Source organism: Gigantopelta aegis, chromosome 6 (assembly GCF_016097555.1).
Source record: "Gigantopelta aegis isolate Gae_Host chromosome 6, Gae_host_genome, whole genome shotgun sequence".
NCBI lineage: Eukaryota > Metazoa > Mollusca > Gastropoda > Neomphalida > Peltospiridae > Gigantopelta > Gigantopelta aegis.
This window is the reverse complement of record NC_054704.1, coordinates 58,756,603-58,900,781: the sequence shown is the minus strand read 5'-3', so window position 1 is coordinate 58,900,781 and position 144,179 is coordinate 58,756,603. Positions and strand designations below refer to the sequence as shown.

At 37.2% G+C, this 144,179-nt stretch overlaps 2 protein-coding genes and 1 long non-coding RNA gene across 3 annotated transcripts; 1 reads left to right on the top strand and 2 right to left on the bottom strand.

Annotated features, from left to right (window-relative positions):
- Positions 1–58,547: 58,547 nt before the first annotated feature.
- Positions 58,548–71,267, top strand: LOC121376047. The gene is made up of 3 exons (XR_005958390.1): positions 58,548–58,582; positions 58,952–59,283; positions 70,747–71,267. It is a non-coding gene; the product is annotated as an uncharacterized LOC121376047 (long non-coding RNA).
- LOC121376046 (degenerin unc-8-like) lies at positions 58,576–100,964 on the bottom strand. The gene is made up of 13 exons (XM_041503824.1): positions 100,681–100,964; positions 84,041–84,472; positions 82,012–82,889; positions 80,070–80,150; positions 78,026–78,117; positions 75,737–75,900; positions 74,693–74,782; positions 69,199–69,325; positions 67,646–67,721; positions 67,101–67,158; positions 66,183–66,268; positions 60,095–60,170; positions 58,576–59,067 (listed from the first exon to the last, which is right to left on the bottom strand). Exons 1-13 carry the CDS (start codon positions 100,870–100,872, stop codon positions 58,900–58,902), a joined length of 2,520 nt encoding a protein of 839 aa, XP_041359758.1. The 5' UTR covers positions 100,873–100,964; the 3' UTR covers positions 58,576–58,899.
- Positions 100,965–104,652: 3,688 nt separating this feature from the next.
- Positions 104,653–138,236, bottom strand: LOC121376219 (pterin-4-alpha-carbinolamine dehydratase-like). The gene is made up of 5 exons (XM_041504034.1): positions 138,083–138,236; positions 125,515–125,652; positions 124,405–124,485; positions 107,844–107,918; positions 104,653–105,474 (listed from the first exon to the last, which is right to left on the bottom strand). Exons 1-5 carry the CDS (start codon positions 138,155–138,157, stop codon positions 105,391–105,393), a joined length of 453 nt encoding a protein of 150 aa, XP_041359968.1. The 5' UTR covers positions 138,158–138,236; the 3' UTR covers positions 104,653–105,390.
- Between the last annotated feature and the right edge of the window lie 5,943 nt (positions 138,237–144,179).

The window sequence follows — 144,179 nt, the reverse complement described above, 5'->3', positions numbered from 1 at the left end:
TCCATTACGATTCCTCAAACCGTCTCCGTGGTACATTCCAAGGTTCTGATACATTCGGGGACTATCGGCGCAAATTGCAGTCGGTGGAGACCGCTGGTTGGAATAAATCAATGTCTTCAATATAGTTATGGCCAGATAATCTTGAAAACGCTAGCAAACCGCTCTTCATTAATACAAACCCCGGTGGATTCCTCACGACTTAGATAGAGTCGATTGGAAATATTTAATGATGCCTCTCGAAGCAATGACTCTGAGAGCAGACGCGTCGCTCGTGTGTCACATGCTGCAGGGAGGCCAGTCAAGTCACGTGCATCTGTCGAGGCACAATGTAATTAACAATACGTATTGGTTGGGGAGAACGGCTCCATCGTAGTTTGGTGTGTCGCAGGCGGCGCGAAATCACACCAGTACGTCTGCCGAAGTGTGGTTTATGATTGTTTACCGTTTATTATGTAGTAATTAATCAGGAGTTTGGGCGGCCACTCTAAAATACAGTAAATCTGTAGTTCTTAATTAATTTCACAATACTATAAAACCATATAGTTAGTAGTGTTTGTCCCTCCATATATATCTGACAAATGAGCAACTTTACCTAGGACATCAGATGTTACACTTGGAACCGATGAAACATAAACTTTTGAGGTGTTTTTTTTTAATGATATTTAGAAAGATCTGTTTATTCAGAAATCTGTACACGGTTCGGAAACATCTGTTTTATATATATAATATGCAGTTAAGCAGAAAGAGTTATTGTTTGAGCGCAAATTGTCCCACGTGAACATCCATGCGTGGGTAATTAGTTAATTTATAAACATTCGTTTTGGATATGTACTAGCTCAGTTTTCACATATTTAGCATGTTATTCCACCAACTGTTACAGCGCGATGCGTTCTGCGTTAGAATTCATCACAGGCGAAAAGGAAATATTTCCTTGTGTCAAAACGTTGTTTTGCTTAGTTTTGTTTTTGTTTTTAAATAAAATATAATCTTTCAAAAACGTTGAAGCAAAATAAAGTGACTTCATATAAGAATCAAATGAATATATGAATAAATGAATGTTTTATGACATATCAGCACGAAACCTACATTGGCAATTGGGTGTCAGAAAACGGTAAATTCATATACAGATAATATTCATACTATATATCAATTATTGACCGTCATTGAAGCCGATATTTCGTGTGTTGTGGACCGAAGAAATTGATATTGACCGAGGCCTACGGCATTTTTTTATTTGTAACATAAAATCCTGAGTGCCGATTCCAACTGCATTTTGATGTATCATGTACGTTTCTAAATCTGCGAGACATTCCTTACATAATTTGACGATTACCGATCTTGTCTTTGTCGTATTTGCGGAATTAAACTCAGTATAAATAAAGAAGTTATCTTTTTGTTGAAGGACAAAAAAGCGTTTTGTCACAAGTTTGTGCTTGTTTACATTAGAAGTAGCATTTGATGTTGCATTACGTTACCTACTCATTAATTGGATAGAATTTTATCTCATCTTTATTTTCATTGGTTAAATCACCCAGGGCAATATCACTTTTGATGAACCAGTGGGACCGTCTCAGAGCAATATCACTATTTACGGAAGGTCATGTGACTGGTTTTTGACCAATAACAATACAGATATATTTTCATTATGTAATATTTTGTAATAATTCCATTATATTAGTGTTTTGTAATAGGCGTCTGGATTGGTTAAAGTGCTATCACGTGATCTAAAAACTTGTACTTTTTCGGTAAACAAATAAAAACATAATGCTATTACCGGAACTACTTTTTATCAATTATGTCAACAATGGAATCCCCGAGGATTCCATCGTTTCTATTTTTATCCCAATATCGTCTGCACTGAGTAACAGTGACAAACTGACAGACGGCAATCACAATGTCGGATGACAGACACGAAAGTTTTGGTGGAGACTTTACATTAAGCTACAGCAATTTAGGCTTTAAACGACTCCGGTTTTGAACTGAGACACATAATGTATATGACAGGCCACAAAAACGAAGCTTCTATTAGACGTTATAGCAGAGAATGTTCATAAAATCAAAAGAGAGACATGAGCGCAGCTCTGTCACATTTGACAAAAACACTAAATCGACAACTTACACTCACGAAAACACATATGCCTTCGTGCACAATTACGCGACCTGTCCTTTCCGAGAATAATATCACACAATCACAAACTGCCTCTGAAATTCACACACATAGTAATACTGAAACCATTTTATTCCTTTCAAGTCAGTCTTCACATTTACTTTTCACTAATTCAACTTTTGACAACTACAATTTTAATATAGTAATTGATAAATCTTCTAAATAATTTGACACTCTCCCTTATGTTAATTAGTTCACAATTCATACTTTAACCGCTTTACAACAAATCTTCCATTTATGTATATAGATCGTTTAATTCTTAATTAATTATCGTTTGATATTTAAAAAAAAAAAAAAAATCCGTTATCAGTTGATGTTCAGTTATTTTAAATTTTATAACTTTTTGTCCACATTTGATTTAGAAAATTAAAATGTATAAAACCGTATGTAAATCATTACAATGAATCGGAGATTTGACGAAAAAAAAAACGATTTTAACTTTCTAAGGGAATTCCCTTATTTGTGTATTGATACAGTGGAATAGAGTTCGATTGGGTTTTTTTAATATAGTTTTGTATAATGGTAATATTAATGCATTTGGAATTATAAGAATTGAACATTATGTTTTTGACGTTCATGCGATGATAAATACCAAAACCGTTTTACTCACTTATGTATGAACGGCTTCGCGCTAACGCGCTACGCCATTCATAGTGTGTAAAGCGGTTTTGGTGTTCATCATAGCATGAACATTAAAAATATAACGTTCAATTCTTAAATATACTACAATGTATAGTGCGTTCATCGATGAAAAGTTATTTTATTAAAGGGACTGTCCTTTGTTTGCTGCCATTGTAACAACTCTACGACTAATAGTCTATAGTTTTTTTTATCACTATACGATGAATATATATATATATATATATATATATATATATATATATATATATATATATATATATATATATATCAAACAGACTGTTATTTGAGAATATTTTGAAATGGATGCAAACACAAGACAATGCCTTAAACACAATACTTGTATTTTGTTTGAATTTTTGTAACGAATTAGACAGAATACCCCAAAGGAGGTTTTCACACAGTATCAAGATTCTTTATTAAACACATAATACATCTATGTTTATTCATATACAAAGGGAAACACATCGTCCAGTGATGGATCACAGCTGGTGATATCCCCAAATGCAACATCCCCGAGTGGTGGAGTCATAAACACAGCTGGTGCTATCCTCAAATCTAACATCGTCATTTTCGAGCGATGGATCACAGCTGGTGCTATCCCCAAATCTAACATCGTCATCGTCGAGTGATGAATCACAGCTGGTGCTATCCCCAAATCTAACATCGTCATCGTCGAGACATGGATCACAGTTGGTCATATCCCCAAATCTGACATCGTCATCATCGAGTCATGGGTCACAGCTGGCGATATCCCCAAATCTAACATCGTCATCGTCGAGTGATGGATCACAGCTGGTGCTATCCCCAAATCTAACATCGTCCAGTGATGGGGCACAGCTGGTGCTATCCCCAAATGTAACATCGTCCAGTGATGGATCACAGCTGGTGATATCCCCAAATCTAACATCGTCATCGTCGAGTGATGGATCACAGCTGGTGCTATCCCCAAATCTAACATCGTCATCATCGAGTGATTCAGCACAGCTGGTGCTAACCTCAAATCTAACAACGTGGAGTGATGGAGCACAGCTGGTGTTATCCCCAAATCTAACAAAGTCGAGTAATGGATCACAGCTGGTGATATCCCCAAATCTAACATCGTCATCGTCGAGTGATGGATCACAGCTGGTGATATCCTCAAATCCAACATATTCATCGTCGAGTGATGGATCACAGTTGGTGATATCCCCAAATCTAAAATCGTCATCGTCGAGTCATGGGTCACAGCTGGTGATATCCCCAAATCTAACATCATCATCATCGAGTCATGGGTCACAGCTGGTGATATCCCCAAATCTAACATCGTCATCGTCGAGTGATGGATCACAGTTGGTGCTATCCCCAAATCTAACATCGTCATCGTCGAGTGATTCAGCACAGCTGGTGCTAACCTCAAATCTAACAACGTGGAGTGATGGAGCACAGCTGGTGTTATCCCCAAATCTAACAAAGTCGAGTAATGGATCACAGCTGGTGATATCCCCAAATCTAACATCGTCATCATCGAGTGATAGATCACAGCTGGTGATATCCCCAAAATCTAACATCGTCCAGTGATAGAGCACAGCTGGTGATATCCCCAAATCTAACATCGTCATAGTGGAGTGATGGGCCACAGCTGGTACTATCCCCAAATCTAACATCGTCATCGTCGAGTCATGGACCACAGCTGGTGCTATCCCCAAATTTAATATCGTCATCATCGAGTGATGGATCACAACTGGTGATATCCTCAGATGCAACATCGTCATCATCGAGTGATGGATCACAGCTGGTGATATCCCCAAATCTAACATCGTCATAGTGGAGTGATGGGCCACAGCTGGTACTATCCCCAAATCTAACATCGTCATCGTCGAGTCATGGACCACAGCTGGTGCTATCCCCAAATTTAATATCGTCATCATCGAGTGATGGATCACAACTGGTGATATCCTCAGATGCAACATCGTCATCATCGAGTGATGGATCACAGCTGGTGATATCCCCAAATCTAACATCGTCCAGTGATGGAGCACAGCTGGTGATATCCCCAAATCTAACATCGTCATCGTCGAGTGACGGATGACAGCTGGTGCTTTCCCAAAATCTAACATCGTCCAGTGATGGAGCAGAGCTGGTGATATCCCCAAATCTAACATCGTCATCGTCGAGTGATGGATCACAGCTGGTGATATCCCCAAATCTAACATCGTCATAGTGGAGTGATGGGCCACAGCTGGTACTATCCCCAAATCTAACATCGTCATCGTCGAGTCATGGACCACAGCTGGTGCTATCCCCAAATTTAATATCGTCATCATCGAGTGATGGATCACAACTGGTGATATCCTCAGATGCAACATCGTCATCATCGAGTGATGGATCACAGCTGGTGATATCCCCAAATCTAACATCGTCCAGTGATGGAGCACAGCTGGTGATATCCCCAAATCTAACATCGTCATCGTCGAGTGACGGATGACAGCTGGTGCTTTCCCAAAATCTAACATCGTCCAGTGATGGAGCAGAGCTGGTGATATCCCCAAATCTAACATCGTCATCGTCGAGTCATGGACCACAGCTGGTGCTATCCCCAAATTTAATATCGTCATCATCGAGTGATGGATCACAACTGGTGATATCCTCAGATGCAACATCGTCATCATCGAGTGATGGATCACAGCTGGTGATATCCCCAAATCTAACATCGTCCAGTGATGGAGCACAGCTGGTGAAATCCCCAAATCTAACATCGTCATCGTCGAGTGACGGATGACAGCTGGTGCTTTCCCAAAATCTAACATCGTCCAGTGATGGAGCAGAGCTGGTGCTATCCCCAAACCTAACAACGTCGAGTGATGGATCACAGCTGGTGATATCCCCAAATCTAACATCGTCATCATCGAGTCATGGGTCACAGCTGGTGATATCCCCAAATCTAACATCGTCATCGTCGAGTCATGGGTCACAGCTGGTGATATCCCCAAATCTAACATCGTCATCGTCGAGTCGAGTCGTGGATCAAAGCTAGTGCTGTCCCCAAATCTAACATCGTCGAGTGATGGATCACAGCTGGTGATATCCCCAAATCTAACATCGTCATCGTCGATTCGAGTCGTGGATCAAAGCTAGTGCTGTCCCCAAATCTAACATCGTCGAGTGATGGATCACAGCTGGTGATATCCCCAAATCTAACATCGTCATCATCGAGTGATGGATCACAGCTGGTGCTAGCCCGAAATCTAACATCGTCCAGTGATGGAGCACAGCAGGTGATATCCCCAAATCTATCATCATCATCGTCGAATAATGGATCACAGCTGGTGCTATCCTCAAATGTAACATCGTCCAGTTATGGATCACAGCTGGTGCTATCACAAAATCTAACATCGTCAGCCTCGAGTGATGGATCACAGCTGGTGATATCCCCAAATCTAACATCGTCAACGTCGAGTCATGGATCACAGCTGGTACTATCCCCAAATGTAACATCGTCATCTTCGAGTGATGGATCATGGCTGGTGATATCTCCAAATCTAACATCGTCAACGTCGAGTCATGGATCACAGCTGGTGCTATTCCCAAAAGTAACATCGTCATCGTCGAGTGATGGATGACAGCTGGTGCTATCCCCAAATGTAAGATTGTCATCGTCGAGTGATCGATCACAGCTGGTGATATCCCCAAATCTAACGTCGCCGTCGTCGAGTGATGGATGACAGCTGGTGATATCCCCAAAAGTAACATCGTCATCGTCGAGTGATGGATCACAGCTGGTGCTATTCCCAAAAGTAACATCGTCATCGTCTAGTGATGGATCACAGCTGGTGCTATCCCCAAATCTAATATCGTCATCGTCGAGTGATGGATCACAGCCGGTGCTGTCCCCAAATCTAACATCGTCCAGTCATGAAGAAAAGTTTATTCCCATGGGCAGATCTGTTTCTGTCTAGATCTACTACTTGATATCAACGAGGAATTCAGCATTTCACCAGTTTTCCTTCGTATACTTTGTCTTCGTTCACTTTCAGAATTGCAAGAACATCTTGTCCGTCTGACATAGCTAAACCAAACTAAATATAGCTTTACAATTAGAGAAGGTCAAATTAAGCACTTGCAACGTTCATACAAACGTTCATAACCATGGCTAAATATTTTACAACCCACAAACGTTTAAAATTTTGAAACAATTTAACTTATATTGCATTAACATGCACCAAGGCTGGTATCAAAATTATGTACATTACTTATCATTATCAAATAAACACGAATGTAAATAAACCGGACTTGGAACATTTCATAAAAGTGGAAAGAGTCTTTTCAAAGGAATAACCAGGCGCCAGTTGTTATTTACCTTAACTAGTAGTTGAGAGAAATTATCAAAATCAGATATTCAATGATTACAAAGAACAACTGAAAATATGTGTTGACAGGTATCTTCTAATAATTAATACAAACGTTTTATTGTATTTAAAAAAAGATATTTAAAGGAGAAAACCTCAGGCTAACCAGTGGTTAACTTAACCATGCTTTGAACAACGTGGCTCAGACGTTTACATCACATGGCTCCGCTAACCTTCGCCCACTCATCACGTATTTTATTTAAAATTCAAATACACAAAACTCGCCCCCAACACCCCTAAAAACGCTAACCAAAGCTGTTTACACATTCGAAAACATGACACTGCCCTAGAATTACAAAATGTATGCATGGTATCTGTGACCCTTTACGAGATGGTTATAATAATAATCCATTTTACAATATTTATTTCCCTGTGTTGGTGCGGGATGTAGCTCAGTTGTAGTGTCGAAATAACGATATGTTAAGACACAAAATAGCATTTATCCGTAGTTTAAACTGCACTGAGGTGTGGTTAAGTAAACATTCCTTCCCTTTCCCTATTTATGTCTATACTGATCTATAGCTACACATGCGTACACCGTGTGTCAATGTCGTAATATAGTTCAAATACAAGACTACTGATGAAATGATAAAACAAAATTATGCAAAAAAGTTATTTTCTTTCGTTTGAGTTCCATTTCACTTCTTTTCTTCTCGCAATGACAACACGGTACCACCTCATATCTTTCAACTTATTTTGTTGTCCATCTGCACATTCCAGTCGCAGCTTATTAGAACTGCAATATTCAATTTTTAAACGTTTTAGCATTCTGCTCTGAGTAGGGAGGAATGTATCTCAGAAGTATATATATTAGAATACTCGCCTGAAATGCAATGAGTTGTAAAATCCACAAACATTCACACACACACACACACACACACACACACCCGCCGCGGTGGAACCGTCGGGTTTGCGGTGTTTTTTCTGTTCCAGCCAGTATCCCTCGACTGGTATTTTAAAAGCCGCGGTATGGGAAAGTGTATATCAAAGATATATCAATGCTAGAAGTGATCAATGTGGAAATTGCGGGTTTCTTTGTATCCAGACGAAATATTGAAACAATCCTATGGTATAACATCAAATTACCAACTGTAAACTATGCTCAAGTGGCCCCTTCCTTCATTTTGTTTGCTATAATACATTTTCTTCTTCGTTTATTTCCTCTTTTTTCTGTTCTAAGCGGACAGCTCAGCTACGTTGGCTGTTGTTCTGGACAAAGGTTAACAGTTAAACTTAAAGTTTTGTTTAACGAAACCATTAGAGCACATTAATTTATTAATTATTGGCTAATGGATGTCAAACATTTGGTAATTTTGACATATAGTCTCAGAGAGGAAACTCGCAACGTTTTTTCACTAGTAGCAAAGGATCTTTTATATAGTCCGGGATCCACAGGTCTCAAAGCCCTCAAAAATGGATTGAACCTGACTTCACCTAACACACTTTTATTTTGTGTTTTATTTGTTTGAATAGGCCTTCCTGTGATAGAAATGGATGGTCTGCTTTGCCAAATTTTTTGCAAACAAACATTTATGGCTACAGATATACATATACTATGCAATATTTTTGTACCACCCCCCCCCCCCCCCCCACACACACACACACATTGGATCCCGGACTAATATACACTAACAACCATGATAGAATAAAACACGGCCTTTCATATACTGGTCGTGGTGCACTGGCTGGAAAGAAAATAGCGCAATAGGCGCACCGTCGGGGATCGATCCCAGACCGACCGCGCTACCTCAAACCTAAAACCTTTTCACCATGTATATATATTTCCATCATTCTACCCACAATATTAGTTGTAATCCATGTTAAAATGCTTCGTTCGGAACCCTATATATCTGCTGTGTAGTTGTTATCCAAATTCGAGCATTTTCGTTTAATTCGGGCAAAAATCAGCCTGCTCCCCAACAAAAATGGCAGCTCATACGCCTATAGCCTTTTAAATAAAAATTCCCTAAAACACGAATGTCAGATCATGTATCAACTAATCAAATAAGAATTAGCGATTTAAAATGTTTATTCGTCAAACGCAACAGTGGTCGTGTTTCCCACTGTATTATACCTTTCAAACAATATGGTACAATTGCTCGGTAATGTAAACAGTAATTCGTTTTAACACTTAGAATGATAGCGCTCGCCATGTACTAAATCGATTAATAACCTCAACAGCCATCACTCGTCGGCATTGATTCCTACACGCGACGTGGGCGCCATTTGTTACATTACCCAACTCGGTCCCAGCACAAGCTGAATTAGTGACAAGGTAAGTTGTAGCAAAACAGCTTCGCTAATAGCCATTGAACATGCACGGTTGATACATTTTCACACAAGGCTCACTGAACAGGGACTTGCAGCGCTAGCTGATATATCGGGTGATTTTCAAGTTTCTCAATGGCATAGCACTGCGGGTTTTTTCTTCTTCTTTTGTTTCTGTTGTTGTTGTTGTTTTGTTTCTATTTTTGGTGGTGTGTGCTTTTCAAATTAGTAGTGGTGGGTTCTTTTTTTTCTTCTTTGTTTTTCTTCTCTTTTTTTTTCAATTTCAGAAATGACTTTTAAGTTTTTGGGTGCGGGACGTAGCCCAGAGTTGTCAGTGGTCCCAATGGGCTATTTCTCGTTTCAGCCAGTGCACCGCGACTTTTATATCAAAGGCCGTGGTATGTCCAATCCTGTCTGTTGGATGGTGCATATAAAAGACCACTTGCTACTAATGGAAAAATATAGCGGGTTTCCTCTCTATGACTGTGTCAAACTGTCTATGTTTGACATTTGATGCCCAATGATTAATAAATAAATGTCCTCTAGTGGTGTCGTTAAAGAAAACAAACTTTAACCTTTTTTTGTTTTTTGTTTTTGATTTGTTTTGTTTTATTTTTGGTATTTATTTATTTATTTATTATTAATTTTCAAAAATAAATCTTCCGATATAATGATATTTGTATTTGGACTGTGGGCTGCACTGCACTGGTAAAGCGCTCGTCCGAAGTACGAGATACAATGGGTCACTGGATAAACTTGGTTTTTCCTTGTCCCGACCACCACTTGTTTCACGTGCTTATACCGAAATAATCCTCAAACACGCAGTCACTGGCATACACCTCTACTATGTGAGCTGTCTGTCCAGGACAGTGAGTTAGAGGTTGCCTGTTAATGGTTAGTGAGAGAGAAATCCGTGTAATGACCGTACACCTATCAGTTGAGTCATTAAACACGATCTTGGTGGAAGCCATTACCGGGCTGCGAACCCATTACCTACTAGCCTTACGTCTGATGGCTTAACCACTATATCACTGAGACTGGTCGACTGGTTTATCAAAGGTCATGGCATTATTTCGTGTTAAAGTCGCTATGATCCCTTATTTGTTTCCTTCAGGAATGTGTGTGTGTGTGTGTGTGTGTGTGTGTGTGTGTGTGTGTGTAATTCGGTACTCTTGATTTTTAATATGTAAAATATCAGCCTTGTCTAGTTAATCGGTATATGTCTCGGCAGAGCCTCAACAGATACCGATTAACAATAGACGAGGTTGATATTTTACATTAAAAAACCACTCGTGATGAATCATATGCATGTATACATAATATATCCAGTCTCAGGGATGGTGCTTACAAAAGATCCTTTGCTACTAATGGAAAAATGTATCAATGTTTCCTCTCTAACACTCGATGTCAAAATTAAGAAATGTTTGGCATCCAATAGCCGGTGATTAATAAATCAATTTGCTCTAGTTGTGTCGTTAAACAAAACTAAATTTAACCATCCATTGATTCATCCTACGTATGCCATTGATGAAGCACTGGTTGAAATGGAAAACTCAATGGCTCCATCGAGAGGATCGATCCTCCATTTCAAACGAACGGACTACAACTTAGCGCAAATCCCACTTGTTTGGACACGCCCATGCGGTTTCAAAATGTCCACATGCCTTTAAATGGTTTAACCAGAGCCCCACGACTGGTATATCAAAGGATTTGGTATGTGCCGTCCTGTCTGTGGGAAAGTGTATATAAAAGATCCTTTAATGCTAATGAAAAAATGTAACAGGTTTCCTCTCAAGACTACCTGTCAGAATTATCAAATGTTTGACATCCAATAGCCGCTGATTAATTAATTAATTAATGTGCTCAGGAGGAGTCGTTAAACAAAACAAACTTTGAACGGTTTTAGAAAATATTACAAAGTAGCGTTTAATATATTTATTCTATACGACATTTCTTGGCCCAAAATGTCCCAAGGACATCTTGGGCTAGTGTTCGGCACAAGATGTCCTAATTTGGACATTTTGGGCAGTTGTTACTTTCTTGGGCGGGCTGTCTACTGATTTAGCCGATATCAGAAACTCAGACATCGTGTGACACTGTCGGCTCGCGAGATCAAGGATGGCAAGTGGCTGTTTGTGTACTGCACTGCCAAGATAAGTTTTTAGACGTTTGACGTTTGTTCCAAATTTGCTCTGTCGGTGTCAGGTGTATATTCCGGTGTAATGATAAAAGTGTGTCTGTGTGTGTGTGTGTGTGTGTGTGTGTGTGTGTGTGTGTGTGTGTGTTAATTGACGTTAAATCACATGGCCCCATGCCGCCGCCACCGCCCAATCACACCCCTTTATCCTATCTTATTTTATGTGCCTGTTGCACCCCACTTCGCAATGTAGAGTGTATACTACCAAATCAAATCCCATAGATGACAATAGTAACATATGTGGTTAAAACTCCTACTTACAGCGTATCGATGGAAATAAACACCACGGATATGAATGCTACCACACATCATACTTAAAGTGAATTAAACACAATTGGAGGTCAAGCTGCTCATTTCAGAGATAACGGGAAGTGTCTATGACTACCCTAATTCCGCACAAAATATGAGTAGTTTCTTGTACAGGTACCCCACCCCATACATGTTTCAAGCACAAGGTTACTTGACAAAGTGAAATAACATTGCATATATTTTTTGCCCAGATGATTTTTGTTGTACCATCAACACACTCACATGTATCACCATTAACAGACCTTGTGGTGTTAACTTCTCTATCAAACGTTGGGTGCACCTCGAACTTTGACCCAGCCGGAAGTTATTTTGTTTAGTACTACCTGTAAATGTCCCCTCCAGTACAATATTCTGGCTAAGCCAGTGGAATATGCTGAATGCAAACAAAATGTGCAACATTACTTTCTTTTTGAAAAACACATCTGGTGGCGATGCCTTTGCTGTAAATCCTTCTTTTGAAAAAGAAAAATGAAAATAAAGTGCATGGGGTATACAATGAATCCTTTAAGGTTAAAAAGTATCTATTATTATATAATATATAATATTATTTATATAATATATAATATTATTATATAATACAAGTATTTGTATAAAACAGAAATAACCAAATTTCGTGCATTTTAGATGATGATGGATCATCTATGAACTCAGTTGGTGTGTGGATTTGTTTCCATGCGTATGTAAATAAACATATTGAATAGGAATTAATAGTAACATTAGCACAAAACAAACGTAGGCTCTAACTAATTGAACAAAATACTGGTGATGTCCGTTTAAAACCTGATCAATGCGACTTTTCTTATCTTTTTTTCAATATATTTTCCGGAGTAGAATGACCCTAACCACTACCCCACCCCATCCCTATTTTTTTTAATTCGCTCGCCACTGTCTAAAACCTCATGCACACTTTTCTGCACACGCGCCTGGAAAAAGACAATTTACATTATAATCTGTACTGTATCCTAATATATTTGACCAGTTATCAGTACGCTAGCTACGGACCTTCCAAAATAAACCCATAGCCTGAGTACCAGATGCAAGATAAAATCGAGCAGGGCTGATGAGGCTGTAAAGCTGTCGGATAGGGAAGGGGTGGCTAGTAACTGAACCAAAAGTAATTACATTGTCACAACAGGCATTGGCAGATGCAGGATGTTTCTAGAGTGTTTAGTGAATAAAAGGGCACCTATAGTACTGAAAAGTAAATTAACATGTATTATCTATATGTGGTCATCTTCCACATAATGATCAAGTTGACCAATTACTACTAAGAATTGAAAAACAGTGGATGCATTATATCAATCTGCGTTTGCAGTACATCAAGAGTAGTTATTATGGTCAAATTTGTGTAATATTTAAACTGACTTGAACTGAACTGGATTAACCTCGCGAATATGTTTTATACAGCGTTATTACTATGCATTGGCGTAGCGATGGCTCTCGACAGTCATAACATGTTTCCTTGTCGAAATGCTATTGAAATGTGTGAGTGATCTGGCAGGTATAAGTGGACTACCATTACTGTTTTAAAACTTACAAAATAGAGAGAAATCATAGATATATCGATTTATATAGTTTTCTGCTCAAAGATTACAGCAAGCAAAGTGATACTACTCGTTATTGTAACTGTCACATCATAGTTGATTGGGTCATGAGTACAGTTTTTCTTTGGCATTATTTGACTGGATTCATGGGATCCAACCATTGTTAACAATTATTCACATTGCTGCCATCCATAAGGTACGTACTAAAACAAATTGTGATGATTCATTATATATGTGTGTCGTATAAGGCTGCTATCGCATTGGTGTGATGTGCTCTGTCAGCGACCCCCATGGGCGTACGACCCCCAATTCAGGCAAAACAGTGGGGAAAATTCGGGCAGTTTTTATCTGGGTAAAATTTCGGGCAAATCAACCCCTCCAGCCCCCATAAATCAAAGAGTCCCCATGCGCCCATGGCGACCCCCTCCTCTTATACGCTGTGTACGCGGTGTCCGAACACTCTCCCTTTATAAAAAGGCATCCTTAATATCCGTATGGACTCAGGGTTTTTTCTACATCCCAACCGCTGCCCCACGACTGGTATACCAAATTCCGTGATATGTAGTATGGCAAAAAAAGTATTTAAACTTTTAGAGGATCGTGGTTTGGGTCTACATGGACGAGTGTTTTGCTATGTTATGAAATATACAAATGTATATATATATATTAAATATATATATATTATTTAGAATAATTTTATATGGATTCCTACATTAGGTGTGTGTTCAATTTGTTGATCCTATACTAACGTACATCATTTATTTTCATATGCGTACGAGTTGGGGGGGGGGGGGAGGGGCAGGGGTCAACTACCCCCTTCCCACAGCAATTGCTGAAATGAGCTGGCCTGAAACCTCATCATGTATTTCCATCATTCTACTCAAAATATAAGTTGTAATGTAAAACTGCTTGGTGGTTCGTATGGAACCCTATATAGCTGTTTGATAATATAGCACATGGCCTCAGACCACAATTAATGTCACTATGTATTCTCATGTAGCCCCAGTGGCTGTAGCACTTTTATTAATTCCACCAGGCCATTAGCATTTCACGGGAAACATTACCTGCCTGGGCCCATTGAACACTCGAAAGGACGACATCTGTTGTCCAGCTCTTTTCCGCGTTATATCAATGTAAATAAACACACGTGGGCCAAGGGACCGAATCACACCCATTTCTCTGCATTTTACACAAATTTTGCATGACTTCAATGTGCTCTGGGGGACATTATGCAGTATCCAGTGCAAACCAAGTGCACATATTCACTAACTGCATCCTCTTACCTGTCAAACCCAGTGTAACAATCCAGTATACTAAGCAGCTCCCCAGCCATTAATCACATCACAAGAAAACTATATTTTCTCGCATTAGTTTCCGTATTTTGGACAACCAAATGGGTGGATAACTCTAGTCTGAGGCCACATATGACTAAACGTTGTTATCCAGATTCGGGCATTTTCATTTCATTTGGGCAAAAATTAGCCAGCCTTCTACACAAATTTGTGCCCGTATTATTTCAATGCAATTATTTGACCGAATCTAACAATGAATCAAAATTATTTAGGGGTCTAAAGGGGGTTAAGGCACCCCTGATACACACACATACATACACACACACATACACACACGAACACCCCCCACCCCACCCCTTGGGTTCGCGCCTAGACCCTAGAACTATAAATGATATAAGTGTTTGGTCACTGATTGCTGTATCACAACACACCAAATTATGTTTGGCTCGTGCCGAGAAACAGGAAGTAGAAAACGCGATTGTGTCTTGGAAGAACCGTTTTGCTTTCTGTCCTTCAACAGTTGTGGTGACAAGATGAGTTGATAATATTGATATTTTCATAAAACAATTGATTTTCATTTGTTACGGTCGTCGTGATCAGAGATCGTGTAAACATTAAGTTCAAGTGGTGAAAATTTGTGTCCGTCCCCATTGTCACTATTGTGTTCTAATCAATTCGATCACAATGCGAAATTCGCGAAATGCTTCGGATATTAAGACGAACAATTAAACGCACAAGTTAACAACCTCTTTGAAACATTTCATTTATATGCTATTAATTAGACTGAGTGGCAGACACTTAAATTATATGATCGACACGATGGCTAGTATAAAACCCTATTCCTTCATTTTGGCAATACACTACTGAGTATTGTTAAGAGTTGTTTTTTATGGTTATAGGTAGCACTATGCCAACTTTAACGGCTGGGTAAAACACAGCGCAGTTAATACTGCCAGTGTTGCCATTGGTACCAACAAGTGCCACACAACTGGTATAACAAAGGCCGTGGTATGTACTGCAATGTCTATGGGAAAGTGCATATAAATGATCCGTTGTTGCTGTGTTGATAGGAGCAGCCAATGGAGTGGCGGAAGCGGATTTCCTCTCTCGAAATCATTATGGTCCTTAACCATGTGTGCGACGTCACTAAAACCTTAAATAAATGTGTCGTGTGCGTAGTCAAACAAAATGCATCATCATCTTCTTCTTCTTCTTTGTCTTCTTCTTCTTCTTCTTTGTTACTCACCTCGACCTGTATGCCCCCTCCGCTCCGCTTCCTACTACTATGTAATGCAAGATGTAAACAATTAATATTAAAATTAACAGTTCTCTGATGGACGCCTGCCCACATTTACCCACACCACACCCACACGGCCTCGGTGGCGCAATGGGTATATCGTGGGGCTACAGGCTGGAAGGTACTTGGTTTGAATTCACCGAGTGGCATGGGATTTGTAACCACTTGCGCCGACCAGTGGGCCATAACTGGTACAACAAAGGTTGTGGTTTGTGCTGCAAGTCTGTGGGAAAGTTCATATAAACGATTCTACTTAGGCCCGTATTTAGGGGGGGGGGGGGGGGGGGGGGGGGTTCGGGGGGTTCGTCCGAACCTTCCCGCAAAAGCTGAGGTCCACTTTTTCTGTTTTGTAATATTGCACAAATACTCAATCTAATTAAAATTAGCTCCACTATTACATGTGGATCTAACACCAGCCAGTTGTAGCTCATGTCCACCAATCAAAACCTTACTTGCAGAATCCGGCCAGTATACTTGACTAACTTTTGCAACTTTTCCATCAACCAGTGTTTGCTTGTCTTCATCATTTCGCAATCCCTTAACAAAGCTGCAGTGTCTAAATGATTCAAAATTTCTAACTAATCTGGTAAAAAAAAAAAAAAAAAAAAAAAAAAAAAAAAAAAAAAAAAAAAAAACCTTGCGGCATAAATGTTTAATTGCACTATTGTGCTATATTGATGATCTCGTAGCATTTGATAATTACATGATAATGACATGACAAAACAAGACACGAAAAAAATCCGGAAAGCATTACAGAAACTTAAAGAAAATTCTCTTCTTAACTGTTTAAGGAGTTTTAGACTATTAACTACTCACCACCCCCCTTCCCCCCCCCCCCCCCCCCCCCCCCCCCCCCCCCCCCCCCCCCCCAAACAAAAAAAATCCTAGCTACGGCCCTGTTTAGTAAGTATTAATGTTGTTGTTTGATGACGAAGTCTCCATTACGGGCCTTCCCGGTTATTTGACGGACCGCAGACTAGCGGCTCAGAGATCGTTTTTCAAGGAAAATATTAAAATATTCTTTGTCATTATTACTCTTACTATTTAAGAAATAGTATAGAATTTTTATGTAATCGAATTATTTATCAGTCACTACCTGTCGTTACCGTGTTTACCATTTCTAGCCAGTTGAAGCTGTGAAAATAGCACAATTTTATTTGCATGGAAGCCGCCATGTTTGAACTTTACATATGAAAAGTTTTCAGCCTGTTGCTGTATTAATTAGGTTGTAAACGGACTATTGTTTAGATAATTTAGGATATTATTTAAATATGCTAGTGTATAGTAGTTGTTAGAAAAATAGTGGTTTCTTTAAATATTAGTTTGTTGTATTTATTAATTACTAATTTCCGGCATTTACGACTTAGTGCTATTTTTTAACTTGACATTATTTACGTTATATAGTATGCTTTATTTATAACGTGACCTTCTTTATCTTATATGGAATATTCCTATTTTTATCCGACCTTTTTGCCTAAATAAGGGGTTGGTACGGGGTATAAAAAGCGCGACGTCATGACGGTTGGCGTTCAGTTTCTCGGACCATACAGATTACAAAGAACTAAAAACTAGAACTCCAAAGGTAACAGAAAATAAAGAAATACAGAAATATTATCACACAGATACAGCACATACACACAGAACAGATAAAGAAAAAGTATTTAGATATTACAGACATAGATTACAGATTTTCACAGCGTTAGGTTTACGTTAAAGTTACGTCCCTCTCCTTGTAGTGACTGTTGACGAACTGAGTGACGGGGTAGGATAAAACTTAAAATTGTGTAAATAAGTATAAATAAATGAACTATATAAGGTATTAGAAAGTTTATTAATGAAATCATAATTTAATTCTAAACACTAAATTGATGTATTTTGTGTAGTTAATATATTGTGACTATTATACTGCTGTTGTTAATATTATTAATTATTTAGAAGAATATATTTCTTGAGTTTAACTCTACCTGACTTTGTTCTTCTTTCATTTAATTACTTCATATTACAGGACAGTTACTGTAATAATTACACTTTATTTATCTTGCACTTTGTGCGCCTCCCATCTACCAATTTGAGAATACATTTCTCAAATTTATTAAATTATTTTCTGTTGACAACCTGTGTTGCGAATTAGGCTACTGTGAGTAAACACATTACAGAGATATAGTACATGAAAGAAATATAGATATTCGAGCAGAGAGGTAATGTACAGGAAAGAAATATAGATATTAGAGCAGAGAGGTAATGTACAGGAAAGAAATACATAGTACGGATTACAGAGATATAGTACAGGAAAGAAATATAGATATTAGAGCAGAGAGGTAATGTACAGGAAAGAAATATAGATATTAGAGCAGAGAGGTAATGTACAGGAAAGAAATACATAGTACGGATTACAGAGATATAGTACAGGAAAGAAATATAGATATTAGAGCAGAGAGGTAATGTACAGGAAAGAAATATAGATATTAGAGTAGAGAGTTAATGTACAGGAAAGAAATACATAGTACGGATTAAAGAGATATAGTACAGAAAAGAAATATAGATTAGTGCAGAGAGGTAATGTGCAGGAAAGAGATATAGATTACAGATTAAAGAGATATAGTACAGGAAAGAAATACAGATTAGAGAAGAGAAGTAATGTATAGGAAAGAGATACAGATTAAAGATATATAGTACAGGAAAGAGACAAATAATACAGAATAAAGAGAGTACAAATATTGGGGAAAGAGTTTATAAGTTACAGTGGCCACCGCTCGACACAAATCACACAACACCAGGTATATCACCACAGTCGCAAACCAACAACGTGGGGATTTTGTCACAATACATATACAATTTGTAACATTCACGTGACAAGATAGTTGATAATAAACGTATACAAAGACCAATAAATAAAATTCTATATGAACAAAATGTATAACAAAAACTCATTAGATACATGTACATATTTAAAAACATCGTTATACACATACCACAGGTTGGTGTAAATATAAATATAGATATAATCTAAATATACATCATGTGTGGCCAAGTACTTATAAGCAAATAAGTCATCGTAATAATAAAAACATTTTTTTTTTTTTTTTTTTTTTTTTGGTTAGGGACGTTTAAAGTTACTAATAATTACATTTATAAAATATGCTAATTTCTTTAATATTCCGATTCGCTTACTGTTCATTAATTCTTTAAATTTATAAGTACTTGGTCGTTTATAGTAATATGAATGTATATACTGGACCCTTAAATCATGAAAAAAATACAAACAAAAAGATAGCATACAAAGTCTCTCATCTATAGGTATATTATTCCAACGACTAGTTTCAACGGATAAATAATGGTTAGACGTTCTAAATTTTATGATAACTGACCACAGCTTTTCAGGAAGTAATTTTTCTTTATATAGCTCTAGATGATTGTGATAAATTATTTCTCCATATTTGTAAATACTGATCTATTGCCTTTGTTTGATTTGTTGCGAGAGACAGTTTACTGATATGAACGACTGAGATATCCACACATTGCTCATTCCTAAGTTATCCAAAATGTATTTGATAGAGGTGATCCAATTATAGTTGATACCGTTTGTAAGATGATCATTTAACATAGTTTTTTATAATAAGGAAGAGAGTTTTGATTCTTTTCCTAATAAAAGCTGTGCCCAGTAGCATATCATTCTTCTATGTATGATTAATTGAACTGGCATTCGTCCTAGCTCTCTGTATAACATAAAAAATGGTGCTGATTTCTTAACAGGTAAAATATGTTGAAAGAAATTTATTTGTACATAGTTAAATATATAATTTTTCTCGTGCCCCCAAATTTCGCAGCATATAATAAGATTGGAAGGACCATCGAGTCGAATTTTAAGTTTGCATTCAGTTGATAGATGGTATTCCTTTGATTTCGCTAGTACATAGTACATAGCCTTGGTGGCCTGTTGACTTAGTCTGCTCTTGGTAGTTCGGAAGTTATTTAATTTACTGAAAGTAATTCCTAAATATTTGTATTCTTTAACATTTTCTAAAATCGTGTTTCCAATCTTTAAAAGTTCACCTTCCATTGATTTATCAACCAACGTTAGAAATAAAAGGTTAACAAAAGCAAGTAATCCTGTTAGGTCAGATCAGGTGATAGTTTTTAACGTGCACATTCAGAACAAGCTGTTGTAGCACACGCCTGTCATGGACACAGGTGTCGACTTTCGCCGGCTCCTCCAGCCAGGACAGGAACAGGTTTGGATAGGGTGGGAGAGGGGGTCGTCCGCGCTGGCATGTGCAATGGAGCACAAGCAGCCAAAGACAGTCGGTAGCGGGCGAGGGTTGGTTTTTGGTCCTATAGAATTTGCCAATGTCCCGTAGGATTAAGGCCAATTAGAAAATGTTGTATACTTTCTTGAATGTAATTTCCAAGTATTTCAAAATGTTTTATGGCCAACATGTAGATGCCATTTTGATGATATGACGCATCAGTGACAACAATGAAACGGGATGCAATACCTTTTGCTGAAAACGTTTGAGGACTACACTTAGCGGGATGATTGGTGATGATACAATTGTTATGAACGTAACGTGTTTCGTTTTTCATAAATATGTTCATTATTAAAAGAATTGCTCATAGTTCTGAGGTACACGTACCTTTTAACATATACTGAGCGCAAGTAGAAATTTTACAATCATATTTTTTATCGTAAATTATTTTGGAGGAAATCAGTTGAAATTTGCGTTACATAATGGATGAGAAAGGTCTTCCCGATGATACTGCACGGACGGGGCGGAGTGAAAGCGCACATATTGCCTTTCTGTACGTCTAAAGCGCAAAACCTGACAAACATGTGCACAGGGTCACGTGATCAACACAGTGAACGCGTATGCCTTCAAATCAATTCACACGTGTATTGTTTAACAGGAAAACACATTAAAATTTCTGGTGACAAATTAGTGACTGAATGCCACGCCTCACAAATGCAGAACGTAAGCGTGCTGTGGGTAGGCTACACGCAGAACAATCCGTTGCAGCAGTTGCTCGCACACTAGGATGCAGCCAACAGACAATTCATAATCTCAGAACCCGTGTGCAACAGACAGGTGTAGTGGCGGATCGTCCGAGGCCAGGACATCCGAGTGTGACGTCACGCCGAGAGGATGGACAAATCAGATTACGTCATCTCCGTAATCGGTTCGAGACGACCGCGTCCACAAGCAGAGGTTCAGGGGTCGGGTGTCACAATCCACCATTAGGAATCGACTGCGGACTGCTGGTCTGCGAGCTAGGAGACCATACAAAGGACCCATTTTCACGCCATTTCACCGTCGTCAACGTCTGGAATGGACCCGACGACACGTTAGATGGAATCAGAGACGCTGGAATAATGTTGTCTTTAGTGACAAGTCACGTTTCACACTTAGGTTTGCTGATGGCAGGGTACGGGTGTGGCGTAGACCGCGAGAACGCTATGCGCAGTGTTGTGTTCAGGAGGTCGACAGATTTGGTGGCGGCAGCGTAATGGTTTGGGGTTTATTTTGTCCCCATGGTCGTTCCCGATTGATTGTCGTCCAGGGCAACTTCACTGCCGCACAATACCGTGATCAAGTGTTGACACCGGAACTGCTGCCGTTCATGCAACAAAACGGTCCAGGATTGACATTTCAACAAGACAACGCTACACCCCATACAGCGATCTTGACGCGCAATTTCTTGCGAAACGCCGGTATCAACGTCATGGATTGGCCGTCCCGTTCACCAGACCTGAATCCCATCGAACACATTTGGGATGAATTGGGAAGACGACTGAGACAGCAGGTCAACCCACCGCAGACCCTTCAAGATTTTCAGAGGAGTTCTTCGGTCGATGAGAAGACGTTGTGCAGCTGTGGTGGCTGCGCGAGGCGGTCACACGCGTTATTGACTTCAGAACGTGCCACAATCTCATCATGTGAAAATCGTTTTGGGGGGTCACATGACATCAGGCGGTAATACGCAATAAATTAATCCCCACATCGACTTGTGTCAATCTGTATTGCTTCTCAAATGATATCGACATCCTTACATAGCAGTTTTATAGTCATGCATCCTGTATTTAATTTGTGTAGTCAAATTTACGCAGTGTAAAGTTTCTACTTGCGCTGAGTATATACCTCAGGTCAATACCTTTAACTCCTGTTGTTTGCTAGAATTTCATTATCTTAAAAACTAATAATAACAAAAATACAGTCTACTAAATATCGAAAATAGTGGTCTTAAAACCTTGAACCGTAATTGAACCAATCGATCAGACACAGTTCAGTTCCAAAAATAAAGTGTTTTTCTCTCAAATTCTCCATTATTATTTTGTATCGATACACATCGAAAGATACACTTTTATTGCCACGGTGAAGATGTGATAATAAATCTTTAATTCAGATGCATGTGAACAATGTGTTTTCGCTACATTTTGTCATCTTTTTAGGGTATTTTACGAAAATTGAAAAATGCGTTTTCATGGTATATAGTGAACGCATATTTCACGAAATGTGAAAAAATGCGTTCGAATTCTGTGGAAAATGCGGCCGGATTCTTCACGTGTGAAAAATCCGGTCGTATTTTTGACACGTGTGAAGAATGCGTTTTGTGAAAAATGAGGTCCAACAGCGCTAACGAAATTGCATAATATCGGTATTCCAGTAAAAATATTTTTGTTACAAAATTTAAATTATTAGTCCTTAAAGTATATGGCCTTAAAAACCATAGAGTAGAAACCTTCTTTTTTTTCTTCTTCTTCTTCTTTTTTTTTTTTTTAAATGGGGGAAATCTATAATGAAGGATCGTAGGTCAAATTCATGACGTCACATTTATACGCGTTGGTATTTTGCACATAATTCTTTATTAGAGTCATTATCATGGGCGGATCCAGGACATTTATCTTTATTTTTTTCTTCTTTTTTTTTGGAGGGGGGGGGGGGGGGGGGGAAGGGGCACATTGACTCGTTAAAAGGGCATCTTAATAAACGCTTTAATATTTGAAGTTGGTATTAATGAGTTTGTGTATATATCAAAGTGTACGAACGGAAGTGTATATTAAATGACAAGCTGCGGTTTTATGGGCCGCTAGCTACAATAAAAGAGATTATTATATGAGTTTGCCTAAAAAAATCTGTGTCGTCCTTAACCATATGTCTGACGCCATATAACCGTAAATAAAATGTGTTGAGTGCGTCGTTAAATAAAACACTTCTTTCTTTCTTTTTTTATACGAGTTTGCGGGCCCGTCGATATGACCAGGGGCGGGAGAACGGGGACAGGGGCGAGAAAAAACCCCATAGAATCAACTTTGCTTCGTAAATAAGTATGACTATCATATACTTCATTGTAATTTGACTTTGATCACTTTTTAAAGGGCACTATTCTAGGGACGGCTCTGTTTAGGTATGACAGATATTACATGAAAACGATACAAATGGGCTCTTGTAAGAACTTCTAGTTCTACGTAGGGCAGTTATATATAAAAACGATACAAAGGAGCACTTGAAAATTACAACTTTAAAGGGCACTATTCTATAGACGGCTCGGTCTAGGTAGGGCAGTTATACATAAAAGCAATACAAAGGAACTCTTGAAAATTATAACTTTAAAGGGCATTATTCTAGGGACGGCTCGGTCTAGTTAGGGCTGTTATACATACAAACGATACAAAGGGACACTTGTAAATTATAGCTTTAAAGGGCACTATTATAGAGACGGCTCGGTCTAGGTAGGGCAGATATACATAAAAATTACAGAGCTTATTGTTCAGTAGTAATTTTGAAGATCTATACAATTTCAAAGCAAAAACTATTAGGCTATGTGACGGAACATGCTCTTATCTTTTCGCCTGTGGCGATGTTAATTGTTTTAGAGGGCCGTGTGCAGCTTGGTTACGTAATACCCCCGCGCGACATGGTAGAGCTGCGTCCCAATATGCACTTAGACCAGTTGCGGAGGCCATGTGGCCAGAAGTTACGTAATAACTCCGATAGTGCGGTTTACGACCGGGGTATTTCTAGCGAACTGGCGACAGTAAGTCTGGCCATCTAAGAAAATATACCGTCCCTGGGAGTCGTGGAAATAGCACATGATAGGTGAGGTACCGCGTTGTGCGATATTCGCTGTCTCTGAGATTTTTGAATAAATAGATAGGATTTTAGATATAATGGGGAGAAACATTGGAAGGCTCCCGGGGAATGTAGTCCGACTGGACTGGTAAATATATTTTTCTGCTCTGTTGTATAACCTTGATGTGATTGATGTGACTTTAAATATTTTAATACTGTATTATACCAATATTATTTAGACGGTGTCTCCGGTAATCTGACGAAGTAAATTGTAGGCTTCACTGTTCTAAAATATTAAAGCTTAGCCAGTCATCCTAGAGGACCTAGGTAAACTGTAGGTTATTGTCTTTATTGTGATATGTACCAGTATTAATTCTGTATTACAAGGTTACTGAATGAGTAGTTAAGGGTTAATTAAAAATTAACCAGTTAGGAATAGAGTTGTAATTCCTTTATTAATTAAGTTCCCCTGGCAGCGTTTCTCAATTATCACACGTGTGGGTGTTGTATCACGGTGAAGTGATTAGAATAGTGTGTAAACTAGACCCCTAGTGATTAACTAATTAAGTGATTAGCCCTGGGTTTTATTATATTGTTGTTGTTAATTAACTACTGCGGCAAGTACATTTGTCAGCGTAGTGTTAATACAGATTCCAAAGTGTATTGTGTTTTGTTGTGTTTTCTAGTGAACTAAACGTGCTATATATATATATATATATATATATATATATATATATCAGATCTTATCTCTGATTACACCTAGAGCCGAGCCACTCGGGTATTAGACTGCCCGATACAGAGAGATCAAATAGATATACAGTTAGGAGAGATATTTGGATAATCGTGTTTTATTCAGTTACGGGTATTATAGGATCCCCGTGACAGGCTATCATTATGCAACTTCGATCACGTAAAATTAACACTTGCTTACGTCCAAAACAATTTTTATACAAACAAAAAGGGCATTTGAACATTTTGAGGGAACTTAAAAAACAATTGGAGGGACGCGTCCCCCTGCCCCCCCCCCCCCCAACCTACCCCCCAGATCCGCCTTATAATTATTCTGTATTACAGTCAATTCAGAAACACATCCGGAGGTTTAAAGTACTTTGGAAAAAAAGAACCCTCTCCCCCACCTAAAACAAAACAAAACGAAAAAAGTTACATACAATGTCATGTTTACAAGTGTGTATTTTATTATCAGCTAATACTTTTGGGGGTACTCGTTTAAAACACCAAGTTGCAACACATTACCAGTTTGATATTCTCTAGTTAATTATACAATGATTATTTATGGAAGCGAAATATTTGTAATTATTTATCTTAAATAAATGTAAAATCAGCGATATATATTGTACTTGCAACGAATAAAATCTGCTTTTGTGTAATTTTGAGTGGGCGCTGTATAGCACTGCTTGTGTAATCTATAGACAAATAACATCGACATTCGATACAACATATTTTAATAGTAATTAGTTTCTTAGTCCTTGTTCCAGACAGCATCAGTAGTCTGACCAAACCAATTACAGCAGTGGTTAGACAAACAGCAGGTAGTTACCAAGAATATATCTCGTTTGCATCATGCATGCACTATTGAACTGGCCATATTTAGCGTCTGGGAAGAACTGAACTATCACTTATTATATCCATGGCTTCAAGCGCCACTTCCGGCTTCCGTAGAGATTGCATAATAGTAAATCAACTGCCATTAGTGCCAAAGTTAACAGTTTTCACTAAAATTGGTAACAGCGGCTTATTAGTCCACAGAAACGCTAAACATGGAAACCACTGTCAGCTTTTAAAGATGCCTTTCCACTATCACGTGTATCGTATATCACAAGGACAAGGGTCACAGAAAAATCATGTAAGATGCACGTTCAGAGCAAGCTGTTTCAGCACACGCGTGTCTTGGGCGTCGGTTATGACGTGAGCCAGTTCCTTCGCCCAATACAGGAGGAACGTTGGGGAGGGAAATGTAGGGGCTCGCACACTCAAACTGGCAAGCGCAAGCAAGCACAGGCATCCCGATCTGAGGTCCAGAAGAGCACACGATCACCAAGAACCATAATTTTCTTATGTTCAAGACCTGCGAATTACTTTAAAGACCCACATGCAAGACTACTCTTTAAATAGCGGATGCAATTACGTATCTTCTGTGTGATCAGAAAAATAATTTAATGTTAAATGTAAGGTACTGGTTTCATGATCGTCACCAGGATCTTTTGAAATGAGTTCCCCTTATTGTAATGAAGTAATAATTTGTATAGTTTTTATATATATATATATATATATATATATATATATATATATATATACAGTGGAAAATCGTCAAAAGAGGGTTCGTTCGTACGTACCGCCGAATCTCGTCGTCAGTCGACACACAAGTCTGGTAGCGTCTGTTTGCATTTTGTTTGCTATTGGAATTGGACGACGAAATAATGCTTGATAAAAAGAGGTGCGTGATTGACTTGGAATACAAACGTTACTACTGTGCACCTCATGTGGGAATTAATAATACGATTGTCACTACCATTTAGAATGAACTACGAGCTGCCATTATCTGTGTGAGTGGAAATACCTGAGGCCGGTACTTATGCCCAGGACAGACGTGCGCTACAACAGCTTGCTCTGAATGTGCACGTTAAACAGTTTTTCATTCCATTCCATCCCAACATATAACCAAGCCGTTTCGTCCAGCTGGCTATGCCCAGTAAACACACTGGATGATCGCCGTCTTTGTTATTTGCAAGACCGGCCTCGGTGGCGTCGTGGTTAGGCCATCGGTTTACAGGCTGGTAGGTACTGGGTTCAGATCCCAGTCGAGGCATGGAATTTTTAATCCAGATACCGACTCCAAACACTGAGTGAGTGCTCTGCAAGTCTCAGTGGGTAGGTGTAAACCACTTGCACCGACCAGTGATCCATAGCTGGTTCAACAAAGGCCTTTGTTTGTGCTATCCTGCCTGTGGGAAGCGCAAATAAAAGATCCCTTGCTGCGTGTCGTAAAAGAGTAGCCTATGTGGCGACAGCGGGTTTCCTCTAAAAACAGTGTCAGAATGACCATATGTTTGACGTCCAATAGCCGATGATAAGATAAAAAAATCAATGTGCTCCAGTGGCGTCGTTAAATAAAATAAACTTTACTTTTGTTATTTGCACGTACCATTGTGTCACTGTCAAACACCGTCACAGAAATAACACTGATATCCTTATCATGCGTTTCCAAATGGGCTAACTCATATTCCAATAATGTCTATCTAGAAATAACTGGTACCGCAATCCAATGTTAAGAAAGTACTACGTTATTATGCAAAATATGCTTACAGTTCAAAAGTTAAATGAACTTTTACAAAATAGAAGACAAAGATTTAGTAATTATTTTCTCTAGTCGTGCTAGCAAAATTTGTTGATACGACAGTGGCAATATCCTGTGTCGGTCACAGACAGTGGCAATATCCTGTGTCGGTCCCAGGCAGTGGCAATATCCTGTGTCGGTCTCAGACAGTGGCAATATCATGTGTCGGTCCCAGACAGTGGCAATATCCTGTGTCGGTCCCAGACAGTGGCAATATCCTGTGTCGGTCCCAGACAGTGGCAATATCCTGTGTCGGTCCCAGACAGTGGCAGTATCCTGTGTCGGTTCCAGGCAGTGGCAGTATCCTGTGTCGGTTCCAGACAGTGGCAATATCCTGTGTCGGTCCCAGGCAGTGGCAATATCCTGTGTCGGTCCCAGACAGTGGCAATATCCTGTGTCGGTCCCAGACAGTGGCAGTATCCTGTGTCGGTTCCAGGCAGTGGCAGTATCCTGTGTCGGTTCCAGACAGTGGCAATATCCTGTGTCGGTCCCAGGCAGTGGCAATATCCTGTGTCGGTCTCAGACAGTGGCAATATCATGTGTCGGTCCCAGACAGTGGCAATATCCTGTGTCGGTCCCAGACAGTGGCAATATCCTGTGTCGGTCCCAGACAGTGGCAATATCCTGTGTCGGTCCCAGACAGTGGCAGTATCCTGTGTCGGTTCCAGGCAGTGGCAGTATCCTGTGTCGGTTCCAGACAGTGGCAATATCCTGTGTCGGTCCCAGGCAGTGGCAATATCCTGTGTCGGTCCCAGACAGTGGCAATATCCTGTGTCGGTCCCAGACAGTGGCAGTATCCTGTGTCGGTCCCAGACAGTGGCAGTATCCTGTTTTGGTCTCAGACAGTGGCAATATCCTGTGTCGGTCCCAGACAGTGGCAATATCCTGTGTTGGTCCCAGACAGTGGCAATATTCTGTGTCGGTCGCAGGCAGTGGAAATATATTAAACAAATTCACTATTAATGATATATCCATCTTGTTCAAGGTTATGCTTTGAGAGGTGACTATAAAAAATTTCAATGACAAACCGTTATCATAATTTTTCAAAAATCGTATTTCTGCACAAAGTCGAGTCAAAGGGAAGATGGACAAGGACGTTTGGTTTTATTATAAAGTAATCTTTCTGGAAATAATCCAATTTTATACAGACTATTTGCATTAATCACATGTATGTTCAATAAAATAAAATCGTATAAGATTTTGTGAAGTGGTAGGCAGGAAATTGAAAATTTGGTACTAATATATGAACGAAACACAACTGGGAGAATGGAGGCAGGGTGCAATTAGGCGCCATGGAGTTGGAGATAGTCCAACGTAAACGTATAGCGTTTGACACCCAATAGCCGATGTGTATTGTTTGTGCTGGGATGTTGGTAAACATTAATTCATTCGTTTTAAACTGAGAACTGGAAATTTCAAATTTGGTGTTGCAGCCTGTTCAACCGTGTTCATCGTATGTTTATTTTGAGGATTTATCCCTGAAGACCGCATTACAACGTTTAGATACCGCTCGTATCATTTGTAGTAATTCGACGTCACCAAAATGTCTGCGGGCGTCTTTTTACAAGGCACTAACATTTAACCATCATGTTTAAAATACATCACATTTCTTCAGATTGACAGAAAATTCCAATGGTTTGATGATGTTTTACTTTCTTGGTGACAGTTAACTTATAGCTAAGTCTGTTTTGTTTAACGACACCACTAGAGCACACTGGTTAATTAATAATAACACATCTTCAAAGAAAATTCGCCCTATTTCTCCCAGCAAAATATCTTTTATATGCATTTTTTCTATAGACAGGATAACATATACTCCGGGTTTTTTATATACTAGTCGTTGGGCACTGGTTGAGACAGGAAAAAACTAATTGGTTCGCCGAGGAGGTCCGGCCCTACTTACCTACAACATGTATGCATGCCCTGTCCTAAACGGTACAATTCTTGTTGCTTCCACCGCGTGATATTTTTCTTGTAATGCCTATAGTGGTTTTTTACACTACATTGATGAGATACTCATGTGCTATTTATCGTCTTTTCACATTGTGGAATATGCTATTTGAGAGGTCATGAACTTTGATCAGGTGAATGACTCCCATTGAGTCGTTAAAACTCGCTCTGGATGGGAGCCGGTACCGGGCTGCAAACAGCCTTATGTACCTAACATGCCTTATGTCCGATGGCTTAACCACGACACTACCGAGGCCGGTCTTTCAATCATTCCCAGCGTTGACACATTGGAGTTATTCCCCTTTATCGATCTTGCGGTATCGTCTGGCGACAGGGCGGCGAAATTGCTTGGTTCAGGCAGAAAATAAGTTATTAGAAATTGAAACAGCAGTTTGCTCAGTAATATATTCTTAAGTAATGTATTATACATGATGGATAGACGTTATATGTTTGCTTCTTTAATACAAATCTTGAACAAACACGATAGAACAAAATTATTTGTGTCACCTGACACCAACACATGGCCCTTCCAGACTTCTTTACTGGATGCATACAATACAGTACAATATAACATTGTCCACTGTGCTTGATATTCTGTTTTTGAAGGTTTTGCATATATTAAAAAATGCCTGATCAGATTAATAAGAAGTATTGCAGAAACAAATGTACCTGAGGGGTGGGACGTAACCCAGTGGTGATGCGCTTGCTTGATGTGCTGTTGGTCTGGGATCGAGGCCCATCGGGGTACCTTTTGCGCTATTTCTCGTTCCAGTCAGTGCACCACGACTGGTATTTCAAAGGTCGTGATATGTGCTATCCTGTTTGAGATGGTGCATATAAAAGATTCCTTGCTGTTAATGGAAAAATGTTGCAGATTTCCTCTTTAAGACTATGTCAAAATACCAAATGTTTGACATCCAATAGCCTATGCCTAATACTAGTAATCAAACTTTTAATGAACATACCTTTAATTGTTTGCTTTTTTAATCACTGAAAATACACGCATGCACGTACGTATGCACACACACACACACACACACACACACACACACACACACACCACGGTGAGATATATGGCCCCATTTGCAAAATCCTGGATCCGCCCCTATAATGTATATTAATATTTGCTGATGTATCCAACCAAGTGCAGCTACGTGTAATAGCTGACGTTTTATATCGCGGTAAAACAAAGCTACATTTTGTGCTGTATTGCTTAAATAAAACCTGGTAATCTTGGTTTTTGCTGAAAAATTATGTTTAAAATTAACATACAGTGAGCTATGTGTTACGCAAACATGTTCTATCGATATCATATCAATATATTGAAGATTTAGTTTACATAAACGATAGTCTTAGTGTTTACTGCGATACAAAAAAAGTACAAATTTCGATCTACACCGGTCGTTGGTACATATGTTATTTTTGTAAAACAAATTTAAAAACACGGCCCCTATTATGCAGGAAACTCCCCTTGAATGTGATTAGTTAATAAATAAGATGTTGCTTGTGTCACTGGAGATTTTAATCATTGATTAGTTGAGTGTAAGTTAGGGTGTTCCCAGTATTAGTGTCGCTGGCCGATGCAATGAGAGCCGAGATGATATTTACGGGAAACAACTCTGATGTTTTTCATATGGCATGGTTCTTTCGATTCATATTTTTTAAATCGGAAAGATACTTGCTCTCAATTCTTATAATTAATGTTACCAGCATAATTTAACAAAATGTATATTTTAATAATTTGGTTTAGCCTTGATATTTATAATATGTTTATAATATTGTAATCCGTGAGCTGAGACTCCAAATTTGATCAATTGATACAATCCGATGGCATCAAACTTAATTGCTTTTTGATATGAATCTTAAAACAGCATGATGAACTTTTCTGCAGAGTAGTTTAAGGTCAGAAAATGAGTTTTAGTAGAGAGGGGGTATTTTATCTAAAACTTTAATAACGTTTCTCTGTATTACTCTGTAATTAAGAAATTGCAACATCTTTGTAATCCAAGATGGCCACCAATATATAAGCAAATCTTAATTTATAACTATTAACACGGAAATCGTAATTTATCGCATTTTACATCAACTGGGGAAATATATTTATGTTATTGAATGAATTTTATGGGCAAAGGAATTCATTTATAACGACATATTGCGTTATGAATCCATGATGGTTATGAAAATGGCAGCCAAGAGTAAGAAGTGGCCATATCTTACATTCTACATATATTCCCCAAAGGATAATTTATACATTTCTGGTATTCACTTTGTAATACAGATATATTTTATCACTGCATGAATCAAAGATTCCAAAATTGTTGCAAAAAAAAAGACCAATGTATTTGTTAAGTATCACCTAAACCAATCATTTTGAAAGCAACTACTACGTTTTAAAGAGTAAACCAATGCTTTTCCCCAAAATATCTACATATAGAGTTGCTTGACATGGATCACATACGAGTTCACAATACCAACCTTGCTGTGATAAATGGATATATGCACGCACATTACCAGTGACTAATGTTCATATGAAGGGAGGCTCAAAAGTTCTGATATTAATTATGATTGATGTATTGTATACTCATAACAGTTTTCATGTATTAAAAACAATATCTTTTATGCTCATAGGGTGTATTTGAACCAAATACACAATCGTGTAGCATTTCTCTACAGTCATCAGTGACTAGGTATTCTCTGTTGATAAACAAAATTGACAAAATTGGGTTCTGCGCTGTCATCGAGCATCTCCAACTGAAAGAGCTAACTCCAACAGCCGGCCTCATATCACAGTTATCTTCCCATTTGGCTGTCCGGAAATTTGTCCGCGCAAATAGTCTGCTGTTTGACTGTGATTATTTCATGGCAGACAGCTTTGAAGTTCCAATTATTAGACTGAAGTTGACAGGGGAGAGCATGTACTTTGAAAACGTGTGTAACTTATTAACATTGATGACTTTTTTGTGGTTATTCCGACCCATGCAATAATAGTGTTCTTTATGTAAAATGGGTGTACCCCGGCAAAGTTTAGTGGGTGTGTTTGTTTAAACCAATATCCTGGGAGAAAGCTGGGCAACAGGGATTGTTTTTTTTCCAGGGTATGTTTGCCTCGGGCAGCCAAAGGTACATAAAAAATCCATGGGCCTGCTGATATTAATAAAAATGTTATAGCCACTAACGCTATATACAAACATATAGCGTAATTAATTGTGGTCTGTGGCCAGCCAGCCATGCGGCATTGGCATCAACTTTAAGGGATGATGATCCTTCTTTTGTCGTTGTTAACAGTTAAGAAGTGAGCAAAAGAGTTTAAGAGGAGAAGAGAGCATGGAAAATGATCCAAGACCAGGACAATCTTCAACTAACACTACCGTACCACAGAAGGTGTTTGTTAAAATTGAAGCATGATCGGCAATTCGCCACACATCACATAGCTAATACAGTAGGCATTTCTCAAGAGAAAGTTAAGGAACGCTTGATTCCATTACATCTATGCACAAGTCTGTTGTTGCCATGGCTGCTATGTAGGCCTGTGACTGTGGCTTTAAACTTATTAATGATCCTCTGTATTCACTAGATTTGGCACAGCTAGATTTCTATATCTTCCAGTACTTGAAGAAAAAAATGTTTGCTAAGCATTAATTATGCAAATGCTGATAACATCATTTCTGCTGTAGATGACATTTCAATCCACCAGGAGGAAGCCTTCAACATTAGTGTCATCTAGGCAATCGAGCATCGTTGGCAGCAGTGTGTAGACCGCATAGGGCATTATGTTCAGAAGAATTGCCAACATACTCAGCGTAATTCATCATAGTTAGGCTCAGAACCTTTCAGCCATCCCATATAGTTTTATCATTCCCATTTTCTAACTGATATTATTATACTTTATACTCTATGTCGACCAAGACAATTTATCTTACAAAATGTATAATCATGTGACGCTAACATATATCGCCATAACATGGAAATGATCGTCCATCACCAAATGAACTTAGTGGCTAATTATTAACAGGATTCAAATAACGACAAAAGAATTGCAGCGGTTGTTTTTGCATTTGTCCTGTGGTAGCTATAAAAAGTATGTTTAATGATGTTCAACGTCCACATTTTGCATTAAAAAAGAGTATTGTTTTGTAGAAAAGCTACACCGAATTAGTGCTTGCTTGCTATGGGAAATGGGGAAACAGCAATGGAAAAGGTTGCTTCTCATTTGACGACCCATGTCCTTCCAGGCTGTAATACTGCTGCTATAATATAAAGGGTTTCAAAATTCTGCCTGTAGCATTTAAACCCATTAAACCTAGGGACTTAGATGCTGATATGGATAAGTCATCACGAAGGCTACATTTAGATGGTACAGACGTTGACTGGTGAAAACACGAAGTTTTAAATCACTTCCACAAGTAACTATTCCTCATGTAGTGAAGCCATGCACCCTCTGAAATCGTTCGATTCAATGCAGATTTTAAACCATATTTCGCCGACTAGGTAATGTTGGTGTTCAAGGTGATGTATTTTATGTGTGTGCATAGTTATACCACCTAAGATTGGGTGATGTATATTCAAAACCAATAATTTTTACTAGGCAACAACCCTTTTGTTGATATTTGATATGACAAATCCTTTCGGTAATATTAAACGTATAACGGAATAACCGGATACACATACTAGTAATTACAATGTTACGGCGAGAAAACTTGATGTCGGACGAGTTTGTCATGGTCAATCAAATGTATGTATGTATCCATTATCAAGAGACAGAAAATGGGAATGATAAAAACTGATTCCAGACTTTACCAAAAGATCAGTTATTGACTGCGACTTGCCCATTTATCATAGACAGATTGGCATTAGAGACTTGGTCTATATGATGAAACACTTATTGTAGATAGTTTAAAAGTATATTGATGTACCCTTAAGACATAGAGGTCAGTATAAGAATGATTGTTTTAGATAAATGTATTTGTAGGTATTTTTTAATGTATTGAACATCCTCAAAGTGTTTTATGTGATGCATTTCTTTGTTTTATAAGCCATTTTGTTAACCATTTTGAATTCTGGAAATGATGAAATTTCTTTGTAGAAAGTTAATGCACGAATTGAATTCCTTGCCCCCTGGACAACCTTGTATTTGAAGTAAACAGTTTCGTCATAGTTCATAAAGTATTAGAGATGTTTCCAGCTCTGTTTTGGACGCTATCTTGAATATTTCAAATAGCTCAAGGATACCAAATTACACCTCTCTGATCCTTAATCAGCACTTACGAAGGATGCAAAAACCACAGAGAGCATTGTGGGTACAGATTTACAAGGTTTATAAGTGTTTTAATAAACATTAAAACACGGATTTCTCGGATTTTTTAATACATGGATAATAAATGTTAAAATTGAGATAACTATGTAAAGCTACCTTATAGGAAAGTCCATCATGCATGTTTGGTTTGCCCTAGAGAGTACTACAACAATTATAACAGTGTTGTTTGGTTTGCCCTAGAGAGTACTACAACAATTATAACAGTGTTGTCTGGCTCGTGGACTATTGTTTGTGTAAACATCATTGATAAATGGGTGGCGTAGGAATTCAAAGTTTGGGTGATAAATAGTTAAATGAAGTGACGTCATTTTTCCGGTCTTTAATCGGTGCATTTTCATGTCTTATTTAGTTATTTTGGAAGTAATTCTGTGCGATTTTGGTTCTTTGATGTGCGGTGTAATAAATAAAATACTATACTCGTTCCCGTGTGAGACCGTTTATGTTACAGCTGGTGTGTTTTAATCGTACATTTGCCTACTCCTTTGAAAACAAACTCGTTGTAATATAACCGGTCTCACACAGGAACTCGTTTAGTATTCTCTATATAATTTGCAAGTTAAAATATTACCAGGGGAGTTCAAAATTATTGTCAGATTTAACAACCATATGATTTAGATATCGTGATAATGCTTTACAACTGTAAACAGTTTTCGTGTATTCTTAATATAAATGTATTTAAAACCTCAAAAACAAAACCTTTGGATAAATTTGTTTCTAAAACTGTTACCAGCATCCTCCTAAATTAATTAGACCAAAACTAAAGTTTTTGACAAACAAAGAAACAAACAGACAAGCAAGTAAACAAAGAAACAAACACACATAAACACACACAAAACAACTAATAACAAAAACCAACAACAGCAACAACAACAACAACAACAACAAAACAAACATATAAGAACCAAAATGTCGAAAAGGAAACCAATGATTATGAATAATAATGTAAAACGGAGTATAGACTCGACTCTTCTCGTTGTGCTGTGAACTCTGTCTTATCAACAGACTGGTAATCAACAGTTGTAAACAGGGTTGTACTTCCCGTGGGGAGCATGACTGGTTTTCATTGACGGGTCAACTTTGAAAGACTTCCTTGAAGCCTTCTGGCTGCATCGTATGTGTGTCTTTCAAATTAGAAGAACTAGACCATTTCACTTGACTGCTACACAGTCATTTCCTACTCTGCTTTCTATGGCTTATACCCGCATCAAGTAAAGCAACCAGTTGCGTAGCGAGCGGGTGGGGAGCCACGGGGTCAATGCCCCCCCCCCCCCCTCCCAATCAGACCTTTTTTCTTCTTTTTTTTACTGTACTAAATGTTTTAAAATCATAAATACATACATACATGCATGCATACATGCATACATACATACATGCATACACAGTGTATGTATACATAGTGTGGGTTGCACACACACACACACACACACACACACACACACACACACAGATAGTGGGTTCCTCACCCCTCCTCTCCGATATAAAACAGTAACATGGTTCACTGCTATGAACATACCATGTGCGCAAATTATCACAAGGCATCGGTGTCGGCAAACCTAAACACTGCGACTATTATTACTGAATAATTTGTGTCAAAACACAGCTTACTGATTTTTAAACTTCATTCGGATTTTAGAACCGTTTACCTTTATGTCTTAAAAAATAAATGGAGACGAGAGATTGCTATATTAGTGTGTACCGCTTCTTCGCCTAACCCAACCCAACACGTCTCGAATGCGTCTTGTCACAATAGACAAATGTGAAGTTTACTTTTATAGAGTAATTGGCGTGCCTATATCAAATTAAGGTTTAAGCACGCTGTCCTGGGGACACAGTTCAGCAGCCTGAACTGCCTCTCTAGAACAAAAGGGCGGGGCGTAGCCCAGTGGTAAAGCGCTCCCTTGCTGTGCGGTCGGTCTAGGATCGATCACCGTCACTGGGCCCCTTAGGCTAGTTCTCGTTCCAGCCAGTGCACCACGACTGGTATATGAAATACCGTGGTATGTGCTATCCTATCTGAGATGATGCATATAAAAGATCCCTTGCTACTAATGGAAACATGTAGCGGGTTTCCTCTCTAAGACTATACGTCAAAATTACCAAATGTTTGACATCCAATAGACGATGATTAATCAATCAATGTGCTCTAGTGGTGTCGTTAAACAAAAACAAACTTTCCTCCAGAACAAATCACTGAAATAACCTTTCAGTACTTCGTGACCTGTGTAAGCAATTGTATTTAGAGCTGTGTGTTTATTATGGTTGTGGTTATAATTTATAATTGAAATCATAATATATGCATCATTTATGAATTTATGTTTTTCAAGCATTATAATTATGTTATTTCATAGCAATGGTATTCAAAATACTTTTGACTACCCTTTCTAATGATCTATATATAGCCTTTGGCTTTTTTCTTCTTTTTATTTTTATTTGTTAAATTCTCCACAGACGTGTCTGGTGTAATGGAGAAACGTCAATACCGCGTGCGGGTTCCCGTGTACTTGGGCTGGTAACGAGACGTCCGATATTTCTCTATGGATATTTCTTAACCGCGATCAAAGCAGTGAGCCTCTTCCACCACGTAATCATTCAAGGCGGAGGTTGCGCTAATTTAGCACAGTTGATTCCATCACTTTATTCGATTAGGTTTTTCTTTCTTAAGGTGGACTCCTCTCAAGAAGATGGGCGAATTGTTGCATTATGAAAACACGACCACACGCCACATTGTCTCTATTGGCAGATTCAACGAGAGTCTCCGGACTTTTTGGATATACCAATGAGGAATAGAAAGCTTATGACAGCCCTCGCACCAGCTATTACCCAGGATCACTCTCTCTTTGGTGCCGTGGTTATGCCATCGGACATAAGTCTGATAGGTACTGAGTTCGCAGCCCGGTACCGGATCCCACCCAGAGCGAGTTTTAAGGACTCAGTGGGTAGGTGTAAGACTACTACGTCCTCTTCTCTCTCACTAATAGCAAACCACTAACCACTAACCCACTGTGCTGAAGACACAGCCGAGATAGCCGAGATAGCCCAGATGTGTGACCAGGATAGCGTGACTGAACCTTAATTGGATATAAGCACAAAAATAATTTGAAATGAAAATGAAATCAATATGAGAGTAATAGTAAGAGTTGGTACACTACTGCTGTGTTCCTCATCTCCACAGTACCCCTAGTTAGAGCTCTGGCTTCATTGGTCATTGCGACCGGCCTTGGTGGCGTAGTGGTTAGGCCATTGGTCTACAGGCTGGTAGGTACTGGGTTCGGATCCCAGTCGAGTAATGGGATTTTTAATCCAGATACCGACTCCAAACCCTGAGTGAGTGCTCCGCAAGGCTCAATGGGTAGGTGAAATCACTTGCACCGACCAGTGATTCATAACTGGTTCAACAAAGGCCATGGTTTGTGCTATACTGCCTGTGGGAAGCGCAAATAAAAGATCCCTTGCTGCTAATCGGAAAGAGTAGCCCATGTAGTGGCGACAGCGGGTTTCCTCTCAAACTCTGTGTGGTCCTTAACCATATGTCTGACGCCATATAACCGTAAATAAAATGTGTTGAGTGCGTCGTTAAATAAAACATTTCTTTCTTTCATTGGTCATTGCGTAATGTATTCGGGCATCTAGCAGGAGTGGCGGCGTTACGGAAAGCGCGACTTGGAGAACGAACAGCCAGTTACAAAATTATTTGTTTATCAAGCAAATATAAACTTACTTTGGCACAACGTTTCCTTTCATCCATTGTTTAGTTCAGCGTATTGGGAAACCGATGACAGTGTTTTCTTTTAAACGTTAAATATATTTTTAGATCTGTTTTATTGATGTTAAAAATAGTACAGTCAATAACGTAATTCTGATCGATATAAACGCATTATGCACGCATAGTGGTGACAATTTCAATTTTTATTTCAGAATGGCAGGGTGTTCTGCAAAGTAAAAACCGTCAGCTAGTATATGTAAATGCGCTTTTTATTTCTTCTGTTTTTTGCATGGGTGGGTGGAGTGGTGGTTGTGTTGGTGGTGGTGATGTGTGTGCGTGTGTGTGTGTTATTTTGTTGTTTTTGGGTTTTATTTATTTATTGGTTGGTTGGTGCATTTTGGAATCAGCAGGTCCAAATCAAAGAAAAACCATATTATACCCCAAAATGTTTTTAAATGGTTTCTACACTATAACTGGCTGGTTGAAGAAACCTCACAAAGAAATATGTTGCCCTAAAAGCCCTTTGAACTTGTGTGGTCCATTGCTATACAACTGCGTATCGGATCGCACCGCACCGCACCGCACACAATTATCATTGAAACGACGAACTATGAAATGTATCATTAACTTCATGACAATGCAAACGCGCATATATTTATAGCTGTAACATTATTTTTTATATAATTGTACATTTTATCTTGATTTCAAGATGGCCGCCATTTACGAGATGGGTTTTTTCAGTATATTGAGTTCTAAATGCCCTCAAACTTCAATACAAACTGCTATATACATATTTTAATTATCTGCGAATATGGCAACTTAGGATTCTTAATTAAAAGGTAAAGTTACATGTTAATATAGCATGCATGTTGAATTTTGCAACTGGTCAATATACATATAGAACCCAGCTTTTTAAAATCACTCCTATTACTCAAATAATTATAATGTATTACAATCTGGATTACTAAAAACAATAATTACTTTTGTCAAACATTTTAGATGAATTGTTCATCAGCTTATTAATAATAATAATAAACTAAGCATAAATAAAAAGAAATATAATGTCTTCAATATTCAAATATCAACCATCAAATATCTGAATGAGTCTGTGGTCAATATTGTCCGTGGTGTTGAGGCACTGGGTAAGGAGCAGTACCTGAATTACCACAAGTCAGTAATTATTGACTGCACACGCTCTATTCACCAACCAATAAAACGAAACTATTTTGCTCTCTGCAACAGTCAATCACCAAAAGCAAAAACTGAGCAGTAAGGACAGATAACGATGCTGAAAATGACGTGTCTCTGTTCTCTATATTGTGCATTGTAATGAAGAACAGAGATTGTGACATGAGCACATTCTTCCACCATGAAAACCATCCTTACCCTCCATCTATATCAGACCTGTAATCTACGCCAAGGAAACAAGTCTGATCTTTTGAGTAATCGTGTTGAGAAAGATCACAAAGAGCCTCCTATTTCTTTTGATTTTAAAGCCCTCGATGGTGCTGTAGTGGTACACATGTTGTCCACAAACAACATCACCACGTTCGAAGAATATGCTAACATAATCTTTGTGCCACATACCATGCAAAATGCCAAAAAGAGTGGATTTGGTCTGGGATTCATATGCCAAAAGCAGCATCAAACAATCCACATGTTGCAAGCGAGGCCAAGGCATTCGGTCTGACAAAGATACCAGGGAAGTGGAAGGAATTTCTTCGTGATTCCACAAATAAACAAGAACTATTTGATTTCGTCTCTAACAAAATTTCAACTTTGGAGTTCCCTAATGGAAAGGAAGTCTTTATTACAGCTCAGCTTCATGTGACCACGAGGAGGCCGACACTCAGCTACTGATTCACCTAAAGGATGCCCTGGAAAATGTACATAGGACATGCTTAATACGCACTGTTCATACTGACGTCCTTGTGTTCATAATTGACAAGCTTTATGTCCAGCTGCAAATATTTGGGTGGCTTTTGGTACAGGAAAAATAATTTTCTCACTTCCATGTCAATACAATCTGCATTGCCTTGGGAAAAGATAAATCGATGTGTTTGCCTGTAAAAAAAAAAAAATCAAATTTTATGCGGAATTATGGTAGTCATAGACGCTACTCATTATCTCTGAAATTATCATCTTAACCCCCATTGTTTGCTGATTTACTTTAACGGTGAGTTGTGGTAATATTTATATCCGTGGTGTATACATGTATGTCGATTGATACGCTGCAGGTGAGGGTGAGGATTTTAACCACATGTTACTATTGTCGTCTATGTGATTTGTTTTGGTAGTGTACACCCTTATATGAAATGATTCATTTATATAGTCCCACGAAAACTTGTCAGATCAAAGGTTAGAAATTAATGTGCTTATATGAAATAAGTATTCAAGAACTTGGTGTGCTGAACCCGATCACAGATCGTTTATGAACAGACATGTTTCATTTCATTTCAACTTATTTTCCTGCTTATATCCAATTAAGGTTCAAACACGCTGTCCTTGGCACATATCTCAGCTACCTGGCTGTCTGTCCAGGACAGTAGGTCAGTTGCTAGTGGTTAATGAGAGAGAAGAATGTGTAGTGGTCATACACCTACCCACTGAGTCGTTAAAACTCGCTCTGGGTGAGAACCGGTACCGGGCTGCGAACCCTGTACCTACCAGCCTTATGTCCGATGGCTTAACCACAACACCACTGACGCTGGTCATGATTCAAATACACCGGACCACGAAATCAGTGGCTAATTGGGTCCGTGACCCTGGCAAACTGTACGAATGTAGAAACCAAACTTAGCTGTCCTAAAAATAGATCATGTTAGATTACTTTCTTGCTGTTTTCCAATATATTTGTATTTGGCTCTTTATTTTTGAAAAGGGACTTGTTTTATCGTTATTCAATTTGTTTTACCTCTGATGTGAATATTGTCTTTTGGGTCTTTATTTTAAACACTGTTGTGAAGATTGTGTTCTTTGTCTTTATTTTAAATACTGTTGTGAAGATTGTGTTCTTGGTCTTTATTTTAAACTGTTGAGAAGATTGTGTTCTTGGTCTTTATTTTAAACACTGTTGTGAAGGTTGTGTTCTTGGTCTTTATTTTAAAGACTGTTGTGAAGATTGTGTTCTTGGTCTTCATTTTAAACACTGTTGTGAAGATTGTGTTCTTGGTCTTTATTTTAAACACTGTTGTGAAGCTTGTGTTCTTGGTCTTTATTTTCGAAGTCTGTTGTGAAGATTGTTGGACAATATGCAAGAATTGACACGTCTGCATATAAAATTCAAATAATTATTTCTGCCTCTTTCTTAAAACAGCAGGAAGTGATGGGTGTCTTGTCTCTTGGATTGATGACACATTCGGTGAGTGAATTTCGACGAGCAGGCTGTCATTTGGCAATAAGGAATACATGCGAAGTAGATTGTTTATTCAACCACTGTTTGTGCCAAGTAAAAATGCCAGGAGACGAATAAGATTGGGTGAGCAACAAATAGGGACTCCTTGGGGAACATAGATCATGCCGAAAACATATATCCAGTAAACTTCCCGGGTATTGATCTGGCCACTTCCAACAGAACCTTTCACTTGCCGCGTCTTGAAGCTAATACAATCTGCTCGCAGTTGTTGCCCTTACTGAAGGGTAATCCAGTCCACGCGGTCACATATCGTTAAAGGAGAGACATTGATGAAGTTGTTATTGTTAAAGGACCAGCACCCACGACGCAAGAAAATTAACCGCCCGTTTCTAGCTGCGGTCGATACAGCAGCCAGAATGTTTTGATGGATGCCGGCTCCTAGATAAAGCCATTTACAGTGATGTTGTGGCACTAACTCTGGTGTTTGTATGTGTCGACTTAAGAACAAAGATTGATTAATGCAGAGGGAGCATCTCTGTTTATGTTGAAGCCATAAATACAGATAAATATCAAAAGGAAACTTAAATAACTACATATATATTAATAAAGTGAAGCTCCGACAAACGTGTTACTTAAAACACATACGAACCCTCCTGACCGCTAACCTAACGCTGATTAACACGTCATCTACACCATGGTTGTTGTTTTAATGTTTGGACGAATTTAGTGTAGTTTAATAATATTATCGTTCGTTTCCTGGTAATTTCGTCTTTTCCATAGCAACGCCAACCAAATTACGTCCACTTAAGCGCACATGCGCGTCATAAGAAATAAAATGTTTCCGTCGTTTGGGCGTTTACTGCATTACGTGATTGGTTTGTAGGATACACAGATCCAAATAGGAAAATGCCACATAACACAGTTCTGTAATTGTAACTTGTTTTATTGGGGTGGGGGTTGTTGGTGAGTCTTAAGTGGGATATTCCACGGCAAGCTTCAGTAATAGAAATGAAACAGCATAGTGACAAGCACTGGCGTTTAGGGAAAAGGCGATTGGAAGGTGCGAGTCTTACCAATATTGACAAACTTTGGTTAACACCACATCTTACACATAGTCAACACCAACTATCTTATGTCAGCACTAATATTGTCATCTGCGAACACAAACATTGTTATGCTGAAAATACAGAGCTAATGAGTTACACGAGAGTTCAATAGTATCTAAAAATGTATGAGTCTTAACGTCCTGTTTTCTTAAATATCCTGTTGTGCTTTTAGTCTTTAAGCTTCATATAACATTATGTATTTAAATCACAATTATAAAAGTCATTTATAACACCTATTAGTTTTAAGGATATTTGTTCATGATAAATTTCAAAAAGACATTTACGCATGATAAGTTCATATATCATGACTCTGTACACTGTTTAAGATTGTGTAATTATAGAATTTATTTGATCAGTTGTATAGACTGGTATTTTATACTTATTCGTATAAATATTGCAGAACCGGGGCGCGGGAAGGCACGTGGCCGCCCCCCCCCCCCCCCCCCCCCCCCACCCGAGGACAAAAATGTACGGTGTGTTTTTGTCCTACTCTATATAAATAAAGATTAAAATATGGCTGTGACACACACATCCATTAGAGATTTTCCCCCACTCCACTCCAGATGTCGTTCCTGCGGGCCTGAATTTTATTGAAATTTGTGTTTGGTTCGTGGTTGCATCCATAAAGCTGCAATATGGAGTATATTTGTATTATCACCGAGTGTAGATCGTCCACATTAGTTTTATTTTCGTGTCACGCCATTCTCTGTATTCTGTAGCCGTAGTAACTGATATAGATGTTGTAAACGTTTATTAGTTACCATTTCAACGCTAAAAAAGCAGGTTGCTTCTAAAAGTTTCAGTAGTACACTCTTTGTTTCTTTGCTGTTTGTTTTTCTGTCGACAATAGTTTGAGGTATTAAGGCAGTTGACCAATCCGTCCTTTCCGTTGATAGTAAAACCGCGCATGTTTGCTAACTTTATAGCTGTTTTGTCTTTCATATCGATAAACGATGTTATAAGACTATGATGCGAGATTATAGTTTTTAATATTCATTGATTCATGTATTCATTCATTCATTCACTCTCTAAAACATTTATATGTAATGCAACGTTACGTAATGTGATGTGATGTGATGTCAGATGTAATGTGATGTGATGTGAGATATGGTGTGGCGTGAGGTAACTTAACGCAACATGATATAACTGCCTTGCTATAAAGAAAAAATCGAGTAAATTTTAAAATGTAGTTAGTCATAATATTGTGACAGTGTAATATTTATAACTACATGTATATTCAAATATAAATTTATATATTTAGCGTGCAGGTATGATTCAATTAATTATTATCGTGTCACCCGACAATCATGCAATAACTTAGTCTTTCATTAGTTAGGGGCTTGCAATCAGACCAATGAGTGTGATACTAAATTACAGCAATCAAGAACCCTCAACAAACATATGTATCTTATAAATATTCTTTTTCTATACATGAAAATATATAGACCCAAGGGGAGACCAAAGGAGGACCCTTGCGGTTTTTAGTCGCAATATCAACTATACTCTTCAAAAAAAGTAGGGGAATTCAAATAAGTATTTACATTTGCTAAAACTGTAAGGTATATTAGCTGTGGGGAATGGTTATATGATAATAATTAAATTTTCTTTGCACTTTACGGCAATCTGATTGGTCCAGAGGTGCTTACTTTGTTTCGTTCATATTTCGAACTTCTTCGCTAATCATGATATGAGACTCGGTCGGTAGCCAAATAAATCATGTAGGAAACTTGACGCCTGTAACTTACTTTTAAGCGATGTTCTACAGCTGTTGGCAAAAATTAGACGGTTCCACCGAAAACATAAATGTTAGACACGGCCCCTTCATTCGCCATGATTCCTGTGACCTGATAACTCCTATAGGTTCCCCTACCTTTTTGAAGAGTATATATCGGGAGACCTGTGTGTCATTCACCGAAGAGCTGAGACCTATATAATTATTATCTGTATTACCATGTTGTTAATCATGTTTCATGTTGGAAATGAAAATAAGAAACTACATCACCAACTTGTGATTTCTGTTACTTGGTTTACATTCGTCAGAAAATAACAAAAGAAGAAAAATTACACTGCGTAAATATCTATTTTACTGTAACGTTTTCTTGACTGACCTAATTTCTATTGCGTTTTGTACGGCAGCAATAATTTTGGTTGGGTATCGGTTTACTTACTTATCACTTGTTGTTGCACTATACCCATATAGGTATAGAATATTTTTTGGGTGTTAAACGTGTAGTCGTGAGTCAATATTATACTCAACATGGCTTACATTCCTTCAACTCTTGATGAAAAGTGTTTATTTACCATGGACTATAAATTGTGAAATACTTAAGAGTCAATAATACAGTGTTATGGGTTGAGTAGAGTCAGTAATACAGTGTTAGGGGTTGAGTAGAGTCAGTAATACAGTGTTAGGGGTTGAGTAGAGTCAGTAATGCAGTGTTATGGGTTGAGTAGAGTCAGTAATGCAGTGATATGGGTTGAGTAGAGTCAGTAATACAGTGTTATGGGTTGAGTAGAGTCAGTAATACAGTGTTATTGGTTGAGCAGTTTGGGTAAATAAAAAGTATTATGAAGATATGTACAGACGTCTTACATTGAACTATGTTTATTCATCAGTATAGATTTACGTCTTTTGCCAATGTTGCTGCGAGATTGTGTAAATAGATTGTGATGAGCAAGGGGCTATTAGTAATGTCTACAAAATGTTAGACAGACTGAATGAACTAAATGAGAAGTGAGCAGTAGTCACTTGTCGAAGTGCCTCCAAATTGTTGTTTACATCATTCATTTTAATGTCGACGTTTTACAAAGGAAGATGCTGTATTATTTTATTTTTATTTTATTTTTTAGAAAAGCATGCCGAAAATATCTACAGGCCCTTAATTTTAATGAGTAAACATAAACCCATAAAATGTACTGTCTTTATTTCATATGTAATGGTATGGATATTTGTATTCTGCAAGTTTCCCATTTTGTTACCATGACTAAATAGACTCATATTTTCAAATTAAACGCCATTTAGAGACGTCATTGCGCTTTCTGTACATTAAACAAAACTTGTACCTTAACAGTCCCGTAGAATTTTTCAACTTAATAATTATTTCTAAAACACGCGTACTTCATTGTTTTATATATTTTTTATATTTAATATAAAACAGTTAATTGATCAAATGTAATTAGGTGTATTAGCTATTAAATGCAGCGAAGCATTAATATGTCGTTACTGATGTGGAAGTAAAATATATCGCAAATATGCAGCATCGATTTACCGAATGGTTTACGCATAGTGCGAAACCGGGCTTCCTTACCGCTGTTTAAACACTGGTGTTTTTTTACAGACAAACTAAACATACGACTCGTGTTAGATCATGCAACAAGATGCATTTGCTTCAGCTGCCACAGTAAGTGATTTTGATAATTGTTTGCAAGTGTGACCTTTGGCGTCTAAAGCGCTTTGGCTGATAGTGATAAAACGAACCTTTCCTCCGCTTTAACATGAACAAATTGGCCTTAAACGCAATCATCAAAGTATGAAATGTTACGTTGCGTTATGTGATGGATCGAACAAATGACATCATAGGGAAAAAACCTATTAGGCCAAGATCGTTTATGTACTCCATCGGTGAAGGAGAGGACACATTATTTGGCTGTCTGCTAGTGGTCTGTGCTATTATCCATTGATTCAGTCATTCATTCATTATAGAAAACGGTTTTAATTTTAGTGTGATTGTAACTTACCATTATACTCTCAAAACTCCACATTTTATATTTTACAAGTAAATATCAGTGAGAACGTATTATCATTTATACTATAACTTACCCATAATATACATGTCATAAACCCATTTGATAAATATAGAATATCAGGTTACTACGTTTTGATATCGTGGTTATTTGGCGACGGTTAGCTAACGGTGTAACAGGCGAGCTTCGGCGAGCCTGTTATACCGTTATCGAACCAAGCGAAATAACCACGATATCAAAACGTAGTAACCTGATATATTTTTTTTTATCATGCAACCCCTTTCAAGTTATATTTTTGTAATATGTTTCAGTCAAAGGCGGTATAGAAACTATTAGTTTTATCGTGTAGAAACTATTATTGGAAGTCGGATAATAGCAGGTGCTCGAAAGCATCTTGGGAATTGCATAGCCAGTCAAATTTTATGCGTTTCCAAATTTTCAATAAAATATTTTGAATATATTTCAAAGTCTGTTGTGTCACACCATTACAATTTTTGTATCTTTTTTTGTAAAAATAAACGCAAGTTTAGGTGTGACCTGAAGAGGATCTACATCATTGGCTGCAAGTGACTGTGATGTTAGACGCTGTTCTTTGCAGGAAGCTATTTGCTTTTTTGTTTCCAACTGTTTAATTCAAAACGCTGACTAGTTCCGAATGGGAGGGAATAATGAAGAATTGAAAAATAAAGAGGTAATTTGATGTTACGGGAAGTGTAAATGCTATATTTGTTTATGCAGTTTAACAATTATTGCTGAAAATGGATGTTTGAAAAATTAGGAAATTACCCACCTGAAAAATTAGCAAATATCCGTCATACGCACAACTCATTTCCTAGTGACCTGATAACAAAACAACGTCAAGGTTATCATTCTAGCAACGGATGTGTTATCAGGCAGTGACATAATAACATTCCGAATTATCATGTAGAAGTTATCAGGTCACAGAAATCATGTTGCATGATAATTACGGTCAATATATCATTTGTTTACAGACAAAGATGTATTAAAATATCTGCGGTGTGTATGTTGATTAATACATTGCATGTAATTCCTGACTACCATCTGCCACGACAAAATTGGTCAACTGTCTGCTCTCACGACCTCTCTCTCTCTCTCTCTCTCTCTCTCTCTCTCTCTCTCTCTCTCTCTCTCTCTCTCTCTCTCTCAATAAAGCGTGACATTGTTGTCATAATTTGACATATAGCACATGGGTATGAGTATGGGAAATATTCGGCGTGCTTCCATCAGAAAATTGTTTAATCACGCCTGTTATGGCTACAACCTCAGATATCACCAGAGTTCTGTGCAGACACGCAATTTATGTAACTAGGTAAAGCAAAGAACGTGTGACAAAACTCTCTCTCTCTCTCTCTCTCTCTCTCTCTCTCTCTCTCTCTCTCTCTCTCTCCAACACACACACACAGAGACACACAGAGAGAGAGACAGACAGACAGACATGCACACATGCACACACACATACACACACATACAGACATACACACACACACACACATACATACATACATACATACATACACATATACACACGCATACACACATACAAATACACAAAGGCTCCGTTTTTCTGTTTCTGTTAAAATTAAAATAACATGTGTCAAGCTGAGAACGAATCCAATTTATATTGTATATTTTGGTACAAGAAAATGTTTTGATATGCAGGCCCGTAGAAATAATATTTGGAGTGTGGAGGGCACTCTCTCTACTGGGCAGGTCACAGTCTTTAGCGTAGACAGAAGCCATATTTCTATCTTTATTTATATAGAGTAGCACAAAAAACGTTTATTTACGTTCATGAGTGGTGGGCACAGTCCCAACATCACCCGCACTGGCGTAAGAAGGGGGGGGGGGTGGGGGCAAGGGGGCATATGCCCCCACACACACTTTCCACATATTTTTGTTTATATTTGCTTTATAATAGTGTAAAAGTGTGTAAATATAAATGTGTCCCCCCCCCCCTCCCTCACACACACACACACACACACTTGTTGGCACCTTCCTACGCCACTGCATGATCACCCAGTCAACATCGCAGCACTCTGACTAATAGGTAAACGGAGAACGCTCCCAGCAATGACCGAGCAGCACTCAAGCGAATCATTTGATCCTGCTTTGAATGAGAGGCCTTTCGAATGCAAATCAAAGTCTGCAGTGCCTGGGTGAGTCATTGGTGGAACAACATTGCAACACACAATATGTGCGGAGCGTTCACATTCCAATATATATGAGAAACAATATCTAATAACATTACAAAATAGTGTTAGTCTTTCACATAATTAACCTCCGTTGAAGGGAATCTCTGTGTACGAGTCCAGTGCTCTGACAATTGAGCTAATGGGGAAATCCCTCCAGCAAGTTTAAGTTCAAGTGTGGTTTAACGTACACATTCGGAGCAAGCTGTTATAGTGCACGGCTCCCAGGGCGCACGTTCCGGTTACCGCTATCTCTTCCGTCCAGGACAGGAAAAATTCCTGGAGATACTTACCACGATCACTTTTAACACTCAAGTCTTTGACTATCCTAGTTTTGCATAAAAACTGTCGTTCATAATTGGTACGTTGAAAATAACAAATAGAGTAGTACCTTGTATAACTAGAATTTGTTGAAATGTGACAGTTTCAGAGATGTGGAGAACCCATTTTGAAATGTACAAAAGGTTGAGTCGGGAAACTCACAGATGTAAAGAAATACTGGGCTGTGGTAGATGATGGTCGGGCAATCGACAGTACATATGATAGTGCATTTGCTGACATTAAGTAAGCTATGTATTGGAATGGAAATCACGAAACATAATAAACTGGTTTTCTATATTTTGTGGTGCATACTTTTCCCGATATTTAATTTCAAAATGTAGGACGGGTTTTTTTCTCATGAATTGCTCAATATTTGACATATACTTCCTACTTGCTTTGGGCGGGACGTAGCCCAGTGGTAAAGCGTTCGCTCGATGCGTGGTCGGCCTGGGATCGATCCCCGTTGGTGGGCCCATTGGGCTATTTCTGGTTCCAGCCAGTGCACCACGATTGATATATCAAAGACCGTGGTATGTACTACCCTGTTTGTGGGATAGTGTATATAAAAGACCCCCTTGCTACTAATCGAAAAGAGTAACCCATGAAGTGGCGACAGCGGGTTTCCTCTCTCAATATCTGTGTGGTCCTTAACCATATGTCTGACGCCATATAACCGTAAATAAAATGTGTTGAGTGCGTCGTTAAATAAAACATTTCTTTCTTTTCTTCCCGACTTGCTTTCTACAAGAGGTCTAGCTGAATGGTTTCTTTGCATGTCAGAGACAGGGAGAGGCACACGCTGCGAAATGGGGAGGGAAGGTACAGTGCATAAGCTGATTGTAATATTGGTATTGAATATGAACAAGTGAGAATGCGAACAATGTCGGATGCGAAAGGACGATGGCTGGTGACCGGTCGACTTTTGGCTCTAAATCTGCCCATGATAGTTAATTCGCCGTGCACTACCATATAGCCTACTCGTGAAAGGTTCTCTAACTCTAGATGGAGTGTGCCTGCTGTGTGTCCTTGAAACTGATCATGAATTCAAATCCATCAGTTCATATCCAGATTACTTTACAGATGTATTAGGCCTAATACTGGTTAATGTTTTCATGGTTTTAGATGAAGTGACGAAGTGTGTAGAAGCCAAAAATGTCTCAACTGCCGAACACCAGCCCTTACACACACACACACACACACACACACACACACAGACACATACATACACACACACACACAGACACACACATACACACGTCAATATATATATATATATATATATATATATATATATATATATATATATATATAAGGTCACGGACACACGCGCGCGCATACATAAATACAGTCGAGACTGGACTTGTATATAACGGTCACCATAAATTCCGTCCAATGCATTTCCAATGCATTTCCTTCTTAAACATGCTATAACGGCCACAAAATGCATGTTATATTTGTTTTGTTCAATGGACAGTTGAATTAGCCATAACAGTACATGTATTGGCCTGTCCATATCCTGGGGGCTTGCTAAACACTGTTTTTTATTCGGGCCACTTCGAATTTCAGTGGCGGATACGTTTCCCAGCAGCCTTTGTTTGGATCCGCGCCTGAGACCTATTGGATAAGTAACACATTTTCTGCCTATTTATACATTTTATATCGAATCAAATGTATGTGTGAGTGCGATGTTTGTGTTTGTTTGTGTGTGTGTGCGTGTGTGTTTAATATAGTGCATTTATATTTTATGTTATCATCCTGTTTCATCTCTGTTGTAGGTATAACTATATAGTTCGTATATGTTTGTGTTTTCCTGGTAACATTTACCCATGACCAATGTGAACATATAGACGTTGCAATAAAGATCGTATTTCGTTTTACTGTATTGAATTGTATTGTGTGTCAAGAAATATTTCGACGAAATAAAATGATATTTCTATTCCTAGAAACACTGTTTCTAATGACTGACGTTAGTTTTGCAAAGAAAACAAATGAACTGAAAACCAGCAGATTACCCTCCAAACCCTTCAAAAATAAAAACAAAAAGCAAACCATAGCAAAATAGGAAAAAAAAGAAGAACAAAGAAAAACAGGTTGGAAAACTATCATGCGGATTTTCTGATTTCAAAAGGGAATGGGACCAGACAGAACAAACTACATTTTAGGCACTAACGAATTTACTTTTTATTTATAGGGTGAGCGCATTCTAACTTCTAAATTCGGGTGAACAAACTCAGTATATAACACACACTCCTCGCTTGGGAAATTAAAAAAAATCCCAAACTCGTGTTTCGTATGGCACCTATCTATCTATATCTATATCTATATTTATATATATATATATATATATATATATATATATATATATGTGTACGTATGTACACACACACTCACACACACACACACACACGCGTATACATACAGACATAGTCGTTCCAGCCAGTGTACCAAGAATGGCATATCAAAGGCATTGGTCTGTGCTATCCTGTCTGTAGGATGGTGCACATAAAAGATCCCTTGCTACTAAGGAAACATGTGTAGCGGGTTTGTTCTCTAAGACTACAGGTCAAAATTACTAAATGTTTGACATCCAATAGCTGATAATTAATAAATCAGCGTGCTCTAGTGGTGTCATAAAACAAATCAAACTTTAACCTTTATTTTGTTTTGGTTTTTTGTTTCGTTTGTTTTTTGTTTGTTCCTTTTTTCTGTTTCTTCTTTTGTCTTTTTTTTTGGGGGGGGGGGGGCTGAGTTATAAAGTACAATTGTATGATAATGTTGATCTTGTGTTCGTCTAATTCTAGAAAAACCTTCAAATTCCAGTAACTGTAAACAACCCAACCCATCTGACTCCATGTAACTGTTAAATAACCACTTGTTTGTTACCAAATTGTTCTCTATTGGCGGAGTTGTTGACCTTGGTGGACATTAATATGTTGGTGAGATTTCAGTATTGTGCCGCTTATTATTCTCAGACATCCATGCACTGTGAACACAATCGTGTATGTCGCTTAAACACGTAATTACTTCATACTCCAGGCACAGTTTGATTAGTTTGCTAACAAAACAATTCTAGTCATTCCGGCTGGTTCTAGGAGACAGGAGAATGGAGTCTGACGGGATTAACTCCTCAACAATGAAGCCGATATTAACTCATTGCTGTCTGTATAGTGGGGCAGATAACACCCACTTTTTGATTGAATTGTGTACTTTTGGTTAAAAGCATGAAACATGGCGCATATATACCTTGACCCATTACAAATTCAGATATGAACCCAAATTAGGAGCGCCCACTGGTGGCCAGGAAGGATATACAAATGTCCCCCACCCTCTTTGCGTGGGCATAGATGGGAATATAGAATGCCATGGGCTGGTATGCATAAATCTCAGCTGAAGATTCACAAATAACTGTGGTCTGCTGCCTATGCTGATCGTGCAAATGAACAGGCCGAGGGTTTCACATTAATACTAGTGGGGCAGATAACACAAACATTGTGCACGTTTGATTAAAAGCATGAAACTTTGCACATATATACCTTGACACATTATAAGCAGTTTTATATATGGACCCAAGTTAGCAATGCCCCCCTGGCGGCCAGGGAGGACCTACAAATATTCCTCACACCCTTTTAGTGGAGCGGTGGTATGGGACATATATATCACGTGCAGCAACAATGAATTCAAAAGAAACACGAGGTAAGGTGTTCGGAAAAGCAGACACTATGATATATATGATATCCTGGGTAAAGAGAAATCATTGGTCCTGCCTCTCTTCCACATCTTCACAGGATGTGACACTACTTTTGATTCCTTTGGAAATGTAAAACGAGTCGGGGTGGGATTAATACTAGTAACCTGGAATGTGTTGACAGAGCAAAGAAGGTGTTGTACTACCAAAAGGGGAAGACAGTGGAAACTATTCCACCCACCTAGGATGCCATATTCATAACACTTTGCCTTTTAATCTTGAATCTATAATATAATACACAAGGCCTTTTTAACCATTCCTAATCTTTCTCAACGCTTCTCCTGTTGTGATCTGCACTGCTAATCGCCTTATTTGTACTTTGCAAGGATCTTTCTGTGCTGAGGTTTAGTCGATTTACATCGCCAAAATATTGCTCACCCGTATTATAACCCCCATAACCTCTCCCTGCATGCATCTCAGATATTCAGAAGTACATTTAGAATTGATGTAGCATTAACAATGGGTCAGAACCATGCATTTTCTTCTTCTTCTTCCTCCTTTGCGTTTAAGCTATAGTTGATCATGCTTTAGATTTGGAGTCCGGTTGTGGTGATAAAAACCCCAAAGCTTGACAACCAGTGTTGCTCCGTTCGGCCAGTGCTTTATCCTGGCTTCATCGTAAAGGGGGCAGAATTGCAGGTTGTGCTCTGGGGACTGTGGTCCTGTTTGACATGGACATTCATCAGTGTCTGCCAGTTTCAGGCGGTACAATGGGATCTGAGATGGCAGTGACCAGTTCTTAGCCTGAAAATGGTTGTCTCTTGGTATCTCTCCAGATGATGGATTGGATCCTTAGTTGTAGTGTGGGTGCATCGGAACTTTCTCTTAAGTATGGCGTTTGTCTCTCTGAAGGAGATTGGATAATTTGGCTGTTCCATTATGCTTCCCTCCTTTGCCAGCCTGTCAGTATGTTCATTCCCTGCAATACCGCAATGTGCTGAAACCCACTGGACTACAACTTACTGTTGTGTAGAGTGTCAGCCAGTCCAGGAATCGTGCATTTGAATGCAGGTACTTGCAAGTTATTCAGAATCCCAACACGGAAGGGGGAGGGCGTTTATAGATCATCCATGTCCAACAAGGGGCACTGCTGACCATATCTTAATATGACTGTAATAGGTCGAGGTAAGTATTTGCCAAGTTTCATGCTTTTAACCAAAGGTGCACACTTTGTTTTTAGTCGCCCAACTAAAAGGGGGTGGGGGTATTTGTAGATCCTTCCTGGCCACAAGGGGGCGCTGCTGACTTGGGTCTATATACAAAACTGCTTATAATGGGCCAAGGTATATATGTGCAAAGTTTCATGCTTTTAATCAAAATTGCACAATGTTTGCGTTATCTGCCCCACTAGTATTTGCACGATCAACACAGGTAGTAGACCAGTTCTTTGTGAATCTTTAGCTGAGATTTATGCATACCATCCCATGGCATTCTATATTCCCACCTATGGTTTAAAAAGAAAAAAAGAAAAAAAAGAAAGAAATGTTTTATTTAACGACGCACTCAACACATTTTATTTACGGTTATATGGCGTCGGACATATGGTTAAGGACCACACAGATATTAAGGGAGGAAACCCGCTGTCGCCACTTCATGGGCTACTCTTTTCGATTAGCAGCAAGGGATCTTTTATATGCACCATCCCACAGACAGGATAGTACATACCACGGCCTTTGTTACACCAGTTGTGGAGCACTGGCTGGAATGAGAAATAGCCCAATGGGTCCACCGACGGGGATCGATCTTGGTCCGACCACGTATCGAGCGAATGCTTTACCACTGGGCCACGTCTCGCCCCCAAATAATAAAGAAAGATACAGGTAGTTTTAGTGTCAAGGAAATTACAGAAAGTGTCATAATTATAGAGGACCACACACACACACACACACACACACACATTATTATATAGAGGTTATTACCAGAGTGTTTTTCGATATCGTCTTATCATATATTAGAAATAAAAAGTGTATTATGCGAGCCTCTGGAGGGTAATAATCTCTTTATCTCAAGCTTAATACAACGTGTTTTTGTAAACTGTACACGCAACTTTAATTCCAGTCTGCCATTACTAGATATTGAAATGACGTAAGAATATGTAGCGCGGTGCCTTTTTGAATGGAAATGACGACAAACTCGAATGACGTCATTTTGGATGTCCTTACATCAAAATAAATTAGTGCTAAACCTGTGTTGTTTTCTGAACGCTAGACAGCTTTCAGTGTCAAATTGCTATTGAAATGTTTTTGTTTGATTACTGTGAATGCATACGTCAATTATAGAGTGCCACCCTAGTACGTTTGCTTAAATGTCAATAAACCTATAGTCCGTCCCATATCCTTCTACAAAAGTGTTTTTGTTAATAATTTCAGTTTGGTATGACGTAAGAAGAAAAGTAAAAGTGTTTTGGAAATAACAAACAAATACTATTTGTGCGTGCAAGTTACAAAACAATCAGCTCAGAAATAAATAACTTATAGTAAATTCCATAGTATCAAAAAAGGCTTTCCCTGTGGGACCTTGATTAATATACATCTAATTTGCAAAGTTATCAAATTCTTAAAATATGTGATCTGAAAAATAGCACATACTTTGATTGCATTGAAAATGTAAGATATTATGTGTGATACCTACATATATACATACATACATACATACATATACATACATACATACATACATACATACATACATATAGACCAAACTACATATATGTGGTTTTCTGATTTCTGTATTCCACGAGTGTATTTTCTGCAGGAAACCCCCGATGCCGCAGGCAGAGGGGTTTCCGGCAGGAAATACACGAGTGGAATACAGAAATCAGAAAACCACATATCTGTAGTTTTGTATTTATTACATACCCTAAATTGGATTTTTTTTTCCAAATAATAATTTAGAAATTGTAACACTGCTAGCTAATGATAGGGATTTCTAAATTTACACAACTAGGTCAGCTGTGTTACTACGCGGACCGAAGAACCACCAATTATTACACATAGGAATATAGTTCTATTTAAACAATAAACAGAAATAAGAAAGAACGAGTGAAAAGTTACCTATAATTTTAATGATATTGTTTGAAATGCCTTTTAAAGACAATGTAATGGCTAAAATTCACGAACAATATAATATTTAATTTGCTCGTAATACGTCAGAAAACCTTCAGCGTGCCAGTTTTATCAACGAAGAAAAATGTCAAGAATTGTTCACTCAGTGTCTGAGTCGTCATCGGTGTGTTTTCTTTTATTGATGTTCATGGAATTATTCGTTCCTGAAAAGTTTAAATTTATATTAAATGTGCCTCCATAAATCATCGCTCCACTGAATAATCCGGTTGACAGTTCATTCAAGTTTTCTACGTGAGGAGACGGCATTGTTGCTAAAGTCGACGACAGTCACTTTTCGCACCCTTGTTTTGGCTTCGTACACAATATATATAGCATATCTTACCGTAATTTCACTAGAAATCCATATTTCGTAAAAGGTGCAATTTTTTAATCACAAGATTTTGTTCAAAGACATCCAGGTGCATTAGTAATATTAAGAAAAAAAAAATTCAATAGCAATTTTACATTGGAATTTTTCCAAAAAGGAAACGTCATGTACCCAGTTTATGGTTATTGTAAGGAGATGCAAAGCGACGGCATTGGAATACTGACGTCATTTAAATTCAAAATTAGCTGTATTATTACAATGCTGCGCCACATTAAAATAAAAACTAGTCTACTAACCTTGACCCCTGTCAAATTCCTATAACAAGCAGACAACACGGTTTACAGGTCGGTACTTTTTCATATTTTTCATAATTCTGGACAAAATATTAATTTGAAGTTTTGAAAGATGAAAGAAATAAAATGTACCTTTTGTCAAATATATCATATCACAAAATTACAGTTGGAGATGTTTTATTTATTGAAAAAGAATAAGAATTGTGTACGATGTAACGAAGCCAAAACAAGGGTCCAAAAAGTGACTGTCATCGACCTTAACTATCGTGGATTAAAAGCTCGTTGGTTAATAGTGTTCCCGTCTCAAGTTTTGGTATCGCGCTCATTAAATTGTAAATATTTGTCACCGTTTTCGTCTGTTTTCAGTACAAATTTTCCACAAAATAACATTTTAAATAAACCAAGCCCTAACTTTGTTTACATATCGCGAAGGGCATTCCCGGTAACTATGTGCTATAAATAGTAGCGTTGAATACGGTATAGTTCCGGCAGTTGAGTTGAATACGGGAAGTTGTATTCAATTCTTGTATTCAGAGCTGTATTTATATAGTAAGATTTAATGGGTATGTAATAAATACACATACATATATACATACATACATACATACATACATACATACACACTGATTCTGTGCTTTGTATAGTAGTCAGTGATATAATAATAATAACAAACTATGTTAAAAATTATATTATTTATTGACATATATATTTCCTTATTTCTTTCTTTCCTTTCTTTCTTTCTTTATTTATAAGGGCGGGATTTAGCTCAGTCGCTTGAGATGCTTGCGACATAGGATCAAATCACCTTGCTGGATCTATTCAGCTGATTGGGGTTTTTCTCGTTCCAACCAGTGTACTACAACTGGTCAAAAGTTGTGGTATGTGCTTTCCTGTCTGTGGGAAAAGCATATAAAAGATACCTTGCTGCTAATAGAAAAATGTGACTACAAGTCATAATTACCAAATGTTTGACATCCAATAGCCGATGATTAATTAATCAGTGTGTTCTAGTGGTGTCGTTAAACAAATCACATTTTAAACTTTTTCTCTGTTTATGGTTATAAACAGATGGTATATCTTTTACAGCTTTAAGTGATATAATACTAATAAAACAAAACAGTTCTCCATAACGTAAAATGTTCCTACTAATAGATTACTGACTGGTGTATTCAGTCTTCTGAGAAGCTGCTATAACGTATGGGTTAAAGGTTCCCGGGAAAACCAGATGCCCTGGATGCAATTTTCGGCATACAGCAAGTAAAATTAATTATGACAAATGTTTGTACATGAAACACTTTTCTCACTCATTCGTGTCCTAGCTCCGACACTAACAGATTACTATGTGGTTTGGTCTCACTACACTGATGTCATCTGCCATTGAAACCCATGTTAAATTGCCCAACTTCAAACGAAGATTGCCAATAGAACGGGTTCTCATTGGCACTAATAACATACATCATTGCGAACATACATTATATAAGCATTTATTTTCACTCCAAAATTTTTTGCTATATGACCGCATCTGGCTGTAGTACCGGTCCGAACAGGTGGTTCATTAACTGATTCACTCCGGCTGTCTCTTGCGCTATACACCCATGTCCCAAAAGGTCGATGCACAATTTTACAAAATAACATGGGTAAAATACAGCCAGAAGGCTTACCATTAAACATAAATATTGTTTTAATTCTACACCATTTCCTAGAAGTGAATATGTGAACCATAACGTGTCACAATTAGGAACTATAGTGGACCGTGATGAATGAACTCTCACCCGGAAGTGATCTGTGTAGTGAGACCTTTGTTTACAATAATAAAATTACTGGGCGTCATATAGAATCCGTTTATTATTACGTCATAAGCGAAATGAGCCAATACAAAATACACGGGTATGTACAATTTTATGGCTGTACATAACATGCGGACGCCTGCCCTCCCCCACACCCCTCTATATGTTTTCTGCCTTTTTCTTTCTCTCTGTCTGCCTCACTGTCTCTTTCGACGAGAGATTAGCCATTACAGCGACTATTAACCTAAAAGAATAATTAACACTGACCCTTCCTGTTAACATGTATTGGTCATAGATGGATATATTATACTGATCATGTTTTGTATTGTTGTTTGTTAATTTTTACAATAAATATTGTGACTACACGGTAAACATATAATTTTGCCTGCACCATTTTGTAAATATTCTGAGAGACGATTATTTGTGGTTTCTTGAATCATTTTTGCGTGGTTTCTTTTTTCCTTTGCAGTTACAGAAGTAGAGGGTGATTTCGAGAAGCAGCTGTCCCACTTCGCACAGACTGAGGACAGACAAGCCGATCCACAGACCGATTGTTCCTCCGATATCAGACAGGAACTGGGATAACTGAAAACACAAATAACACCTACAAGAGCAGTGTATTTTATAGATTCAGTTATTACCAAACCAAACGTGAAGACACTGAGCGTGTGTTGCACAATTTAACGTGTAGGACTATATACTGTTTGGGTTTTACAGTTATCCTTACTGTGAGGACATGTTAATAGCTGTTTGGGTTTTACAGTTATCCTTACTGTGAGGACATGTTAATAGCTGCTTGGAGTGAGTTTTGTTTCTGTTGTGGTTTGTTGTTGTTTTGTTAGGGGTTTTCTTTTGTTCTTTTGGGATGGGGGTGTTTATTGTTGTTGGGTTGTTTGTTGTTGTTGGGGTTTTTGGGGTGTTGGGGGTGGTTGTTTTATGGGGGGGGGGGGGGGGGGGGGTATCTTGGTTTGGGATATTTCTTCTTTTATTGGTTGTTGTTGTTTTTTTTGTTTGGTTTGGTTTTTATTTTATTTTGTTATTATTATTTTTTTGTGTGCGTTTCTTGTTATGGTGGGTAACTGGGCCCTTGCTTATAAAACTTTAGAGTTAGATGTTAGTCTCAGACACTATCTGTCTACCGGCCTCGGTGGCGTCGTGGTTAGGTCATCGGTCTACAGGCTGGTAGGTACTGGGTTCGGATCTCAGTCGAGGCATGGGATTTTTAATCTAGATACCGACTCCAAACCCTGAGTGAGTGCTCCGCAAGGCTCATTGGGTAGATGTAAACCAATTGCACCGACCAGTGATCCATAACTGGTTCAACAAAGGCCATGGTTTGTGCTATCCTGCCTGTGAGAAGCACAAATAAAAGATCCCTTGCTGCCTGTCGTAAAAGAGTAGCATATGTGGCGACAGCGGGTTTCCTCTAAAAAAAACAGTGTCAGAATCACCATATGTTTGACGTCCAATAGCCGATGATAAGATAAAAAAAATCAATGTACTCTAGTGGCGTCGTTAAATAAAAAAAACGTTTACTATCTTTCTTGTCGGGTCTCACCTCACAGTTTGTAAAGTGTTAGTCTCAGACACTATCTGTCTCGTCGGGCCTTACCTCATAGTCTATTACTTCTGTGATGTTTTCGTAGTTCAAATCTTCAAAGTATATGCTCAGCTTTACAAAATCTTTCCTGTCAAAAATTACACAAAGGTGGAAACTATTTTATTTTTGTATAACAATTTATGTATTTAGTAACACGCATACACGGATACACACACGCACGCGCACACAGCGCGAGAGAGAGAGAGAGAGAGAGAGAGAGAGAGAGAGAGAGAGAGAGAGAGAGAGAGAGAGAGACAAACAGAGGGAGAGAGAAGGAGACAGATAGAGAGACACAGAGAGAGCCAAGAATAGGTTTACCTACGACGTATACTTTTAAAGCTGACTTGACTGTTAATCGTGATGCCCTAAGTGTATGGTACACAGACTTTCACAAATGATATTAGATCCGAGTCTAAATAACACTTGTGTGTCATGTCACAAGCTGGTGTGAAAACAAATAGTAAATCTCCAGTTAACACAAAATCAAAATGAAATGAATGCAAATTATGTTATAGTGATAACTTTTAACATAGTTTTGCGTCGTGTATTGCCGTCTCTCTTTTTTCGCGTAATTTTGCTCTTCAATGCTACTGGCGATAATGACGAGTTGAAGGGATGGGTAAATATTTCATATACCGTAGGCTTATCAATAATACCCTCAAAGAGAAGTATAAAATAACATTGGTTATATCTGAACTGATTATTATTTACTGTTAAATTGATTAATAATGAGACCGATGACATTTATTTCGTCATTTCATAATCCACCCAAAATAATAGTGTCAAAATAGTCTCTTATAGGTCATCTATAAGCACGCATGAAGCATAAATAACCCAGAAAATCTTGGTCTATGGGAGGGGGGGGGGGGGGTGTAAGTAGTAAGTAGCAGTAAGGGATTTTTTATATGCACCATCCCACAGACAGGATAGTACATACCACGGCCTTTGTTACACCAGTTGTGGAGCACTGGCTGGAATGAGAAATAGACCAATGGGTCCACCGACGAGGATCGATCCCAGATCAACTGCGCATCAAGCGAACGCTTTACCACTGGGCTACGTCCCCCCCCCCCCCCCCTCCCGTTGGTGAGAACACCATGCATTATCAAGACATACGATTGGCTGCTCCTAGATGATGACCAGGTCACCAGTGCCATGCTTGCCAATGAAAAACAACACGGTGGAACTAGATTACACTGTGACGTATAGTTAACCTGACAACCATGTGTATGTGACGCGTAAGTTCGCTACAAGTGCAACTTTTAGTCGAAAAAGATGTTAAAATTTGCTTCAAACCTGTTGGGGTTTTTTTGAGGATATGTAAGAAATAGAATAATATTTTCGTATCCGTTAGATACCATTTATCTCACAACTCGTTGTTTAAAAACGTATCAAACTCGCTTTCGCTCGTTAGACACTTTTAAAACAACTCGTTGTGAGATAAATGGTATCTAACGGCCACTCATGTATTATTCTCTATATATTTATAAAATATTTTGTGTGATCTTGTAATCAGTTTTTTTTATAAAATCACAAACAAAAAACCCCAACCCAACCCCTCACCAATTTGTGTGTACAGTTGGGTCGATTTATTTCGTTGCATTCTTCTTGTAAAGGATAATTTCACGCCTGTCAAATGACATCCCTTATCTGAATCCAGCGGGGAATTCATAATTTAACGCCAAAGCCAAGCTATATGAACGTGACACCTTGATGAAATTGTCCGGTCGTGCTCTGCATACAAGTCTGTATTGTGCATCACATAAACGTCGCTCATTCTGCTGCATTCTAAAATAGTTTTCTTTTGGTGCCTAATTAAGTTAATATAACTAAAATAGTCGTTCTTCGAGTCTTATGAATTAATATGGTTCAAAATAGTCCTTGAGTGTTTTGGAACTGGGTTTAGTACACATATATGTAAAATAGTTCTTTGTGTTTCAAAATAGTTATCGAGCGCTAATGAAATAGCGCAGGTTTGGGAAATGTAAAATGTTAAACCAGTACACTAATGTCAATATCAATAGAAAAATTGGTTTACTCGTATTTTAAACAGATGACGTGTGTCTGAAAAAACCTGCCTACAACACTACTTACGTTAATTGTTAATAAATATAATCTTGAAATTGATAGACATATTTATGACAACTAAAGGTGGGCGTGGTCTTGAATTAAATGGTTGCCAGTGATACGATAATTATTAACTTAAAGGTCTACATTTATCAAAAACGTAATTCACTATTGTTTGGTAACTACGTATACCTTTTACAATAAATATGAAGTATCAATAAAATAAAAAATTTAAAATGTACCCGTTTTTAATATATTCGCAATAAAAAGTCGCGTTTTTTTCATCGCTTGCCAAAAAGCCTCTGAACTCCAAGAGTCAAGTCACGTGACCCCGTGACGCGCTAACCGGCATAACATTCGCAGCCTTTCGGTCATTTTACATGGAAGTGGAACACGTGTATTTTTAAAACGCGAAAATGTTATTCTATTGAATTGAATTGTATGTTTGGAATATTATTTTGAAGATATCTTTCAAATGTGAAACCCTTGTTCGTTGTATGGATGTACAAAAGTTGCAGTTAAAGGCAAAAGAAGTTTGCATATTTTTCCGAAAGACAAACCGACATTGTTTGCACGGAAGTAGTTCTTAAACCAAACACGTGCGTATTGGAAAGGACCGTCAAGATGGGATTCGATTTGCAGTGACCACTTCACACCTGGGGATTACGACAATTATCTAAGATGGTCGATGGGAATGGCACCGAAACTTTTGTTAAAGAACTTGTCTGTTCCAAGCCTGTATCCCCCTGTTCAGCCTATTTGCAGCCCGGAGCCCGAACGTCGCCCGAAGACAAAAACAAAGCCCGAATGTTAATGCTAATGTGTACATTGTTCATATTTGGCACAAAGATACACCTCAACACGATGCATTTATATATGTTAAAAAAAAAAATGTCGGAAAAATATTTTTAGAAAAAAATCGCATTTTTCATGCGAGTGCGAATAATTTTAACATGCTCATATACCACTAGAGGTGGCTAGAGATAACGATATCCCGAACATCGCCCAAAAACAAAAACAGATAGGCCTACCGAATGTTAATGCGATTTTTTCAACAACAAAAAAATTCCTACATTTATTGTTTTAACATATACAGTCAGACCTCGTTACAGCGGCCGTCGTTACTGTGACATTTACACCCTCCGACCACAAATTGTCGGGAACAAACGTACATCAGTGTTATTCTGTTCATTACAACGGAGTTCACACCGACACACCGACAGAGCAAATTAGGAACAAACGTGCATCCGACGTCTGAAAACATCTCTTTACAATGACATTACATAATCACAGATACCGTAGCATATTGGCAGTACACACACATTCCTTGATCTCGTAGTGTGCCGATTGTGTCACATGCTGTCCGAGCTACTGATGTCTGCGAAATATGTAGACAAGTATTGCTTTTGCAAATAAGCGTTTAGTTAACCAATTAAAGGATTAACTTCGAACAATAAAATCTGTTATTTTCATATTTTGTAAACGAAACAGGTACCAATCGTAGATGTCTGAAACCAAGTAATGATTAGACTGACGATGAATGCGCCTTGTTTAATATATTTAATGATGTTTTTTAAAAACATATTTAATGTATGTACGTGTATTTGTTGTTTTTAATAATAATTGCAATACATTAATTATTTAAATGCTATTCAGTCATCAGTTAATATTAATTAGTATTTTTTCTAAAAAGAAATATTTTTCCTAATGAATGAATGAATGAATGAATGAATGTTTAACGACACCCCAGCACGAAAAATACATCGGCTATTGGGAATGAATGAATGAATGAATGTTTAACGACACCCCAGCACGAAAAATACATCGGCTATTGGGTGTCAAACTATGGTAATGCAAACAAATAAAGTGATGATCAACATCAATATAAAAATTCAAGATTTAAACAAAAACACAGTGTAAAGAACTGTGCAAAAACACAAATATCACAGATAGATACTGACTTTTACTCAAAACTTCAATTTTGTGCTGTATTGGCCATTCTCAAAAATAATGTTACACCCCTGCACCACGGTGAGGTTACAGCACGCGCAGGGGTAACATATATAAATGCATCGTGTTGAGGTGCATCTTTGTGCCAAATATGAACAATGTAGGCCTACACCTCGGTTGTGTTTTTGTCACCGGGCGACGTCCGGGCTCCGAGTTGCAAATAGGCTGACCGTATTTGGCTCGACGGATCATCGTCGGTGTACTACGGTTCAAACTGATAGGGAAGTACCCCTAACGGATTTTCTCCTTCTTCCTCACCAGTCGAGGTAGCATTAGAATAAATAGACAAATCCGAAATGTCCAAACTAACGTCCGATAAGAATGAGTTATTTTCCGAAGAATCATTACATGCTGTCGCCATGCTAATCTACGAATGAATGAGTGGAATTCACCTGATGCTACGTCACAGGTCAGATGCGGGTCAAATCGACCGGATCAGTGTTTTTTCTCCGAGCGTTTTACAAAAAGTCGCTTTATTAATAATTGGGGTGGTATTTTTGTTTTTTATGGTTAATAATGTAATCTTTATGTATTTTGTTTATATACTGTGTGTTAATAATGTGTCATGATTGTGGACCTTTAAGAATGAAGAAATAATAGAAATGCTTTATTAAACGGCGCAACACATTTTAGTTATGGTTATAAGGCGTCGGACATATGTTAAGGACCATACAGATTATGGGAGAGGAAACCCGCTACCGCCAAGTCCTACTCTTTCGACTAGCAGCAAGAGATATTTAATATGCATCTTCCACAGACAGGATATAACTGCCTTTATTGCACCAGCTGAGCAATGCTTCGAAAGAGAATTACCCCCAAAGGTCCCACCGACGAGGATCGATCCTAAACCGACTTTGCACCAGGCAAGCACTTTTTTCCATTGGGCTACGTCCCGCCCCCATTATCGGTGAAGTACGCAACCTGCTTATGTTGATAATTGTACTTAAGACAGTTGTTCGTGAGTTTAGTATTGAAATACACTGTTCACACCACTTGTCAGTTATTAGTGGCAGTACACAACCTGCTTATGTTGATAATTGTACTTACGACAGTTGTTCGTGAGTTTAGTATTGAAATACACTGTTCACACCACTTGTCAGTTATTAGTGGCAGTACACAACCTGTTTTTTGTTGATAAATATAGAATATCAGGTTACTACGTTTTGATATCGTGGTTATTTGGCAAGGTTTAGATAATGGTGTAACAAGCGAGCTTTAGCGAGCCTGTTACACCATTATCGAACCGAGCACAATAACCACGATATCAAAACGTAGTAACCTGATATATTTTTTATCATGCAACCCCTTTCAAGTTTTAGTTTTGTAATATGTTTCAGTCAAAAGCGGTATAAAAACTATTAGTTTTATCGTGTAGAAACTACTTCCGGAAGTCGGACAATAGCAGGTGCCCAAAAGCATCTTGGGAATGGCATTGCCAGTCTAAAAGTTATGAGTTTCCAAATTTTAAATAGAATACTTTGATTATATTTCAACCTCTGTTGTGTCACAATTCATCTTTTTTACTTTTTCTCTGTGAAAATAAACTCAGGTTTATGTGTGACCTGAAGATCTACATCACTGGCGGCTAGTGACTGTGACGTCAGACGCAGCTCGCAATGTAAACAATCTTTACAGGAAGCCACCTCTAGTGGTATATGAGCATGTTAAAATTATTCGCACTCGCAGGAAGCCACTTGCGTTTTTGTTTCAAAATGTTTAATTAAAAACGCTGGCTATTTCCGAATGGGAGCGAATAATGGAGAATTGAAAAATAAGAGTTAACTTGATGTTGCAGGAAGTGTAAATGTTATATTTATTTATGCAGTTCAACAATTATTGCTGTAAATGGATGTTTGAAAAATGGGAAAACAATCTACCTGAAAATTGAGCAAATATTCGTTATGCGCACAACTAATTTTCTAGTGACATGATAACACTTCCTAGTGACATGATAACATTTCGAATTATCAGGTAGGGGTTTTCAGGTCAATAGGAAGCATGGTTGCATGATAAGTATACTTACGACAGTTGTTGATGGGTATAATCTTGAAATTGCTGACACTGTGTCTCATTGTTCCTTTTAGCACACATTTCTTGCACCAGCACTTTCTGCAATTAACAGTACATTAAATTAAGACCTTTTTATGCGCGCTTTTTCTATGCGCGCTTTTTCTATGCGCACTTTTCATTAAATCGTTTTTTTTTTTTTTTACATACAAATAGAAATCATAGAAATAATTGTTTAAAGCTGCAATCGGGTTTCACAATCTTATAACATCATACCACAGCTATGGAATAATACATAATTATGTATAATATTTTAACTGTATATATCTTATTGTTTTATTTGTGCTGCCATTGTTTTAACTGTACCATATCGGTTTGTTGTTTTTTGTCAGATTTTTTCTTCTTCTTTTAGCGAATAGTCTCTTTACTTATAGTATAGAGTGGCTCATTACAATTTTATTATTTATGTTGATTGTATGTATATGCTGCATTTTATTCCACTATAATTCGAAGAGACTTGTTTGTCTTTCTGTCTGTCTGTCTGTCCATCTGTCTGTCTGTGATCTAGATCGGTGAGTAGGCCTATAGCTTTAGGGTATTGAAGAATGACGTGCAGCAGTAAGAATAGGACTTTGAATCATCTATTCTGAATGGTTAATTAATAACATTTTACTCGAGACTGTTGCTTTAGTAACATGTTTAGGAGGATGAGCGCTCGCCAACAGTTTGACTGGTACCATTGTCTTCTATAATTATACCACATTCATCTAACAGTCTTGGCACAGACACTAGTCTAGAGAAGGACCGCGCTTGATCACAAGCAAGTAGTAAAAAAAAAAAATAATAATAATAATAATAATAAATTAAGGTATCCCGCCTATAGCGTTCACCAACAAACACAGATAAAACACAATCATGAAAGATGAGTATCTACCCCATATTCTTCTGAAGGCCATGGTCTTGCTGAAAGAGTTTTCGTGTATTTTGTTTCACTGAAAAATACAATTGTTATATAAACAGTGTTATGTGTACTGTTCTCAGCAAACTGGTATTCCATTCCAAGAGAAGATCATTGAACATTAACCAATTATTGTGTATAAGAGTTATCTCTCTTGATTCAATTGGATAACTCGTCGATTAATATAACAATCTTTATGTCAGTTGTAAGTCATAATAATAATAATTATTATTATTATTATTATTATTATTATTATTATTATATATCGTTGTTTTAATTAGTCCCTTTTATTATTTTATTTTATTTTATTGGTTTCGTTAGTTTCCTTAGCTTGTGTTGTTTTTAATCTGTTCATGTGTTCGTCTGTTTTAGTCTCATTACATTTTGTTATTATATTCCCCTCAGGAAGTGTATTGTCTTTTAAACGAAACGTTGGGTTTTTGGATAATTTTAAGAAATTTTTATATATTTTATAACGTAATATTTTGTAATAGACGATTGGCAACTACATGATTACTTACCTGCAGGGGTTCAGACATGTACAGGTCTTTTTATTAAATTCAAAATCTTGTTTTATTTCATTCATACACAAGATGTCTGAAATGTATAATATTAACATAAATAACACGAGTTGCTGTTAATGTTCATAAGGGGATGGGAGTGGGGTGAGGAGACACGTGAATTCGTGAGGGCTGGTATGTGTGTGCGTGCGTGTGTGTGGGGGGGGGGGGTATGTGGGTGTGTGTGTGTGTGTGTGTACATGGTGATTATGTTGATGATTGCAATGTTTGCATTTTATGAAGAACCACCCCAAAAACAAAATCCCAATCCCCCCCCCACACACAAAAAAAATAAATAAAAAAAAATAAAAAAAATAAACGTACATACTCCAACATATCAATTGACAAAGGTTTGTAACAGCATCACTTGCTACATGCATTAACACTAAAACATGCCAGGCAGTACATGAATATATACACTTGCTACATGCATTAACCCTAAAACATGCCAGGCAGTACATGAATATATACAGTTGCTACATGCATTAACCCTAAAACATGCCAGGCAGTACATGAATATATTCACTTGCTACATGCATTAACCCTAAAACATGCCAGGCAGTACATGAATATATTCACTTGCTACATGCATTAACCCTAAAACATGCCAGGCAGTACATGAATATATACACTTGCTACATGAATTAACACTAAAACATGCCAGGCAGTACATGAATATATACACTTGCTACATGCATTAACCCTAAAACATGCCAGGCAGTACATGAATATATACACTTGCTACATGCATTAACCCTAAAACATGCCAGGCAGTACATGAATATATTCACTGATTACCGAGAGGCGGGACGTAGCCCAGTCGTAAAGCGCTCGCTTGATGCGCGGTCAGTTTGAGATCGATCCACGTCGGTGAGCCAATTGGGCTATTTCTCGTTCTAGCCAATGCGCCACGACTGGTATATCAATTGCCGTGGCATGTGCTATCCTGTCTGTGGGATGGTGCATATAAAAGATCCCTTGCTGCTAATCGAAAAGAGTAGCCCATGAAGTGGCGACAGCGGGTTTCCTCTGTATCTGTGTGGTCCTTAACCATATGTCTGACGCCATATAACCGTAAATAAAATGTGTTGAATGCATTGTTAAATAAAACATTTCTTTGATTACTGAGAATGTGTGTTAGAAAGAAACGTAATTATTTCAAACAAAAGGAAACGTGACTCCAACAACTAGAACATCACATATATGGTATATGCAAAACTCGGATTGGAGGACATATACCCAGATCTGCATTTAGATGCTGTTGCTGCTGCTGCTGCTGTTGTTGGTGGTGGTGCTGCTGCTAATGATGATAATGTTGATGATGATGGAAATGACGATGAGGATGATGATGGCGACGATCATGATGATGTTGGTGATGGTGGTGATGGTTGTGGTGGTGGTGGTGAAGGTGACAGCGTGGATGGCGGCTTGTTTAAAAGTATTTGTTAACAAGGCCATTGCAAGGGTCAGGTATGAGTATTTGCAACCGAAAACGTGTCGTGGTGTATACAAACCGTCCGACTCTCGACAAGGCGAGTACTTCTCTTTGACCTTCATCTGCACGTTCACCTCGTCCTGTCGGCCGTCGATGCAGCCGCAGTACTCAATTATCAGACTCTGCTCGCAGAACATCTGGCATACCTGAAAACACAGTACTCAACGATCAGACTCTGCTCGCAGAACATCTGGCAACCTGCAAACACAATCAGACTCTGCTCAAAGAACATCTGGCACACCTGAAAACACAGTACTCAACGATCCGACTCTGCTCACAGAACATCTGGCACATCTGCAAACACACTACTCTACGACCAGACTCTGCTCGCAGAACACCTGGCACACCTGAAAACACAGTACTCAACAATCAGACTCTGCTCGCAGAACATCTGGCACACCTGGAAACACAGTACTCAACGATCAGACTCTGCTCGCAGAACACCTGGCACACCTGAAAACACAGTACTCAACAATCAGACTCTGCTCGCAGAACACCTGGCACACCTGAAAACACAGTACTCAACAATCAGACTCTGCTCGGAGAACATCTGGCACACCTGCAAACACGACCAGACTCTGCTCACAGAACATCTGGCACACCTGAAAACACAGTACTCAACGATCAGACTCTGCTCGCAGAACACCTGGCACACCTGAAAACACAGTACTCAACAATCAGACTCTGCTCGCAGAACACCTGGCACACCTGCAAACACAGTCTACGATCAGACTCTGCTCCCAGAACATCTGGCAAACCTGAAAACACAGTACTCCACGATCAGACTCTGCTCACAGAACACCTGGCACACCTGAAAACACTGTACCTGTAAGCGTAACAAGCAGGACGGCAGGGGCTAATCGTCTCCCCTCGCCGTGTAACCAAACCGACGAGATGAGCCGCTTTAACGTTGTTTTTGTTGTTGTTTTGTTCTCTTCTTTTTTTTCTCTTTTTTTTTGGGGGGGGGGGGGGGTGCTTGGTTTTTTTTTTAGGGGGTTGTTGTTGTAGTTGTTGTTTTGTTTTTGGAGTTTTTGTTTTGTGTTTTTATCGACACCACTAGGACACATTGATTTATTAATTATCTACTGTTGGATATCAGACATTTGGTTACTGTGACACGTAGTCAGATGGAACATTTTTCCATTAGCAGTAAGGAATCCTTTATATGCACTTTCTCCACTTTCAGCACATACCACAGCATTTGATATACGCACGCATCATGGAAACCTTGGAAAGTTGTGCAATTTGAGATTTAAAAATCCAGGTCTGGAAAACTTGAAAAACGATGATTTTCAACAAAAAAATGTCATGAAAAATCATAATATTGCTTCCGCCCCTGACTCCACCCTGAAAAAAAAGACACCCGGAGATAAAAATTCTTAAATCAGTAAATCCGATCGTTGTCAAGAAGCACAAGTCCTGAACTGGTTCTGGTTAGAATTAGTCGCATGACTGGTATTTGTATCCCCACTATTAATGGCATCCGACTAGAGTTATCCACTCATTTGGTTGTCCATTATTCTCATGCCTTCTTTGTCTTTGGACTGTTGTTCTTCTTTCATTTCAGACGCAGTACATGTACTCTTAATGGGACGTAGCAGGCGGACTGGCTTTGACGCACCGTCGCAATCTGGAGTGGAGATGGTGGCTGAAGTGGAACTCGACTTCGTGACCAAGGCAAACTCCTCTGTATTCATCCGGACTACAGGTCGGACCTTCTCAAGTCTCCGATTCTGGACTTACATATTCATGTGACAGAGTTTTACCCTTATTCCAAGGTGTATGTCCCTTCTTGAACTGTGTCTTTTGTCTTGTATTGCCTTCCATGGATGTGCATAACTTGTTGTGTATAAAACAGTGAAATACTTATTGTGGTATGCATGTCCTCATATATATATATCAGACCATGTGTGATGTCACCTTCATTTCTGATACATTAAAACATTTCAATGCAGTGGCAGTTGACAGCTTTTTTGTTCACTGTATATTCTCAACTGCATCTTTGCAGGCTGGTGCCATTTTCTTTGCATTCAGGTGTGACCTGTTACGGGGTACAGACACCTTGCCAATTACCCTCACCAGAATGACACTCGAGTAATACTAATTTGCAATTGGCATATGTTGACTGTGTGCAGTATCCCAAATTTTACAGTTTCAAAGTTTAACTTTAAAAAAAAAATTACTTTGTGGAATTTGTTTTTGAAAATGTATCAATTTAAGTTAAAGTGAACAAAAAAAATCATATTCCTGCCAACTGCTATATTTCAGTGGCAAGAGAAAACAATAAAGAGCAAATTTATTTTTGTTCAAAAAAATGCCTGTAACTTTTAAAGTTATTGCAGAGTTACCATTCCACTGTTTGGAATAATTTGACGCAGATTGTCGTCTTTCGCGGCATCTGCAGTCCCCTATTTCACAGCCTCCAACAGCCATATTTGGTATTGAATAATCTTTTAATTACCTGTATGCAACTTGACATATGTATTTAAATGCCATATGTCAGTTTGAGTGTCATGGTGAAAACAATTTTGGTCTGATAGGCATACGGAAACGAATGTGAAAAAATTTAGTTTTCTTGCTATGTGATTAATGGCTGGGGAGCTGCTTTGTATGCTGAATTGTTACAATGGGTTAGACAGGGAAGAGGATGCAGTTAGTGAATATGTGCACTTGGTTTACACTGGATACTGCATAATGTCCCCCACAGCACCTTGAAGTCATGCAACATTTGTATAAAATGAACAGAAATCGGTGTGATTCGGTCCCTTAGCCCACGTGTGTTTGTTTACAATGATATAACATGAAAAAGAGCTGGACAACAGGCATTGTCTTTTTGGGTGTTCATTGGCCCCAGGCAGGTAAGGTTTCTTATGAAATGCCAATGACCTGGTGAAATTAATAAAAGTGCTACAGCCACCTGGCTCCATATTCATAAATGTATTTAAGTCAGTGTATGATACTTATCTATGTACTTTAAGTATGTATTTAGGTATCATACATTGACTTAAGTACGTTTATGAATACGGAGCCTGGGCTCTATGAGAAAACATAGTGTAATTAATTGTGGTCTGGGGCCTAATAGCATTACGTTGCAAGTGTAATTCATACAGTTAATTAGTCATATGACTGGTATTGTAATGTTTTTACGGCATTACATTGCACAGTTAACTGTTCTTTGCCGCCTAAGGCTCAAAACACACCGAGGCTGTGCCTGGATCTGGGATAGCGAGTACAGTACCATTTGTAAAATGAAACACGCACTGTATCGAAAATGACAATGCACAACGCGTCTGTGCTGGCGCGAACTACAGATCTGGCAACAGACGACAAAGAACATGTGTTATATTTTCACATTGCCAGAATGGCAGCAACAGCCTATGCTAACCGTATTTTAATTTATTTTTGTTAATAAACAACAGGAAAGATGTATATCAAAGTAAGATGCTGATAATTACTGTTAGTGTTTACAGAAGAAACTATATTTAAAGATATGAGAGCAGTTAATATATATTGAAAACACATAAGAGTTACAGATCCAAACGTCAAAATACATGGTGTCTTTGCCAGACCAAGACCCTGCGTTAGTGTGTTTTGAGCCTAACCTGATTTTAGCAGTGATATTACTGTTTTAATACAAATATCCGCATGTACATGATGTACAAGTTCATCACTAAAATTTAAACGATAATCATATGGTCATGGAGTAGTGTTATTTGGGTGATGGGAAGTCATGAAAAAGTCATGGAAGGTCCACTTACGAACCCTGTATACGAATCGTGAGGCACTAGCTTAGACGGGAAAACCCAATCGGATATTAAGTCAACAAACAGCATTCATCTCAAGCTAGATTCAGCTGGAGTAATAAAGAGTAATAATTATACTACTGAGAGCTCACCTGACCAATTATTGCCAGCCTTGGGCTTATGATGTTTACATGTCGTTGGTATACTACCTTTAATAGATCTAAACACAATTGGTTCCACTGAATACGCAAAACATCCCACTAAGCCATGTTAAATACTATCTACATGGTAAAATGCATGTACCTAAACACAGTAAACAAAACAGATTCGACAAATAAACGCTCGTCCATTTGCAGCCTTCCATCATCCAGATAAAGCTTTTTAAGAATTAATTACAGTTTTATTACAAGTTGACACCAGTACGGTAAACGTGACAAAAATTAAAATTTGAACTACAATAACTTTTAGCAAAAGTTTATATAATACAATAAATTAATGTAATTTAGGTAGTGAAAGTAGCGTTATGCGTGTATTTCAAAGTCTTTGTAACTACATCGTGGAATGTTATTAACATCGATTATCTGTGGACTATTATAGCCTCACTCAACATTTTATCATAATACAATTATATACGGCAGTCAACATGGCGACTGCACAATTATAATATACTTAATGTTTGTAATAAAGTATACTTTATAATACAGGCTATTTCATGGGGTTTTTCGAATATGATTTTTATGTGAACTCGTGATGTGTGAAAACCATAACCACGAGTTGACATAAAAATCGTATTTGAAAAAACACCATGAAATGGTCATATACATCTTTCCTAATTTTTGACAATATCTTTCACTTTCGCTTATCCTATCGAAAACATGTAACGCCATGATATATTTCTTCTGATGGAATTTTTCCAGAAAAAAGAAATATTCCTGTCATGTTGTTTCCTCGTTTTTCAAACATCCATTTACAGCAATAATTGTTGGACTGCATAGATAATGATAAAATTTACATTACATGTCCCGTAATATCAAATTGCCTCTTATTTTTAAATTCTCCATTCTTCGCTCCCATTCGGAATGAGCCAGCGTTTTGAACTAAACCTTTTGAAACAAAACAAAAATGTTGCTGCCTGTAAATAATGTTTACATTGAAAGAGCATCTGATGTCACAGTCACTAGCAGCCAGAAACATAGAGCTTCGTGTCACACCCTAAACGTATGTTTATTTTCACAGAAATTAAAAAGAAAATTGTAATATTGTGACACAACAGACTTTGAAATATAATTAAAATATTGTATTTAAAATTTGGAGGCACATCACTTGTCTGGTTGGCCGTGCTAGTCCCAAGATACTTTAGGGTACCTGCTATTTTCCTATTTTTGGTAGTAGTTTCTGAATGAGAATACTAATAGTTTCAATACCGCTTTTGACTAAAACAATAAAAATATAACTTGAAAGAGGTTGCATTATAAAATTTAAAAATTCAGGTTACGACGTTTTGATATCTTGGTTATTTGGCTCGGTTCGATAACGGTGTAACAGACTCACTAAAGTTCGACTGTTACACCGTTATCTAACCACGATTCTAAATATAACACTCCCATAAGTACCAAACAAAATTTATGAAACTTGTTTGGGAATTGGTTTATACACATCGTTTTCGTTAGGAGAATAAAACAATTTCCAAACTCGTCCCATAAATACTGTATGGCACTCCTGCTCGTGGAATAATCAATGTTTATTAGCATCATACATATAGCTACGTACCTGTCGGGAGTAAACCAAACCATACAGCTGGTGGAATTCTACCCCGTCGTTACATTCTCCGTATGGAGGGCCTAGTCTCTCAATGTTCAACTGTAATAGCATACAAAGTTCAGTATTGTTATATTTTTATTTACATAAAAATAAAGTTTTAAATGTTAACTGATCCATATACTAGTAGTTAACCATTCATTTGTTGGTGGAGGGAGGGGTGGGACAAAAAAAAAAAAAAAAAAAACCCAACATAGAATACGATAATATATATAGAAGCAATTATTATTATAACATTATTATTGTCACAGTGCTAAACTTCAACTTTATAACAATACGGATTATATCTTTATTTATACATGTGCATTAATTAGAATTAGTTAATTGGTAATCTGACGTCTGCCATGGTATACACTTAGAGACATGCCAATCAAACCAATTAGTGTCAAGCACTAATTAAATATGTAACGAGCAATATAATACAATGCAATTTAATTGTTGCCACGGGTAATGCAGGTGTCTGAACGAGTACACCTTGACAACTGTATATTACATAGATACGTGTTAGTATGCATCTTATAAATAAGGATAATTTACCCATAAAGACAGACTTGGGGAGAACAGATACTGTTCACACGCCTTGAAGTTCTCTCACAAAGCACAAACTCTACTGGAAGATCCGAGAGACAGTTTTGTAACATAAGCAATGTCAACTCTATCGGGAGACCTGTGTGTCATTCACCCAAGAGCTCTGACTTGTATATTACTTGTATCACCATGTTGTTAATTTATTAATCACGTTTCATGTTTGGAAAGTACAATACAAGAAACTACATCACCAACTTGAGATTTCTGTTGTTCGTTCATTTAACTTTGATAAGAAACATTTACGCTGTGCTATTATTATAAGCAAATGATCTCACGGAGTATTGAAATTTATACATTACTTTACAGCACACTTTCTATTGAAATATCTTCTGTAAATATTGTTTTTAGGAATTATAAAAACATTTTTTGTAAGTAATAATATGAATTGACAGAAGAATTATATCTGACCAGTTGAAGAGCGACGAACGTTTCAGTTCCGGCGGATATTGCGATTCCGTCCTGCTCCACCATTGGTAGAGATTTGAGTTCGTGAACAGCTAGATGAAGTCCGTCACCGTTCGTCCATCCTCGTAAAAACTCGGCTTTCTCAAGATTGAGCCACAATTCTAGTCCTGTTTAATTTAATACAGTTAATGGTTACAAACCAAAATATCTAATACTTTAAAATAGGCGTAGCCCAGTGGTACAGAGCTCGCTTGATGCGCGGTCGGTTTGGGATCGATCCCCGTCAATGGGCTCATTGCGCTATTTCTCGCTCCAGCCAGTGCACCACGACTGGTACATCAAAGGCCGTGGTATGTGCTATCCTGTTTATGGGGTGGTGCATATAAAAGATCCCTTGATGCTAATCGAAAAGAATAGCTCATGAAGTGGCGACAGCGGGTTTCTTCTCTCAATATCTGTGTGGTCCTTAATCATATACCTGACGCCATATAACCGTAAATAAAATGTGTTGAGTGCGTTGTTAAATAAAACATTTCCTTCCTTCCTTCCTCTTATGCCATAACTATTATATTATTCTATATTCCGTAATGCCCCAATGCCACACACATATACCTATACATAGATTAATAATAGGATTCATTAAATAAATTACTAGTAGTGTACATTGTATAGCTCAATAAAACGTAGGACTGTGTTAAAGGGGCTATGTCAAAGTTGAAAATACAACACACATTCGTTTTTTTCACATTTATTTGTAATAAATAACTACAAATTAATCGATCCCATGCATAATCTTTTCATAATTAGCTCTAAGAGGGTTTCCAGAATAATTTGTGGCTAAATATAGCATGGCCACCATCTTTTTTTCTTTTGTCAGTTGACCACAAAGAATTCTGGGTAAACTTAGTGTTTTGAATGTGTACGCATAAAACAGTCACGTGGTCTAGTGGATAAGCTGGCCACATACCACAATTAATTACGCTATATGTTTCTATATAGCCTTAGTGGCTATAACATTTTTATTAATATCAGCAGGCCCATGGATTTTTGTATGTACCTTTGCGTGTCTGGGGGACACATACCCTGAAAAGGCCAATCCCTGTTGTCCAGCTCTTTCTCCCAGGATATTGGTTTAAACAAACACACCCACTAAGCCTGACCGGAGTACACCCATTTTACACAAAAAGCACTACTTTTGCATGAGCCAGAATTACCACAAACAAGTCTTCCATGTCAACAAGTTACAGATGTTTCCAAACTACATGCTCTCCCCTGTCAACTTCAGTCAAATAGTTGCCACTTCATAGCTCTCTGCCATGAAATAATCACAGTCAAACAGCAGACTACTTGCGCGAACAAATTTCCGGACAACCAAATGGGAAGATAACTGTAATCTGAGGCCAGCTGCTGGACATTTAAGCTGACGACAATGGTTCCAATTCCGTCAAACCTGGCTCACACATTCATTCATCTTTTTCATATATCACTCTCTGCCTACCATTCTCATTATCTTAATATAAAAAAAACTTTCCAGTTTCTCCCACGATTTCAATCTGTTTCTACCCTTTCTGTCAGTTTCCTCCTTTTGATCTGTCCACACCATCGCCCGCCTGTCTCAACTTCCTCCACGGATGCAGTCTCTGTGTACTTGCCTGCACACACCTGGCATCCTCGTCCTCTGCCGCTAATAAAGCTGGTCTGACCCACGGCACTAACTAACGACCGCCGGTAGTAGGGGAGCATAGTAGGTAGTTACAAGTGCCTCTTAACAATGCCAGAAGTAACCACGGAACACTCTCCGAAGTGGTCAGACTAAGCTAAAAGCTGATGGAAAATGACAGGTGTGTTACACGGATAGCAACAAGAGACAAACACCTGTCGTGGTTGGGGAGACAGGTACTGGGGTGTGGAGGTGGACGGCGAAAGAAGTTGAAAGATAGGAGAAGCTGTCAGATCGGGAAGAAATGAGATGGAATTCAAAAGGAGTACAAGGAAAGAGGGCAGTGGGATAAACAAAATAAAATAAAACAGTAACGCCACTAGTTAATGTTTGTGACACACTTTCAAGATCTCCCCCCCCCCCCCCCAATTTTTTTTTTTTAAATAAATACTACTAGTAAATGAAATTATTGTGTTGTATATTTTATAGTTCTTAACTAAAGGTATAAAATGTATGTTTCAAAGCAAAACATTAATAAATATTTTTGGCGGCAACCGCTATTATTGCAACTTTAACATATCACCTTTAAATTTAACGTACGATTATACAGTTATTCATAATTGTACCATTACCTTCTTGTGGACCACTTCGTCTGCTGATAAACTGGTCGTATTGTAAGGTGAAACAGTTCCCAAATGTCGTGGTGGTTGAAATCGTAAAGTTTCTGAAATCATTTAGTAAGTGTCTATTCAGAGGAGAAAATATTTCTATCGTTACAGAAATACAAGGTTTGTCATCATTTAAGGTCTCTCTACACAGAACAGAACGGGTTCTTGTTGATATCAATGTCATGTGCCATTCGAAGGCTTTGTTTTATATATGTTTTATCTATATATGACGTCAACTGTCTGTAGTATATTGCGTAATAGTATTGCATACATCAAACACATATGAAATACATCAAACACGTAATAGTATGAGATACATCAAACACGTAATAGTGTGAGATACATCAAACACGTTACAAAATAATCCCAACGTATCGGCAGCTTCCCTCTGCCTTCATCGGGGGATTGCTATTCTCGGAAACTATGTAATGTCCATTCTGGTATACTTAGAAACGATCGTTTGATCATTCTGATCATTTAATAATAGTATAGTTTCTGAAATAAAATATTATTAAATGGAAAATAGGAAAGTTCTTAAACAGATACTCTGAAATCTTAAGATATGTTAAAAGATCACATTGCTGCTGGCATTAAGTCGAATATCATTTTGAAGATTAAAAAAAAAATCATTTATTTGTACTCCACACTGTACCTATCACTGTTTTGTAGCATGCCCTAATCTTGACTGAAGGAGTGTATCTTTACGGGTGACGGAAGAACTGATTCACACTGGCCACCTATAGCCTCTATTAGAAATTCGCGAGAAAAAATAGGCAGAGTTACGTCCCCTAACCACTAACGGCGCGTTCCGGTTACAGCAAATATGCCTGATGACCACAGTCGTTTGTGAATCTTCAGCTAAACGTTATGCATGCCAGTCCCAGGCATCATAAATGTACCCACCTATACTTTAAGAATAAAGAATGATACAGGTAAAAATTAAGTTGATGAAATTGCGTTTTGTTATAGCTGACTATATATTGCTAATTATAGCAAGCTGTCACCCACCCTGATTGTTTTGGTCACTTGCTTGGACATTTTGTTTTCCAAAGCTGCAATCTCGCCTCACATTAATTATCATAATTTCATTTAAACATACAAACACACCTGCAGTTTGAATGAATTGTGTGTCACAGTAACACAGTTGTAATAGATAATAGAAACATATGTTTATAGTGCGTCCCACGGGGAACGCATTTTTTCATGCTATGGAATTTACTACAAGTTATTTATTTCTGAGCCACTTGTTTTCTAAATTACACACAAAAATAGTATAATTTTGTTATTTCTAAAACACTTTTAGTTTTAGTTTTACGTCAAACCAAACTTCAATTATTTACAAAAATAACAAAACATTTTTGTAGGAGGATGGGACGGACTATATGTAATATTCCGATCAGATCAGTCCCCTTCCCCACGTGCAGTATTATGTTGGGGTTTTTGTTGTTGTTTTTTCAACGTATTTCCGGGGACGCATGACCCCGACCCCTCCCCTAAAAACACCACTAGTCAGTCTAGACTTCCTCTACACAATTTCATGCACACGCGCCTGTTTGACTAAATATTTCGTTTATTGCAAATCAATTAGGCCTGTATACATTGCATTATAAAGTGTAAATTTTGCAGTTAAATATATGGCAAAAGGTAAATGCACATTTTCACAAAATGTTAGGCAAAATCCAACCAGAAGACTTTATGAATGCATAATACACTTCTCACAATTAGGACATGGCAGATCTTGATCCGTTGAAGAGTATTTATGTAGCTACAGTAGGTGCGCATGTATGTGTGTGTGTATGTGTGTTGTGTGTGTGTCTGTGTGTGTTGTGTGTATGTGTGCGTGTGTGTGTGTACGTGCGTATGCGTGTATTATAATGCTAAAGTAATAAAATAAATCATCTTGCTTTTATTTGATTAGCTAGATGGATTAAAATCTAAAGAGTCTAAAAATTAACTGACAGATAACAAGGGAAAACATATATACATGTGCATATTTCAATATACATACTCAGCAACGCATTCCCGTCCTGCGAAGGAACATTTTATCAACATGTCTCTAATGTGATGACCCATCTCAATTCGCGTTTTTCTGAAACAACAATAAAACATAGATATACCTTTTGTTCAGAATTTTAATCTCTATGTATTGAACAATGATGGATACTGTCATCATGCTGTAACGATTGTCTTCTATGTAGAATGTTATTACATAATGAAAACGTGAAGTTATAAGCAAACACATATTTCGTTAAGGATAAAGAAAATATGAATATATGAGTCTTATCATAGAGTTTGTTTTGTTCAACGACACCATTAGAGCACATTGATTAATTAATCATCGGCTATTGGATGTCAAATGTTTGGTAATTTGACTCGTATTCAACAGAGGAAACTCGTTACATTTTTCCTAATGCAGCAAGGGATCTTTTATATCGACATTCCCACAGACAGGAAAGCACATACCACGGCCTTTTATTAGTTGTGGTGGAGTTTTATCATGCAATATTGATATTACTATTACGCTACGCACGGGACAGTTCAGATGAGGAATGCTGGCTTTACACCGGGCTCTCTCCCCCAACATATTGCCAGCCCTCATTAGCCGCGACTATATACACATGCGCCGTTTATATAGCTACTTCTTTCTTTAAGTCAAATATGGTGGCGGCCATGGTCGTTGTATTTATAGGGTGTATACCACCAAATAAAATCCCATAGACGACAATAGTAACATATGTGGCTAAAACTCCTACATGCAGCGTATCAATCGACATATACACTACGGATATAAATACTACCACCACTCACCCTTAAAGTAAATCGGGAAACAATTGGTGAGATAATGAGATAATGAGTAGCGTCTATGATTACCCTAGTTCCGCACAAAATTTAAGTGGGTTTTTTACATGTACCCCATACATCTTTCAAGCACAAGGCTACTTGACACAGTGGTACTAGATGAAAGAAAGCATTTTTTTAAATATATATTTAACGACGCACTCAGTACATTTTATTTACGGATATATGGCGTCAGATATATGGTTAAGACCCACACAGATATTGAGAGGAAACCCGCTGTCGCCACTTCATGGACTACTATTTTCGATTAGCAACAAGGGATATTTTATATGCACCATCAGACAGACAGGGTAGTACATACCACGGCCTTTGATATATCAGTCGTGGTGCACTGGCTGGAACGAGAAATAGCCCAATGGGCCCACCGACGGCGATCGATCCCACACCGACCGCGCATCGAGTGAGCGCTTTACCACTGGGCTACGTCCCGTCCCAGGTACTAGATGAAATAAAATTGCATACATGTTTTGTCTAGATGAAATTTATTGTTGTTTTTTGCAACAAACACACATTTATCACCAATGACAGGACTTGTGGTATTAACTGCTCTATCAAAAGTTGGGTGCACCTCGAACTTTGACCCAGCCGGTAGTTATTTAGTTTAATACTACCTATATAATTCATCTTTGTACGCAATATTAAGCACGATGTGTGTACAATAGTCGAATGGACATGAGCGCAAAAGTATCCTTGCGAGGTGCGGCATCGTGTAAGTATAAAGTTAGTGGTTGGCAGTGCTGATCAATAGAGAAGTGATCATAAGGATCGGAAACTGTTAAAAAGGCCTTGCTTATTATATTATAGATTACTATTTAATAAAATAATTATTGACCGTTATTTTGAGAAATATTATGGTTTTATGGACCCAAGAAATTGACATTAACTTCGTCCGCTGGTCTCGGACAGTATCAGTTACATACAACATGACATTAACTTCGTCCGCTGGCCTCGGACAGTATCAGTTACATACAACATGACATTAACTTCGTCCGCTGGCCTCGGACAGTATCAGTTACATACAACATGATATTGGTTTCACTGATGGTCAGTAACTGCTAAATATTCATCATCTACAGAATTAAACTAATCACCTTTTCATACTTGAATAAATGGAGACAAAATCGTCTACCATCTGAGCCTGGGCAATCTTCTTCCCTTGGTTCCTCCACGTGTCCTCCTCGCCGGGTCTCGGTGGAGGTGGCACGTCGTACGGGTTCGTGTAGTTGTAATCTGGCTCGACAAATCTCTTAGTGCGCGACTCTCGCCGATTGCGGGGTGGTGGTTTCGAGGTACTTCCATTTCCTGCATCGCCAGTTGCTCCACCACCTCCACCTCCTGTTGCCCCGCCTCCTGCATCTCCAGTTGCCCCGCCTCCTGTTGCCCCACCTCCTGTTGATCCATTTTGCCCGCCTCCTGCACCCCCAGTCGCTCCGTTTCCTGTACCTCCTGTTGCTCCGCCTCCTGTACCTCCAGTTGCCCCGCCTCCTGCACCTCCTGTTGCCCCTCCTCCAGTCGCTCCTCCTGAACCTCCTGTTTCCCCGCTTCCTGCACCTCCAGTCGATCCGTCTCCTGCACCTCCAGTTGCTCCACCTGTACTTCCAGTCGCTCCGCTTCGTGTACCTCCAGTTTCCTCGCCTCCTGCACCTCCAGTCGATCCGCCTCCTGCACCTCCAGTCGCTCCACCTCCTGCGCCTCCAGTTGGGCCACCGTCTGTACCTCCAGTCGCTCCGCTTCCTGTACCACCTTTTGCCCCGCCTTCTGCACCTCCAGTCGATCCGCCTCCTGCACTTCCAGTCGCTCCACCTCCTGCGCCTCCAGTCGATCCGCCTCCTGCACCTCCAGTCGCTCCACCTCCTGCGCCTCCAGTTGGCCCACCGTCTGTACCTCCAGTCACTCCGCCTCCTGTGCCTCCATTTCCCACGTCTGGTGGTGGAGCTTGGCCTTCAAGAGGCGGGTTCGCTGCACCAAGCTGGAACAAAACATACAGTGAATAATTCAGGTCTTGATCAACATGTAGAAATATGCTTTAAACAAATTAACAGTTGAGTGCCTGAATGAATGTTAATAGAGATAGACGCATGTAGGAAAAATATGAATAATATAACTCAAGGCTCTCAGGAAAACTGCCAAAGCAACAACCTGTATTAAGTATCTGGTTCTATTAAGCTTATATATGGAACAAGCTGCGAATTGTATTAGAAAGGTCACTTAAAGCAGATATTTACAAATACACATTAACATTTTGATGTTAAAAACAAATGATTTATAACTAAAGAACATATAGGAACAAGTAATGTCTTGATGAGTCGATTTAATCAAGTGTGATGGGGGGGGGGGGGGCATCACGCAGTTGCCCTGTACACGTGCGTGAAGTGTCATTCTCCATTTTGACAATTTCTAGGAAGGTCCATTAATCACTGTGGAACATTATTTCTGTCAATCTTTTTCATTTTGTTGATCATACAGTTGTTATTGTTTTGTTTTTAGTTATTTTTATTGTTTGAATTTGGGATTTACTGATAAAACAAAACGTCAACTTTCAAATTTCATTTCTGACCCCAATCGTCCTTCAAGATCTTTGGTGGTCATAAAACCTACTGTAATACTGAACTACCGGTTGTAATGCTTGCCCAATTAATTCACTATTATCACATAACCATTCCCCACAGCTAATATACCTCACAATTTTGGCAACTGTAAATTCTCATTAGAGTTCCCCTATTTTTTTGAAGAGTATACATTTTATTGATAATCTGACGTCTGCCGTGGTCTCTACTTGGGTAGCGATCTGCCAATCAGACCAATTAGATTGAATAGGTATGTAATAAAACGAAAAAAAAACCTACACTGTGTAACAAAGAAAACCTAGACTCTTATCTGTTAAAAGGGGAAACGTACACTGTGTTAATATGTTATTGTGGGCCTACGTTGTATGATTTTAAAGATCACACCATGTAAAAACGGAAGATGTTTTTTGTTTGTTTATTGTTGGTTTCGTTGTTTTTGTTGTTGTTGTTTTTTGTCTTTTTTGCGGGGAATTGTGGGATATTTTGGAAAGTATTACATGCTGTTACGACAAGGTAAAACAAAGTGTGTTTCTGAAATCACCACCATACTTACACGTTGCTGTTCTATTCTCTTCGCCATGTTCTCCGCTCTCACTGAATCGAGAAGTTGCTGAAACTGTGGACTTCCTCTGTAAAGCTGAGACATCTTTACGGGGTTGATGTTGCAGACGGTGATCGCAGGGAATTTCAGACTCTCGAAGCCCAGGACGACAGTGGTGTGCTTGGGCCACGCGAAGTACGTATCTGACAAATGGTAGAGATGGAACGTCATGGCTCCCAGCCCGGCCAGCAGGAAGAGTACCCACGCCAGTTTGGCATACCACGCCGTGGAGTGGTGGATGTACGGCACACCCACCATCGACGTGTTCTCCGCAAAGCGAACAGCAATGGCTCTCATGGCACTGTTGGTATCGTCAGATTGTCTCGCTGTGGAAGGTTCCGTGTCAGAATGTTTGTAACCTCTCTCAAAAGAACTGTCTGAGATCTGAAAACAAGTAGCACACTTTTATTAACTGTTATGGCTTATAAAACTAGAGGTTTATAAAAATATTTAGTAAAAAACTTCAAATAAATTTGGAGTCTAAATGTTTTTTTTTTTAATAAAACAGTGATACACACCATAATCACGTGTGTATAAATCATTGTCAAAATTGCCAGGAACTCGTGATACTTGAGAGATGTCAATATTTATATGCGAAATATCAGTGGTCAGTGTCAGTGTTCGCGAAATTGTATTAGTGATATAAGCTGTTTGTGAATTGTTAATGTTGGCGTTAATAACAAGTACAATCTTCAAAACATGCTATTATGTCAATCCACTTTTAGACTATATATATAATATGACTAGAATGTCGTAGAATATGGTGACTTAAAAATAATTTTAGCCTATGACACGCATTTCCTGAAATGTCACCCTAACCCTAACCCTACAAAAATAAAATTGTTACCTAGAAATGATGAAATAATATGTTTTGCGTGGAATCAAAATGCTATAAGGATCCTTAATAAGTTGCAATATGTAGACATTGTTTACTAAACAATGGATTGTTGGACAGCTGAGCTCATCTCGTAATATGATTCATTCGTGTAAGTCCACACCCACTAGTAGGGTTGTCACGTTTACAAAACTGGTTAAACGTTTAAACGGAACCGGTTAAACGAAACGATACCGTTTAAACGGCCTAACATTTAACTAACCAGTAACTATTAATGAAGCAATATAAAAGAATTTAAGGGTCAGACGATATTTTCGACAGTATTTTCTGAATGTCAATTATATTAGCTAGACCATAATGTCACGCATGGTATTGTTCCATTTTGACGAAAGTGGGTCTAAGCAACCCATAAATGAATTAAAATCCACTGTCATTGACACTGTCGACTAGTTCTAATGGCGAAAACATGCTTACATTTGCACGTAAATTAGGGCGAAAGCGAAAGGTCTGCTAAGTGCCCATAACTTGCTTTTTCACAAAGCGCTTCATTTGCACGCTTTGCATGTGTATTCCATGTTCCCAATGCTGAATTTCCGTATAATTGGAGCTTGCGTTCGTGTACGGTGCACACTCCAAATTCGACAATGGTACGACGTCAACTGACTATCGAAGATCGAGGAAGGGCTATTGCTTGGCTTCAGGATGGCAATACGCAAAGAAATGTTGCTCTGAGACTTGGTGTCAGTCAGAGTGTCGTTGGCCGACTGTGGCAACGGTACCAAGCAACGAATTCTGTTCGAAATCGTCCACGTTCGGGAAGACCCCGAAGCACTACAAATAGAGAGGACCGCTACATCACCAATATGGCTCTACGTCAACGCACAACCACTGCACGCCGATTACGTGACAATCTGCGGACTGCGACTGGAACTCGAGTGTCTGATCAAACCATACGCAATCGTCTGAGAGCCAATAATTTACGCTGCCGTCGTCAGGCTGTTCGACCACCACTCCTACTACGTCACAGAACGGCCAGACGTCACTGGTGCACGCTTCATCTGCGGTGGCAACGTGTTCAGTGGGGTCGAGTGATGTCCACTGATGAGTCCAGGTTTAGTCTCCAGTTCAACGACGGTCGGGTTCGTGTCTACAGACGTCCTGGGGAGCGCTTCGCTGACGTTAACGTTAGACAACGTCACCGTTTCGGTGGTGGCAGCGTCATGGTGTGGGGCGGCATCTCTATCCACCACAGGACCCCCCTCTATGTGGTGGATGGCAATCTGAATGGAATCCGATATCTGAATGAGATTATCCGGCCGTTGGTTCTCCCAGGCCTTCAGCAGATTGGCGGCGGGGCAGTTCTGCAGGATGACAATGCCAGACCCCACCGCGCCAGGGTGGTAACGGACTTTCTCAGACAACAAGGTATCGCCAGGATGGATTGGCCAGCATATTCGCCTGACTTGGCCCCAATAGAGCACGCCTGGGACGAATTAGGCAGCAGAGTTCGGGATAACCATGCCCCTCCGGCCAACCTTCATGATCTGGGTCAACTTCTTATGGCAGAGTGGCAGGCCATTCCCCAAGAGTTCTTCAGACGTCTGATCAACAGCATGAGGCAACGATGTGTCGAGTGTATTCGCGCCAGGGGTGGATTCACACACTATTAAACGAATGTTCTAATGTGTAAAATCCATGTTTGACAACCTTCAACTTTGACAGCATGTCATGTGACTTTCTTGTATACAGTGACGTTTATTTGTGTTTTTTTGTAAATATGGAACAATAAATAAAATTGTTGGTGTAGTTTACATCATCAATCTAATACACTCTGAAACTGATTTGGTTATAAAGTTTTGACCCTTAAATTCTTTTGAGTAGTATATATTTATATATATATACATGTATACATAGTTCAGACCAACTATGAATAATCGTTGTTTCTAGATTTATTTTAAATACAGCCGTTTCAGGCACGTAGGAACGATATTTAGAGTAGGGGGAACAATCTCTATGGAGGGTCACAGCCTTAGTGGGGCGTGGGGACGCACACGCCATATATATATATTTATCTTTGTTTATTTAGAGTGGGACAGAACACCGTACACTTTACTCTCGAGTGGGCCCCTCCCGCTGCGCTCAGGTTTCTACGGGCCTACGATTAAGCCGAATAAATTAGTTTGGTATAAAGCAGTCGAATCTTTTTGCATCAGTTGATTGTGATCTTTATTCTATAAACCATATAAAATCGAGGAAATCTCCGATATGTACAGTAAATTAAATGTTTTATGATATCTCTATTGATATGCAGAGACTAAAACGATTACTTTGTTTAACGACACTACTAGAGCACATTGATTTATTAATCATTGGCTATTGGATGTCAAACATTTAGTAATTCTGACAAATAATTTTAGAGAGAAAACCCGCTACATTTTTCCATTAGTAGCATGGGATATTTTATATGCACCATCCTACAAACAGGATAGCACATACCACGGCCTGGCTGGAACGAGAAATAGCGCAATGGGCCCACCGACCGACGGGGATTGATCCTAGACGCTAAATACCATTGGGTAACGATCCGCCCATCGCCAGCGATCACGCCCTATGACTGGTGCTAATGTATCACCTTATTTTAATCCGTCTTCATCTTCTAGCAATGCAAACTGAATAAGCAAAACAAAACATTTTTATTGGAATTATTTTAAAACTAAAAGTACTGGAGAGATGCACTTTAAAACAACTTTTTATATTGTTTATTTATTACAATCCAGTCAAAATAAGATTTGACCTAGAATAAATTGCGACAGAAATTATTTTAATTGCAACTGTTTGCTGAACCGTACATGAACAACATATCAAAACTGTACATTGATGTAGGTGGGGCAAATATGCTAATTTGCATAAATTCAAAATGGCCGCCATAACTCATATATATGCAAACATAATGGCAAACTATTCTTAAGATTCAGTGGGTAAATATATGGAATTATTAGTGCTATGACTTAAATGTATTCACACATTATCATTAAAATTCATTAAGAGATATATGGATGAAAAGTAAAATTCAAGATGGCCGCTTTTGTTCAAAATGGGTACCAGTATTCCTCAAAATCGCACATAAATATATATATATATATATATACAAACAATGTACTTTTGTTTGTGTTACTAATAATGTCAAATAAAGCCTTTAAACTAATTATTTAGTACAAAAGTGACATAAATGATATATTAAGCCCACCGTTAGCTTTGGATTGGATCGACTTAAGTTGACCAGCTGATGAAAAGATTGGGCAAAAAAATAAATAAATTAAGCCCTGTCATTTGTATGGCACTTTTGGTCAATAAACACAAATCTGGTGGAATTTTTTGTTTATGACCACTTTTTAAAACCAGAACTTCAATTTACTCAAAATGGCGGCCGTGTTTTGTCGCTTTTAGATCAAACACCTTCATGTCATATATCAATGTATGGGTTTTGTGGGTTGCACAGGACGAAAATTACGCTCCGGCCGGCCACACTAAGGTTACCAATACGAGTGCTGCCCCTCTCTTCAGCTACTAAATAACTCCTGTGATGGGAACCCCAACCTTTCCTACCAACCTCCCCCTCCTCACCCAGCAGGGCTAATATTAAAATTATTATGTTTAAATTTTGACCGCCCGATCTAAAATGCGCCTAAATTATAAACAGAAGGAAGTAGACATAAAATATAGTTTTAGGACTGCGCACAAATTTTTTAACAGCCCATTATTTATTTTTGGTTGTAAAATTCAAAATTGTCCCATATATTTCTGTCCCGGACCAGATCACTGGCTATTCAGAGACCGGGCCCGGGACAGACATGCTTGAAACCCTAGTGGTATATAAGCATGTAAATAAATATTGGAATGGAATGGCCTAGACGAAACGTGTACACGTGTAAAGATAACAGTCCTATCCATGAGTCTAGATAAAGCTTTAAGGTTTGTTTAATGTTAAATGTGGCGCACCAGTTACGAATTATATAATATAAGTACGGTGAAGGCGTATCTATACAAACTAGGTGGCAACTGAAATTCGGTGGTTGTATTTTCGTCCAACTTTAGTCATCCCAAATATGTCCCTCGCTATAGACTAATGCTACTAATTGACGTTCCGCTCTCACGACTTCTACGACTGTCCAGTTGCTAGTCTGAGCGCTCTTCCAACTCGACTTTCGTCGTATATATAACCCATCAGTTGTTAATATGAGCGCTCTTCCAACTCGACTTTCGTCGTATAACCCATCAGTTGTTAATATGAGCGCACCTGTCGTAAATGGGGCGCTGACAGTCACAGCCCAGCATTAGTGTGCAAACAAACACTAACATAAAATAAACACTGGGTTTGTATATTTTGATGATTTAGTCAAAGACAAATAAGGCAAGTATTCACAGAAAGGCAATACCTGGTGAAAACTGATGGAAATGCTATTTTTGCTTGTATGGAGTACTAAAACATCGCATTGTGTCTTTTAAAACCAACCCCTTTATACAAGTGAAACCGCTCGAAACGTAGAGCTTACAAATTAATACCTTGACCCGTTTACATGTCGCATTTACAGAAAAATAAATATATCTTCATTTCCTCCGTCGGTTACAGTATAACTGGGGGTCAGGGGTCAACTCTGTTTCCTCAGGGTAAGGGTTAGGGTTAGGGTTATCTGAGGGAACATAGACATAATATCGTATAACTATGTTAGAGAACGCGGCTGGCTTATAAACAAAACGCAACAATAGGCATGTTTTGTGTAATATTGAGTCAGGAAAATATATGCATGTGATTTAATTAATATTGAGCAAAATATACGAAGAAAATTAACAAGAATAACAATAAAGACAGAAAGAAAAAAGACAGACAGTAGATGGGTGGGTATGGGTCGGTGTGCGGACGGACGGAGACACAGACAGACAATCAAGAGGGTGGCACAAGGGTTCCCGTGCCTACCCCAAAAACCCCAACAACAAAAACAACCACACACACACACACACACACACCGTTTGATGTGCTCTTTTAAATGGGTTTTTATTTTTAAATTTATCATCCACAATATACAGCACTAAATTACCCCCAAAACGATCCGCCTCTCCCTCCCCCAACCCCCACCCCCTACCAAAGTCAATGTCTAATATGATGTGTTAAAATATTCTTGCTGTTTCTTAAAAATATATATAGTAACCTATAATGCTGATTTTTTTTGATTTTTTTTTAAATCTGATTACCTGGTCAAAATGTTATCGTTACTTACTGTTTGGTAGCTAACCGATGACTGATACGTTATTTTCATGAGTTAAAGTTTGTTTTGCTTAACGGCACCGATAAAACACATTGGCAATCATCGGCTATTGATTGACAAATATTTGATAATTCTGACACGTAGTCTTCATTTGAAACGCGCTACATAAGCAAGGATTCATTTATTTGCACAGACAGGACAGCACATACCACGACATTTGATATACCATTCGTTGGTCATTGGAAACCATAACTTGACTAATGCGAGCATTACGTTTACAAGAAGATAAATACAATCAAACATCCTGTTTTTATGAGTAGAGTTAACGCACCGTTAGCGATATGTTCCAACTGGCTCATAAACGTCATTCAAAATATAAACCTATAAAGCATCGGTATAATAATTTAGTGTTTGATTAATCACCAAAATGGATGTAAACACCATTGACTTGCTAATATCTCCCTTAGGTGTACTAAATGAGAGAAGTCAACATTTGCAGTAGCAGTCCTGCCAGTTTTTGTCCCATTACGATCAGATTTGTTTTACCACACGTTATGTTATCTCTGTTGACAATGTCAAAGTTTTGGATTTGTTTTACCAAAAGTGTATGTTAGCACTGTTGACAATGTCAACATTTTAGATTTGTTTTACCACACGTTATGTAAGCTCTATTGACAATGTCAAAGTTTTAGATTTGTTTTACTACACGTTATGTAAGCTCTATTGACAATGTCAAAGTTTTGGCTATAGTATATTAAAGCTGTTGCGTGGTCAGGGGGCCGAGCGCTCGCGAAACGTTTGACTTGTACCATCGTCTTCGATAATATCACATTCATCTAACGTTAATGCGTAAAACCAATCTAGTGAGCCATTGCGGTCACTTGCCCTCCTTAACATGTCTTCGGTTACACTATTTTTGAAGTACATTTTTTTTTTCTGTTTTGCATAAAATTAATTTTGAACTCATATAAACATCAGGAAACATGTTAGATTTGCCGAAATTTTAAATTTAAACAAAATGTTGAGTGTTTAGTTAACAAATGCATAATGTATAAATTAACGATAAAAACCTGTTTTAGCGAGAATATAATATACACGTTTAATATCATATATACTCTTCACAAAAAGTAAGGGAATGTAGGAAATAACAGCCAAATAAAGAAGTACCAAGAGGTATCACTGTCTAGGAATAGATGCATAATAATAATGGAGGAATTGGGAAGAAATGACAACCAACAGTTCATGTTGCAGCAGATAGTATGGCTGCAAACGACTTTTGAAACAAGATAGGGATGACATGTCAAAACTGAACGTTCACGTCTTTTGACCAATACTGGGTAATACCTCACGATTCGTCAAACATTCGTTTATTCGATGGGGCATGCTACGTATCAATCTCCCAGTGACGATTTCAGGAAGTCTATCCCACTCCTCTTGCAACGCCTGGCCAAATTCAGGTGAAGTAGACGGCGGCCGTTAACGTCGCCGTACACGTCTCTCGATCATGTCCCAGACGTGCTCTATGGGGAAAATGTATGGGCTCATTGCTGGTCATGGCATTCTGGTAACGTTTTGCTGCTGAAGGTAGTCATTTACGATATGTGCACGGTGGGCCCGAGCACTGTCATCTTGAAACACAAACCGTCGACCAGTACGGCGAGCAAACGGGACAACAATCGGTGCCAGTATGTTATCCCGGTAGTACTGACCAGTGACTTTCCCTTGAACAGTATGGAGTGGTGTTCTGTCAGTCATAGTAATGCCAACCCACATTATAACTAAACCACCACCAAATCTGTCATGTGGCCCGAGGTTAACGTTTGCTTGGCGTTCATTTCGACGTCGGACCCGTCACTCGGACTCCACTAGCCTGGTGTAACTGTGCAGCGATTTCATTTCTCTGGGTTCTGATTAATCGATCCTGGACTCGTGTGGTTGATCGGGGACACCCTGAACGGATTCGATCATTAACATTTTGGGTCTGCTGGTATCTGTTCCATAGTCTGTAGATCACAGACGGCAAAACATTGAACATGTTGGCTACATCACGCTGAATTCTACCAATTTGAAGAATGCCAATAGCCCTAAGGTGTTCTTCACGTCATAGACGCTGCATCACTAATTCAAATACAAACAATGCATAACATCCACAGAACAAAGGTTAATTGATCATGAGATTCGGCAAAATTAACAGTAGTAATCACTCAAACTGATTTAACGACCGCTCTGTGAAGTGACAAAATCGCGACTGACCCTACCCACGTGTACAGAGCTACGGCTAATATAGGTGAGAAAGATTGGTGGAAGAGGTTATACAATAAAATAAATAAATCGGCTAATATAGGTGATGAAGACTGGTGGAAGAGGTTAGACAATAAAATAATAAAATAAATAAATCGGCTAATATAGGTGAGAAAGATTGGTGGAAGAGGTTAGACAATAAAATAAATAAATCGGCTAATATAGCTGATAAAGACTGGTGGAAGAGGTTAGACAATAAAATAAATAAATCGGCTAATGTAGGTGAGAAAGACTGGTGGAAGAGGTTAGACAATAAAATAAATAAATCGGCTAATATAGGTGAGAAAGATTGGTGGAAGCTCGTGAACACTTCCCTGTAAGAGCGTAGCGCTACTAATTTGTCTGCTACGCCATTGTTATTTAATTATATTGTAGTAACTGATATAGCAAATGTCTTTAACGATTTTTATATTAGACAGTCAACACTTGATCACCTACTTTTTGAGGATCCAGAAATTGATTCTTTCTCTAATGTAACTTTGGACCACATTTTTCAAGAAAGAAGTTGAATATATTTTCATATTTTCTGGAAACTGGCAAATGTTACGCACATCCATAAAAAAGGCTCTGTTCACGATATTAATAACTATAGGCAGATAGCAATACTAAGTAATTTATCAAAAGTGTTTGAGAAATGTCTTTTTGAATATGTTCAAGTATGAAGGGAGTGAGGTTAGAGCTGTCTTTTGTGATATCAGTAAAACCTTTGACAGAGTATGGCATAAATGCATGATAAAAAAATTAAAATTTGTAGGAATTTCAGGTAACCTCTTATCTTGGTTCGAAAACGTATCTGTCCTACCGTAAATAACGAATATTTATTGAAGGATATTTCTTAAGTATTAAAATCATTCCTGCTGGCGTGCCCCATGGATATGTCCTAGATCTAATGCTATATATATATATATATATATATATATATATATATATATATATATATATATATACATACATACATACATACATACACACACACACACACACACACACACGTATATATATATATATATATATATATATATATATATATATATATATATATATATATATATATATATATATTAACGATATAGTAATTGGAATAAAATGAATCTGACAATTTTTCCATATATACTTAAGTAGATGAACCACAAATTGATCTAAAACGTGTAAACAACTGGGCCCAAAAGTGGCTTGTTAAATTCAGTCCTGCCAAAACTAAAACTATTACTTTCACACGTCTCCCTTGGTTAATCCCACCGTGTATCTTGATAATTAGGGAATTGTAGAAGTAAATTTCCATTATCATTTGGGACTGTTTTTTCAACAGTCTGGTGGATGGCGTCTTCGCGTGCAAACTGTTATTGATAAAACCTGTAGAAAATGACTAGGAAAAATATACAGCACTTTTATCCTTCCTCTCTTTGACTACGCTCGTAAAATTTGGCATAATTGAATATTGTATATTTCTCAGCCAGTTTAAAATATTCACCTAGATGCTCTTCGCACAATTTGTGGAACGTTTCATTAGACATTGTATTAAAAAAAATTGTTTCGTACGTTTATCAGAGAGAAGAAAATGCCACTAATTATGTATGCTGTACCGACTCTGTAAAGGTATGAGACTCCAGCTTATTTGTCAGAACAATTGCCTAAAACAGTTGCAGAACATTCTCGATACCCATTGCGTAATGCCGATCACTTACACGAATATAGAAGGCGAACCAAAATATTTTCCAATTCCTTCTTCCCTTCTGGAGTTAAATCATGAAACAAACTACCAACAAATACTAGAAATGCTTTATCCATAAGTTTTAAAAAAGATTTAAATGCAAATAAAATTTAAAATTCATCATATTTCTACATGTGTCAGAGGCGATCTTCGCCTAAATATTTAGCGATTGTAACGGACATAAATTTACACGTTTCATCTCAGACAATTTTGTCTGTGCCTGTGGCTATCCTAATGAGAATTCTGATCATTTCTTACTCCAATGTCCAATCTGTGACAGACAACGTACACATTTTCTATCTACCTATTCCAACCTAAACTACTTGAAAACTCAAATTTCGACGATCAAGAAAATATTGAGATGTTCAAAATGATTCTACAGTTTATAATTACAAACAAACACTTTGACAATTTCTGAAAAATCATTTTCTCTCTCTCTCTCTCTCTCTCTCTCTCTCTCTCTCTCTCTCTCTCTCTCTCTCTCTCTCTCTCTCTCTCTCTCACACACACACACACACACATCCCCACAGGTCTACAATGTTCATTTCGTATGTATATGTCTAATTGATGTGTTAACCTATTTTATTATGTTTCTGCCATGTAAAATTTGTAATTTATAAAATGTAGTGAGAGACCTTAATATAGGCATCACCTGTCAATCCCCAACGTTAATGCAAATGTTCATAAATAGTTGGCGGTGTACATTTAAATTATATTAAGTTTATTTTGTTTTTCATTATTATTTTAATTTGTTTGCGACAAATGCATAATATATATTGGGTCTGGTTTGGTAACCTAAATTCATTATTTTAGTTCACTGGTAATAATAATTTCATGTTGAGTGTTAGCTGCCCCACTATAAATATTCGAGCATAATACATTTACTAACAATACGTATACATACATTTTAAAAGGAAAGTAAAATAATATATAATACGCGAGGTTTGACACCCTTTGTTGTGCATGGTCCTGGTATTGTTAAAGTAAGAAAAGTACCCCGTCTTAGTTGAACTGTTTACTACATGAAGCATGAAGCGAATCGTTTAGAGAGAAAATCACATCTACACAGGCTCATACCATTGTTAACCATCACCACTGAGGATTTCTATTTATCCTGCATAATACATGTATATGCATTCAAAGTTCAAGCACGCTGTTAGCATATATATATTTGGTAGTGATTATAAAATGTAACAAGACGTTATATTATATTAGTGCATATATATTATACTATTATATCATGTAAACTCATCTTGCCACAACAACATATTTTGTTACTGTTCCTAATATAGATGTCGAAATATAGTGCTAGTTGGTTAGGAGCTATTGCTGAGCACAATGTCATGTTAAACTACGGTCATTTGGTGTCTAGCTCGAGGCTACTCTAATCGTATCCTATTTATAATATATATATATATATATATATATATATATATATATATATATATATACCGTTACACCTTTTGTTACAACTTAAAGTTTAACGCTATGAGCGATCATCAGGTAACGTGTAACTGCCCTGTCGTTGTAACAAAAGGTGTAACGGTATATATATATATATATATATATATATATATATATATATATATATATATATATATATACTGGCTCCCCAAGAGGTAGAGCACTATACCAGCCACACCAGGATGAATACTGTAGTGTGTGTGTGTGTGTGTGTGTGTGTGTGTGTGTGTATATATGTGTATATATATATATATATATATATATATATATATATATACATACAATATATATATATACAATGTATATATATATAATATATATATAATATAATATAATATAATGTATATACTTTCACAAAAAAGAAACACAAATGTAGATTTTGTTTACATTGTTAAGGTGGATTTAATGGATGAACGGGTGAACAGCAGAATGTTCACATGTTACACATATATTCGCAGTTGACAGCTGTCGATGACGTGGCATTTAAAATGTTAAAGTTCAAGGCCATAATGGTAGGCAGACAATATCTTGTGTGTCCACCATAATAGTCCAGAACTACCTGACATATCCTTCCTATGGAAGCAATAAGCTTACGAATTGCACCTTGCGGAATGCTGGCCCACTCTGCCTGTAGTGTCAGTGCCAACAGTGGAAGATTATGTGGCTGTTGTTGATGCTGTCCCAGTCAGTCGTCTATCCAACTCATCCCATAAATGTTCTATGGGGTTCAAATCCGGAGATCTAGCAGGCCAGACCAGGACCTGAATGTTGTTGTGTAAACTAGCTTATGTGGTATTGCATTGTTGTGCTGGAATACAACGTTGACGTTATTCATAATTGGAACGACGTGTGGCTGCAAAATTCCATCTCGATATATCTGCGCCGTTAAGTTTACTTGGATATGAACCAGGTTCGTCCGGCCAGTGCGTAAAATTGCTGTCCACATCATCACACTACTACCACTGAATCTAACCACGACGACGTCTGTCAACTCGACATCTTCACTCACCGCGACGAAGCAAAAACCGAGACTGGTTACTAAACCATACACTTCTCCATCGCAGTTGAGGCCATACTCTATGGACACCACTGACGTCGAAGTCGACGATGTTGATGAGTCAAAATGACACCTCTGGTTCGAATACCTGCCTCACGTAATCTAATTGTTTGACATCCAATAGCCGATGATTTATTAAGCAATCTGCACCAGAAATGTGGTTAAATGAAACACACTGTATGTAATACCAGACGCGTGTATAGTTTTATAATCACTGGCCATGACTCGATGGTTAAACACTATGGGCTCGTATCTCAGTTTCCCCTCAAACATAGATTTGGGACTCATTAGGGACGTCTTCCTCACTAACCATGAACAATTAGCCTGGGTTGTGGAACTATCACACTGCAGAGATGGGGTATTCGTAATCGGTGATCGATTACCATGTTTGAAAATGCCATGTAATCGCAATCGTAATCCATTGCATTGATAATGTAATCGTAATCAGCGATTACTTTCATGATTACTCAAAATTTACCAAACCCTCAGGTATGTTTAGTGTCAAATGCAGCACTGGTCAATCAGTGTAGACAATAGAACTGATATCCCATTATCTTCTATAGTTATCTAGAACTGTCCATATTAACTCATTTCAAATTTAGCATCAGTATTGCATTTTATAAGAAACGTATTATAAACAATGCCTCGAGTGCCTCGTGGACTGTTTGGTCGGATTCTGCAGTGTACTTTCTAACCTTTGTATATATATATATATATATATATATATATATATATATATATATATATATATATATATATATATATATATATATATATATCTGTCTGTGTGTGTGTGTGTGCGTGTGTGTGTTTTAATGGTTAGTAAACTAAAAAGCAGCATGAATAATAGTAATAATTTGTCCTGTGAACATACGCTCATAAATTTTTGAAACGATTTAATAAATAAGTCAAAATAATTGATTATGTTTTTCAATGAATGAAATTGGTATGGTTGTGAAATAAAATGAACAATTTCATGTTGGTGACATCAATTTCATTACTTTGTTGAAATGTAATCATGATTACTGGACAATGTATTCGCAATCGTAATCGATTACTTTCAATTTTTTGGTAATCGTAATCGTAATATTCTTATGTAATCGTAATCGATTATTTTCGTCAAGCTGTACAGTTGTTGTGTGTGTTAAAGGAATGCTTAAGCAAGGCTTTGACTGGTATGCATATTCAACAATATATAATGCGCATTATTGCTTAAAGGTAGAGTAAACTCAAACAAGAGATTTATGTGTTGGGAAGATGCATACCCGGACTACCAACACATACTAACACTTTAACAAATGAAACACGCGTAATTTTAGAGTTAATAAAAAAACATTATTATTCCTGCTAACTGGGGGAAGTCATTTTGTTTCGTTTTTGTGACGTCCGGTGGTATAGCTTGGGGCGAAGTGACGTTAGCCCCGTCCATCTGCTCTATGCACAGTGTAAACAAACGCTCTAATTTACGACAAGGCGCTTCGCTTTCATCAACCTGACTTGTAAAACAACATAAATGACTTGATAGTATAATAAACTATTTAACTAAATATATTTCAATTTGCATCAATAGAACGAAATGGAGTTATAGTATTTTTCTTTTTTAAAAAAATCCAAAGAAAAAAATGCATATTATTAAGCCTATTGGTATGCTACGTTCGAACAAAATCGACCACTCACGATACCCAAGTGATAATTTTCTTTTCTTTGGGACTACGTAATTGGTCAGTTTTGTGATTTTAGATGGGAACGTCTACTTAATCAAGGGTTTTCCAGAATTACTTATAATAATAAAGCAAGACGGCTGATCGATTACGATTAGAGGGGTGTCCGTGTGGTTAACACACAATGCCCTGTGAGGGCACGTCTTTTTAGTGTGTCTAGACACAGTGTCTGGGGACCGTCTAATATACACCTGCCAATCAGGAACTACAGGTACAGGCCACGGAAAGAAACGACCAATTAACTAAGAAAACACTCCGATTATTATTTCAGTACGTGGGTTAATTTATGTACAAACCATAATACAGTTATTTCAACACTGACAATGGTGGTTTATTTTGTATTAAATATAATATATAATTTTTGCTGGTTTACTGGGATAACTATTATTACAGAATATTGCGATGCATCCGCAAAAATCAGGTATGTTTTGTTTGTTCATTTTGAAGACTAATTCCTGACGTGACACGTTAGGTATTACGTAACCACCAGCTCGCTAGAGGGCGTATTCACTGGGATGGTACAAAATGGCTGCGCCCGTTATATATAATAGCCGTCACATTTAACCGTTTTATTAATTAACTATACGATTATACTTGTTGATATTAAGCAATAATGTGCATTATACATCGTTGAATACGCATACCAGGTCAAATGCCTTGATTGTCCCCTCCTTTAACATCAACAAGTATAACCTTATATTTAATTAATAAAACGGTTAAATGTGACGACTATTATATATAACTGGCGCAGCCATTTTGTACCATCCCCGTATGGTGTGACGTCAGGGATTAGTCTCAGAACTGAAGAAACAAACGGACCTGATTTTTGCGAATGCATCGAAATGTTCTGTAATAATATCCATCCCAGTAAGCCAGCAATAAGTATATCTTATTTTTCTATATAAAATAAACCACCATTGTCAAATTGTCGAAATAACTGCATTATGTTTTGTCCATACATTAACCCACGTACTGAAATGATAATCGGAGCGTGTTCTTAGTTAATTGGTATTTTCTTTTCGTGGCCTGTACCTGTGGTTCCTGATTGGCAGGTGTATATTTGGAAAGTCACCAGTCAAAAAAATACGTGGATGTTTTATTAAGATCACAGGGTATTGTGGGATAACCGAACACCCCTAAAATGGTAATGGACATTATCAGCCGTCCTGCTTTATTACTGTAAATAATTCTGTAAAACCCTTGATTAAGTAGACTTTCCCATCTAAAATCACAAAACTGACCAATTACGTAGTCCCAAAGAAAAGAAAATTATTACTTGGGTGTTGTGAGTGGTCGTTTTTGCTCCAAAGTACTCTACCAATAGACCTAATAATATGCATTTTTTTTCTTTGGATTGTTTAAGAGAGAAAATACTATAACCCCATTTCGTTCTATTAATGCAAATTCAAATATATTTAGTTAAATAGTTTACTATATTATCAAGTCATTTTTGTTGTTTTACAAGTCAGGTTGATGAAAGCGGAGCGCCTTGTCGTAAATGACGTAAATGCGTTTGTTTACATTGGTCATACAGGAGTTGGTCGGAGCTGACGTCACTTCGCCCCAAACTTGAATTCCAGACGTAACCAAAACAAAAGAATATGGCTGTCCCCAGTTTGCAGGAATAATCACGGCTTTTTTAAAATTATTATTAACTCTAAAATTACGCGTTTTTCATTTCTTAAAGTGTCAGTATGTGTTGGTGGTCCGAGTGTGCATCTTTCAAACGCATAAGGTTCATGTTTGAGTTTACTGTCCCTTTAAGAAAGATAGCGTGCCCACATCTAAACTCGATTGTATAAGTAGCGATGTTCCATTGGTCGATTGTCGGGTGAGCTCTATCGTTGTAGTGATTGATTATAAACGTTCATAGTCGATTGTCGTTGAAAATGTTAACTGTAATTGTAATTTTGTGTACTGTAATTGTTCTACAGTTTAGATGAAGGAATTAATGCAAAATTTAGTGTGCTCGAGTTTGGGTTTGTTTTCATATGTACAAAATAGATAATGAATAGGTATTTAAAGGTAAAATTGGCAAAATGTATGGTCTATCCTGTGAACACAATAGGTACATGATCCTAATAACTGAAAACCTTGTTAAGTTCAAATAATTCTAATCGATTATATATTCGAAAACTGATCGGTTAGTGCAAACCGATTATAACTAATTAGTTATAATTATCGATAATGAAATTCAAAGTCCGACAATAAATCTTAATGACGACAAATCAACTCTGACCTGTTGTTTTCGTGGTGACGACCACGCCAGTGGTTGCTGACCTCTGTAGTAGGAGTCTGTTCTGCCAGGGTAAGCCATGTTGTCGTTGAGAATTTTCGTTCTAGATGGCGGCCCCGTGTACAACGTGTCTGGGAAGACATCGGCGCCGTCTGGGTCATATATGTTGTAGTTTCTTTGGCGGTAATTAGCCATAATGTTTCACTAAGTTATTATCAAATTAATTCTTGGTAGGAGTCGCAACAACAATATTCATTGACCTAATCTATTCTTGTTCTTTTTCAACAAAAATATTGTCAACAAAATGATTCTGAGTCACTGTAAAGCGGCGTGACAGGGTGCGTTAGTTGGTCAGCCGTGACTAAACGCGGGATGGTTTTTATTGGTGCGTTCACTATTTACAATCTCACTTGGTAATATGCTGGATCTGATGATAATATATTCATTGATGTACTGTCATGCCAAGCTAGGTAATGGGTCCCTAGCGGTGTTGGTGTTAATTTCACCGAGTGTGCCGTGGTCAATTACGGTTTTTTTTAAATAACAAAGTATAATGTTATTTTTATAGTTTTTTTAACCTTTGATCTTTATGTGCGATGTGTATTATTACACACTAAAGTAGTGTCGGAAATAGAATAAAAATTATTTTCGTCGATTATTTCTTTCATATTAAACTGACAAGTAAATATTTTGTAAATACCCATTCAATGATACTCCACCTAATTTAGCATTTACTTGTTTGGGCTCTCATTGATGTACAGGGTAGTGTTTACTCTTGAAATAAACTAAAGATGTCCGTAAACAGGTGATTTGTGACCTTTATTAGAACAGACTATAACACATGAGATAGCACCTTTAATACCGGTATAATGGATCACTCATAATGGTTCTGACAGTTTTGCTAAAAGTTACTTATAAATGACTACAAATATTTTGTTTTGGAGAGGGATAGGGGTAAACCATCATCAGAAACAGTCCCTCATATATTGTACAGCAATGAAATTGACACATGTTGACCAAACTTTGTTATTGTCTGTTCCAATAAAGTGCACAAATCACCTGTTTACTGACATTTTTCTTTTAATTTCAAGAGTAAACACCACCTTGAACATCAATGAGCGCCCAAACAAGTAAATGCTAAATTAGGTAGACTATCATTAAATAGATATTTACAAAATATTTACATGTCAGTTTAATATGTAAGAAACAATTGACGAAAATCATTTTTATTCTATTCCCGACAGTACGTTAGTATTAACACGATACAAACTAGAGTACAAATATTGATGTTCAGTTAGCGTTTTAACCGTTCATGGAGTTGACGAAGTGAAAACTATTGCTTGCTGTGATTTGAAGTAACAAAATATAAAGTGTAAACAATAATAATGTGATATAACTTGTTCAATGTTGATATCCAACCGAGGTACACCGATTTGCGATCGCAAATCCTCCGCCGCTTATCTAGGGTAGATATTAGCTGGTTAGCGCGTCCACCACGCGAGCTCGTATGGAATTTGTATAATATTGCAACAGAAATGACGGCCTTTGATATGCGAGTCGCTAGCAGGCAACCCATAGGAATACAAAAGAAGCCCAATGTTGCTCAATAACAAGAACGGATGTTTCAATGCAGAATAGATATTATATTTTGGATCGAACTTACGAAGCATGTTATCTTAAATTAAAAACGTAGATGTTGAGCACAGTAGATGTATGTAGTTGCATTTACGTAAGACCAATTAGGGGGATAACCCTACTGTTTTCCGATTTGCGGACGTATATCGGTGGTTTTACTGTCGCAAATTTAGTTTTACTGGCGACGAGTTAGCGGAGCCAATAAAACGGTAAATTTGCTACTGTAAAACCACCGATATACGTACGCAAATCGGAAAACACAGTAGGGTTATCCCTATTCTAATTACACGGTTTTCTGGTTGATTTTAAATAGGAAATTGTCACATTTGTAATAAGAATAAGCCTATAACCGTCATTAGGCAGCCCATCAACAGACGATGAGTGGTCGGACAGTTAGCGGCTCGAACATAGATGTGTAATTTGACATTTAATCTGCTCTAATGATTAGATAACGACTAATAAAGAATAATATGTTCATTTCTGACATAAAAACTTCTCAGTATTTAACGACTTCTGTACGTAATATGAACGCTGTAAAGAAATTGTCTTTATGGCGTCATTACAAAACAACCCTGTTCTTCGCTTAACCTATGACGTATTTCTGTCAGAAAATTTGCGACCGGTATATATCGGTGATTTTACCACCTGAATTTTTTAGCAGAGATCCAATCAGATTCGTTCTTACAAATCTGTTGAATTAGAATAAAAAAGAAACAGGCTTTGTAAATTTGGTCTTATGACAATGTACAGAAAATTAGGATCCACCGTATTTAATTCCTTTAATGTGCCTCCGTCGTTTTAACATGTGTTCGCTGGTCTAGTTATTAAACTTGGTATTAGATAGTTTTTATTTTAGATGATAGTAGAATATCTTTTGAATAGACAATAAATAAATACTTTGAACATATAGACCGGGATAAAAATATCTGAGTAAAGGGACAGTTAGGGAGCAACATGAGAACTGGATTTCTGCCGGGGCCACCTGCTGCGTGTGAACCCATAAATGAACCCTAAAATTGGTCTAGCTCAAACATTGGAGGTACCAGTCAGAACCACTTCCAAACTGTGCACACTGCCAACCTTACAATGAGGTCATATGCGACAGCCATGCCAACTGCTGCAAAAGGCCCCACCCTACCTCAAACATTGGAGGTACCAGGTAAAACAAAGTTTAAACGAATAACTATATCCCACGGAGTGTAAAATGGCCCATGCCAAACACATTGTCTGCTGCATTGGCTCTGCCAGACAACCCTAAATATCCAGCCCTCGGCTCTGCAAAACCTGGTCTAGGTTACACATTGGAGGTACCAGGAAACAACACTTTCAAATTATGCACACTACCAACCTTACAATGAGTTTATATGCGACAGACACGCCAACCGCTGAAACACCCTAAATTAATTTAGTTTAAATTACTATAAATTATTATAATTGGCACTACCCGTTCATTATTATACTATAATATACACATAATCTACTCTACGTTCAAACTTGATATGTAATAGTATATGATAAAGCTACATGTAAAGTAAATCGTCAAGAAAGTCAGCACGAGGCATTGAGGGGTAGGGGAGAGAGTCCGGAAAACAAATTTCCGTATCCCCTATGTTTCAGGACCATAATTCGGTCAAAATGTGTAAATCGTCATGAAAGTCAAACTTGATCTCTAATGGTATATGATAAAATTATATACCAAATTTCAGCTCAATATCTCGAGGCATTGTGGGAAAAAACCTATCCACAAAACTTTATGTGGGACAGACTCCAGATGGACCGACAGAAGAACGGAGATGAAACCTATAGATAACCCTTCCGGTTGGACCGATAGGAGACTAACAATAAATGTGGATTGTATTCATTGAAGTATTCAAACATAGTAGTGGAGAGTTCACATTATATGTATAATAATAACTAGGGAGTGCAGAGAATTCAAGAGGAGTGCGTATTATACGTATAATAATAACTGGGGGAATGCCAAATGATACGTATAATAATGACTGGTTAGTGCATATTCTTGGGGAGTGCAAATTAAATGATACACCCGTTCCTGACCTAACCCAAGTTATGTAGTGACCCTGAAATTGTTTTAAGCAACAACTAAAAAAAAAAAATAATAATAATAATAATAATAATAATAATTGAACCCCGATTTTTTGCAATCAGCAAACTAGATTTGGAACAACTCGTACGATTAGTTTCTTTGGTCTGATTCGATTTTAAAAAGAAAAGAAAAGTTCCTACCTACCTAGTCTATTTTTTCCAAGAATGAAACCTGAAACACGTATACACATTGTTTAGGCCTAATTCAGTCTAGTAATAAAAACCACCTCATTTTACTTTTTATTTTCATATTAATTTTATTTTTTGTTTGAATTAAAAACAAGAATTAGGATCAGTCCTTTTTTCTAGGTAGGGTTGGGTTCTAGGACACACATTTTTTCTTGTTTGCCTGGTCCACGTTCTAGTTGCAATGGAAAAAAATAAAGATTAATTGCTATCCTATTTTTATGTGAAGCAATTTAGATACTAACAAATTTTCCATCTTTATTAAGTATCAAAATTAATAATATCTTATATTTAAGAAGAGCTAAAAAAATGTAACATAACTACATGTAGCACATGTAAAATACAATGGCATGTCATGTGTGGTACAGTAAGGGGCCGTCCATAATTATCAACATTTTCACGAGCGTACGCGGGGGGTGTTATGGGCCAGCGTACACTTCTTTTGAAAGTGAAAAATGTCGATCAACATTTTTCATTTTGGGGATGTACACTTTTAGGGGGGGGGATGTCAAAAGCGTACTACTTGTACACTTGTGAAAATGTTGAAAACTATGGACGGCACCTAATAAATTACTACTTTTAAATAGCTACCCTTTGTGATCCATTTGCTTATGCACTCAAATTTTATTTTGTAACAATTCCTTAACTAACATGGTAAGACTATTTTATTAATGGAAAAATTTAATTGCTGGATATACTGCCAATCTAATGGCGATGATGTACAAACAGATCAGAATCAAGCAGAACAGTCTTCGGCACTGGAAGAAATAAATGTGACCTTTTTTATCTTCAGTTTACAAACAACCAGATATTCAGTAATCTAATGGCGATGATGTACAAACAGATCAGAATCAAGCAGAACAGTCTTCGGCACTGGAAGAAATAAATTTGACCTTTTTTATCTTCAGTTTACAAACAACCAGATACTCAGTAAGCTATTGCTTCAGACTAAAGTAGAGTCAACCCAACATAGGCAATAACTGTTCAGTTTATTTTTATCAATGATTCCGCCATATATACATTTGAGAATGCAGAAGAACTACATTCACCAACTGAAGTGTGTTACATGTTTATTAGGCCTATAAAATGTATACATTTAAAACCATATACAGGTACAATTTGATCTAAAATATTCATCTGCATCTACTCCCCCACCCATCCAATTGTACTGATATAAAAAGGGAACCTCACCCCAACCCAAACGTTTAACGTAGGAGGAGAAAACAGGTGGATATTTTACAAAATAAAAAACCCAACAAAACAAACTGGGAATTTGTCTTTCCAATTATTAGTCTCGAACTCATTCGGTTCCGGCAATTGGCCGATACCAACTCGTCCAGTATGATCTCGACAGTCATGTCTATCTCCGGATTATAGCTGTATACTTCTGGCTCAAACTGATATGACAAAACTCCTTTTCCTTTTCCATGACTACTGTCATTTTCTGTCTCAATTGATAAGTCTAACAAAACTTTTGGAAAAAGTGCTTTCTTCGCTCACGTCGTTCAACAGCTTCATTCAACCATGTTAAATTACAGTATCTCTATGCCCCTTTTTGTGCGTCATAGGCTAAAAATATCCCACTCTGCATCTCTGACAAACACATTATTATTAAAAACCTGTCAGATATTGTGATAAATTTATAAATATTATTTGATTCCATACATCAAATTACAAATATGCCTTTACTAGGGCTCTTAAGATATCAATATTATACTACAATTATTATTTTTTAATTATTATTCACTGGAAAATAAGAAAGATGAACATATTAATTCAATAAATCTCCTTTTTCTTTAAAAGAAAAATATTAAAAGAAAACTGTCAACAATTTCAATTCTGATTATTTACTGCATTGATTGATATGATTGCATCAGATACAAATACAGCACAATAGAACAACAATTGTAAACAAAAGTGTTATTCCAGTTCAAAAGATACTACTTCCATTTGTTGGGGTCTAAAAACTTGTAAAATTTATTCCAAATCCTTCAAATATCAGTATAAAAAGAAAATTGTATAAACTGTGATAGCTTGAAAGGATGCATTTTGTATTTAATACTAACATTATATATCCATTTCCAGAAGGCTACAAATGAAAAATACAAAATTAGGGTGTACAAAAATGATTAACAAAAAAAAAAATACATCATTATGTCTCACCTTTGTGATCAGATACTGCTAATGACTAGCATCACTTATATGGGTAATTCAATCAAACAACATTTCTTACTCAAATCACATGGCTGAAACAATTCTGAAGCTCTCTATAGACAAGTTTACCAGTGACCATTTACTCATGTACACCAATCTTTGTATAATTGGTTCTGATGGACTACCACTGACAGATACAATGTATCAATCTGGGTTTAAGCTGTCGTTCACCAAATTAAATTGAATTCAGTGAATATAATTTACAAACAAATCACCAAATAGTCAGTTCAAAATTTGTGACCAAATTCACCAAATGATTTTTTGACAGGTAGGTGTCAAGTTTCATAGTCTGTACAACTACAAGTATTTGATTATGTCTAAGTCTGTACGAAAACAGGTATATGATTATGTCAAAGAAAACCATGTATGAACTTAAATCCATTCACAACTACTATTGATAAATGTTCAACACCATACCTACTGATGCATCAATCCAGATGTCCAGTCTTCTTATTTATATTTATACTAATTAATTAAAAAACCTTTAAATGTCCTCACTTTCTCAACATTATCTATGTTTGACCTAAAACCATTCACAAACACCAATTGAAGAGCTCAAAGCCTCAATATTTAAACATAATTTTGCTTGAAGGAATTCTGCTAATGTTATTATAAATATTCAACACATTTCACACTACATCAATTCAAATGTTCTCTGTTCCCATTTATATTTATATTATTTAGCATACATCTTTAAAAGTTCTCACTTGCACAATATTATTTATGCCTGACCTCTAAATGTTGGGTGTGCTAATGAATTAAATATCATCTATCAAACACTCCTAATAAGGTAAGTCAAAATGTTACTGAATGAATGAAAGTTTAAAGTCACCCTCACATCCTAACGGCTACATGTAGATACAAATTTTAAATTATGCACCATTCTAAACCAAAGCACTTATAATAATGCCACTTTTCTGTCAAAGATTGCACTACTTTATGTAAAATGAAAATGTTTTAACAATTTCTTATGGAATGTTGGTATTGATTTGAAGAGATGATCAATCGTGTGCAGATTTGGCAGCTACCTCCATGAAAGTGGCCAGTTTAATGTCGCGTTGGGACAAGCCATTCACATCATGCGAGCTCAGCGTCACTTGGACCTGTAGAGAAAAATTACTATTTAATTACATATTTAGAACTACCTGTATACATCAAAATATGCATAAGACAAGCATCTGTGTGTAGATGGGTTATTCCGTATGATAAATCACCAAAGCTTCAAATACTTTCCCAAGTGACACTCTCAATGGTTGATGAAAAAAATTACCCACAAAACCTTTTGTAGTGGATTGGAACTGTACAAAATGTTTAACCTCAGTATTACATAATTTGAAAAAGTTTATCACATACTTGCAAATTACATCTTGACTTCTATTAATTAACAATGTTTGAATCCTCAAATATTTCTTAATAGTTATGGATAAAAAGCTGCAACATGGCAATAATAATAACTGGGGCATTAGATATAATGTAGCAATAAATGTTAGTAGCTTTCAAATCAGAAAATGAACAAAAATGAAAATCAGTTTCATGATTTTTGTTACATACATGTTCCATGACCAGACACTTTTAACGATTTATGAATGACACTTACATATCTGTAGATGTTTATCCAGGGATCGAAATAGGAAGTAAAATATGGTTTGGTGGTTTTAAATAGCAGATCCAAAGAAATATGGCCTGCTGGAAATAACACAGTAAGAGGTGATGGGAGGTTTTTTAATAGTGTGTGAGATATAGTGTGAGTAATATGAAAATTAAAACATGGCAGAATCACAAGCTAAATAGCATGAGATAATTGTACATGTATACATCTCTTTTTTGAAAAATGACAAGCAATTATTTCAGTGGTTTTAATCAAGCGAATTTCTATTTCATCTACTAGGTCTAAAAAATAGACTGCTTTTCACAGGTTGCCATTTCCAGCCCTGTTATCTACTTTAATGAGTACTAAACACATATATGTATGTCAGTTGCACCATTCTAGCTGAATTTCTGCAGACACAGGGCTCACCCTGGATCAAAAATACCTGTAGCCAAAATATTAGCCAAATGAAATTTTTATTAGCCACATTGAAAATGCTTTAGCCAAATTTGTTTTACACAGTACTGTATAGAGTATTTATATATGAATATGAAAATGTATCTTTTTCAGCTAATTGTGTACAAACTGGAATAAATAGGAATAACAAAACCTCAATGGGGGTAGGGGCAGTTAATATATTACTTCGATTTTTCAGCGGGGGGTGGGGTGGAATGGGGTTATGCAATATCTTCAGAATTTGAAGCCAGTACTCATACACCCACTTCTAAGACCTATGACATTAAATTAACAAACATACAGAAATATGGGGGTGGGTGGATGTTTATGGAGGGTGTTGTTTTTTCTTTCTTCCTTTTCTCCCAAATAATTTTTTTTTTTATTATAGAGCTCATTATTTCTTTAAATAGCAATCTTTATGTTAGTTTGAATTGCTTTTTTTCTTCTTTTTTTTTTAAGTGACCCATCAATTCCCCACCCCAAACAATTTCATAATTTGTGCCATGTTGTTGCTGTTGATTTCAGCGTCGTGTTAAATGCTCGTTGTGATTTATGCTTACAAAATACCTCGGCTAAGAATGCCAACTTCACAGTATACTCCATTTATTAAATAAAACCAAAAAAAACCCCAACCTTTAATAAAATTAAAATTTACGGTCTTTTTAAAATCCAACTAACTTATTAAATGTCACAATGATTTTACAACAAAATATGAAATTGTGGCCATTGCTGTCTGACAGCAACGGCCACAATTTGATATTTTGTTGTAAAATCAGTCCACATACAAATGTGACTTCTTAGCAAGTTTGTTACAAACTAATTAAAATGCCAATTTCTAACAATGTTTTATTTTCATGTGAAAATACTAACAAACAGAATGTATTATTTGTGCATTAAGTAACTACATTATAAAGTCTTTGAATAGAGTAAACATATATACTCATGTGTAACAGTAAACTTACTCAGAACAAGGAATAAAGGGGAAGTAACTTAGTTTAGGTAATCAGAACATTATCTATTTCACAAGAGTACCAGTGAGGTACATGATACGCCCATCAGGAGTTTTGATGGAAAACCATATCTATATTAATGAATATGTTACGGGTATGATTCAAGTCTAATTATGTGAAATTTTTGCAATGGGATTAGGGTTGGGTACCGCCAAAAAAAAACATACCGCGGTATACCACGTTTTTTTTTAATGTACCACAGTATACCACAGTAATGACAGCATACTAATCACTGCGATTCAGTGATACCATAATTGCTCAACATACAATGTCATTTATGTGCCTTTGAACTTAGGGGTCAAACACATATGACATACTACAATGATACACGTACCAGTAAAGATTTTGACTGATTCAGTTTACACTCTATTTCCTCTAAAGCATTAAGCAGGACTAAAAATCTCATTTAGAGAATAGCCAATACTTATAGGTAGAACATAGTTGTAGAGCATTGTTGTATTTTAAGACCTTATAATGTAAATGAAATAAACATAACAGATGAATAAATTCCCTAGTTATCATTTCAGTGAACTGGAAAAATAATGAAAATGACAAAGTTTAAACGAATGTATTCTATAATCACCATTTTAATTATACCAGTAGCTATTAACTATCAGTAACTTTTATATAGCTACTTTTATTTCAGGTGAGACCCTGGCAAACAGGTCACTTTATGTTTTCAGTTTTTTATAATGTATTATTATAAGTTAAATCGTCTTAACATCAATTTAGTTTTAAGAATAAAAAACTTTATAAACCTATAAATGTCTGAATAAACCATGTAGTGTGTCAGTTTCAGTCTTTATTATCTAGATTACTGAATTTATTTTATGTTCTTGTTTACAAACATTAGTGCATTAGTGATTAATATGTGAAATATTTGTTATCGCGAACTCAAATATTATCAATGTAATGGTACTTAACGTCAGACATAGGATCATTGTGGTATTAGAGCGAGAATCTTTGCCTGCTCCAGAACAGCAGCGTAGGCCTTCTTGGGCTAACCACTTATGATGGAATGAGTTACTTGAGAACAGGTCCAACTAAACCATCACTGCCTACAGAGTGACAATCGGACATTTGGGACATACGTTTTAAGCTAAGTTTACTAGCACAAGTATTTCAAATCACTTTATAATAATTGTTTTGTGTTTCCAACTAGATATTACTACCTACGTTAATATGTTACGGTTAAACAGTGTTGCCGTGACATAGCATTTATGACAAAATAAATAAATAAATAATAATAAAATACAAATTTTAGTATTAAAAAATAGTGTTTTACATAACACTGTTCAGTGCACTTACCCACCACCTGTAACGCTACAAAACATTTGGACATACACCCACCCCTCCAGCGTTACGTAATATTTGAATGGCCCTTGATGTCTAGGACGGGCCGTAGCCCAGTGGTAAAACACTCGGTTGGACGCGTGGTAGGTCTAGGATCGATCCAAGTCCATTGGGCTATTTCTCATTTATGTATGTGCACCACGACTGGTATAGCAAAGGTCGTGGTATGTACTACTAATGAGAAAATGTAGTGGGTTTCCTCTCTAAGACTATATATTAAAATTACCAAAAGTTTGACATTCAGTAGTCGGATGTTTTTGTTCTGCTCTATATAAAGATAAAAAATGTAACCTGTGCCACCCCACTAGAGGCTCTGCATACGTCCCCAACCCTCCAGATATCGTGCCAGTTCCACAGGCCCAATGGGCCATATATATAAGCTATGTGCTATGGGTCTGTATCTTTAATCTTTGGTAATGAATTCATGTTTATAGAAGAAAAACAATTTAGAAACAAAATAGCCACACTGGCAGTATTTTATTTTATGAATGCAAATGAGACAGTTAGGCTTTCGTGGGGGGGCAAGTACGTAACTCCCCTCCTAACTTATATGTATGTTTTAAACTGAATACTGTTTATAATTGTTTTTGTATCCAACTCAAGATTATAGCCAGTCACCCAAAACAAAGACAAAGAAAACGTCATTATATGTTATTGTTCTCAAAACACTGGCGTGTGACCGTCTTTCAGACTTTCACAACTGAAAAAAAAACTTTTTCAGTTTCATAAATTCATTGCAACATGATCCGAGACTTTTGTAAGGTATATCTACCAGGGGCGGAGGGATGTATCATGCCTGTGCTAATATTATATAAGTAGACATAGCATCAATAAATTATAATTCCCCCACTGAATATGTTTAAAATTAAATCTGTAAACTTTGAAAATTACAAGTAATAATGATTGTGTATATGTGAGAAATTATATGTAATCCTCATCAACGCACCCACTTCAGTAAAATGAACTCAACCACGTGACCTAGATTTTACAACATTATCTGATACGACAAAACGCTAGAAACGTGACAAATAAAAAGTAAACCTTGTTGTAGCTAGTAATAAAACATTCAGTATCAACAATGCAACATGTTTTGAACAGTATTTCTTATTATCTGATCGCATTTTGTAGCTTTACGAGAAGCAGTTCACTATTGAATAGTGTCGAACAAAACTGTCGAACAAAATTGGTTGAAATCATGTTTTGTGACTAAAAATCGACATTAAAAAACTTTCTTAATTTTTTTTCCGCCAAATCGAAAATTCTTTTGTCAATTTTTATTATTTTTCGTAATTTGTGACTTTGATGAACAACAAATGATCAATATCGCATGTGTGTTGCGAACAACAAACTCGTCATCTACCATGTTGTTAGTGACAACATTTTGAGATTCTAGATACTTTGGGAAATTCCGTTATTTTCTCAAAGATTTGTTAATGGAACACAAACAATCATTAATGGAGAGGACAATTAAGGCATTTGGCCTGGTATGCATATTCAACAATATATAATGCACATTATTGCTTAATATCAACAAGTATAATCGTATAGTTAATTAATAAAACGGTTAAATGTGACGGCTATTATATATAACGGGCGCAGCCATTTTGTACCATCTCAGTTAATACGCCCTCTGGCGAGCTGGTGGTTACGTAATACTTAACGCGTAACGTCAGGAATGAGCCTTAGAACTAGAGAAACACAATCTACCTGGTTTTTGCGGGATGATAAATAGTCATACGTTGCAATGTTCTGTAATAATACACATCCCAGTAAGCCAGCAATAAGTATATCCAGCACTATATATATTATTTTTCAATACAAAATAAAATACCATTGTCAAAGTGGCTACACAACAAGTCGAAACAATTAACAATGTTTTGCCCATGCATTAACCTACGTACTGAAATGATACACGGAGTGTTTTCTTAGTTAATTGGTCTATGCTTTTTTTTGCTTCTACCTGTGATTCCTGATTGGCAGGTGTGTATTTGATTGGTAATCAGACGAGCCAATTAATTGATGCCGTCTAGAAACAAAAATACATACCGGTATTGTGGAATATTACCTGTCACCCCTAAAATTGTAATGGACATGGTTTATTACTGTAAATAGTTCTGTAAAACTATTGATTAAGTAGACTTTTCCATCTAAAACCACAGAACTGACCAATTACGTAGTCCCAAAGAAAAGAAAATTATCACTTGGGTATCGTGGGTTGTCGTTTTTGCTCCAACGTAGCATATTAATAGGCCTAATAGTGTACATTTTTCCTTTGGATTATTTAACAGAGAAAAATACTATAACCCTATTTTGTTCCGTTAATATAACTTGAAATATATTTAGTTAAATAGTTTATTATATTATTACGTCATTTATCCTGTTTTACAGGTCAGGTTGATCAAAGAGAAGCGCCTTGTCGAAAATTACTCTCTTGTTTACACTGTACATACAGGATATGGTCAGGAGCCCCAAGCTATCCCACCGGACGTCACAAAAACGAAACATAATGGCTGCCCCCAGTTAGCAGGAATAATCATGTTTTTTTATTAACTCTAAAATTACGCGTTTTCATTTGCTAAAGTGTCAGTATGTGTTGGTGGTCCGGGTATGCATCTTTCCTACACATAGGGCTCTTGTTTGGGTTGACCCTACCTTTAACAATGGATGCTTTTTAAATAATTTCTCTAAATTATGTATTTTGTTTCATGACACTGATAATTTATTTCTCGGAAGTTTTCGTAAAGTCATCGTCCACGGAAAGTCCCGAAGTATACCGGTACAGTAAAAAATGTACCGGTATGTACCACGACAGAAAAAAATACCGATATACCGGTGTGACGGTACATGCTCTTAAATTTGTTTCGCCTGTGGCGATTTTAATTGTGTTAGAGGGCCGTGTGCAGTTTAATTGCACTTAAGCCCAGATGGGCAACTTGTTACGTAATACTTCTGCGCAACGGTCCTCGATCGGTACGCCTAATACACACCCTTAGCCAGGTGCGGAGGCCATGTGGCGAGTAGTTACGTAATACCTCTGCGAGTGCGGTTTTTACAACCGTGATTTGGCGACAATGGCGTCAGTAAGTCTGATGATCTGATAGAAATAATACCGCTTGGTCGCGTTGGAAATATCAGATGATAGGGGGAGGTACCGCCTTGTACCCCCAGGCGTTTTCTGATTTTTATAATAAATAGCTAGTTTTTAGAGATATCGGGGGAAAACGGAAAAGGAAGCTTCCTGGGAACGTTAGTCCGTTTGGACTTTGGTAAATATCATTTCTGCTCTGTGTATAACCGTGATGTGATTGATGTGACTTTAAATATTTTAATACTGTATTATACCAATATTCTTTAGACAGTGTCTTCGGTCATCTGACGAAGTAAATCGTAGACTTTTTGTTCTAACATTATACGAGTATTTGGTAATATAAAGCTTAGCCAGTCATCCTAGACGACCTGGGTAAACTGTAGGTTATTGTCTTTATTGTGATAGGTACCAGTATTAATTCTGTGTCACAAGGTTACTGAATGAGTAGTTAGGGTTAATTAAAAATTAACCCATTAGGAATAGAGCTGTAATTCCTTTATTAATTAAGTTCCCCAAGAAGCGTTCCTAAATTATCACACGTTACTGAACGAGTAGTAAGGGTTAATTAAAAATTAACCAGTTAGGAATGGTGTTGTAATTCCTTTATTAATTAACTTCTCCTGTAAGTGTTTCTCAATTATCACACATGTGGGTGTGGTGTAACGGTGAAGTGATTCGCATATTGTGTAACTAGACACCTAGAGATTAACTAATTAAGTGATCAGTTCTGGGTTGTTATTATTGCTGTTATTAATTAACTACTACGGCTGTACATTTGTCAGCGTAGATTAATACAGATTCCAAAGTGTATTGTGTTTTGTTGTGTCTCTAGTGAGCTAAACGTGCTATATTAATATATACTTTATATAAGATCGTATCTCTGATCATACCTAGAGACGAGCCATACTAGGGTTTAACAGCCTGTTACAGAGAGATCTAATAGATATACAGTTAGGAGAGATATTTTGATAATCGTGTTTTATTCAGTTACGGGTATTATAGAATCCCCGTGACAACCAGTAATACCGCACACCTCTAAATGGGATGAACAGCTTGTTTTGGACCAACCATCATCCCAAGTTGTTCCTACATGTGGTTTGATGGTCCTGTATGCAAGATTTGATCCTGACAAGGATTTACTGTTATGTGCAGTAAACCATGAAAAGTAGGTCACAGTGACCTAGTAATAGTACGCAACACACCGCCATCGCAAGTTGTTTCTACATGTGAGGTTTGATGGTCCCATATGCATCTGTATGCAAGATATGGTACGGACAAGGATTTACTGTTATGTGCAGTAGACCGTGAAAAGTAGGTCACAGTGACCTAGTAATAGTATGCAACACGCCGCCATCCCAAGTTGTTTATGCATGTGAGGTTTGATGGTTCTGTATGCAAGATAATGGTCCGGACAAAAAAAAGTTAACAGACGGACCATACCAGAATAAGACCCATCATAGATAGGCATATAAAAATGACTTTCAGGGTTTTCACATTATTTCTGGTGTCTCTAGCATATACTGCTGGAAATTAATGCCTCAGTTGCTATTATACATGTAGGTAGAAGATCAGTTACATTGTATTTGTGAATCTTCAGCTGAAATTTATACTTACCAGCCCATGGAATTCTAAATGTCTACCTATGGTTTAAAAATACAGGTATTTTTAGTCTCAAGGAAATTACAAAAAAGGTCATAATTATAAAGAGGACTTATTTTAAATATATTTAGTTAAATGTTCTTGTTACTTCAGGGGTTTAAAAATTTTCAAAAAAATTACTTGCCACAAGACAAGTGCTAATCAGATATTCACTTGCCCCATATATTTTTCCACTTGCCCATACTTCTTAAGGTAACCAATTCTTTTACTGTATGTAATTTAATACAGTACTCGATAATGTAATAATCTTGAAAGTAACTGGTTTAATTGCACAAATAACGAATTTTGGTAACAGGTTACATTACTTACCCAGGAAGTACTAAATTTATATGTCTGTTCAGTAGTATTCACTGTTTATTGTACTTTTGTACGTTTAAATAGTGTCCAATTGTTGATTTAAACATTGTTATTTGTTTGAAAGTGTCTACTTGGTCATCTAAATACAATTACTGTGTTAATGTATGTCTTAGTGACCACTTGTTTTATAGCCATGGATGTGGCGAGAACCCTTTCTACTTGCGAGCCTTTTTCTTAGGGAAATACTTAATCGTAGCCTCCAGGATGTAACATCTCGCGAAATGCGATTTTAAGCTACGCCCTTTTTCGTAAGCCACGCTCCATGTCACAAACGAGTCTGATATGTTTCCGCGGGAAATAAACTTAAATATGAACGAATAGGCCTAATTCCCTAGTAAATTATGTCAAATATAGATCTGTGTTATTGTAACGAGTAACGAGCATTTAATAAAATACTAAGTAATACAAATCAGTTTTATAACTGAGCGTTTTTCAATGTGTTTTTTTCTTCTAATATGTACTTCCGATGTTTTGACGTACCTACGTAGTCCGATACACCTGCCGTCAACTCGGCAACTGAGTTTATGACAGATGTATCGGACTACAAACAACGCTGTAAAGTTAATCATTTGTAAACGTGACACAATATTAATAATATATGAGTGATATAATATAGCAGTTTGGTGGGGGTTTTTTTTTTTTTTGGGGGGGGGGGGGGGGGGGGGTGGTTTAATGTCTGTATCAGATATGTAAACATGAATATATATATATATACAGTGTATGTAAAAATTAATATATAATCGTGGGTTAATTCATAATCTACCACCTACAGGTACAGTGAGGGTTAAATGACCAAACAACTGACCTGACAATGTGGTACATATTTGGCTAATGTCAGGGCTTTAGATTGCACCAAAGCTGCACATGTACTACATATGCTGGGGTAGATTTTGCAAAAATGATAACCTTTAGATTTCAATTTTATCAGGGTAGATTTTCCATTTTATATGTAACGTTAATTTCAGCTAAATAAATGCCTTCTTATGCAGACACTGAAAATTAAATATGAATATGATGGATTAATCCATTATCTAAATGATCAGGGTATATTTACAATTTGTTATTTGTAATTTTCATTTTCTATTTTTGTAAAAGTGGGGCGGGATATAGTCCAGTGGATTAAGCATTCGCTTGATGTGAGGTCAGTCTGGGATCAATCCCTGTCGGTGGACCCATTGGGCTATTTCTCATTCCAGCCAGTGCTCCACAACTGGTGTAACAAAGGCCGTGGTATGTACTATCCTGTCTGTGGGATGGTGCATATAAAAGATCCCTTCCTGTCTGACGCCATATAGCCAGAAATAAAAATGTGTTGAGTGCATCGTTAATAAAACATTTCCTTCTTCCTTTATTTTTGTAAAAATATACCGGGTATGTGAATAACCTTACTGTATGTTGCTTATCCGTGCTAGGAATAGTTGTAGGAAAATGAGACACTTAAGAATTTAATAGGCTGTATTTTAGAGTACCGGTACCTTAACCACCAAAAGTACAAGATCATCCACTGAGGGTACTTTTTCCTTAGACCGGCCTCAGTGGCGTCGTGGTAGGCCATCGGTCTACAAGTTGGTAGGTACTGGGTTCAGATCCCAGTCGAGGCATGGGATTTTTAATCCAGATACCGACTCAAAACCCTGAGTGAGTGCTCCGCAAGGCTCAATGGGTAGGTGTAAACCACTTGCACCAACCAGTGATCCATAACTGGTTCAACAAAGGCCATGGTTTGTGCTATCCTGCCTGTGGGATGTGCAAATAAAAGATCCCTTGCTGCTAATCGGAAAGAGTAGCCCATGTAGTGGCGACAGCGCGTTTCCTCTCAAAATCTGTGTGGTCCTTAACCATATGTCTCACGCCATATAACCGTAAATAAAATGTGTTCAGTGCGTCGTTAAATAAAACATTTCTTTCTTTCTTTCTTTTTCCTTAATATGGTATATTAATTTATGTATTTGTTAGCTATTGTATATTTCAGAAAGTAAACACTTTATGTAGACACTAATAATTAAATATGTATATCCATTATCTAAATAATAAGGGTAGATTTTCAAATTATAACAAGTTATTTTTTTCTCTCTATTTTTATTATTACTATTTTTTAATATTTGTGAATAAACGTACTTTATGTTTACTATCAGTGCTAGGGATAGTTCTAGGAAAATGAGACACTTAAGATTTCAATAGTGTGGATTTTGTGGTACCAAACTACCGAGGGTACAAGATCATCTACCCATCTACCGAAGGTACTTTTCCCAAAATATGGTATATTAGTTTACTTATTTGTTAGCTAATATATATTTCAGTTAAGTAAACACCTTCTTATATAAACACTAATAATTAAATATGTATATAATGGATTAATCCATTATCTAAATGATCAGGGTAGGTTTCCAAATTATAAGAATTGTTGTTTTTTTTTTTTTTAAATATATGTGAATAACCTTACTGTATGTTTACTATCAGTGCTAGGGATAGTTTTAGGAAATTGAGACACTTAAGATTTCAATAGGTACCCTAACTACCGACAGTACAATATCATTCACTGAGTGTAGGCCTACTTTTTCCTTAATATGGTATATTAATTTATGTATTTGTTAGCTATTGATTTCTCATTTCAGCACGACTGGCATATCAAAGGCTGTGGTATGTACCACCCTGTCTGTGGGATGGTACATATAAAAGATCCCTTGCTGCTAATCGAAAAGAGTAGCTCTATATCCGTGTGATCCTTAACCATAATATGTCTGATGCCATATAACCATAAATAAAATGTGTTGAGTGCATCGTTAAATAAAATATTTCCTTTCTTTTGTTAGCTATTGTATATTTTATCTAAGTAAATACCTTCTTATGTAGACACTAATAATTAAATATGTATATGGTGGATTAATCCAATATCCAAATGATACGGCTAGATTTCCAAATTATAAGAAATTACTTTCTTTCTTTTTTTTAATTTAATTAAAAAAATATATATATATAAGTGAATAACCTTACTGTATGTTTACTATCAGTGCTAGGGATAGTTCTAGGAAATGAGACACTTAAGATTTCAATAGGGTGGATTTTATAGTACCTAACTACCGGGGTTACAAGATCATCCACCAAGGAAACTTTTCCCAAAATATGGTACCCGGTATATATTAATTTACTTGTTTGTTAGCTAATATATATTTCAGCTAAGGTCTCACTACACAGATCATTTCCAGGTGAGACTTCATTCATCACGGTCCACTATAGTTCCTAATTGTGGCACATGTTATGGTTCACATATTCACTTCTAGGAAATGGTGAAGAATTAAAACAATATGTATGTTTAATGGTAAGCCTTCTGGCTGTATTTTGCCCATGTTATTTTGTAATATTGTGCATCGACCTTTTGGGACATGGGTATACAGCGCAAGTGACAGCTGGAGTGAATCGGTTAATGAACCACCTGTTCGGACCGGTACTACAGCCAGATGCGGTCATTTAGCAAAAAACTGAGACGGAAATGTTCACAATTTTGGAGTGAATATAAATGCTTATATAATGTATGTTCGCAATGGTGTATGTTGTTAGTGCCAACGAGAACCCGTTCTATGGGCAATCTTCGCTTGAAGTTGGGCAGTTTAACATGGGTTTCAATGGCAGATGACATCTGTGTAGTGACACCTAAGTAAACACCTTTTTATATAGACACTAACAACTAAATAAGTATATGATGGATTAATCCATTATCTAAATGATCATATTATAAGAAATTATTATTAATTTTTTTTAATTATTATTATAATAAAAAAAAAAAAAAATGTGAATAGCCAAATGCCAATTTGGGTTCAAAGTCTGCACAATTTGGTGCACATCAATAATCTACTGGGTGCCACCTGGACACCCTTGAAGAAAAATCCAAGATGGCGGACAAAATGGTGGCCAAATCAGGGAAATGGCTATAGCTTGCTTATAAATTGACAGATAAACAAAAATTATTGCATTTACCCTATGTATGTAGGAGCCAAGGAGGGCAATGGTGCTATCAAAATTCAGATTTAACTAAATGGGCCATGTAATATGGTGGTCCAAATTGAGAAAATTACCACAACTTCCTTATTATTCAGTACTAAAATGTAATTCTTGCATCTAACCCATGGTTTTAGGGGTCATGGAATATGATGAAAGCAGTTCAATTTTTCTATACAAGTTAATTTTAATTAATTCAAGATGCCAACCAATACAGGCAATGTACCTAAGGAGATGGAACTGTTAAAAATAAAGTGCCACTGTATATTTGTAAAATGATTAACACAGTCATTAAAAAAACTTGTGGGTTTAAGATAATCAATTAATAATAATAAAATAATTTGACACATATAAAGAAGAAGTTTGTTTTGTTTAACGACACGGAACAGAACAGAACTTTATTACACTCAGGCCGTTCCACAACGGCGTTAGAGGAACATACATAATAAATAGTATAAACACTAGAGCACATTGATTAATTAATCATAGGCTACTGGATGTCAAACATTTGGTAATTCTGACTCATATAGTCATTAAAGGAAACCCGCTACATTTTTCTTAATGCAGCAAGGGATATTTTATATGCACTTTCCCGCAGACAGGAAAGCACATACCATGGACTTTGACCAGTTGTGGTGCACTGGTTGAAACGAGAAAGAACCCAATCAGTTGAATGGATTAACAGATGTAAAATGCATTGTAACATTATTTTACAGTGACCTTTTCTTGGCCAATAGAATGTAAGATATTTGGTAGTGTTGTGCGTGGTGTAGTATGCATGATGTAACTTTGTAAATTTGCAATGTAATATTATTTTAGGTGGCCTAGTACTTGCTATTTATTCCCAGTGTTATATACCATTATTGTAAAAATAAAAATAAAAAACCTGGGCCCCATTTCACGAAACATCGTAAGTTACGTCTGCTACTAGCAGTTATGCCGGCCGTGCGTTTACACTTGTTTGGCATCAATTTCACGTAGAAAATTACATCATTACGGAAGCTGGAGTATTTTAAAGACAAAAGAAAATGAAATATGTGCTCTTCTAACTATATTTGTTGAACTATAATAGTAATAAGAATCGTAGATTTACGTTTACGTGCAAAACGTAACTTACGATGTTTAGTGAAATAGGCTCCAGACCAGCTAAAACTGAATTCCATTGCAAACTGGTAAAACTCTATCATGCTCACTAAACAACACACACAGTACCCGAGAAAAAACAAAAAACCCAATAAAGGGTCACTTTAATATAGTGTTTTATTATTCATTTCATTTCAACTTATTTTCATGCTTATATCCAATTAAGGTTCAAGCACGCTGTCCTGGGCACACACCTCAGCTATCTGGTCCGTCTGTCTAGGACAGTGGGTTAGTTGTTAGTTGGTTAGTGGTTAGTGAGAGAGAAGAGGGTGTAGTGGCCTTACACCTATCCATTGAGCCCTTAAGAACTCGCTCTGGGTTGGAGCTGGTACCGGGCTGCGAACCCTGTACCTACCAGCCTGTAGTCTGATGGCTTAACCACTACGCCACCGAGGCCGGATTTTTATTATTACATGTAGGTCATCCTCTTTAAACCAACAAGTCTTTTGTGTGACTGTTACTTTTAACAGTTCCACCTTCCTCGGTTCATTATTTATATTGGTGGCCATCTTGAATAAATTAAAATTAACAGGTATAGAAGAACTACTTTCATTGTGTTCCTTGATCCCTAAAACCATGGGTTAAATGCAAGAATTACTTTTCTGTATCAAACAATAAGCAATTTATTGCCATTTTCTCCATTTAAACCACCATATTGGCAACCATCTTGTATTCAGGTGACCCATTTATGAAATCTGAATTATGAAGGAAGGAAATGTTTTATTTACCGACACACTCAACACATTTTATTTACGCTTATATGGCATCAGACATATGGTTACGGACCACACAGATACTGAGAGAAGAAACCCGCTGTCGCCACTTCATGGGCTACTCTTTTCGATTAGCAGCAAGGGATCTTTTATGTGCACCATCCCACAGACAGAATAGTACATACTACAGCCTTTGTTACACCAGTTGTGGAGCACTGCCTGGAACGAGAAATAGCCCAATGGGTCCACCGACAGGGATCGATCCTAGACCGACCGCGTATCAAGTGAATGCATTACCCGCCCTCATGAATTATGATGACACCAATTATGATGGCACCAGTGTCTTTCCTGGCTCCTAAAACCATGGGGTAGATATAAAAATTGTTCTTTGTTTTCTGATTTCGCCATCATCTTGGCCGCCATCTTGGAGTTTTCAAATTTCTCAAGGATGGCACCCAGTGGATTATCGATGTGAACCCCCAACAGTGTCAGAATCCAAAGATAACAACTATGTGTCAAATTTTGCACACCCAAGTGGTAATTCTTCGAGACTATCATAAAGACAATGACAATGACCTTTATTCTCATAAACTGTAGGCTTACAGTGTAGAGAAGAATGAAACACACACACATACACACACACACACACACACACATATATATATAGATGCTATGATAGGTACTATATAAAATTAGTGGGCAATGGGTGGAGTGGTGCCATATTTGTCAAAATGGCCACAAGGAAATTTTGAAATACAAATCTAATTGACATGTTCTGTTGTTTTAAATGTTTGACTATGGTTTATAAAAATAAGGAATTGCTTATAATAAATATTTAATGTGATTAGATACAATGTAATTGTTATTGGAAACTCAGACAGTATTTACATACTTAAAAGTTGGTATCCTGACATTAAAAGATGCAAACTCAATGTGTTCAGTCGGAATAAAATCTGTTCAGTTAGGTTTGTTAATGGTTTGACAATGTAAATTCTAATTTGCTGTCAAAGTGTTGCTTAAACATTTCACTACCTGTAATTCTGTTGGGTTTTTTTATATATTATATTTATACCATCTCCTATTAATGAGCCATAAATTTATAAGTGCATTTGAAGAAATCAGTCAGCTCTCATAGTGAAGCCATGTTTCATTAGCTTTCCCCATTCCCCATTGTTTATAAGTGTCCGGTTGTTTCTGTCAGTTGCGCTATAGGCCAAAACCAACTTTTCTTCAGTGCTAACTTTGATTCAAACTCCATTCAGAGCCATGTACAGAGATTATTGTCAAGGTCAAGGTCATTGTGAACTTGCATGATCGAGTGATGGCTAATTAATCAACCAGTATAGTTTAATTAAATAAAATGACAAAATCATAATATTTTTTATTATGCACTGAATATGTGCTATAGTGTGTATACTACCAAAATCAAATCCCATAGACGACAATAGTAACATATGTGGCTAAAACTCCTACCTGCAACATATCAACCGACATAAACGCCACGGATATAAATACTACCACCCCTTACACTTAAAGTGAATCAGAAAAAAATGGGGGTCAAGCTGCTCGTTTCTGAGATAACGTGTAGCGTCTGACTACCCTAGTTTCGCACAAAATTCGAGTACTTTTTTTTACAGGTACCCCATACATGTTTCAAGCACAAGGCTACTTGACACATTGGTACTAGATGAAATAAAATTGCACTTTTTTTTACCCAGATGAAACTATTATTTTTTACAACGAACACACTCACATTTATAACCAATCACAGGACTTGTAGTGTTCACTTCTCTATCAAAAGTTCGGTGCACCTCAAACTTTGACCCAGCCGGAAGTTATTTGGTTTAGTACTACCTTTAGTGGTGTCATAAAAAAAAACCCACTTTAACGTTATCTTTCTTATAGTCAAGATTATGAAATAAATGTTAAATATGTTAAGAGTCTGGATTTGTTTTCACATGTACATGTAGGAAAAGAAAATAGACAATGAACAGAAATTCAAAGTAAAATACTTCTATGGTCAATCCTGCTAAGTAGGTGTATACATTTGTAGTTGTAATCATCAAAATCATTCTGAGGCTCATGTATGTTCTAACCAATTGTGTAACTCAAACTAGACTGATTGGTGCAAACCAATCAGAACCAATGAAATTCCAATTATTTCCCACCACAAATGTAAATTATGGAAAGTAAGAGGGAGTACATTATGGGCTCAGCATTGTGTACCTTATTGTATACATTAAACCATTCTGGGTGGTGATCCATCTTGTCAGCAAGAAGTGCTACCCGAGTCATGAATCCAAATGCCTGCAATTACAAACCAACAGGTTACCTCAACCTATTCTACAGATCTGAAAAAGCATGATTCAACAAAATATTAAAACTTAGAAGTCTGTATTAAAGTTCCTATGTCAGAGTTGAGACTACCATATTTTGTTATTTGTAATATACAAATTAATCAATCCCATAATTAACTCTAGTCTAGAATTTAATAAGACTTGCACTGGACAAGAGGGTTTCCTGAATAATCGGTGGCTAAATATAGCATGGCCACCATCTTTGTTTCTTTTTTTCAGTTGATCGCAAAGAATTCTGGGTCAATTTGGTGTTTTTAATGTATACATTGACCGAGTTAGTTCAAGATTTGGACAGAGGTCAGTCGGGTAAGGACAAACAAACTTAATTTTTAATTCCGCCTGGCACCTTTCAAGTTAGTCCTAGCACCCAAAAAGTATATTTTCTTATTTATGATAGCACATTTGATGGAGAAAATCTCATCTTAGATTCTCATTTGATTATCGTTGCCCATTAACCTTTTTATTTGTATCTGAACTACTGAAGAAAATTGTTCATGTAAACACTAAAACCAAACGAACGACATAATGGTTGTCTAAAAAATTCAAATGCTCTTAGGAACTGTATACCAATAATATATACTTTTTATTGGAACTCTGATGATTAACAAAATACTTTTTAATGTGACCCTAATAAGGGTTCATATATATGGTAATTTTGTTCTCCTTGCAGCAAATGACTTTCATTTAGCTGCTATGTAAGTATTTTTAAGAAATATGAAAACATTCTTTTTTCTAAGGCATGACAAAAAGAAAAGAAAAAACCCATATATGTATTCTTTTAAAACAATATCTTAGCTATTGGCTATTATTATTAAATATCAGTGTCTTAACAAATAGTTATTGCAACACTTGTTTTAAAAAGTGAGACATGGGCTACTCTTTAAATTTTAAGTTGTGCATGTTTTAATTAATCAAAATGGTGTAATATATATATAGTATATGTATTTCTTTGTACAATACCAAAACAGTTTGTATAAACCTGATTAAAATCCTTGAAGAGAAATTCTTTGTATATCGCATCTCGGTCTGAAACAGTGGACCAGCCAGCACTTTTCAGCGGTTCAAGAACTTTTCCTCGTTCCTCGTCAGTCAGTTTGGCACGTTTTGCTTCAGATGCCTGCAAAAATACCCACAGTACACCAAACAAACATTATACATTGCACTTCACAAACCGCAAAGGTACTATGTCAAAGTTGCAATAATGGCGGTTACACACAAATATTTATTAATTTTTGCTATGAAATAAAAGTTTATACCTTCAGATGAATGCCTATAAAAAATTTCAACCAAATATCCCATTTACTAGTAGATTTTTTTGTTATTTTAGGGGGGGAATCTAGATAGTGTGTCACACTCATTTAACTAGTAATGTCACTGTTTTATGCGTACACAATGCATGGCTTTCTGTTATGTACACCAGTTGTGGTACACTGGCTGGAACAAGGAATAGCCCAATGGGGATTAACCCTAAGGTCGACAACAGTCACTTTTCACACACTTGTTATAGCTTCATACATATTAAATATAGCATATCTCACCGTAATTTACATGAAATCTATATTTCATAAATGGGTCAATCCATCTCTAATAACCAATAATTAAGGTTGCCCTTTGTGCTATATATTTCAAGTCCCATTATTTTAGGAAATAATATAAAAAGAAATGAAATTTTCTATGAAGATTATGAAGGTCTGATATATTTGTTAAACAGAATGCCTAGAGACAATTCAAAAATCTTTTAAATTCCATTTATCTTACAAGCAGCCATTTTTGAGACATTAAAAGTCTTACATTCATTACACTGTCACACATTTAAAAAAACAAAAACATTTTGTCAAGTCCACCCCAATTGCTGTACAAATTTTAAATATTACACCTATTGGATGATTAATTATGGAGCATCATCCTGAAATCGTTAAAAAAAAAAGAAGTAATTTGGGGGCCAATATCAATGAAAAAAATATCAATGTGGGTATACTTTATAAATCCTGAAAATTTACTTTTATACCACAACGCATGATCAAGATTAAGGCACTCAGTCACGGATTTAGTGGGCCTTATTTCTCTAAATATGGATTATAAATGGAAATTACATTCATTTGGCATACCAAACCTGGTTATTGTATCATCCAAAACATTTTTAATTGAACCACGATCGAGGAAATTCTATGACATGCTTCATTTTTAAATTTTGGAACTCTTTTTGTGAAGTCTTAAAACATACGGCAAAACCAACTTGTATTGATGAGGCTATATATACGACAGCCGTGTATGATATCCTTGAATTTTATATATACGACCCCCATGTATAGAGACTTGACAAATGAATGAATGAATGAATGAATGAATGTTTAACGACACCCCAGCACGAAAAATACATCGGCTATTGGGTGTCAAACTATGGTAATGCAAATAAATAAAGTGATGATCAACATCAATATAAAAATTCAAGGTTTAAACAAAAACAGTGTAAAGAACTGTGCAAAAATACAAATACCACAGAATTTTACGGACACCGAATTTTACTCTAAACTTCAATTTGTGCTGTATTGGCCATTCTCAAAGAGAATGTTACACCCCTGCACCACGGTGAGGTTACAGCACGCGCAGGGGTGACAAATGAGTGTTGGCTATATACATGGCAAATAATTAAAATATATAACATTTCATGACAAAATAATGGTGAATACGCTGAAATAAAATAATAAACAGTCGGAACATGAACACACAATTTTTAAAATTATTAATATGATTTAAAAAATAAAATAATTTGTGTATTTTGGGGTGGGGTGGGGGGGTGCTTGGAATTTAGTAGGGGCGGGAGTCTAGACGGTACTCAGTTCGAAAGCGGTAACATGTTTTCCAGCGTCGCCAATGTTCAGTCGGTCGGTTTTTTGCAAAATGTTTGTCAATTATTTTGACCGATTCGTAAAGTGGTCATTCAGTTTCTGTCACATGTTTTTCCGTACAAAGGTTGGCTTAATTATAACTAACCTCAGCTGAATCCACTTCTACATGCAGAGGAAAGTTCAGCCTGTCATTTGTGTGTGTGCACACGTTAATATTGCATTTTTATAGCAAAAAACAAACCCAGATAAAACCCAGTCCCCTCCACCCCAAAAAGGTAGTAGTAGGCTGCTAATAAAAAAAATAACAATAATAATAATTATAACACAAAATTATTATTATTATTATTATTATTGCTATTATAATGTTGGTAAAATCACATATCGGTGGAGTGGGTGGGGACGTTACATAAATTTAGAGGGGGACCCGGAAGTGATCTTGGCGTTACTGGTATAAAATATATGGGCCATTCCATGGTAACAATTTAAGCCAGGACGTGACATTCGGAATCTTATGATCATCTCCTTCACTAAAAATCCTTTTTAAATGGAAATGCAGTTTTATCATTTATAGACTCATTACATATAGTAGTATAAGCATGTCAGGACTAATTTTGGTTTTTGTAAAAAAAAAAGAAGATTTATAAAGTGAAAAGTAAAATGTGCCAAGACGTAATGAAAATGGACATCACTTTTTTAACATTGCAGTAAATTCCAAAACTCTGCTCACCTGATAGAATGTTTGCTTATTGAAATACACTGTTTAACACAATATCCAGTCTATTTCTGTATGCCATATAGAAATTTACTAAAAAAAATATTCTTTATGATGTAATATTTACTTTTAAAAGTTTCAGGACGTGACGCGCCACGACGTGACGTTTTGTCCAGTTCACTTTTACAACTACTACATGATATGTATATCAAATACTACTAATGAAACACTGTTAGTTTATGAAACCAATTATATTTACTTGTTTTAAGTTTTTTTTATCATCAAAATAAGTGCATTTAAACTATGTTTGTCTAATGCAGTAACAAGATGTTCATGGGTAAACTGGTTGCTTTATTCCCGGCATAAAAGCCCATTGCATTATACTGCCCATCAAAAAGATGCCGTAAGCTCCCAATCTACCCACAAACAAGTAGCCAGTAGGGGTACTTTAGAATAATTATTACGTTGTAGGCCATAGTTTTTTGTGTATATCTAAACTGTTATTCTATGGCATTAAAGGTAGAGATTTAACTAAAACAGTCATAGCGGCGAGTCGGGACTGGAACGGCACCAGATAGGTATCGCTTTTCCAATCACCTAACATTTTAATCCATTCAGTAGGCAGTCCAGCTTGAAGGGCCCAAGTTGCCCCACCCCTGCGAAATGAATGCCCGGTGTACTGATCCTCTGGATATCCAATATCCGTTAATACCTTCCTAAGTTTGCCCAAGAAGGAACTATATAGTAAGGGGCTAATTCTAGTGGACGTGTGGCTTAAGAAAGCTGGAGCATGACTGTTTGGTATGTTGACCAAAGAGAAGGCTCGCATCAGGGCCGATACCGCACACAGGGGGTGATTCGGCAAATAGGGGAGGGGGTATAGAGAGGACCCGCTCCTTAAACTGTATAGTCTTTGTTAAGCGCACTGACATAACAGCTCCCCAGTGATAAAAGGTAAAGTCATCCCTGGTTGGGTGGCATAACTGATTAAAATCTTCGGACTTTTCCGGTAGTAAGTTAGATTTCCGTAGCAGTGCATAAAACGCTGTGAGACACACTGCCCAGAACATAGCATCATCCAAACATTGCATATCAAGCCTTTCATAAATTTGGCACAAAATAGCTAGGGTAATAGGTAGTTTTCTAGACACCGCATCACCCTTTTGTCGTTTGATGCCCGATAAGGTCGTTTTCAAAATATAGTTATCTTGCAGTGGGCTAGGAACCCGCATTCCTTATGAATGTGTTGAATAATATTAAGATATTGTTTGATAGACGAAAACTTCAGTGTTCGAGCTAGAAAGGTGGCATATCTAGCCACGAGTACTGGTGACGCCGGCACTGGTTCATACCCTAATAGACAGCAAAACTTATAGTACGCCCGTCGATGGGTGTCGTATGTCTTTTTGGTATTGTCCGAGAAGGCAGAAGCTCTGAAGTTTGCGAGTTCGCTATCCAATGCTTTCTCCAAAACCACTTGATCACCTGTGAAAGGAGAAAACTCAGAGTAGAAGAGGACATGTGATTGTATAATAAATGCACTGGTGTTATTGGCTGAACATGCGAGTCCTACCAACTGGCTACACCAACTGAACACGTTTGTTGGGCAATGTATTCTAGATATTAAGTCCGCTACAATATTCAGTTTTCCCTGGATATGTATAGCTTTTAGATAAAAGTTGTTTAATGATGACAACCAAAATAACTCCCTTAGAGCATGCATGGTATTAGGGTTCTTTGAAGTTCCTTTATTTATTGCCGCTCTTGCAGTAACACTGTCTGTGTATATTATCACCCGCTTATTGCGCCACAGGTGGCCCCACCGTCGGGCCGAGAACAGCACTGCTAGGATTTCCTTATTGTTTATATGGAGTGTGGAAGCTACTGGGAAATCTTTGTGAAAGTTTACGTAAAACCAGTCGTTATTATATGTTCCACCACATCCCTCCAAACAAGAATCCGTGTGCATTGTTATTACCGCTTTATTGTCCAGGAAAAAATTCTTCCCATTAAAACATTTTAAAAACTTTTCCCACTAAGTAATATCGCGCCGAAATTCATCACTTAAAATTGCCTTGTGATGAGGTTGCTGCATATTTGAGATAGCGTCGAGAATGCGTCGAAGGAATGTTCTCCCCCCGTGGACCACGTTGCCTGCAAAGTTGAGTTTTCCTGCCAAACTCTGTAGTTGCCTTTTTGTTGCTCTTTTCTTGTTAAAGAAGTCACTGAGCAACTGCTGAAGTGCCTCAATTTTTGCGCCAGGTAACTCCATTATCATAGTGAGGGTTTTAGAGTCGAGAACAATGCCAAGGAAAGTTATACATTGGGTGGGACCAACAACTTTTCTCCAATTTATCAGAAATCCCAGTTTGCGAAGGAGGGCTAGGAGGATGTTTAAGGCTTCTTGACATTCGTTGTACGTTTCGCAAATTAAAAGAAAATCGTCCAGATAGCATACAGATCCTGTATATCCTTTTTTGATCATCGTGTCGTACGGACTGGGTGATACGATGGAATATTCCAGGTGACGCACTGCTGCCAAAGGGTAGACGAGTGTCATACATATAGGTGGTATGACAGTCGCCTGAAAACTTCCATTTTAAACCTGTTGCAGAATAACATTCTCGGTGTATCGGAACTGAACGGTATGCTGCTTTTAAATCGACTTTTGCCATAAAAGAGTTTTGTTTTATTTCTTTAGTAGCTTGTTCAACTGTTTGGAAAGTTTGTTTTTCTATTGTGACATAATCATTGACAGCATTTCCTAGAGGTCTTGAACAGTCATGAATAATGCGTATTTCTGTTGTGCCAGGTTTTGGTATGGCTCCCAGGGCACTCACTATAATAGGATTCACCGAGGTTATGACATAATTCCCCTCTGCCAGTTCAGTGTTTATTTGTGCTTCAACTGCAAGTCCGTTGCTAGTCGCCGATTCGTAGTTTTCACAGTTGACATTTTTATGTGTTGACCCCACGTCTGTAATCCTGAAGCCATTGCGAATACCCTCAATAATAAAATCCTTATCTGCATCGTTCTCGAGTTTCGTGTCCCACACATCTAAACAATTACGTAATTGACAGACATTTAATGCTGGATCCGCGGGGTTAATGCGTTTTTTGGCTCGGCATTTCCAGTGTTGTGCTGATGTTGAGGATGTCCTGCCACCTTGCAAATTAAACACACGTGTCTAAATTTACACCGTCCACCAAACGTACAGCTGGTACCCATATTGTACTGCAGGCACGGCTCATCAGTCTGTTGGAACCGCCTGTTGTGCTGATTACCGATCGCGTACTGTGGTCGTAAAGAATCTCCCACATGTGCATGCGTCGACATCTTGTTCCGCAATATTATTGTAGACAGATGTTGGGAATCTGCACCCCAGGGAAATTTATAATTCACCTGCAGATATCTGTATTCTCTGTCATACAGTAACACAGAGGGCCATTCAAAGCGTTCCGCGAACTCGAATATTTTTACTGTACATGCCATGTAATTGTCCATCTCAAGACCAGATAATTTCCCCTCGTTTTTCAAGGCATACATAATTCTTGTGTTGGTGGCCCCCCATTGTTCTAGCATCACCGATTCTAGGCGGGGTCGTTTGGGTCCTGCCTCAAGAAAAATTCTAGAGCCGTTTTGGGTTGAAAGAATTTGTTCATTTTTTATGGTGATTGATGGCTTGATGAAGTCTATAATTTCTAAAGGTTTCTCACCTTTATCCATTCGAAGGAACACGGTCGGATCTTGATCTATTCTGCCAACTGCTGATGTGTCCATTATTGGTGTCTGTCCGTTTGAGAAGGTTGTTGCTGTTGTTGGACTTGGTCGAACGTCAACCCCGTTGCCATTCGAGACATAGCTTCCATGTTGTCCTGAGCCGATCTTAGTAAATCTTGCTGGGGATCTCCACTTGAAGGTGGGGTCTTCTTGCAAAATGCCTTAACGCCCACCTTTAGTAAGATGGCTTGTCCCATGGTCAAACCGACACTGTCTATCATTGTATCCATCATGTACTGTATTACGCAAAATTCAGCGCAACCAAAATGCTCAAGCTTGTCAAGGCTTTCTGCCTTAAGCCACAATGAATGTGCCCATTCACTAAATTCTAAATCATCCACCATGTTGATTAAAATTAAAAATAAAGTAAACTGAGATTAAATATTCTTCATTCTATGCTAGTGCTAAATACCACAAGACTAAGCACGGCAGTCGTGCTATCTTACATGTAGTTACCACGCCGTATACCAGGCCTCCGATTGGCTGCGTCTACAGTGTCCAAGATGTTACCAATGCCAGGACATCGCAGCTTCCCGCCATGCCCCCGGCATCTGATTGGCTGGTTCTCATCTGACCCTGATTACCCTATTGCCAGATGGTCGGTGACCGCACGCCGTTTAAACCGTAATTAGTGTTTAATTACTTACAAAATCCTAATTAATTGAACTGTCTTTGTGTAAAAAAAAAAAATCTCATACAATATTCATATAATATACTTTTATAACCAGTGACCATACTGTCATGTGTGTATATTTTGAGTTTTATTGCCCCTTGCAATTCTGCGCATTTGAAATATGACTACATACAGTAAAATAACCTTTAAGTCATATTTATTTGCGGTAAAATTCACTTTTAAAATATTTATGTAACCAGCTTCAAAATTGCAATCGGTGAAAAATTATTAAGTTTCAGTTTGTATACTATCCAAAGTTTGCAGTTTGTAATTTTTATTTTCATTTATTTATTATTTTATTTTTTTAGTACAACAGGGGCAATATTACGCTATTCATATGTCTATGGAAAACGTACACAGAAGGGTTCGCTAGATTCATATACAACCTCCTCCCCCCCCCCCCCCCCCCCCATCCCAGATGGTTCAGTAATATGGATCAATCAAATACTTATTTCCCGCAGGGCACAATATTTCACACGAACCGCAAACTGGTTATGTTATGACCTGTAAACGTTCAGAAATTAAAACTTGCAAATTTCACAATTACAGGACGTTTATTCACGCAGACATTCTATAAAATATCCTCTTAAAATTGACTCGAAAAAAGATTTTTAAAAAAAGAAGAAAAAAAAGCCTCTGAAAAGGCTCAGATTGCATCTACAGGTGTCCTGAGTTTCATACTTTTCACAGGGGGAGGCCCCCCAAATTTCCCCGCTCGGGCACGCTATTGGCGTACATAATGCTAATATAATTCCTGGCTATGCCCCTGTATTTTGTTTCAGTACTGGGGCTGATATTCAGTTCTTTTATAATATTGTTAACTTTAGCAAGCATTAAAGACATTTTTTTTTGGTAAAATGTTTTCTTTTGTATTTGTTTTAACTTTATGTTTCAGCTAAAAACTATGTATTTAAAATATAATTTCAATGTAATTTTGAGGTAACCAATCAGGTAACCCACGGGTTATGCAAATATAATTCACATAACCGAACAATTGGTTACCTAGGTAAAAACCACGTGAACTGACTTCTGGTTCCCTCAGATTTCGAAATATTGTCCCCTGTTACCGCCTAGATGTATCCGATACATTTTTGCTGTGTATATAGCCAGCCTTCGTTAGATGCTATATACACGGCCGTCGTATATATAGCCATATAGTATACAAACACCGTCTAGTAACAATTCCTATCCTAAGCCAACTGTTATGGCATATTTTACATAACAATGAATTTGACAAGGTGGAAAATGAAGGTGTTTATGATCCAGATGGTTTTATTTTTTTGTGTACAACTAACAATAAATTTACCTATAGATGCAAACACCTAACTAGTCGGGACTGTCAACGTTTAACATGCTTCTGTTACTAAAATAAATTAATGTATAAGCTTATTATCATTCAGTACATGTTTTTATTAATTTTTAATAACCTATTTCATTGTTGTTGTTTTTCTATTTACCCTACGTCGCAGAGGACGGTCAAGTGTTCTCGTTATAAATGTATGTACACAAGTTTGGTAAATCGTTTTAACACTGTGGTTATTCGGGGGATGCCCACCACGTGACTCAAAAATAATACGTCACACCTTTGCTCTCCAAATAGCCGTTATTTTTCTTTGAATTATAAACCGTTGACAAAATTAAATTATTTTTATAAAATATAAATAATAAGTGGGATATGGTGGTTATGTAGATGGTTCAATAAAGTACTTTTAGGTACAAATCAAATGTATATATTTTCTGATAATACTTTGTTGGGTCATTAATTAGGTCAACCATCCATGACAGAGCACCTTTAATATTGTATATATAAGATATATATATATATATATATAGGCCTATGTCCCACAGCATGTCCTTCAGCACCAAATAGGTCTAATTAACGAGCTGCTCTCGGAAGTCCTACTAAATTCCAAACCTATACGTAGCTCCAAACCTTTCCATTTAGATCGACCATTCAAAATTGCACCTAAATTCCTTCATCAAAAATGTACACAGGGTTGAAAATTAATATGAAAACCATGGTCGCCAGCAGGGCCAGTTGAAGAAAAATCTTACTGACCCTTCTCAAAAACAACTAGTCCTGCAATTTAACTGCACAACGAAAATCAAAACTTTTAAATTTTCTTTGTTGAATAATAACCATCTATAATAATAACCATGTATATACTAGTAGTCCGTTTGCATCGAAAGGTAAATGATGAATTTGCAAATAACTTCATGATGAATGAAGTTAAAATTCATATTAAAAACATTAAGTTTTAAACCCATACCAACGCAAATAACTTTTTTTTTTAAAGAAATCCATTATAAATAAAAATGTTTCATTACAAATTACAATTCAATGATACAAATTAAATGTAATTTTTAATACGGGTCAAGAAAAATGCTACAAAAGCCAATTTATGCAGCTTGATGTGCATTGTCTCTGAAGTAATCGATAATGCAGTATAACGAGACTAAAGCCTTAAAAGGTAGTACTGCACGTGTTTTAGTCAATTAGTCTGGGAGTGGCAGTCCTCTATCACGATGCAAGAGCTGAAGAGGAATGAACTCCAGTAAAGGAATTCCTCAGGAGTGGCTGTCCTCCTACAGACAAGGCACTAGATAAATATTGATGGAATCATCCACTATTTTCCCAAAATACCCATTCGACTCTGCATTGCCCTGATTTCGTATTGTGGTTTTGTCGTACAGATTTACTTAGGATGTTCCATCAAGATTGAATGTGGGTGCTGTCGGATTTCTTTCTGTAGTATGTATATTAGTGATTTAATATGTGGATTTTTTTTAATCAGTCACCTCGAAAATGATCGATGTAACAGTATTTGACGTCAAACATAGGATTGTTGTTGTATTAGCGCGGAAATCTTTGCCAACTTTTTGGTTGTCAGGAATTGCCAAAAAAATACATAGCTTGGTCTCTGACTGTCCAAATGTCCGTCTTGCTCTCTTACAGTCAGAGTACTCGGGCTACTGCCAGTGCAGACGGTCCCCACTACTACCCACCCCACACCTTTCCTGTCCTGGCCGGCACCTGTGCCCAGGATCGGCGTGCGCTACAACAGCTTGCTTTGAATGTGCACGTTAAACAATTTCATCCATGATCATGATTCCATCCATCCATCCACAGCATGTCCCACCGTCCGTGCCAGTTATCTCCACTTGGCAGGTCGGAGCGGTTATAGAATCTGTCCGCCACTAATCCTTTTGTAAAAAGAGGGATTTTTTGGTGGGACATGTTTTTTGGCGGAGGAAAAAGAAAGAAAGAAAAAAAAAATATTTAGAAAAAAATAATAATAAAAATAAATAAAAATATGGACATTAAGACTTATTGGGGGGGCCAGCCCCCCCAGCCCCCTTGTTAACCCTAATCACTCTGTAGCCGTGTAGGCTATCAACACTCCTCTGTAACAATCGACCAACAAAGTTCCTAAATTAAAATAAAGTAAAACAGAAAATCACTCGACCCTATGTTCCTAAAACAAACAAAACCCTAACCCTTCCTGAAATAAAACACAAAATAACGCAAAGTTCCTAAAATAAAATAAAATGGAAATTAACTCGAGTTATTGGCTTTATTACATATTCGTTATTTAGTTAGACCGCACCGGAAGACTGGTAGCGCCTCTCACATCCGTTACACCATTGCCGAATGCAAGGTTTGAAAAGCACATGTTAGTTAACGTCTATAAAACATTTATTGTTTAATATTGGAAGAATACCAGTACTTGTATCAGGTATAAAATACATTGATAAAACTTTATAACAAATATAGAACTCGTGTTACTTGCCACTTTACGTTTTATTCAGTGGCAAAGTGAAAAAGTAGCGATATCGCATTTAATTATTGAAAAATAGTGTTGTTATTATTGCAAGTATTTATTTTTGTGAAGTAATTAAATTTAATTTATTACTCTTGCAGTACATGACAAAATTTAGATGTTTTGATTTATTGTATAACTGTGATCGCCCGTTAACAACATCTTCCTGTTTGTGTTTACTACAATCCAAGATGGCGGATATTTGTTTACATTTTCAATGATTTGTTATTATGAATACATTTATTGTGGCCCTGACACATCTGTTGTTAGGGAATCACATAAAAATAATCCCTATAACCACATCTTTATAATTAACGGATGTAGGACAAAATGTCACTGGAAAAAATGTTAAGTCAAAATATCAACTATAAATGTAATGTATTAAAGTGGAAGGAAGGAAATGTTTTGTTTAACGACACACTCAACACATTTTATTTACGGTTATATGGCATCAGACATATGGTTAAGAACCACACAGATATTGTGAGAGGAAACCCGCTGTCGCCACTTCATGGGCTACTCTTTTTTGATTAGCATCAAGGGATCTTTTATATGCACCATCCCACCGACAGGATAGTACGCACCACAGCCTTTGTTACACCAGTTGTGGAGCACTGACTGTAATCAATTAAAGTGGTACCCAGGTAAAAATGTCAACTTTGACATTATACTTAATGTGTAAAAAAAACTTTTTAAAATCCTAACCATGTATTCTACGACTTTTCGTTTCACCAATTAAACCACTGTTTGCACACCTTTGACAATGACAGCACTAAATGTGTATATAATTGTCTCAATAACACAGCATGGGTGATGTAAAAAAAAATTAATGCCACTAACTTATTTTAAAAAAATCAAAAACCATACAAACAACAATGAAGCATTCTCTCTAATTATTCCAGATTTTGTAATTATGAAGAAACTCGATTTCCCAAAACCTAACACATACATCTGTTATCTCTCTCGCTCTGTCTCACTTCTCTCTATCTCTCATATAACACACACACACAAGTTGACATTTTGACAGAGATACAACATTAATGGTACACATTTTGTCTTCTTACATATTGACCATTGACCTGTATATCACTTTTTCCATGGCCGACTGATGCTCTTTACTCTGTACAATTGAATGCTGTGATAATGACGATGATGGTAATGTTCATTTGTAATGCACAAATGAGTTTTATTACATTCCACACGTTGTACGATATATGCTTGCAACAAAAATGGCCGTTTTCTTATGTTGAACCCTTTTTGGGGGTGGCTGGGTATTATAATGACCAATTAGTCGATTATACTGATTAAATTAATGGTACTGAAGGTATTTTATTTGAAAATAATGAATACATTCCTACAATTTTGAGTGTGCCAACCTTTTTTTTTTTTTGCAAAACGGAGTTACCTACCCTGATTACAAATGTTTTATTTTGGGGGTCAGGGCTAATTGAATTTATTTATTTTTGAATTTATTTCTTTTAAAGGTATTTCTTCAGTATAGCAAAAAATCAATATCATTCTTGTCATATTTAAAAAGTGTCCGCGGTCCCTAATTTAGTGTATAGTAAATCATCTAAATCATAAATGGTTGTATTTATAATTTAGGTGGCGGACATATTCTATAACCGTACCGGCGGGTCTTGCAGTAGCTTCTATAGTCCATATTATATTAATTATTATATTACACACTTTGCTGGATATTGTAAATTACCATTTTCTTTAATCCTCTTCTGATACACACCAAACGAGTGTGTGAAAGACCTAACTGGAACAAATGGCACCTCATCCAGTCGCGCTTATCGGTGACCAGTCATAAATTGTTACCAATGAGATATATAATACCGGAAATACAGTCTAGCAGTTATAAAAATGTTCGTTTTCCGCGTACATTTATAATGTGATGCAGGTGTTATATTCGGATATCCGGTATACACTGTACACTGTTAGGTATGAAAACCGAAACCAGGAAATAAAAAAGAGAAAGAAATCTGTATGCATCCAACGATTTCACTTCCATAAAACGGTGTTTAAAAAAGTTAGTGTTTTGTTATGCATAACAATTTTGACATGACTGTTGGTAACTTCACTTTTGAGCTGTTTTTAGTTTTTATCGTTTTTTGGAGCAAGACAGTGCATGCCACACAGATAGAGGGTGAGTTTGAATAGAATTTTACCGGTTGGAAACAGCTTTTTTTCATTTCAGGACTCTAGGCCAACATAGGTTTTTTCCAGTAGGCTACCAGGGACATAGGTTTGGAGAAGAAGTTCGCTGAAGCCAAACTATTATTTTCTTTAATATTGGGAGCCCTAGTCATATAAATGTCCAGGGAAAACGTAGACAAGAGTCAATATAGATTGAGTATGAAAGTGGCTTGGTATCTTCAGTAGTTAATGTTAAAACTTTTATGTCTTAACTATGGTGGCTAAATCAGTGGAAGTTAATATCTTTTTCCTCTTAGCTGTTATAATGTTTTATCCTGCTAGCTGTTTTTGATTTACCCAACTAGTTAAAACATAGCTGAAGCCAGTATTTTCAAGGGTGAATGATGAAGAGGAAGACAACAACAGATGAAGACTCTCACAACATTAAGTGAATCTGCTGCTCAATTATGACAAACCAGATGGCCACCTTCTTTAATTAATCATGGATGGCACCAGATCAGTTTGAAAGCAAATACAGCAACTGTCTGTGTGATTTTCCTAGATGTTCAGTGGAAAAGAAAGAAAATTATGAATTTTGACAACTATTTTAGATTATCATCTGAAATAATTTTATGCTATCTAACACTGTTCTAGTGTGTGTAACATTGAATTCTTTGACTCGCAAAACATATATTTAGACATCAACATTTTCTTCATATGACAAGCAGAAGCTGAAAAACATGTGTTTTGATCATTTTGGTGTTCATCTTGTATCTCGCCACCTGGCGGAGTTAGCCCACAGTCATACCAGTAATAAGTATATAATTACTTTATGTCCCGGGTAAGTCCCTGGCTATTCAGAGACAGGACCCGGGAAGGACAGGCCTGAAACCTTAGTGGTATAGGGGCATGGTAAAAAAGTTCAAAGTCAAGGTGGAAGCCACACAAAACGTATTGATATTTATTTGTTGATATATATAATGAGACTTACACTAAGAGCAACGAAATATCATTATTTAAAGAAGATTCTAAACAGGGGCAACCGAGTATCATAGCATCATATATTGTAAAACAATTGAGAACTTTTAATTACTTTTCTAGTCAAAGAATGAAGGAAGGCAGTATACATAAATATACTCTAAGGCAAAGTGTTTTAATAACAAATATTAAAATAATATTCAAGGTTGTATGCTATCCGGTGTTTTCAAGTGGAATGTCTATGTAAATAAAAACGTTTGTATGAATTAAGTCTAATGTTTAATACAGCGATGAAGACAAAATGTTGAAATAGGCAAGGTATGCAATTTCACCTGCATTGCTACTTATAATCGAAAATGCAATACACATACGGTACTATAAATAGCAGAACTGTGCATTGGCTGTTCGATCAAACTGCCTTAATACCTGTTTCAAAAAATTAATTTAACCTGTGCACTTTGATGGCTCAAAACTAGTTGGTATTCGTCAGACATCATGTTGTATACACTATGACAAATGCAAGTGTCGTATTTGGCTACCGGTATTTCTTCATGCATTTATTTAATTTAACTAAATTATTTACAAATTAATCAATTCCACATATTTAACTCAAAAAGTGCGGTAATAATATTAATTATAAAAGTTAAAAGTGAGAAAAAAGAAGTTATTTAAAACTGAAAAAAACAAAACATTATGTATAAATAGTGACAGCTTTTGCTCTTAGTGCTTTCATGCCTATTGGGCAAACTCCTGGAGAGTTGCATACGTACTTTTGAAATTCTCTGCGATTTTATATAGGGTAATGGCAAGGGCGCAGCGTTATTTGGACCTGCGGGGGGGGGGGGGGGGGGGGGGGGGGGGTATGAACCAAGCAGACTCTTGTCTACGTTTTCCCTGGACATTTATATGACTAGGGCTCCCAATATTAAAGAAAATAATAGTTTGGCTTCAGCGAACTTTGGAAATATATTTAGTAAATGATGTTTTAATTGCATTATATTTTGTTTGCAATAATCTACTTGATGATTTAAAAATGTCTCCCTTAATTTATAATTTAATATGGTTTTCAATTTTCAAGATGGCTGCCAACATTCCCGTTCAAATAGCAGTTCTTTAAATTCCAAAGTGATCTGAGATCTTGGTAATCTTGCAACCGAATTCATTTTTGTTGTGCCTTACTCTAAAAGGCATCCTAGACAACATATAAAATATGTACATTAATGTAGGTAGGGAAAAGTGACTAATTTGCTTAAGTAAAATGGTCGGCACTTGGCATATTTTTCAATAGTATACACATGTATGTGTGCCGATACAAGATATATTTAGGAATACATTGTATTTTATCTGTAATAACTTACTTGAAGACTTAAAAGGCCTCCCTTCATTTATAATTTATCTTTGTTATACTTTTTTAAGATGGCCACCAACATTCCTGTTTGAAATAACAGTTTTATAAAATTCCAATGATCTGAGATCTTGGTAATCTTGCAACATAATTGAGTTTTGTTGTAACTTACTCTCAAAGCCATCCTAGACAACATATCAAAAATATAAATTAATGTAGAGGGGGAAAGTGACTAATTTACATAAGTTAAATATTGCCACCACATTTCATATATTTCAATACTAAATACATGTATGTTGGCTAATACAACATATATTTAGTAAATGGTGTTTTAAATGCACTGCAGATTGTAATAACTTATGTTCATTTATAATTAAAGTTGGCTTTCATTTTTCAAGATGGACATCAACATTCCCATTGAAATAACAGTTCCTTATAAGTTTAAAGTGATCTGAGATATTGGTAATATTGTAGATTAATATGTTCCATATAACATATTATGGTCTTACAGTTCATCAACAAGCCTATCTTCTGAAGACAAAACCAAAATTTGTGCACCCCATACATTTCCATTCATTACATGCAACCATTCAATCTTTACCAGATTTCTTCCACTTTAATGGCGGGTTGAACTCAATTTGCCCTGAAATGGGTTTAAGTTATCATTATTTTCGCATATTGATTATCTGTAATATGAAATAGCACAAAATGTGGAAAAACCAATCACCAAGTTAACATACCTTACACTCTGGATCATTAGCAAATTATTAATTTCATATGTCTATAGTAAAAGGTAATTAACCCACCTCAAGCAATTAAAAAAACCCACCCTCAAAGAATGTAACATATTTTTAGATGGATCTGGTCCATATCCATCAAACACTACTTTTGCATAACAATGGACATTTGACATAATGGGGTACTGCCATCCGAATGATAAAATCGGTAACAGTTTCAAAATGACATTTCATAACGCAGAGTTCAGATGACGTTTTGACAGTCTCACGATGCACTGACAGGTGATAGAGGATTGACACTACCCTAGACAAGACATCCTTTCTACTCTGTCTTTGGTAGACAGCAGATTGGTTTGAGAAATCTCAATATCAACAATACAGAACAATTCAGAACAACACAGAACAATAGATATTAAGAGTTAAAACAGTGATAATATCAGGTATTTGCAAAAAGCGAGCATTTCCTTTCCACACCATGCAGTAATCAGTATGCGCCCTTGGATAGCAGCTCTGTTTATAAGGAGGTCGAGTGTTATGATGCGTTTCCACAAATGTTTGGATTTGCAAAAAAGTTGTTAATCTCATATTTTTTTACAAACGAGAGATTTATGACAGCGTGTAAATATAAATCAATAGTCAGAATACTCCATAAGTTAAGCATTTATAAGCAGCTCCCCCTTTTTTCTTTTGTTCTTTTATTATACCTACCACTGGCTTCACGCACACGAACATTCAAATTTTTGAAGGTCAATGCTAGTTATTAGTTTGGATATTCACTAAGCCAACCAACTTCCAAATATGTTTTGGAGAGATACAATACTTTGTTGGGTAAAGACAGAAAATAAACATAATCCTGAAAGTGTAAACGATATTTTATGTACCAACATCTGGCATAATAGTGAAATACTTTAGATCGAAAACCATTTATATTAAAACAATATGCCAGCAAATGAATTATTTTCATAAATTACCTATTCGATGAACAAGGTGATATTTTGTCTTATGATAAATTTATATAAAGAATAATACATGAGTGGCCGTTAGATACCATTTATCTCACAACGAGTTGTTTTAAAATATATTGAACGGACACGAATGTACAATCTGATTAAAATTAGTCCTACTGGTCTACCAGTAGATCTAACAGCATTGAATGGACTCCCATATCCAGGTGACATTTCATCTATAATTTAGTATAAATAACAATTTAAATATCGACCAATTACACTTCGCCACTTATAGCGTTATTCGGAAGCATACAAATTCTAAAAATATCGAGCTAAACTATTTATGCAATAGGCGAACTTGTTGGTCTATTTCAACATTAAAAAACAGGGGGAAAAGTGCAGTAATAAACTCTGGATTGTATACTAGTATAAACAGATTTTATGGCTATACTATCACGTTGGGGTTGGGGTTTTTTTCATCTTGAAACGAATTTTATATAAACTTTTATATTGAAACTAGTTTCGGGTATACTTCGTAATTCACCCGAATTATTTCGTATACCCACGGCATAATCCCGAATGTTTTCAAATTCTTTTCAAATCACTGGCATGATTTTGCAAGCAAGGTTTTGATTGTTCGAATGAAAGGTTACCTGGACATGAGCTCCAACGAGGTGCTGTTAGATCCACAGGTAATAGTAATTAACCAGTGGAGCTAATTTTAATTAGATTGACGAATGTATTATTCTATTTCTTACATATCATCAAAAACCAGGTTTTAAGCAATTTTTAACATCCGTTGCACTTGTAGCTAACTTACGCGTCAGAGACACATGGTTGTCAGGTTAACTATACGTCACGGTGTAATATATTTCCACCGTGTTATTTTTCATTGGATGCATGGCACTGGTGACCTGGTCATCATCTAGGAGCAGCCAGTCGTATGTCTTGAAATTGTTAACACACATACGTACGTGTGTATACAACCCATGTATTATCAAAAATAATGAATGATGTTCTCACCAACAGGTGTGTAAGAAAAATATATATCGTATAACAAATTTCATATTCTATCCTTCACTGGTAAAAGCAGTAAAATTATACATAAAAAATAGATCTTTTGAAAGATGACAGTTTCACAACAATAAATAAACCCATTCTTCCATTTAAACTAAAACTATTGTTAAAAAGCCAAAGAGGGTGCAAAGATATGTACGATGTAATAAACTTCAAATCAGTAACGTCAAAATCACAAACTAAATACACAAATCAAGGATTTATTTTTACACCAAGTGATTGGGAACAGTACTATTTGCTACCTTTTTAATGCGTGAATGATTCAACTTTATTATAGTTCCAATATAAATTAGTTCGAGGGGCGGGACGTAGCTCAGTGGTACAGCGTTCGTTTGATGCACGGTCGGTCTGGGATCGATACCCGTCGGTGGGCCCATTGGGCTATTTCTCGTTTCAGTCAGTGCACCACGACTGATATATCAAAGACCGTGGTATGTACTACTCTGTCTGTGGGATGGTGCATATAAAAGATCGCTTGCTGCTACTCGAAAAGAGTAGCCCATTAAGTGGCGACAGCGGGTTTCCTCTTTCAATATCTGTGTGGTCCTTAAAGGGACATTCCTGAGTTTGCTGCAGTTTTTA

Coding starts and splice junctions, on each gene's coding strand:
- LOC121376046 (XM_041503824.1), bottom strand. CDS start 100,872: ATGGCTAATTACCGCCAAAGAAACTACAACATATATGACCCAGACGGC. Junction 82,890..84,040: donor AGAGAATAGAACAGCAACGT/GTAAGTATGGTG, acceptor GTTTTGTTCCAG/CTTGGTGCAGCGAACCCGCC. Junction 67,159..67,645: donor ACATGTCTGAACCCCTGCAG/GTAAGTAATCAT, acceptor TGTATTTTTCAG/TGAAACAAAATACACGAAAA.
- LOC121376219 (XM_041504034.1), bottom strand. CDS start 138,157: ATGAGGTGCCATTTGTTCCAGTTAGGTCTTTCACACACTCGTTTGGTG. Junction 107,919..124,404: donor GGTTTAATGTATACAATAAG/GTACACAATGCT, acceptor TTTTCTCTACAG/GTCCAAGTGACGCTGAGCTC. Junction 105,475..107,843: donor AACTGGCCACTTTCATGGAG/GTAGCTGCCAAA, acceptor TATTTCTTCCAG/TGCCGAAGACTGTTCTGCTT.